The sequence below is a fragment of the Rhinichthys klamathensis genome, unplaced genomic scaffold (assembly GCF_029890125.1).
Source record: "Rhinichthys klamathensis goyatoka isolate OS25496 unplaced genomic scaffold, OSU_Roscu_1.1 h1tg000236l_1, whole genome shotgun sequence".
Lineage (NCBI taxonomy): Eukaryota > Metazoa > Chordata > Actinopteri > Cypriniformes > Leuciscidae > Rhinichthys > Rhinichthys klamathensis.
In genome coordinates, this window is record NW_026606759.1 from 2,058,710 (window position 1) to 2,202,888 (window position 144,179).

A 144,179-nucleotide genomic window follows, 5' to 3' on the forward strand; every position below is an offset into this window, starting at 1 on the left:
AGTTTCACGCTGTCAATACGAGACTCTCAACGAGTGTCTGAGAGGGGTTTGATAGTCAGACTGGTTTTGTGGTCTTTGAGTATGGACCAGCAAGATGTTGAAGAGCTAAAAATGACAAAAAAAACTTCTTCAGCACTCCAAGAAATGACACAGATTGCACAGAAGATTTCGCTGCATCTCAGACAACCAAGTTTAAGCTATGGCTACTACATGGCATGAAAAGTGCTTTTTTGTTCAAATCGAGTATTCATTTTTGAACTCCCTGTTTTTTTCCTTTCATATTACTCTCGTTGTCGTAGCTTTGCCCTCTACAATCATTAATATCTAAGCCCAACATCTCCAGATGGCGTAGGGAAGTGTTACACAGTGCTTCGCCTGTTGTGGGCTCGACTGGGAGAAATCCAGTTAAGTGTTCTGTTATTGAAACATCAGATGTCTCGCAAGCCTCACTATGCCGTATAACTGACATACGTGAGAAACATCAGGCGTACAGTCCACGATCACGGCAAAATATTTTGCATCATTAACTTTTTTTTTATGGCCTGAACAATCATCCATCCGATCTGTTCAATTTAGTTTGAATGTCCTTGCATTCAGTGGTGTCGTGTTATGTCATGTCTCTGAATTCTTCGCAAGTGCTCATTCATTACTGGTCATATAAGCAACTCCACTTGCGGGAACACAATGTCCATAATCTTCTCTGGCCCTCTTCTTACTAGCTCAGTTCTGACACAATCTGATATTCTCTGGGCCCATAATGCTGGGTCGTCTGATATCGTAATGAACTCGGTAGACCCAGCTCCACGCAGTGCCCCCTCGTTGTCAGTGGGTAGTGCAGACTCTTGCGGGGTTCTGTCTCCTCATTTATGCTGGCGAACACTACGGACTCGTTCACTGATTCTGTGCTATCTTCGGACTAATACCTTCCTCGTCGTCGACCTTCGTCTTTCCATCCCTCTGCTCTTTAGTCACTGCTGCACCTGCACTAGAACTAGCTAGACTAAGGTTAGCTTCTGGAGCATCGAAACCTTCCGGGAAAAAGTTTGTTAATTTTGGACAGCTTTCTAAGCTTTTCCATTTTGCCTTTGCACGCCTTCTATATTCAGCACCACTAGGCTTTGAACGTCTCATTGCGATCACCCGTTACCACCTGCTCAGAATATGAAAATCAAATTCACTGATTTTAGCAAAGCCATCCTTCAATTATTAAATGATCGCGCTCGTCATGGTGTCTGGCGCCCTGGCAATTGCCCAGTTTGCCCAGCGCTTCCGCCGGCCCTGCTGATCGGATTGGGGGCACAGAAAACTTTATCGTGACATCCCTATTTTAGACATGTTTGAATTTTTTTTTTTTTTTTGAAAGCACTATAGTTTGTACATCTTTTGACTAGACATGATATAATGTAAATGTAATCACCGGCGTAGGCCCTATAAAGAGTGGACTTAACACCGGTTTCCTCACAATTAAACATCAACTGGTTCAGTACTAAAAGCATGTTTATAAAATGCAAAACATAACTTTTGTAAAGTAATAAATGTTTACTGCCTGGGTCATGCAGGGAGCTTGTGCTGGATATAGATAGCTGGTACTGCTTTACGTTTCATCATGCTGTAGTGTGCACTTTTGCCGAGCAGGACTGAAGCGAGCGCCGCAGCAGACTTCTACCCGACAATCAAAGCGCCATTACGGCAAGAAAGTGCGGACTCGTAGGAAGACCGCAAGTGTTTAGTGTGCCATTTGGGACAGGATAGGATTACAATACAAATGTAGCATAAGCATGAACTGACTGCAACCGCAGTCTAACAAGCTTTTTTTAATTGTAAACTTTAAAAAAACTGCAACCGCAGTCTAACAAGCTACAACCTCAGCAACAATGCCCAGAAATACAGTATTTCTGTCTCCTTGAACTGGAGCTGGCTGCAATACATCCCGTCTAATGAGGTACCTGAACAGGGAACCTGCAGAGATTGTGGCCGTTAACACTGCGCCCTGACAATCACCTCACTATCTACCAGCCCAGGTACTACTGTACAAAATAGTATTATATCACATCGAAATAAAAAGGCAGCTTGACCTGTTGGTGTTTTTGTAAGGTTTATAAATTTTTCAACATTATGAATTTCATCACATGGTTTAGCGAGTTAGGTAGCCTGTTAGCCATCTCGAGTAGCGGTTAAACTAACATTAAATTTAAACTTACCTTTTTAGTAAGATGTGTATGTGCCAAGCAGGGTGGGGCTGAGAGCCGTGGGAACGGGCGAGAGAGGACCAGGCCCTCACCAGGCCTGGACTTGGACTTGTTTATGTTTGTGTGGCAGTCGTCTGTTTTGATGTTTGTTAATCTTATGATTAAAGTGTGTGAAATGCCTCTCTCCCTGAACATTTAACCGTGTTACAATGTAGTTTTCATAGAATAATTTATAACCCTTCTCAAGATTATCTTTGTTTGATGATTTTTGACAAGGGAGATTGCGAAGCGATGTAGTAAACCTTCGTTTGTCCATTGCTGCTGCAGAGCGGAAATTCCTTACGCTACTAATCCCATTAGGATGTGACGACATGTGGATAAATGTGATAAAGGCCTATTCCTGCATTATAATTGTCATGATTCCTATCTTGTGTTCTCCTTGTCTTCAAAACTTTAACTGATTTATTCCACTGTTTGTTTGCCCAAAATGATGATGAAAGTCTGTAAGTAATCGTGCTTAACACTAGGTTCATTTGCCTAGCTCGAGGTGTTTTGCTTCATCCAGGAAAAATCTCTAGTTTCTTTTTTTTTTTTGAATAAATAATTTATTTTAGAATAAATTTTTTTTTGTAGAAATAGTAGATAATTTACCAAAGTAATTAATTAATTGACTTCTAGCAAACAATTTTCGACCACTTACAAATGCTGCACAATTTTTCTTAGGAACTAAAGCTTTTCAATTTAGTGTGACGACTGAGGACACTTTGCAATACATGAGCAATTTCTATAAAAACTGCTATAGGCTATTTGTTTATCGATAATGTGAATTACTAATATTGGATATTGAGTAAAATCCATCTAATGCTGTCTATTGACTTGCATGTTATCCTCATTAACCAACTTTGTTAACAAACAAAACTCATTAACAACCCAACCCTCCCCCCCCCGGACGGGATGTGAGGGACAGAAAGCTCTCAGATTTCATCAAAAATATCTTCATATGAGTTCCGAAGATGAACGAAAGTCTTACACGTTTGGAACGACATGATTAATGACAGAATTACAATTTTTGGGTGAACTATCCCTTTAACACTAAGCTGTTTTAAACACTTTCCATGATCTGTTTGATATTGTTCTGTTTTAAGAATGATTTTTATTAACATAGTTCAGTTTAGGGCATAACTAAGCTTTTCTCAAGCACGTCTTGTAATTAGTTTATTATGGTTCTATTTTAAGAATATATTAATTGTTTTTATGTGGCTCATTTTAGGGCATAACCACTAAACTGTAATAAAGCATTAGCCATACGGTTTCTATAATAAATAGTTGTATTTCTTTTTTATAAATATATTAGTGGCACAGTTTGGGCATAAAGTGTTCAGTGCAGTACAAAATACTTTGTAAAAAGGCAGTTTGTATTGTTAATGGAATGGGTCTTTTAAAGTTTCAGTAAATTAAATTACATTAGAAACTTAGCAAATAATTTCTCAAAGGTACATTTTTGGAATGAGGAAAATACTGTCAGTGTATAAACTGGATGAATGTTAATAAATATTTCTAAAGCAATTTGAACTCCGTTTGAATCAGAACTCCTGCCATGAAAGCCTTTCTTTTTGCAGTTTTAATTTCTTGCAACTGCCCTTTCCTCTACGTTGTATCTTGAGTTAATCTTTTTAAAATCCAAAATGCCTTTCTCTAATTGCCACTGTACATTCTTCAGACCACCATGGTACATTTTTTTAATTCTTTTTCCATTGTCATTAAAGAAATCTATATTGCTGCAAAACAATAGTTCCTTGTACTATTTTATTATACACTATTAAACACTTCCTTCCAAATTTATATTGACTTTTTCTTCACACAACATAAAATCCCATTTTGCACACCAATTTTTCTTTCCATTTGACACGTTATGTTATATACCATAGACATAACAGTATTTATTAAGTCTATGCCATGCACTGTAAAAAAGAACCCGAAACAACAGGGCTTGCCGCCATCTTGGAAGTGACGTCATATGACCAAATGACGCGCCTCGCTGAGGTCGGGGTTGATCGATCTGTCCCGAGTTCACATGTTGGATGTCCGAATTCTAGAGGCGTTCCAGGCGTTATTCCCAAGTAGGATATGGGAAACATCCAAATTCCCAGTTGTCTGCAGCATTAGCTGCATCGCTCTACCTACGTCATCGTCACGTCTCGGGTGTTGCGTGGAGAAGTGGGCTAGCTTTAGCAGCGTTAGCTGTATAACGGTGATGGCGGAGAGTGAGGATTTCTAAAACGTCAACGGAGATCGACATTCATGAGAGGCGTTTATTAATAGTGAGGTGAGTGAATGTTTTCTTATGTACAATGAGTGCGTTGTGTTGATCGCTTATGGCGTGAATGATGAATGTGTGAATGCGATTGAGTGAAAGACAGATCAGCAGGGAGAGAGACCACGACCCTCTTAGTCCTGCTGTAATCTTCTATATGTTTATGTATATATATATATGTGTGTGTGTGTGTGTGTGTGTGTGTGTGTGTGTGTGTGTGTGTTCAGAGGCAGATGAATCAGGCTTTGATATTGTTATCATGCCTTTTGATCCATTAGCCTATATGTATGATCTTTAAAAGTACATTACATATATATATACTTTGTACTGCACTGTAACATATCACACTGACTGAAGTAACGTTATGATGATTTAAAATAAACATGTATTTAAAAAGTTCTTCTTTTGACAAAATTACCTTTCTTTAATAGCCAAAACAGATTCAGTATTTCAGTATTTCATTACATCACTGTTGGAAAACACTCTTGTCAGAATTTTTTTTTTTTACCTTTTATAAAGGGCATTTTTTCCCTAATGTTATTTAATATATCCTCCATCTTTCGTTTTAAATTCTCAACTTGGTCAATGCATTCAATTAGAATAATGAGACACTATAGGGCTGTTAACAATCAAATTAAATCATTTACATTGAAAAATTACAACTGTATTAAATGAGATTATGAGATCGTTTTAAATATTTTTTGATACAAATAAGGAATGTTGAAAGAATGATACTTTGACACTAATCCGCCAGTAGGTGGCGGCAGGCGCCCGTCTTAATGAGCGAGTCATTGAGTCATTCATTCAAACGGTTCGTTCAACCGGCTGGTTTATTCAGAATGAGGCAGTTTATGAATGGGTAATTGAATCTTTGACTCAACTGATTCGTTGAAAACGATAAATCATTCGTGTTACTAGTGTTCCTGTGAGATGAGTTATGGTTCTGCTGTGATCTTTGTTTGGAACTATTTTCGCTGCTGAAACAGAACAAAAACAGTCATGCGTCTAAAATATAAGTGACTTCATTTTAACTATTTGTTTATTGAACTGTTATGAAATTAGTGTATGTTTCAAATATTTTTATTAGAGCACATATTCATATCGTTATAATATCTACATCATACACAGGAGTATAATGTAACCACTTAGAAATGTGTGCAGTTAGGACATATACAGTCCTCTTTTGTTTTTAGAACATACAACAATGTCAAAAAATAAAATAAAAAAACAAAATAAAAACAGAATCAACAGATAAACATAAGCCCCTTTCACACAGAGATTCCGGAAAATAAACGGATAAACCGACCCGGGATTTGACCCGGGTTCGTTTGATTTTGCTTCATTCACACTGCCAGTGATTTGCCGGAATCAGAGAGCGCGTTCACACACAACCCGTGTATGTTCCGGAAAGACACGTGACATCGATCTGACATGTAATGTCTCAGCAACGTGTATAGTTTGCTTATGAGCTGCGATTTCTCTCTGGAGAAACCACGCTTGTGCATGGAAAGGCGCAGCAGTCACTAGAGCAGTGCCCAGGCTACAGATTCGAGGAGTGCACGTTCGCAACGGGGAAAGCTGGACAACAACAGTTCATATATCAATATCGTAACGAATAGAAATAAACTTAAATAATGTATAGTTATCTGCATCTTTCCGTCTCTTATGTATAGTTTTTAAACACGCAAACAGTTTGCCGCCCGTGGTAATGTGCAACCTGCTTGTTAAAGTGAATGTATAATCCTGTAGCCTATCTGAGGCAAAATTACTAAATATGCATCGCGAGTTATATATTTCTAACTCCAAACAATTGGCCACCGAACCAGCTGATAAAATCTTCCTTTGATTCGATACGTGATTACAACTTGACACTCAAATTTACCGATCGCATTTTACTAATGCAGAAGACGCGCACTGAGGGAGCGCGGTGTTCACCGGCTATGGTCAAATAATGACGCAGTACAAGGTGTGTATCATTTAAACTAGGCTAGTACTTTGTCAACACTAACAGTAGCTGCTATTTGGTTTTCAAACTGCTGCTCTCCTTAGTCCTTCTAGTCACTTCTGAACTTCTATTGATTAAAGCGCAGTGTGACGGGTTTGCTAGATATCACAAAAAGAGCAAAACAAGCCCCTTAAAAACGCAGTGTAGCCTAAGCAGACATGGCAAAAATGTACCGGGGAACACATTTAAACATAACTAGTATTACTATCCTACTAAATTAAAAGGAAATAACTAATTTATTATTAATAGAATAGTTCAATATAAAGTATTCAGATATTATAGACTGATTGATGAAGTAAAGCATAACATGAGATTGAAAAATTATTCAGAAACCCTTTATTAAAAGTTTAATTGCACCTATGAGTTGTATTTAACATTAATCAGTTGGGGGAAGTTCATCTAAAAGTTGATGAGTGTGTTTTGTTTATATTTAGCTATCTAAATAGTTTACCAAATAAGAGAAACAGAAAACAATGTGAAGTACTTTTCATTTCTAAAGTATTTGGGTTTATTTATTATACAAAGCCCTTTTTGTCGATTTTTCGAGAATAACTACATATATAAATAACTATATCGTGAAATATATCGTTACCGTGAAATAAAATTTTGGTCATACCGCCCACCCCTAGATCCCGGCATCAGTCCCGGGTCGTGTTTGCGTTCACACAGAAGGCACTCTGGCAATTTGCCGGGTTCAAAGCGCTGTGTGAAAAGGGGCTATAGAGTACAGAAAAAAAAAAGAAAAACCTAAATAATCCCTCTTTCATACCCAGCCTAATCCTTCCGTCTAAATATTACTTTATTATAGTTAGAGGGAAACATTAATTTCCACTGCCAGGAGAGAGATAGTGAATGAGAGGTGACCACACTTTTTCAAAGTGTGGGAGTTTATCCATAAGAATATATTTGATTCTCTCTAAGTAGAGAGTGTTAGTAAGATCACTGAGCCATAACTTTGTGGTGGGTGTTTCTTTATTTTTCCAATGCATGAGAAGTAGCTTCTTTGCGGTGATGAGACTATAGGACAGGAGGGATTGTTGATAGTTGTTTAACCTTTTAATATCCTCTGAAATTCCTAAAATAATGATGAGAGGATTAGGCTCCAATTGTATTTTAAGTATCTGAAGATTACTGAAGATATTAAACCAAAAGATCTTAACCTTGGGACACGGAACGAAGCTGTGAAGCAACGTGTCTTCTGCAACAAGGCATCTGTCGCATAGAGGGGATATCTCAGGGTATATTTTGTGTAATCTCTCTTTAGAAAAGTGAAGACGAAGTAGAATCTTAAAGTGAATTAGACAGTGCCTAGCATTATTGGAACATCGATGAGTATGTTCCAAACTCTTTTCCCATAGAGGGTCTGGGATCACAATACCCATTTCTTCCTCCCATTTTGTTTTTATTGAAGTGGAGATCACTGGGCTGATAGACTGCAAAGTGTCATAAATATAAGATATCGATTTTTCTAAGCATGACATGGGTCGGAGGCATCGATCAAGACAAGAGCCTGAGAAGATCTCAAAATTTTGCAAGTATCTAAAGAAACTACTACCCGGTATATTATATTTACTCTGTAATTGTGCAAAGGATGCAAAAATGCCAGTAATGTATAGCTCTCCTATCGTATGATTGCCTCTGTTCATCCAGAGATTAAAAGTATTATCAAGAATGGAAGGAGGAAACGTAGGGTTTCCAGTGATAGGTAATGCATAAAATATGGGTTTCAACTTAAAGTGTGATTTGATTTGTTTCCAAATACGCACTGTACTATGGATCATTACATTGCTATTGTACAAAGACTTCTCAATAGTGTAAGGTGCCAGAAGGATGGCTAGGCTGGCATGCCTCTTGCTCTAATTCGAGCCAGTTTGGTGAGGTAGCAGTGTTATCCAGCCAGTACGTCATAATCTTGATATGTGAGGCCCAGTAATATGATAAAAAATTCGGGAGTGCCAAGCCTCCCTCTATTTTAGATTTGCAGAGGTGTTTCTTGCCTATTCTGTGGGTTTTGTAGTCCCATAAGAAAGGGAGCACAATCGAGTCAATTTTTTTAAAGAAAGATTTGGGGAGAAACACTGGAATGTTCTGAAATAAATATAGTAATTGGGGCAAGAAAATCATTTTGATAGCATTCACTCTGCCAAGTAAAGATATTGGCAAAGTCTTCCAGAACTGTATATTTGATTGTAATTTAGACAGCAGTGGTGGGAAATTCTCCTTAAAGGGATAGTTCACTTTGAAATTAATTTTTGATATGTTTTAGCTTACCTCAAGGGCATCCAAGATGTAGGTGTCTTTGTTTCCGCAGTAGTTTCAATTTTGATATTTTTAGGTCAAACCGTTCTTGTCTGTCAGTCATATAATGCAGGTCTATGGTCACCACCTCAAAGAGCATACACAGAGAAGTCCAAACTAAACATGATTTAATGACTCGTAAATGTAAGTACACATTGATGGCCTAAGACACGAAACGAGCAGTTTGTGTGAGAAAACGAACAGTATTTATATAGTTTTTACCGCTTGTAAACACAGCCACGTCCAAGTGATCTGAGGGCGCGGGCGCTTCGGTCTTTTCCGGAAAGCACCGGAAGTGATCTCTCGCGCGTATACGTCACTCATTGTTTACACAGAACAGAGATTGTAGGTAAGACGGCTAATTAAAAGGGTACTAATTTGCGCTTATCCGGGATGTTTAAACCGTCGTAAAAGAAAACAATTAAAAAAAATTAAAAAATAAAACAATTGTATGAGTGACGTACACGCGCGAGAGATCACTTCCGCCGCTTTCCGGCGCTTTCTCCACCCTTAGAACACTTGGATGTGGCTGTGTTTACAAGAGGTAAAAACGATATAAAAACTGTCTTCGTCTTTTACATTTACGCCCTTGAGGTAAGCTAAAGCATATCAAAAATTTATTTCAAATTGAACTATCCCTTTAAATAGATTAGAGTGGCTTTTTGTAATCTGAATTCCTAAGTATGTGAATTTGTCTGAAGATACACTAAAAGGGAGGTTCTGTAACCAGGCAATATTCTGCACCTGTATCTCGCTTTTATTCCAATTTATCCTGTAACCAGAAAAGGTCCCAAATGAATTTATTTTATCGAGTAACTGTGAGATTGTGACTTGGGGTTGAGAGATAAATAATAAAACATCATCGGTGTATAATGAGATTTTATTTATAGATCTTTGTGTATTATAACCATAAATTAAAGGGTTTGGACGGATACTCTCGGCAAGGGGTTCGATTGCTAAAGCAAAAATTAGGGGTGAAAGAGGGCACCCTTGTCTCGTACCTTTATGTAGTCTGAAACGGGGGGACAGTATTTGATTAGTCAGTAGTCTGTGCACAGGGGTTGTTGTAAAGAAGCTTTACCATTGATATGAATTTTTCTCCAAAATTAAATCTCTTTTAAAATTTCGAATAGATACGGCCACTCGACTCGGTCGAATGCCTTCTCCGCATCGAGTGAAAGGATGGCTAGCTCTTCTTGTGGACTGTTAGTAGCATACATGATATTAAATAAACGTCTAAGATTGAAAAAAGAATTTCTACCTGGTATAAAACCAGTTTGGTCTGGATGTATTAATTTATCTAAAAAGGGGCTCAGTCTATTGGCCAAAATTTTAGAAAATAATTTCCCATCTTGGTTTAATAAAGAAATAGGTCGAAAAGAGCCGACCTCCTCTGGGTCCTTACCCTTTTTATGTATCACTGTAATAACCGCTTCTGTTAAGGTAGGAGGTAGGACACCATCCGTGTGGGCTTGAGTGAACACTCTATGTAAATATGGGCACAGGGTAACATTACATTTTCTATACAGCTCACCTGGGAGGCCATCCGGGCCTGGAGCTTTATTACTTTTGAGTGAAGTAATAGCCTTTTTAACTTCTTCAACAGAGATTTCAGAGTTCAGCTGAGCTGCCTCATTTTCATCTAGTTGAGGGAGATTGCACTTATTTAAAAAATCTTGCATAGCTGTATAGTCTGTATTACTTTTGGAAGTGTACAAATTTTTGTAGAATTGGAGAAATCGATCATTAATGTCTTTATCAGATTTGATTTTATCGTGCGATCATTTTCCTGTTTTCTGAGTTGCCGGGCTCATTAAACTCAAAATGCCTTACTAATCCTTGCCGAGAGTATCTTGTTATATTCATATTTGAAATTAGTGTATGGAAGTAATGTAATGCCAAATGTTTTTGAAACAAAAAAGCCTGTTGAATTGCACTACTTGAAAAAAATATGCATTGCATTAACCATGCTTGCATTTTGATGCATTGTGTTTTTAGGGCTTGCATTTTTATGGGCTGAAATTCAGCATGGTTGAATATTTAAGCTGTGAATATTTTAATTCAAAACATTTCAAACACATTTTCATTATTAAAAAAAAATCAATAATCCATATTCACCTTTCATATTTCACTTCCAAAATATTCAAACTGTTTAAAAATACAACCTATAGCTAATATTCAGCAGGCAATTTTTGGTCCATTTTATTTCGCTTTGCAAATTCGCTTCCACAAATTCAGTGGTTCAAATTCGACAGTAAATTCAACGTTGACATCCAGGAGCTGCAGGAAAAGCAGTAGATTACCGAGTATACTCTCCATCTGCTGTTAGTTGACCTCGCCAGCAGGGGCAGGGCTCCAGACTAACTTTTCCACTGGTTGCACTGGTGCTACCAACTTTCTCAGTTGGTCGCACCAGCATATGATTGGGTCGCACCTTTTTTTTTTTTTTTGCTACATGCCATGGGATTTATCAATGCATGCTGATGAATAGTGGTTTTAATGGACCAAGGCTAGCAAAGGCATTCTGGGTTGCAGCAGAAATACCTGTAATATATTAATTATTGCCAAATTTCAGGATTTTCATGGATTTTGGACAGTAATTTTAATCTGTAATTTTAAGCATTTTACATTTGAATTATATACAATCTATCTATTTACATTTGAATCATTATCTATCTATCTATCTATCTATCTATCTATCTATCTATCTATCTATCTATCTATCTATCTATCTATCTATCTATCTAGGGCTGCAACAACTAATCGATAAAATCGATAATAATCGATTATGAAAATCGTTGTCAACGAATGTCATTATCGATTAGTTGGTCTGCTTACGTCACGGGGAGCATTGATATTTTGATATTTGTAAAACTCAATGTGTGGCTTTTGCACTTTTTAAAGTACACTTTTACACATAAATATCCTAATTTAGGGTTTTAGGTAACACTTTATTTTACGGTGTCCTTGTTACATATGTTACATGTACTTACTCTAGTAATAACAGTAAATTATGCATAATTACATGCAACTAACCCTCATCCTAATCCTACCCTATTCCTATAGTAAGTACATGTAGTATTACTCTGTACTTAAATATATAATTACACTGTAACAAGGACACCTTAAAATAAAGTGTAACCGGGTTTTATTTAGTCATAATAAACAAAAAATCTAATTGAATTTTTTATCCGATTAATCGGAAAAAATAATCGTCCGATTAATCGATTATCAAAATAATCGTTAGTTGCAGCCCTATATCTATCTATCTATCTATCTATTATCTATCTATCTATCTATCTATCTATCTATCTATCTATCTATCTATCTATCTATCTATCTATCTATCTATCTATCTATCTATCTATCTATCATCATCTTTCTATCTTTTAAAAATCATTAAACATTCAAATGTATGCATTACATTTGAAAAGATTAGAGTATTATAATAAACTGATACAGAATTTTCGTTATCAAAGTTTATAGTTGTAACAAAAATCAGAAATCTCACACTCCTTACCTTCTGCATTTTATAATAATTTCCTTTTCCTCTGTCGAGTGATCATGAGAGTAATCGCTCGACAGAGGAAAATATAACCGCTGAAAAGACGTAGGAGGAAGGGGCTCTGTGTTTCGTGAGACCATTTTTATCATGTTTACATGCCTTAATTTGTGAATTCGTAATTGGCGCGTTTCACCATCAGTGTGCAATGCGCGTGACGTCTACGTTCGTCAATAAATAAACTGCACGTGTCTTGCGGAAGAACACTGTAGCCGGAGCTACTTCTCTCCGTTAATGTCTATGGCGAGTCACGCAGGCACTGGGCAACTCCGCAGCCGAGCCCAGGATAAAATAGTCCGAATATAAACACTTATTATAAGCGTACCGTAGTGATTCAGAATAAGTCAAAAACACGGTTTGGAAAATGGATTCATGATGTACTCGTTCATTTTGAACATAAGTTACGGACTGCAGCAGCTGATACAACGGCGTTCTGTTGCTCAAGCGTCCACTCGCACAAATGCGACCACATAACATTTTAACTCGCACATTCTCAAAAAATGGTCGCAGTCTGGAACCCTGAATTAAATGCATTCATGATGAAATTCATTGTCATGTCAATTTGTGCTCATTTTGACCACGAACTATGCGCTGTCACTTTAATTCAGCGCGTGCAGCGCAGCAGAGATAGACTCGATGTGTAAACGATCTCTGCACTGCTACACACCGCTCCTGGAAAGGATGCAGTGAAAATACCGTGTCAGGCTACACAAATATTGATCTTGACATTGTACACTGTACATTTAACTTACACTTATTATGACTTAATTCCTAATTGGCGCGTTTCACCATCAGTAATGCGCGTGACGTGTACGTTCGTTAATAAATAAACTGCAAGTGTCTTGCGGAAGAACATTGTAGCCGGAGCTACTTCTCTCCGTTAATGTCTATGGGAAGTCACGCAGGCACTGGGCAACTCCGCAGTCGAGCCGACCCCGGGAAAAAAAAGCCACTTATTATAGGTTTACCGTAGTGATTCAGGATAAGTGAAAAACACGGTTTGGAAAATGGATTCATGATGTACTCGTTCATTTTGAACATACGGACTGCAGCAGCTGATACAACGGCGTTCTGTTGCGCCTGCGTGAATTTAACTGAGTACATGACCATGCACTCGCACAAATGCGACCACATAAAATTTTAACTCGCACATTCGCAAAAAATGGTCGCAGTCTGGAACCCTGAGGGGGCGCAAGCGCGTGTGGTTGAAGACCAGAGCAAGCCGTTCATTCGTCTTGTTTCCACGTGCATGTGGTGAATATGGTTACGCATGGCTCTAGTGGACTCATGGCAGACAGAAAACACTTCTGAGGTTATTCCCTACCTCTTAAAGGCACAATATGTAAGTTTTTTTTCACCACAAGAGGGCGCAGTTTCCAACAATAACAAAGGCGTAGGTTGATGACGCAGTGATGAGCTGAATGATGGGACTTGCTGTCAAGCTGATGGATATAATAGTGTTTATGGATGAGTGCAAACATTCATGTTTTTTAACATTACAGTGGTATGAAGCAGGTCGCGATTGCTAAAGAGACAGATATCACACGCGAGTCCCGCGGATATAAAGGAATAAGGACGTTTAATTCTCCTGAACTACCCGCAAGTGCTGGATTACTCACACAGGCCTCAAAAACGCCACGCTGATATTGATCCTCGTTTTAGTTCTCCTTGTTTGCTTGGGATAGTTCTCCCAAAAATTTAAATTGTCATCATTTACTCTCTCAAGTTGTTTTAAACCCCAAATTTCTTTCTTCTGTTGAAAATAAGTTATTCGGAAGAATGTGGCTAACCAAACAATTGCTTTACTCCAGTGACTTTCATAGTATATTTAAGCACAAGAAAGAAATGAATACAGGTTTGGAACAACATTAGAGTGAGTAAATAATGACAGAATTTTTATTTCTGGGTGCAGTATCTCTTTAAGGACAAGAAGCGGCAGCATATTATAGATTCTGTCTCTTTAAGAGCTGCACGCGACGAGTCTAATATACACGCATTTGACAAGCAGATTTTCTCTGTTTGCTTTCACTTTAGACATAACCAACTTTGTTTATGTAAACCTTGTGTGTATTTGACAGTATTAGCGCAATAAGACTCGAAAGATAACTTAGTCCAGCATGCAGGCGCTGTGACAAGCTTTAGTTCCTGTGAGCGTCGGGTGTAACGCGCTCAGAAAAGCGGATGTTAGAACAGCGCATCAGCAGGTGAATGACATGTTTACCTAGCAAGACTTTGACGCACATGCAAATAATTAACTTTTGTGAATTGCAGTGTCCAGTGAGTGTAACTCTACCTCTGCGTTTACATGTGATGTGATGTGAATGTACGTCGCATTGTACAGTATGTTGTACAGGCGCCAGAATTGAAATGATAGAATGCATGATTCTATGATTTTTCTTCAAAAGCAGATCGTGGAGACATTTTAATCGTCCACGATCAAAAACCTTAAAAAGTTGAAGTTGCTGGCGCTCATGCTTTGTTCACCGTCGTCACGTGCACATAGGAAACACGCCACCCTATCGGCAAGGCTCATCGGCAGTAATATTCATATCTGCCGATGATGGTCATTTTAAGCTTTTATCGGCCGATACCGATGTTGTCCCGATATCATCGTGCATCCCTATTATAAACACATGATGATGAGCTTTTTTCCACTTTACTTTACTATACTCTCTCTTGCAGTACAATAGTGTGTAATCAACACCATAATTACATAGCCAAATAACACATAAAATCTTGATATTTAAAGGGTCATACTGACAAATTACTTACTAACGACTTGTTAGTACGACAGTAGCACTGTAATTAAAGTTATTTTTCTAGATAACAAAGCCACTAGGTAAGCTAATATAGCTAGCTAAACATTTATAAACAAAAAGTTTAGTTGCACTGTGTGGAAATGTATGATTGTGTTGCGTTCCTTTTTTAACTTTAATTTCAAATTAATTATTCTGCCAAACTTCCATTATTAATTACACAACTTACTTTAGCTGATTATTGTATTTTTGTTGTTAATACAAGACGCAAACTTTAGCGTAGCTAGTGGAGTTCAGGCTAACTCTTAAACTACGTGGAAGCAAGCTACATGCAGCAAATAGAAACAAGTTAACGTAATTTTGCCATCCTGTCTTTTCAAATAGTTGTTTTTATGTGGTATTCAACATGAGAAATAAAGTGTCTTACCTTAATCTCCCTGAATTGCACTGGATGGTTGTCGCGAAGATGAGCGAACATGTTAGACGTGTTCCCGTGTTTCGCAGCCACGTTCCGTCCACATGTCTTACACGGGGAAACCGTCTTCGATCAGCAATCCCTCTGCATTTTTTTGGAACCAAAATATTTCCAAACCTCTGACTTAACCCTTTTAGAAGGTGGATAAATCGTAGGCAGCGTTCCCCCTTCCGCCATGCTTCTTCTCCATTTGAGGATTGTTTACATTAGACCTCAGTGCGCACTGCGCGCATGCACACAGTGCTTCTACACGTGGGGATTGTTTACACCAGAGTGTGTTCGCTCACGTAAATATAAAACGCATGTGTAGACTGATATGTTTCTAATGTCTGGACTCCTTTAACCCTCTGGGGACGGCAAACGCGCCGGCGCGTTTTGCTGTTTTTTTTTCACATAGCAGCAACATAGACTTAAAATACTCCGTTATTTATCGTCATATAAATAAAATCAATACATGATTATAAACTATAGAGGGTCTTCTTTTTTTGTGTACACTCACATTAACATCAAAACCTTTTTTTTTTTTTTAAATAAATAAAATAAAATAAAGAGTGCTTTCAGCTCACTCTGTCTCCGCAAAAATCTTTCTAAAACATGTCTGGAAAATGAACTGAAACTCAGCTAATACTTATCACACAAACATGAAACATACGTCTAAAGAACGCTTTAAATTTCTACTTTTAAATAAAACATTTCACATTTAAAACAAATATTCTCCTGCAATGTAATCTGTATGAAACTAAAGAGAAGTACAGTTTCTCCTGTCTCAGCTTATTATCGTTAATTTGTTCATAAGATAATGTGTTGAGGCCATATGCAAAATAGATAAACGCCCCCAGGCAAATGCTGTAAACTCTGTAAACACACTATATTTTTAAGTCAGATTAAGATTCGTCTTGCGCGGCTTTGAGGAATAATCCTGGGACATTTACCACAGAAGTGCTGGTTTATTTTCACTTCGAGGAGGAGCAACAGATTCAGCTGAGAAGTGTAAGTGTTTTATGCTTGTGCTTTGTTCTAATCGCGATATAGAATAACATTAGTGTCTGTAAACGGAAAAATAGCATACTGTTTAAATGTGAATCATGTTTCTGTGTGTGTGTGTGTGTGTGTGTGTGTGTGTGTGTGTGTGTGTGTGTGTGTGTGTGAATGAATGAATGAACGCACAGATACGCACTGTTACAGACTAAATAAAAGAACATTTCGTTGACTGGTTTTGGATAAAGTTTTTCAAATCAAATAAGCATCAAATAAGCTTCAAATAAGCTTCAAAATAAATACATCAAATAAGCTTTTGTTAGGAGTTTCTGCTCATATGTTAAATATATAGTAAGTTTTGTCAATAAACTAATCAACTAAGATGTTTGTTCCAATGCAAGCTATATCAAAATAATGAATCCTCAACTTTGAAATATGTATGATCAAACTAAGACATTTATTGAAAAAGACAATTTTCTTTTCAAGATGTTTCCAACTCTAACTTTGAACTTTGAACTGAAATAAAACCATGTCTATATGGTGAAGGGTGTGTGATGGAAGTGTCCAGACGTATGCACCCTGTATTTTAAAGAAGAACATTTAATTATTTGCGATACATTATTCATTCACAAAGAATTCAGGGACATTAATCATGTCCCTAAAGGTTGGAGTTTTCCTCATTTTTTTAATTAAGGCATTAAGATTTTTTATTCCTCTTTTTAGTCAACTTTAGCATGGGTGTGTTCACTTATTCTAAGCAGTGTGTGTGTTGTAAATAAATCCAAACAATCTAAAAGGCATTCTTTTTTAAATCTCCTCATTCTTTGTGCAAGGCTCCTGATAATGATAGGGCCTGATAGCACCTAATAGGGCCATTATGGGAGGGTCTTTGTCTTTCTCAGGTGTGGAATGCCACACATATTAATGAGAGATCACGCCTCCTGCATAAAGCTTTCTCAAACAAAACACATCATACACATTCTAAAAGACTTTATTGACTTATCTGAATGAGTAGTCAGGATGATTCTCACATAGTTTTGGAGCAAATATTCTAGACTATGTGATACAATTTTCAAAAGTCTTGTGAAGAAAAAATCAATATGCGTTTTGTGGCCTTATTTCAGAAACTTTTATTTTTTAAGTTTTTCAATAACCATGCATAAATAATCTCTCAAAAATACAAACATGTACATACATGTTGCTCACAGATTATGGTAGCCCCGTTTGTGCTATATAGAGTGAATTTACACCTTTGCCATTAACATGTTTATAAATAACTGAAAAAAGCACAAATGTCAGTGCATGTCAAAACATCCCAAGGGCCCTAAAAACCCCTTGGTCCCCAGAGGGTTAAGGGGGTATGGATAAACAGACGTTTCAATATATCGGTAGCCAATTAAATGCATTTTCTGAGAATTTATAGGCCTATTTCAAGATTTGACTGCAAATGTCACGTCCATAACGCTGGAATTCCCCAATTTTAAATAATCTATCCTCAACTAGTTTTGTTGTGTTGGTCTACGTATTTTATAATGTTAACTTCAAAATTCAAATAATACTAATATAATTTAAAGATGTGGTAGCATTGGATCTGGACGGGAAGGATAACTCTTGGAGTTGGAAGGGGTGTGTCACGATTCTTTAGGTTCGTGGATCTGAGTGTCGTGATTTCGGTTTCATATCGCATATCGTTACAGCTACATATCTTTCCTCTCTCCGCCCAATAAAGTGTAGGCCTATGTATTTCATAGAAAATTGTGTCTAGTAGCTACTATATAAATTACAAAGGTTTAATTGACATCTTTATTTCAAACGACCCGACCGACCGCGACCCGAATATCATTAAAACTATTTTTGGATGACTCGTAACCGCGGGTGACTGCAGGCACCCGCTCCTTTTGGATCAACCCGCGCATCACTGATTCCATCTGATCGACACCCAATCCAGCAGAAAGGTTTTCTGTCAGTGTCGAGACAGATGGCGATAGGATCAGTCAGCTGTGAATAGTAATGTTGAAATGTAAAATGATTAACTCCAATTGTAGTGTCCAGGATTTAGCATGTTTTTCACAGTGTTTATGTGTGAAATGTTCATGTGTTGATAGCGTTACAGTGAGTGTTTGTGTGTGTTGTTCCAGCTCTGTGTCATGTCTGTGAAGAGCCCCTCAGACCTGCTCAATGAAAACACCTACATCCCACCTTCACTGACCCTTGACCTCTGCTTATCCTATGAAAGAAAGCTGGGCCTGAAAGATACTCCTGGTTCATCCTCTTTCTCTCCAAAGAGTCGACACAACTACGCCAGCACAACCTCCATCCAGCTCCTCAAAGGCATTATGGGAGGACTAGAGAACGATGATGCGTCCCTCCAGCACCAGGAAGATGAATGGAGCAGAAATCAGGAAAATGAACACAGTCTTCCAGTCTCTGAGAGCAACACCAAGTGGATGAAGGAAGATCAGAACCAAATATGCAAGTTAGCAGAGCAGCAGCAGCAAGACCAGAATCTCAACCTGGTGGAAAACAAGAACGAATCCACAGACAGAAACCCAAACCAGAACTCACAGCGGCGAAATGAAGAGAAGAACAAGACCCTGAAAGCGCTGTGCTCTGACCTGCAGGACTGGGCAACCGATGAACCTCTTCTCATCTACTCTTCTGCCGCCATGATGGAGAACAATCAGGAAAACCAGCAGAAGACAAGAGACAAGGAAGCGGAAAGAGAGGAAGAGGAGAGCTTGAATCCGTGTGTGTGCGCGAACACAGACGCTGAGGTGCAGAGGAGAGCTGGCGAGGGCGGCAGGAACGCTCTGCTGTCGGGCAGGACCGGCGTGACCAGTGACGAGGACTCCAGCTGCATGTCTCTGTCCCAGGGCAGCACTGCGAGCAGCACCCCCGACGGAGAGCCAGGTACAGCACACACTCCAGCAGGCGCTCACAGACACACACACTACACCAGGGCTGTTCAATTCTTTTGGAATTGGGGCCAGTTCATGAAACTGAGGCAAAATAAGGGGCCGGAGAATATGAGTAATTATGGTAACAAATAAAGAAATTACAACAACATACTGAAGGAATCAATATATTCTATTTTGTAAATGCAGAACAACATAGGCACAAGGCAATACAATGTTGAAAAATCAGAGACACAGACAATTAGAGAAATGCAATTGACCAACAGAAAACATCCACTTAATTGCACATAACTGTACAACACAACTTTACAGCTCGTTATCCTCAATTGACAATGAGGAGATACATTTCAGTGTTAAAAGTAAAGAAATAATACTCAGAAACATCAAACTGCCCCCCTTCTCCACGGGCTGAAAACAGAAATGCAGCTAAATGGTAACTGAATACAACTCACACTTTTTTCCTTCAAAAAAAAAAAAAAATAGACTGCCCCATAAATCCACACATGGGCTACTACTGTACTCACTTTTGTTTTAAATCAGATGTATGTACAATAACATTACGATGTCCAACAATCGATTTAAATAGTACATTGGGTTTATTTTGTCGTTTAATGAGGTCTAATATATGTTGTTAGTGCGAGAATAAATACATAGATCTGACTATTTTAAGCGTGTATTCTAATGGTCCAGTGGCAGAACTTTTGCCAAGCGTGTCAGAGGTTCTGGGCTCTAATCCGCACTCGAATAGGTTTTTTTTTTCCTCATCAAAACCGATAATGTTTATCAGTGGTTGAATATCAGGCAGGGACACGTTTGTGTGCATTTTGTTTTGTAATTTCACCGGAACGAATAGTGTCTCCACAGCGGGCATAAGACTGCGCGAGCCACAAGAGAACACAGTATCCGCGCCACTGATCGTAGCGGCAACGAGCACTTCATCACTTGATTTAAAAAAATCAAACACATTTAAGCGCCAGATCGCCTCTTATTTAACAAACGAACTAAATGAATGCTCTGCTAGTTACCTGGAGATGTTTTATTTATTTGTATTGGTACATTCGTGCCGCGAGATGCTTCAAAGTGATGGGGACAATATCGACCTTAGCAAAAAGTGGTGGGAACTAGGGCTGCAACTAACGATTATTTTAATAATCGATTTATCTGTCGATTATTTTTTCGATTAATCGATGAATCGGATTAAAAAAAATGAAAACAAAAAAGCATTAATTTCCAACACTTTATTCAAAAACAGAACTGACAGTGCAAATTCACAGTGCAAAAAATCTTAAAAAAAAAATCAGAAAGTGCACAAACGGGTTGCTCCTTGAACATCCCTGAGCTGTTAAAGTAATAATAAAAAAAAAAAAAATGGACTGCCACAAAAAACATACACATGTATGCTCTACATAGGCATTTTTAAAATGAAGTGCTCAAAAAGATGTATATTTTTGCTTAAAGTGACCTGAGCTGTCAGAACAATAAAAGAAAAATACAAATCAGAAACCTTAACAGGATTTGTTTGAGCGTCAGAACTTGTTCTCTACACTACACTCACAGATGCACATGCTCACAAACTCTCACGACTCACACTCACAGATGCAGACACTCACAAACTTGTGTTTTTTTTTGTTTTGGTCATATGTTATTATCTTTAACAAAAAATTTGATATTTGACAAGCACATGCACACAAAAGACAAGTTTCGTGCAGTCGGATAATAGGTAATAATAATAGCAATAATAATAATTATAACAGAAGATAATATCTGTAGTCTATCCTAATATTAATTATAAATACAATGTATATGAAATATAATTACAATATAAAATAATATAAAAAACAAATACAATGGATTGACCACCTCATATGGTGTGTAAGGTAGGCATAATTTTGAACCTCATCCTTTCCGAGGATATAGTGAAGTTTCTCTGAGTCATTTAGAGGTAAGAATGAAAAATACAGTGCTGCAAATTTTGGAAAAAATATTTCCCTTGTAGTGGTACTTGGGACAGACAAAAAAAGTGTTTTCATCTTCTGTCTATCTGATTTAAATAACAGTCAGCTAATTCAGTGGTAAGAATTTAATTGTTGTTTTTTTATATTGTTGTCCATTTATCGAACTACCATGCCTCTTATATAATAATTACCAATTTACTAATGCTCGGACACACTCGGTCTCTCTCGTGCACTGTCGCTCGCGCGCTGACACACTCGGTCTCTCTCGCGCGCAAACACACTCGGTCTCTTTTGTGCACTGTCGCTCACGCGCTGACCATAGGGCGCTGGCACACTCGGTCTCTCTCGCGCGCAAACACATTATCTTTCGTACACTGTCGCTCGCGCGCTGACACACCCGTTCTCTCTTGCACACTGTCGCTTGCGAGCTGACACATTGGGTCTCTCTCGCGCACAGTGTCCAGTCCGGCGCCTCATAGCTCTGCTCCGCGCTCAACTCAACTTTTTTTTTAATACAACATCTCCGCGACTTATTGATAGTCGCGCGATGCAACGAATCGATTATGAAATTCGTTGCCAACTTTTTTAATAATCGATTTTAATAGATTTAATCGATTCGTTGTTGCAGCCCTAGTGGGAACATGTCCCACCGTACCACCCGCAAATTACGCCTAAAGGGCCTCAGGGGCCGCCAATTGAATAGCCCGGCCCTACACCCTAGCTCAGCTGATCCACTCAGACCACACACACAGGTACTTCCAAAAATGTAGCATTTGTAGTGTGTACGCTTATCTGTCCTGGCATATCCCGATAACACTGGGTTTAAAATATTTGCCAGTAATGAGGGGCTTTAAAAGGACATATTTGGAAAGCTTCAAACTACTGTTTGCATTTGTGTATTCCGCACATTCAAATCGAGCCAACCGTTAATTCCTCTGGTTGTGCTAAAGGATGATGCAAAATATACATCAAATTTTGTGTTGTATTTTAAAGCTGCAGTCAGCAAGTCTGGCAGATTGAGGGGACTTAGCCAAAATTTTGACTGTTTACAACTCTCATGCTCCTCCCCCACTACCCACGAGCACCTCGCCAGTCGACGCGCCCGCCTCTTCAGCATCGCTCTCTCACCTGCATTTCTACAGGTGTTTCTTTTCCTTGGTTGTTTTGGACCTCCTAGCTCTGGTTGTTAACCGAGGAATTGGAAGCTTCGTACAATCCAACAAACCTGCGCACTTCAGGCGTGTGCTTGTGATGTGTAACGTGCGCGAGGGGGATCTGTGGTGTGCACGAACTGTGATTGACTGAGATCTCACACAGCCCTGCGCTGACTGGACCAGAAGAACAGGGAGCGGTGGATTTTTGCAAAACAAATAACCGGCTCCAGGTGGGAGGCAGAAGCGCAGGGTTTTTCTAAAACCGGCTGATTTATGTTGTTCTGTCGGAGCATAGTGTCGGTTTTAGTGAATATGATCAAAACAATCTTGCCGACTGCAGCTTTAACTAAAAGTAAAGAAAAAATAAAGTGTAGTCAGATTAAACTGTGCTGTTCACTAAACCTCAACAACACACCAAACAGATTTTTGGGAATCAAGCGTTTGGTCTGTCAGATAATAATCTTGGATTAGATCGATACCTTGATCCAGATTTGTTGTTGCTATGCTATGCTGCCCGTGACTTACCGTGATTTTAATGATGGCGATAAAGAATATCTAGCTCTCAACTGTTTGTTAGAGGAACTGTTGTTATCAATTAAGATTCATTCAATGTTTTCCTCTTTTACCTCTTTTAGTTAAGAGTAACCAATAATATCATGGCGAACAAATAAATAGTCAAGATTTCATCTTCTGTATGTCTGATGTCAGTGAGACGGATTATAGGTTAACAATGGACTAAAATAACATTCTGCTCAAAACATCATATCTCCTACAGCAGGCTCATGTTGTGTGACAGAGCTGTGCCTCTATATGGAAAACTACTTCTAATTAGCTGTTCAGTCCATAAGGGCCATACTGTTTTTGGCGAGTAAGCTATTGAGAACTATTGAAATCCATATTTGCGAGGCATATTACTGCCAGGTGTAAACAGCCTCACCTGACAACCTTTGATCGGATCACTCGAAATGTTAATACCAGGTGTAAACAGGCCCAAAGAAACGTTTCGTTGTTGTTGTAGAGTCCTATTGGGACGGCAGTGCGTTTGAGACGGACACGGACCTGCCCGCTGGCTGGATGCGAGTGCAGGACACCTCGGGCACCTACTACTGGCACATTCCCACAGGCACCACACAGTGGGAGCCGCCCGGGCCCCTGGAGGAGCGTCCCGCCAGCGCCTCGCCCGCGCTCTCGCCCGCTGACCAGCCACAGGTGCACACACTTACTACCATCACATCAGTATATAAGCACTGTTGTAGCCCATGTGAATGCTTATGTCTTTTAACATGAACACATTTGTAATTAGATTACATGGAGCGCTGTTTCACAACCAAACACGTTCAGTGTTGAAGAACTCTGGCAGGTAGGTTCATGATGGTGTCACAGACGTACAAACACCTTATTCTGTTTTTTTTTAAGTCCATATAATGCTGTTTTTATCGCTCAGAAGGAGGATATAGCTTCTGATGAAAGTCTGAAGGAGTTTGAGGGAGCGACTCTACGCTACGCCTCCATCAATCTCAGGTCAGATCCATCAAACATCACGCTGAGCATCACACAGTATCAGGCCACAATAACTTCTACATGGCAGTGCTTTTATGCATTTCTTAGCTTATCTAAAGCCACTCACATTAAGACTACTGAAGGGCTGCCCAGCTTCAGCCCTGTCAGCCCAAGTCCAGCTTCAGCCCTGATCAAACGCAGCTGAACCAGCAGATTAATGTCTTCAGGACCACTTGATAACACAGAGACGTTTGCAGAGCGGGGCTGGTCCTGGACTCAGCAGGATTGGGCTCTAGTGTTTGAGCTACTGGAGCATTGACCCGTCTCTGTGTGTCATCATCTTGTTGTGTGCAGTTTTTCTCAGTCTGAGGAAGAAGAGGAACTGTCTTATGTCAGCAGTGCCGAGGGGGCGAAGGTAAGCACACTGATGAGTGACCACATACACATCATCTAGCTGTTGGTGTTCTTCATGCTTGTGTGTGTGTGTTTGCAGTGTTTTGCGGTGCGATCTCTGGGCTGGGTGGAGATATCAGAGGAGGAAATGGCTCCTGGCAGGAGTAGTGTTGCCGTTAATAACTGCATCCGACAGCTGTCCTACCAGAAACACAATCTCGACGACACGGCTGGCATCTGGGGCGAGGTGGGTGCTTATGTCTGGAAATTGTTAGAATTTGAATGGATGAATGATTAAAACAGACATTGAATGAATGAGGCATTTTATATAGCGCTGTCATAAACTACTGTACACCCAAAGCGCTTTACAACCCTGTCGGGGCTCTCCTCAGACACCAGTCAGACATTGACTATGTTTGGTAGTAGTTAGACATGTGACTATCAAATTTTCATATCACAGTAATTACTGAAGCTTTTGTCACGTATATTATCAGTATTGAATTAAGTTACAAAACTTAAGTGTTGTCTTCCTACGTTTATTAGCGTTTTGTTCTTATTAAGCTGGGTTCACACGGTGCGATTTTGGCCGTCTGAGACAAATTTTGCTAAATGATTTGAAAGATTCCTCTGATCCTAGGCTAAAACCTGAAGTCTTAGATCGTTAGTTTGACATGTTCACCGACAGCCGATTAATGACCGTTGCGATAAAACCTCAGATGAAATTCTGGCAGTGTCAGAAGATTTGACTCTCAGTCCTGCAGTGTGACTTCTCCCACAACAACCATCAAATTGTCTTTGTTTTTCGAGAAAAGCCATGACCAAAATTAACGTTAGAGATTTCTTTGTAGCCACCATTTCAATCCCGCCGGTAATGCAGCTCAGAGTCACTGAATGTGTCATTGATTGATGATGTAAAACTCGGGACAAGTTTTCGTGCGTTTTTAGCGTGTCTTCTTGACTGCCGTACAGTGTGACATTAATGACAACTGAGATCTTACAGTGACCTTAATAACAACTGAGATCTTACAGTGTGACATTAATAACAACTGAGATCTTACAGCGTGACATTAATGACAACTGAGATCTTACAGTGACAATAATAACAACTGAGATCTTACAGTGTGACATTAATAACAACTGAGATCTTACAGCGTGACATTAATGACAACTGAGATCTTACAGTGACAATAATAACAACTGAGATCTTACAGTGACAATAATAACAACTGAGATCTTACAGTGACAATAATAACAACTGAGATCTTACAGTGTGACATTAATAACAACTGAGATCTTACAGTGACATTAATAACAACTGAGATCTTACAGTGACAATAATAACAACTGAGATCTTACAGTGTGACATTAATAACAACTGAGATCTTACAGTGACATTAATAACAACTGAGATCTTACAGTGTGACATTAATAACAACTGAGATCTTACAGCGTGACATTAATGACAACTGAGATCTTATAGTGACCTTAATAACAACTGAGATCTTACAGTGTGACATTAATAACAACTGAGATCTTACAGTGACATTAATAACAACTGAGATCTTACAGTGACCTTAATAACAACTGAGATCTTACAGTGTGACATTAATAACAACTGAGATCTTACAGTGACATTAATAACAACTGAGATCTTACAGTGTGACATTAATAACAACTGAGATCTTACAGCGTGACATTAATGACAACTGAGATCTTACAGTGACAATAATAACAACTGAGATCTTACAGTGTGACATTAATAACAACTGAGATCTTACAGTGTGACATTAATGACAACTGAGATCTTACAGTGACATTAATAACAACTGAGATCTTACAGTGTGACATTAATAACAACTGAGATCTTACAGCGTGACATTAATGACAACTGAGATCTTACAGTGACATTAATAACAACTGAGATCTTACAGTGACAATAATAACAACTGAGATCTTACAGCGTGACATTAATAACAACTGAGATCTTACAGTGACATTAATAACAACTGAGATCTTACAGTGACAATAATAACAACTGAGATCTTACAGTGTGACATTAATAACAACTGAGATCTTACAGCGTGACATTAATGACAACTGAGATCTTATAGTGACCTTAATAACAACTGAGATCTTACAGTGTGACATTAATAACAACTGAGATCTTACAGTGACATTAATAACAACTGAGATCTTACAGTGACCTTAATAACAACTGAGATCTTACAGTGTGACATTAATAACAACTGAGATCTTACAGTGACATTAATAACAACTGAGATCTTACAGTGACAATAATAACAACTGAGATCTTACAGTGTGACATTAATAACAACTGAGATCTTACAGTGTGACATTAATAACAACTGAGATCTTACAGCGTGACATTAATAACAACTGAGATCTTACAGTGACCTTAATAACAACTGAGATCTTACAGTGTGACATTAATAACAACTGAGATCTTACAGTGACATTAATAACAACTGAGATCTTACAGTGACAATAATAACAACTGAGATCTTACAGTGTGACATTAACAACAACTGAGATCTTACAGCGTGACATTAATGACAACTGAGATCTTACAGTGACCTTAATAACAACTGAGATCTTACAGTGTGACATTAATAACAACTGAGATCTTACAGTGACATTAATAACAACTGAGATCTTACTGTAAGATCTCAGTTGTTATTATTGTCACTGTAAGATCTCAGTTGTTATTAATGTCACTGTAAGATCTCAGTTGTTATTAATGTCACTGTAAGATCTCAGTTGTTATTAAGGTCACTGTAAGATCTCAGTTGTCATTAATGTCACGCTGTAAGATCTCAGTTGTTATTAATGTCACACTGTAAGATCTCAGTTGTTATTATTGTCACTGTGTGACATTAATAACAACTGAGATCTTACAGCGTGACATTAATGACAACTGAGATCTTACAGTGACCTTAATAACAACTGAGATCTTACAGTGTGACATTAATAACAACTGAGATCTTACAGTGACATTAATAACAACTGAGATCTTACAGTGACAATAATAACAACTGAGATCTTACAGTGTGACATTAATAACAACTGAGATCTTACAGCGTGACATTAATGACAACTGAGATCTTACAGCGTGACATTAGTGACAACTGAGATCTTACAGCGTGACATTAATAACAACTGAGATCTTACAGTGTGACATTAATGACAACTGAGATCTTACAGTGTGACATTAATGACAACTGAGATCTTACAGCGTGACATTAATGACAACTGAGATCTTACAGCGTGACATTAATGACAACTGAGATCTTACAGCGTGACATTAATAACAACTGAGATCTTACAGCGTGACATTAATGACAACTGAGATCTTACAGTGACCTTAATAACAACTGAGATCTTACAGTGTGACATTAATAACAACTGAGATCTTACAGTGACATTAATAACAACTGAGATCTTACAGTGACAATAATAACAACTGAGATCTTACAGTGTGACATTAATAACAACTGAGATCTTACAGCGTGACATTAATGACAACTGAGATCTTACAGCGTGACATTAGTGACAACTGAGATCTTACAGCGTGACATTAATGACAACTGAGATCTTACAGCGTGACATTAATGACAACTGAGATCTTACAGTGTGACATTAATAACAACTGAGATCTTACAGTGTGACATTAATGACAACTGAGATCTTACAGTGTGACATTAATGACAACTGAGATCTTACAGTGTGACATTAATGACAACTGAGATCTTACAGCGTGACATTAATGACAACTGAGATCTTACAGCGTGACATTAATGACAACTGAGATCTTACAGCGTGACATTAATGACAACTGAGATCTTACAGCGTGACATTAATAACAACTGAGATCTTACAGCGTGACATTAATAACAACTGAGATCTTACAGTGTGACATTAATAACAACTGAGATCTTACAGTGTGACATTAATAACAACTGAGATCTAACAGTGTGACATTAATGACAACTGAGATCTTACAGTGTGACATTAATGACAACTGAGATCTTACAGTGTGACATTAATGACAACTGAGATCTTACAGCGTGACATTAATAACAACAGATCTTACAGCGTGACATTAATGACAACTGAGATCTTACAGCGTGACATTAATGACAACTGAGATCTTACAGCGTGACATTAATAACAACTGAGATCTTACAGCGTGACATTAATGACAACTGAGATCTTACAGTGTGACATTAATGACAACTGAGATCTTACAGTGTGACATTAATAACAACTGAGATCTTACAGCGTGACATTAATGACAACTGAGATCTTACAGCGTGACATTAATAACAACTGAGATCTTACAGCGTGACATTAATGACAACTGAGATCTTACAGCGTGACATTAATGACAACTGAGATCTTACAGCGTGACATTAATAACAACTGAGATCTTACAGTGTGACATTAATGACAACTGAGATCTTACAGCGTGACATTAATGACAACTGAGATCTTACAGTGTGACATTAATGACAACTGAGATCTTACAGCGTGACATTAATGACAACTGAGATCTTACAGCGTGACATTAATGACAACTGAGATCTTACAGTGTGACATTAATAACAACTGAGATCTTACAGTGTGACATTAATGACAACTGAGATCTTACAGTGTGACATTAATGACAACTGAGATCTTACAGTGTGACATTAATAACAACTGAGATCTTACAGCGTGACATTAATAACAACTGAGATCTTACAGCGTGACATTAATGACAACTGAGATCTTACAGCGTGACATTAATGACAACTGAGATCTTACAGTGTGACATTAATGACAACTGAGATCTTACAGTGTGACATTAATGACAACTGAGATCTTACAGTGTGACATTAATGACAACTGAGATCTTACAGCGTGACATTAATGACAACTGAGATCTTACAGCGTGACATTAATGACAACTGAGATCTTACAGTGTGACATTAATGACAACTGAGATCTTACAGTGTGACATTAATGACAACTGAGATCTTACAGTGTGACATTAATGACAACTGAGATCTTACAGTGTGACATTAATGACAACTGAGATCTTACAGTGTGACATTAATGACAACTGAGATCTTACAGCGTGACATTAATAACAACTGAGATCTTACAGTGTGACATTAATGACAACTGAGATCTTACAGCGTGACATTAATGACAACTGAGATCTTACAGTGTGACATTAATGACAACTGAGATCTTACAGTGTGACATTAATGACAACTGAGATCTTACAGTGTGACATTAATGACAACTGAGATCTTACAGTGTGACATTAATGACAACTGAGATCTTACAGCGTGACATTAATGACAACTGAGATCTTACAGCGTGACATTAATGACAACTGAGATCTTACAGTGTGACATTAATGACAACTGAGATCTTACAGTGTGACATTAATGACAACTGAGATCTTACAGCGTGACATTAATGACAACTGAGATCTTACAGTGTGACATTAATGACAACTGAGATCTTACAGCGTGACATTAATGACAACTGAGATCTTACAGCGTGACATTAATGACAACTGAGATCTTACAGCGTGACATTAATGACAACTGAGATCTTACAGTGTGACATTAATGACAACTGAGATCTTACAGCGTGACATTAATAACAACTGAGATCTTACAGCGTGACATTAATAACAACTGAGATCTTACAGCGTGACATTAATGACAACTGAGATCTTACAGCGTGACATTAATGACAACTGAGATCTTACAGCGTGACATTAATAACAACTGAGATCTTACAGCGTGACATTAATAACAACTGAGATCTTACAGTGTGACATTAATGACAACTGAGATCTTACAGTGTGACATTAATAACAACTGAGATCTTACAGCGTGACATTAATAACAACTGAGATCTTACAGCGTGACATTAATAACAACTGAGATCTTACAGCGTGACATTAATAACAACTGAGATCTTACAGTGTGACATTAATGACAACTGAGGAGCATTGCGGACATTTCTTACCATTACTGACACCAGTGGCCGTTAGAGAAACTGCAGCCAGCACTCATGCTCGTTCTCGGTTCGCACGCTCGTTGGCCGCACTAGATAAGGCTTTTTAAAAAAAAAACTTACGAGGAGTTTCTGGATTGCTGGAGGCTGGTCGCTTCTTTCTGTCCGCAGAGTCCATTTGAAACACTACTGCTAGCGATTGCTGCTGCTTACTAATGGCTGCCGTACGGATGTAAGCCTAAGTAGACGAGAACGTGCATGACGACACATTTTGTGAATTTTCACGCCAATTCGGACCCGACTCCTCCACACACAATTGAGCCTACAGGCTGATAGAGGCAACCGTGGTGGACAGTCAAGGTGTCATTCTGTCTATTACATTATGGTTGGCTCATAAATGTACAAATGAAGACTCTATCTTAAAGATTTTTTTAAGGAAAAACCTACACATAGCCCCTTTAATGACAACTGAGATCTTACAGTGTGACATGGCTTATAGCGAGGCTCATGTTCGTACAGTCTGACAGGGAACAATCGTAAAGGACTATTATTAATCGGCTTTGCACCCATCGACAAGTGCTAACTTCCTTGTAGTCTAAAGTAAGTCTAAAACTATTGGACCTGCCATAACCAATCGCTAACGTTTGGACGACTCAAACTAGCGCACCTCAACGTCATCGTTCTCAGCCACTCCCTCTGTTCGCTGATTGGACCGGTAAAAAATTGACCGGAGAAAACCAGAGAATAGACCACAAACCCAGACGTAGTCCTGAAGGAAAATGAAAATTGAGCGGAAGTACGTAGGAGGGAGGAGCCAGGCTAGTGATGAACAGTCTTGGTCAAGTTACTTGGAAATAGTAATTAGTTACTGATTACTTCTCCAAGAAAGTAATCCAGTTACTTTACTGATTACTTATTTTAAAAAGTAATTAGTTACTTTTACTAGTTACTTTTCAAAAACATGATGCACGACCTGAATACGCTATAAAGCAATAGACCATTCAGCCTAATTCTATTCTTTCTGCATATTCCATCATCTAAAATTTAATCAAATGAAACACTCTCTTTTTTAAACTTGTTTTATTAGTTTCAATATTTAAACTTTATGCACATTCAGGGTTCCAGACTGCGACCAAATTGGTCGCATATGCGACCGTTTTTTGAGAATGTGCGAGTTAAAATGTTATGTGGTCGCATTTGTGCGAGTGGACGCTTGAGCAACAGAACGCCGTTGTATCAGCTGCTGCAGTCCGTAACTTATGTTCAAAATGAACGAGTACATCATGAATCCATTTTCCAAACCGTGTTTTTGATTTATCCTGAATCCCTACGGTACGCTTATAATAAGTGTTTATATTCGGACTATTTTATCCTGGGCTCGGCTGCGGAGTTGCCCAGTGCCTGCGTGACTCGCCATAGACATTAACGGAGAGAAGTAGCTCCGGCTACAGTGTTCTTCCGCAAGACACGTGCAGTTTATTTATTGACGAACGTAGACGTCACACGCATTGCACACTGATGGTGAAACGCGCCAATTACGAATTCAGGAATTAAGGCATATTAAAATGAAAAGGTCTCACGAAACACCGAGCCCCTTCCTCCTACGTCTTTTCAGCGGTTAGATGAGAGTAATCGCTCCACAGAGGAGAATTATTATAAAATGCAGAAGGTAAGGAGTGTGAGATTTCTGATTTTTGTTACAACTATAAACTTTGATATCGGAAAATCTGAATCAGCATATTATACTACTCTAATCTTTTAAAATGTAATGCATACATTTGAATGTTTAATGATTTTTAAAAGATAGAAAGATGATGCTGATAGATAGATAGATAGATAGATAGATAGATAGATAGATAGAATATAATTCAAATGTAAATAGATAGATGTATACACTCTAAACAATGCTGGGTTGTTTAAACTCAAATTTGGGTCAAATATGGACAAACCCAAATGTTGGGTTAAAAATGTAATTAAAAATTTCAACCCAACTTTAACTTTCACTTCCAACTGTAATTTTTTTTATTACATTGACATCCCAACATTTGGGTTTGTCCATATTAGACCCAAATTTGGGTTAAAACAACCCAGCATTTTTTAGAGTGTATAATTCAAATGTAAAATGCTTAAAATTACAGATTAAAATTACTGTCCAAAATCCACGAAAATCCTGAAATTTGGCAATGATAATTATCATATATTACATGTGTTTTTTTTAATATAATATATTACAGGTATTTATGCTGCAACCCAGAAAGCCTTTGCTAGCCTTGGTCCATTAAAACCACTATTCATCAGCATGCATTGATAAATCCCATGGCATGTAGCAAAAAAAAAAAGGTGCGACCAAATCATATGCTGGTGCGACCAACTGAGAAAGTTGGTAGCACCAGTGCAACCAGTGGAAAAGTTAGTCTGGAGCCCTGACATTGCATCAAGCAAAAATTGTATTAAATGCAACAGTCTCAGACTTTTGATGAACATTTAAACCTATTTTCTGCACATTCCACCATATTTTAATGAAATAAAGAAAGTCCTTCTTCTGTTAACTTATATTTCTGCGTATTCCAGCATATAAAATAAATATATTTTTTAGTGTTATCGCGTTAACGCATTTATTAATTAATGCCGACAATTTTTTTTATTATTATTTTGAAAGTCCGTTGCTCACTGGCTCTGAATACACATAGGCCTACAGTCAAACCATGATCACAGGAGGGGTGGGATGTTGGTCAGCCAGCAAATAACCCACCCAAACAAGCAGTGGAGAGGCTTTGGCAGGTTCTCTCAGGTGAACAGAAAGGGAGACAGCGCTCCGCGAGTGAATGACAGGCGCTCTATGGATAGTAACCATGGCACCGGCTTCTGTGCGCTACGCAGCTGTAGCCTTTTTAACTTAAATTAAAATTATACATAACTTTACCTGATAGGCCTGCGTTTAGTTTAGCGGGGATGCTCTGCCATGTGAATTCCCTCCTGTTGATATCCTGATAACTATTTAGATTCTGGAAACTCACAAACAGCGAGCCGAGGATCAGTCTCTCTTCCAATGATTTGTGCTGCGCGTCGTGTACAAAAAAGTTAGACAATTCAACTTCGGCAACGCGCGGGCGCGTGCGTGAGGCGAGCATGACCGCAACAGTTTCACAGGAACGCACCCGCTTGTCGCTGCACCTGTGCTCGACCACTTCACCTCACTCTAGGCTGATTTATACTTCTGCGTCGGACTTACGCCGGAGCCTCTACGCTATAGACAACGCGTTGGTTTTCATTTATATATCTGCGTCGTTGTCCGCGTTGACGCGCAATTACACATGAGGGAGAGTGTGAAACCCGGGGAGCGGTTCTAGCAATCACAGCGCTTGCGGTACGCGTAGAATTGACGTTACATTTTTGGAGAGATGCACGTCAGGGTACGCGCGCTACACAGCTATGGCGTGAGTTCGACGCAGAAGTATAAATTGGCTTTACCTCTGTTTAATGTAATCTTACGTGGGAAACCATGGCATGCCATGACCAAACCTAAGCTGCTATCAGAGAAGTAACGTTGGTCGACTTATATCTGTAGTAGTGATCATGACCCTTTGACTACATAGACTGTTTCTGCTGCTCCCTGATACAAGATACCTGTTCAGAAAAGAAAAAAACACAAGAAAACTGGACTCGTTTTAACAAGCTAGATAAAAGGTAATGCCCTGGCAGTGGCAAATAGCTTTGTTTAAATATTTGATTTGATTACGTTAATGTTTAAGTTGAGATTTACAAAAAATATTTTATTGATACTGTGTAAAGGGAATACTGCTGGTATAAAAGCACCTTATTTGTTTAAAGTTTTTGCAAACCACATGTTATTGCACTTTTGTAGCAGTACATTTAAATCAAAAGTGCGCAATCCACTACTTTAGAATTCATTATTCAATTTTGCGCGTAACAATGCGATTAATCGCGATAAAATGTTTTAATCGTTGCCCAGCACTAATATTTTTTTGTAAAGTCCTTCGTTCGAATAGATATAAATAAAATACAGCAATAAAATAATTAAAATGAAAGTCTCTCCTGACTGTATTCCAAATTATTAACACTTACGTCTTTTAACAGTAAAGTGCAGAGAGGAGTAAAAATTAGTTTACCAAAACAGCCATGTCATGTCAGTTGGGGGTTCAGGTTTTTTTCAGTAAGTTTCACATTCCTGTGCCGGCTTGCGGGTGCTTGCTCAGATTTGAGGTGGAATTTTGCCATTCTCCAACGGGGGGTCCTGTTTCTAGATCAGGATGCTCTCTGCACACGCAAGGTCTCTCGCTCGCTCTCCCTCTCTGCGGGTGCGCGCTACGCGGTCTCTGTCTCGCATGCACGCTCGCTCTAGATTCCGGAAGATTTTAACTAATTTTCGGTATAACTAGTCGATCACGAGTGGCTCAACAGGTAGATCTTTCAGGCATTTGACCGACCGGGTTGACACTTCAGCGTGAGAAATCGGGGGTGATTCGTGTGAGACTAATCAAATGCGTGTCTCTCTCCACGAGACACGCTCCACGTTGTCTCTTGTTCAACACTACACATTTCGGTGTTTACCACTGACGTCGCGGCGCTCATACGTCATTGTCACTCGCGCACGGCACGACTCATGGCACGAGACAGTCTCACGAAACAAAATTACTAACGCAGTAATGCAGCCTGCTTACGGGGAAGTAACCGTAATCTAATTACTGTTTTTGCAATTGTAATCCCTTACTTTACTCGTTACTTGAAAAAAGTAATTGGATTACAGTAACGCGTTACTTCTAACGCGTTACTGCCCATCAGTGGTGATAAACACCATAATGAGTACAAAAATCTTGTAAGGGAAAATAAGGTAAATTTAGCTTAAAGGTAATTATTAATTCATTTATATGGAATGACTTATTTTATGGCCGAACAATTGAATCGCTCAGCTCTCAATTGAACGGGCCATAACTATAATCTCTGGAGTGGATTTTAATGTCCACACTATAGTGAAAACACTATTTATTAGACCGGTAACAAGATCAGCAGTTTAAGACATTAAATTCATAAGCACATGACATAAGAACACTTATCTTTAAATACAAATGAGACTTTATTGATTATTTCTTTATTGATTAAGCAATATATGCACTTAATAAGACCTGACCTGAACAAACCATCAATCATTTATTCAACCCTTCTGTTGTGTCTTATGTGAAACATATGATTTTCCTTTGGAGACTCAAGATGTGCCATCTCCGAAACCAATCGGCCTTGTTAAACTTTTATCTTAAGTGTTTGTTCTCTAGTTGGGAGAATCACTTACAAGCGTGCATGGTCTTAATCCTGGTTAGCTAGACTGGCAGACGCCCAAAATGACAGGATCTTCAGTTTTATCTGTGGAATTCTGTTTCTCGGTCAGTTTGAACGAGTTCTCTGTCGGATTCGCTCCATTCCTACACTGGACAACAGGCTTGTAAAGTGATATAAGTGACCCGAAATAGCCAGACTCCAAACACAACAACCAAGTGCCTTTATTGCTATCACTAGCCCCGTTTCCACCGTTGGGCCCAAAGCGAGTGTGCTAGTGTGTTCCAGGGCCAGTCGCGTTTCCACTGTCACTTCTGGGGCTTGATCGGGCCTCGTGTCTCTCTCTCTCTCTCTCTCTCTCTCTCTCTCTCTCTCTCTCTCTCTCTCTCTCTCTCTCTCTCTCTCTCTCTCTCTCTCTCTCTCTCTCTCTCTCTCTCTCTCTCTCTCTCTCTCTCTCTCTCTCTCTCTCTCTCTCTCTCTCTCTCTCTAGTGCTTTCTTTCTGATTAGTTTTCTGATAAAACTTTCATTTGTTGGTGAAATGGTGGGTTTGTGTGATGTTGTTCCAGAGAGGTGTTACGGGCGGGTTTAGTGAAGCACTGAGGAGCTTCTGGCCCAACAGTGGCAACAGTGTGGTTTTGGACTCAGTGCTCCAGGTCCGCTCTTATCAGCCCCACCCGGCCCATTTAAAGCCCTGCCTCACACTGGCCCGACAGTGGAAGAGCGGCTAGTGTGTGTATGACGTCACACACTATCTCCGCGTTAGCTGTAGACAGAATATTAGTGGTGCACGATATATCGGCCGCCGATATAATATCGGCCGATATGGTCAATTTTTCACAGATCGGTATCGAGCCGATGTCAAAATAGGGCCGATGTGAACAGGCCGATAATCATTCCTGTGTATTTGACGTGTGTAGATGTGAGTGTGGGGGCGTGTAGATGTTTGTTTTTGCACGAGCGCATACATTACACGTCACATAATGTGCTGAAGCTCCCGACGAGCTGGATGGCGCCTTGTATGGCTGACACCGCCGTCGGTGTATGAATGTGTGTTTGAATGGGTGAATGAGAGGCAAAATGTAAAGCGCTTTGGTGGCCATTGGGTCTGTGAAAGCGCTGTATAAATGCAGTCCATTTACCATTTACCATAAATTCTGGTGGACCACGACGTGGTCACCCGGTAAGGTGGGCCACTGCCTACCGGTGTATGTGTATCTCCTGATGACATTGCTATATAGGGAGGGCTCGACATTAAGCCCTTTCATACGCTTAATTTGTCATTCACTTGTCCGAGTAAAAAAGTTTCTCGTCCGGATTTTTTATTTTTTTTGTGTGTTAATTTATTCTGTAACAATATTCTCATCAGTGTTCAATCAGCTTTGATATTTAAATCGGCATATTGTAATATCTGCACCTTTAAAGGGCATCCCCTCCCCCAATCTTATTAAATGTATGCTTCATCTTTCATTTTAAATTCCTAAATTTGATCAATAAATTCAATTATTTCGAATAAAAAGACACTATAGGGCTGATCAAATTAAATAATTTACACTGAAAAATTACAATTGCATAAAATAATGTTATGAAATTGATTTAAATTTACAAATAAGAAACGTTAGAAAGAATGATCTACTTTTAAACATAACACAAACCGCCAGTAGGTGGCGGCAGGCGACCGTCTTAATGAGTGAGTCATTGATTCATTCATTCAAACGATTCGTTCAAAATGCTGAATCATTCAGTAATGAAAACAGGTTGAGTGTTCCTGTGAGATGCGCCGTGGTTCTGCTGTGATTTTTGTTTGGAACTATTTTCGCTGCTGAAACAACAAAAACAGCCAATATTGCATCTAAAATGTAAGTGACTTAATTTTAACTGTTTATTGAACTGTTGTAGGAAATCAATGTCACATTTTCAATCGTGATGGTGTTCAGGAAAAATGATTGAGGTTGCTTAACATATGTTAAAAATATAAAAACTCCACATTTAGATTTTTTATAGGCAGTATGTTGTTAACTGAGTGTGTGTGTGCGCTCATTTGTGTAGATTTCTCTTCGAGAGGCTGCGCGAGCGTCAACAGCGCAACCTCACCGTCCGTAAAAGTCAACAACACTGACAGTAATGCAGCGCAATATGAAAGAGTTCGTCTTAGGTTTAACAACCTATGAAACTAATAATTAACAATATGAAACTAAAACGACATAAGCTTAATTTATAGCTATTTAGAGGTGGATAAACGCACTTTGGAGGTGGATAAACGCACTTTGGAGGTGGGTAAACGCTATTTCCGAATATTGGGAGGTGCGTAACGGCGTTTACGTGCGTTTAGCCTCCACTACATCCCTGCCGCCAAAGCCTTATTTGACCAGTGAGTGATGTAGATGAGTGATGTAGATGACTGACTGCTGCGCTTGTTTAACTGAGAGAACGAGCAGAGAGAGTGAAAGCCCCGGTCACGCGCGCACTCTCACCGTCTTCAAACTGTCTTGCTCTCTCTCTCTCCCTCGCACATATTAATGAATTGAGTTGACTGAATATCTTTGAGAATACACGATGGTAAAAGGTCGGAAGACCGAAGTTTTTTTTTCTGAACTACCATTGGTTGTGAATTGTGCTAAAATAACGTTGCCTTATCTTCTCTGAAAAGCTTTCCACACATTCAGATGACATAAACCACACTTTCAATAAACAAACAAAAAATCTATCTAGTGATGAAATGTTTTCTGTGTTGAGACAAATCTTGTGCGATGTCCTAAACTGCCTGGATAATTACACATCGTGTCCCGTAGTCCGTTAATGACACGTCCGATTCGCGAACTAATGACTCCTTTGAACCATTCACTTTAATGAATGGTTAAAACAACTCATCTGTCCAACACTGACCTCAAGAGACATAAATCAGAAACACTTTACAATAAGGTTCCATTTATTAAAGTCTAGTTAACTAAATTAGTTAACATTCTATTAATATTAGTTTCTATGTGGATTTACTCCATGACAAAACCCAGTCATTCTAGAATGATTCATTCTTACCAAATAAAGCTAATCAAGTCATCTGGTGAAATTGTTTTTATATAGCAGCAATATATATCGCAGAAAAATAAAATATCGCAATGTCATTTTTTACCAATATCGTGCAGCCCTAATCCTCGCTATGTGTTTTCTATACAGAGATATCGGCATCGGTAAATATCGGTATCGGCCATAACAGCAATATTAATATTGGTTATCGGTATCGGCCACAATTTTCACATCGGTGCATCACTACGGAATATACACAGCAACAAAGATGATGGGGGGCCATCTGGAACTGACTGGATCATAGAAGGTGTGTTGCACAAAACATAGAGGCAGATCTGCATGTTGTGGAGAGACCGGCTTCCGCTGGGGCAGGGATTGAAACTCATCTGGACAACCTTATTACCCTCGAGCCAGAACACACATTATAAAGGAGAGTTGCAAGGGGATTGATGGGCAAGTTAATGTTTTTCAATGCAACAGATCAACATAACATCAAGATTAAACGATTACGGTTTCACGATAAAATGTCCTAACGGTTAGTATTATCGTTTAGAAATGTAATTATCATTAAAACCATGTTTGATTACCATGATTTTGAAAACTTGCGGTAAATCCTGTCCGGTCAGCATCAGTCTGACGCAGGCGCATGTTCAAGATGTGGCAGATTACAGTGACAGCGCTCGGGAGATTTCCAGCCTTCTAAGAGGAACAAATCTGAGGTGTGCTCATATTTTACCTTTTACAAACGTCTGAGGGAAACTTATTTGAGGATGGTCACCCTGTCAGCGGAACATGCTAAAAGAAAGCAAAAGGGGAACACTTTAAATCATCTTCAAACGTAAGGTAAATTAACTTTTACCTCGAACCAAAAATAAGCTGGGGAAATAATTGTATACAAAATATAGTAGAAATATTTCACTTGTAAATAACGCGAAGCTTCAGCAAAAAAACATAAACATGTTCAAATAAGATTATTAAGAGTGACATTTAAAGGATAATAAATATTCATTGTACACTTACACACAGATTTTTGCTTACCACAGAAATAATTACGGGGGCATGAAATATTGAACCAATGTTTTAAAATCTATTTATAAATCCATTTTGCAGTGTACAAAACAATCGTCCAGACAAGATGATCAATACAACAATATTATAGTAGTATTAATACTAAAGTCCTCTGATTTAATTATTAATACAATCAAATCAAAAACTGAGACGCAAGACTCGTCTGAATGACGGGTCACGCAGGTTCTGGGCTACTCCACAGCGGGTGACCCGAACCAGTGTAAAATAGTCCCAATATAAACACTTATTATAGGTGTACTCTAGTGATTCAGGATAAGACAAAAACACGGTTTGGAAAATGGATTCATGATGCAATCGTTCAATATATACATTGTGTAGATATTAAACACAAAAGAGTTACATACTGTTGCTTTAATGTTTTTTATGCTTAAAAGAAGTGCATATAGCTGCTAATTTTATGTTTGTTTGTTGATTTGTTTGAAATGTTTTCAGTGTGTGTATCAGTTCTTTTTAACATTTTCGTCTCATTTTAACAAAACCGTGATAAAATTTCCATACCGTTTCATCTCTAATCAAGACAATAACCGATAATGAATGCAAACTGAGGAAGGTTTAATAGACAGGGTAATAATGAATTACATAAGACACAAGTGAAGAACCTAGTCAGTAACCATAGCGACTAACCCAAACACAGGAAACCCTAGGATGGTGAAGGCAGAAACAGAAGAGCAGTTTCCAAATAAGAGTCTCAAATAATGTCATGACAGCAACATTCGATTACAAAATTGTCAGTTGTTGATTTTGATTTCATGGTGACTTTGAAAATTTCAAATGTGCATAGCCAGTATTAGCACATTATTAAAGGGAGGGATAGTTCACCCAAATATGAAAAATAGCCCATGGTTTAGCTAATTAAATATCACATATCACGTTTTTGCCTGTGCAAATTTGTTATTTCAAATGTAGGTGAAATAGTAAGCGCTTATAATAGAAGCGACGCGCTCGTTTTTCTAGGCGCCTATGCTACACCGAGATGAAAACATCTCAACTTTTCAGAATGCCGCAAGAGCACCGCAGGTCATGTGACAAAAACCAACCGACCTTTCCGTAACAACACCGAAAGCTTGGCCGAACAGCTGATCATAGCTGTACAGAGCTGGTTTTTATTTCTCATCTCCATAAATATGTCCAGTAGTAAAGCTAATGCAAGGGCTAGAAATCAATCAACCCTTTGCTGAAACGTCCTCGTCATCATGTCATGGAGAGCGCAGTTCATGGTTGCATAGCAACGACAGACGCCACAAGCGCTTGTGGAAAAAGGAGAAATCACGCGTTTTTAGACGCGATATGTGAACGGCGCCTTACTCACCCTCAAGTCATCCTAGGTGTATATGACATTCTGTTTTCAGACTGGTACAATCGGAGTTATATTAAAAAATATCCTGGCTCTTCCAAGCTTTGTAATGGCAGTTTCTGTTTTTAAGTCCATAAAAGTGCATCTGTCCATCATGAAAGTGCATCTATCCATCATAAAAGTGCATCTATCCATCATAAAAGTGCATCTATCCATCATAAAAGTGCATCTATCCATCATAAAAGTGCATCTATCCATCATAAAAGTGCATCTATCCATCATAAAAGTGCATCTAGCCATCATAAAAGTGCATCTGTCCATCATAAAAGTGCATCTATCCATCATAAAAGTGCATCTATCCATCATAAAAGTGCATCTGTCCATCATGAAAGTGCATCTATCCATCATAAAAGTGCATCTATCCATCATAAAAGTGCATCTATCCATCATAAAAGTGCATCTATGAATCATAAAACTGCATCTAGCCATCATAAAAGTGCATCTGTCCATCATAAAAGTGCTTCTATCCATCATAAAAGTGCATCTATTCATCATGAAAGTGCATCTATCCATCATAAAAGTGCATCTAGCCATCATAAAAGTGCATCTATCCATCATAAGTGCATCTATCCATCATAAAAGTGCATCTATCCATCATAAAAGTGCATCTGTCCATCATAAAAGTGCTTCTATCCATCATAAAAGTGCATCTGTCCATCATAAAAGTGCATCTGTCCATCATAAAAGTGCATCTGTCCATCATAAAAGTGCATCTATCCATCATAAAAGTGCATCTATCCATCATAAAAGTTCATCTGTCCATCATAAAAGTGCTTCTATCCATCATAAAAGTGCATCTATCCATCATAAAAGTGCATCTATCCATCATAAAAGTGCATCTATCCGTCATAAAAGTGCATCTATCCGTCATAAAAGTCAAGTCACCTTTATTTATAAAGCTCTTTTTACAATACAGATTGTATCAAAGCAGCTTCACAGTGATATGAAAATAATACAAGTTTGTTTCTAGAAGAAAATTGCGTCATCGTCCACCTTAAGTAAGGCAGATCAATAATATTGTTGAATATTAAATGTCCCCAACTAAGCAAGCCAAAAGCCAAGGCAACAGTGGCAAGGAACCAAATCTCCATCAGTGACAGAATGGAGAAATAAACCTTGGGAGAACCCAGACTCAGTCGCTCAGTTCTCCTCTGGCCAACGAACGAACAGTGTGTGATTATGATTCAGGCAACATTACAGGTCAGAGGTCAGATTGGATCAGAACATCAGAATATTATCCAGTTGCCTCTGGTTGGAGGTCGGAGTCACGCCGGTATGGAGACGAGTTTGTAGAGGTGTCCATGAGGCCTTCACAGGGCTGATGAGGCTGGCACTGCAGTGATGCGTTGTGGTCGTGTCCAGGCACAGGTTCACCATCTGATCTGGATACGGCCCGGATCCGGCTGACTTTAGGAAACCTCGGAATATATGGAAAAACTGACATTAGCGTAGATGCCATTCTTCTTATGTGTAGCGAGTACATCGGGTGTTTTGGGAAGTGTCCCCGGTTCCGGCTGACCTAATCTATGCAGCCTAACATTGAATTATAGAAGTCTATAATGTATTATGTGTATGCTAGGTCAAAGAGATGTGTTTTTAGTCTAGCTTTGAACTGACAGAGTGTGTCTGCTTCCCGGACAATGGTAGGAAGACTGTTCCAAAGTTTTGGTGCTAAATAGGAAAAGGATCTACCGCCTGCAGTCGATTTAGATATTCTAGGTATTATCAACTGGCGGGAGTTTTGAGATCGCAATAGACATGAAGGACTATAATGCGTAAAGAGCTCGCTCAAGTACTTGGAGCTAAACCATTTAGTGCTTTGTAGGTAATCAACATTATTTTAAAATTTATACGATGTTTAATAGGCAGCCAATGCAGTGTTGACAGAACCGGGCTAATATGGTCATATTTCCTGGTTCTGGTAAGAACTCGAGCTGCTGCGTTTTGAACTAGCTGTAGTTTGTTTATTAAGCGTACAGGGCAACCACCCAGTAGAGCATTACAATAATCTAGCCTTGATGTCATGAACGCATGAACTAACTGTCCGCATTTGTCATTGAGAGCGTAATTTAGATATATTTTTAAGATGGAAAAATGTGGTTTTACAGATACTAGACACGTGACTTCCAAATGAAAGATTGGTATCAAAGAGCACACCCAGGTTCCTAACCGACGACGAAGACTTGACAGAGCAGCCATCAAGTGTTAGACAGTATTCTAGGTCTAATTTTATTTTCTTCCAGTAGCGCTCCATTTTTCTGGCTGCAATGGCATCAACATTGATTGCAGGTGATAATATTAGATCTAGAGTATGATTACGACAATGAGTAGGTCCTGACACGTGTTGTTTAACTCCAATAGAGTTAAGAATATCTTTAAATGCCAATCCCAATGCATCTTTCTCGTTATCTACTGTTAAAATCACTAACAATTAGGACTTTATCTGGTGCACTTTTATGATGGACAGGTGCACTTTTATGGACTTCAAAACAGAAACAGCCATTCACTGTCATTATAAAGCTTGGAAGCGTCAGGGTGTTTATTTAAGGGGTTGTTCAGAATTTTGGACATCGGGCCTCCTTTCCAAGTTAGCCTGGGTGTTATTTTTCAGTGGAGACAGTTTTCAAAAGTTTTCATCCAGTCGTTCCAGTTGCATAGTTCTCCGGTGCTAGGCTAGCGCGAGTCAACGGTAACTGCTAGCCTGCCATTAAAAACAGTTTTACCCACTCCACAGTACACCAAAGGCAGATAAATTATAACGCCAGATTATCGATGTAAATGTCTGTTGAGAGAATAATATTAGAAATCAAAGTACTCTTGAATCGCATTGCAATAGTTATACTTTGTTCCCTGTATTTATTAGCACAGTCTACAGCAGCGGCGGAGTGATATGTAGTTACCTAGGCAACCGAGAGAGGTAGATAGAGAGAGAGAGAGAGGTAGAGAGAGAGAGGTAGAGAGAGAGAGGTAGAGAGAGAGGTAGAGAGAGAGGTAGAGAGAGAGAGGTAGAGAGAGAGAGGTAGAGAGAGAGGTAGAGAGAGAGGTAGAGAGAGAGGTAGAGAGAGAGGTAGAGAGAGAGGTAGAGAGAGAGGTAGAGAGAGAGGTAGAGAGAGGTAGAGAGAGAGGTAGAGAGAGAGGTAGAGAGAGAGGTAGAGAGAGAGGTAGAGAGAGAGGTAGAGAGAGAGGTAGAGAGAGAGAGGGGTAGTGAGAGAGAGAGAGAGAGAGAGAGAGAGAGAGAGAGAGGTAGTGAGGTAGTGAGAGAGGTAGAGAGGTAGTGAGAGAGAGAGAGAGAGAGAGAGGGGTAGTGAGAGAGAGAGAGGTAGAGAGGTAGTGAGAGAGGTAGTGAGAGAGAGAGAGAGAGGTAGAGAGAGAGGTAGAGAGAGAGAGAGGTAGAGAGAGAGAGAGGTAGAGAGAGAGAGAGGTAGAGAGAGAGAGAGGTAGAGAGAGAGAGAGGTAGAGAGAGAGAGGTAGAGAGAGAGAGAGGTAGAGAGAGAGAGAGGTAGAGAGAGAGGTAGAGAGAGAGGTAGTGAGAGAGAGGTAGTGAGGTAGAGAGAGAGAGAGAGAGAGAGGTAGAGAGAGAGAGAGAGAGAGAGGTAGTGAGAGAGGTAGAGAGAGAGAGGTAGAGAGAGAGAGGTAGAGAGAGAGAGGTAGAGAGAGAGAGGTAGAGAGAGAGAGAGAGAGATGTAGAGAGAGAGAGAGAGAGAGAGGTTTACAAAACTTTATTTAAAACAACACTTAATATTCAACAATTAACATTATTTGTATATATGGAGAAAAATAAAATAAAAATAATAAAAATAATAAAAAAACACATTAAAAGTTCAAAACCAGATTTCCATCGGAAACAACACACAAAGCATCATTAACACACCACAGATCACTGAAACCCTTCTCATTATTTACAATACTATAGTATGCAAATTCTATTTTTAGTCTACCAGCCACTAATTTCATAAACATCACTTCAACATTAATACTATTAAGCTGCAATCCTTGATTTTTCCTAGTTTTCCATATTGCCAATTTCGCAGTTCCTGTTAAATAATTTAACAGACACATCTTCCTTCTTTTTGAAAAATTATATTTCACACCCCCTATAAAAACTTCCTCTGAGAAATCTTCACCAAAAACTTGAAACAATCTATTAAGAACTTCAAAAAGACCTTCCAGTCTTTTACATTTTAAAAACAAATGTTCTAAATTTTCTTCTTCTCCACAAAACCTGCATCCCACCCCTACTGCTGGGTTCAGGTGTGCCACATGTTTGTCTGTGGCTATTGCACCATGAATTATTCTCCATTGAAGATCGGCTGTTCTTTTCTCTACTGGAGGTTTATACAGAGTTCTCCACCGGTCTCTTACGAGAAATTCTGGCTTCAACAAAACCGGCCACTTCGATATCTTTTGTCCTCTGAGTGAAGCTTGATTTAAAACTTTAACTGCAGTGTTATATATTGCTTTCTTTGATGTTGTTTCAAACAAGTCCAGCTGTGGAGTTTTAAAAGACAAAATTGACCCCGTGGATTCGTCCTCATCCATCTGTCTTTGACCAACAACAGCAGCCACTCTAATTTTAGGAAAATCCAGCTCATTACTCATGTCTGATGTAAAATCTTGTCCCATATTTCTCCTATAGCCGCTTGGTAAGACATTAACAATTTCTTCCACGAGCTTTCCAGTCAGGCGCAAGGACTTTAATCCTGTTACTTCTTTCAAAGTTTCCACAGATTCCCATTCGCCATCCTTCAGAAGTTGCCCCAGCTTCACAATGCCATGTCTTTGTAAACATGCCCGTACGCTTACAGATGACAAAAGTCTTGTCTGAATCATTGGGTTGAAAAACAAAACTTCCTCTCGTATCCAACTCCCAGATTCATCAACATTTCTTTCCACCTTAAAAACACTTCTCCAAGAGTACAACATTGACCGGTAAAAAAGTGTAACCTCAGACAGGTTCACCTTATCCAGTTCCATTAGAAACAGATGTTTGTCTAATTTAAGACCACCTGCCTTCTGCAGAATCATCTTTGCAGTCTCAGTCCATGTTAAATCCTTGTTATACAGGAATCTCTGTGCCGCTTGTAATCTGAAAGCACAGATCCTACTCCGCACATCCACCAGTCCTTGACCTCCCTCGTAACAGGGAAGGTAGAGTGCCGCTGCTCGAATCCAATGCTCTCCACTCCAAAAAAAATCCACAAATATTCTCTGTATTCTGCAAATCAAATCTTCAGGTGGTTCCATTACAATGAGTCTATGCCATAAGGTTGAGGCAGCCAGATTATTCACAACCAGAACTCTTCCTCTGTATGACATCAGTGGTAATAGCGATTTCCATTTAAACAATCGGGCAGACACCTTTTCCAGCAGTCCCTCCCAATTTTTATTCTGAAATTGTTTATTCCCCAAAAAAACCCCTAGCATTTTCAGCCCGTCTCTTTCCCACAACAATCCACCAGGTAATTTTGGAGTTCCTTGCTCACTTTTCCACTGACCAATAATGAGTCCCTCGCTTTTTCCCCAATTAACTCTTGCTGATGATGCCTTTTCATACTTTTCCATTGTTTCAGTTAAAAAATTAACATCATTTTGATTTGAAATAAAAACAGTAACATCGTCAGCATAAGCTGATATCGAAATTCCATGCATGACATTGATTCCACTGAGACCCCTTCTTAGCCTGCACAACAACGGCTCAATAACAAGGCTATATAATTGTCCAGACAGTGGACAGCCTTGCCTGATCCCTTTTAACACAGGCACTGGTGCACTCAATCCTCCACCAGCTTTCACAATCACAAAAACTTCAGAATATAACAGTTGAATATATGAGATAAAATTCTTCCCAAACCCAAAACTTTTCAAAACCTCAAAAAGATATGTATGGTTGACTCTATCGAAGGCTTTCTCTTGATCTAATGAAAGCACACCCAGGTCAACATTACTGAACTGATTAAAATCAATGACATCTCTTAACAAAAAAAGATTATCCATAATAGACCTGTTAGGGATACAATATGTTTGATCTCTGTGAACTAATAATTCTAAAACATGTTTCAACCTATTTGCTAAGCATTTTGAAATTATTTTATAGTCCAAGCAAAGTAAAGAGACAGGTCTCCAGTTCTTTAAAAGGCACAAATCCCCCTTTTTAGGGAGCAAAGAAAGGACTGCTCTTCGACAACTTAAAGGAAGCAGCTTATTTCTTATACTTTCCAGTAAAACTTCATACAAGTCATTTCCTAGTACATTCCAGAATGCCTGATAAAACTCTGCTGGCAAACCATCGATTCCTGGAGAACGACCATTGGATAACTGTCTCATTGCCTCAGTTATCTCTTGAAAAGTAATTTGTCCATCCAAGGCTTTTTTCTGATCATTTGTCAGCTTTGGTAAGTCACTCAGCAAATCAGAAACACATTCAGGATCACAAGTCTCAGCGTCATACAAATCCGTATAAAAATTGACTGCCAGTTTCCTTATCTCCACTGGGTCAGAGGTTATGACCCCATCAGGCCGCCGAAGATGATACATTTGCTTTTGCTGAACGCTTTTCTTTTCAAGGTTAAAAAAATATGAGGAATGAGCATCCATGTCTTTAATGGAACAAATTCTTGCTCGTATTAATGCTCCTTTCACTTGTTCATGCAGTAATGAGCAAAGTTCTTTCTTTTTATTCAAATATTCATTTTTTATATTTCCATCATCATTATTTATCACAAGAATACTCTCCAAAACTTGAATATCCCTTTGAAGTTTTTGCATTGCTGCTTTCACCATAGAAGTTGAATGTGAACTATAATTCTGACAAAAAATTCTTATGTTTGCTTTACCAACCTCCCACCACATAAACACATTTTCAAAAGAAAGCTTTTTTAACTTCCAATTGTTCCAAAAAAAAAAAAAATTCTCGCAAAATAAAGCATCTTGCAACATCTTAGTATTAAAATGCCAAAAATAATTTGGTCTTAAATTCCTTTTTATATTCAAAGCAAATAGTATCAACTGGTGATCTGAAAACACAACAGGTAGAATAGAAACATCCGTAATTTTACTATTCCATATTTTACCAATATAAAATCTATCTAATCGAGCTCCACTAACTCTGTTGTTAGATACTTTGAGCCAGGTATACTGTTTAATTCTAGGGTTTCTTCTTCTCCAAATATCCATTAATTCAAACTCCTTAAAGATTTTTGACAATACAACACTTGATTCATGATGGGGTTCTTCTCCATTTCTATCAATAATAAAATCAATAGTACAGTTCCAGTCACCTCCAATAATAGTACAAACATTATCGTCAATTTTCTGAATAGCACTCCTTAACTTTAAAAAAGACCTCACACGCTCAGGTCCATTATTGGGTGCATATATATTTATCAATGCAAAAACAGATCCTTCATATTCCATTTTTACCAACAACAGTCTTCCCTTTACAATTTCTTCAACAGCCAGAATATTGACATTCATATCTTTAGAAAATAAAATTGCTATACCAGCACTATTATTTGTCCCATGACTTAAAACACTTGTTCCTTCCCACCATCTTCTCCATTCAGATTCATTATCTAAATTAGTGTGTGTTTCTTGTAAGAAAACTATATTTATTTTCTTTATACTAAATAACTCTGATACCATTGCTAGTTTATTACCATCTCTACCCCATTCATATTTAAAGAGCCCACCCTCAACAGCTCCATAGGAAAAAAAAAATATGAAAGGGATAGAAAAAGAACAAAAAGACACAGAGAAAAAATCACCCCATGTGAATTAACCATTTGATTTGTTTTATAACGTGCTTGCTTTGTCTTTTCTTAGCTTTGTTAACATTTTCTTCAATCTGAACCTTTTTTGTTTACTTAACACATCATAACTAACATTTCTCTGCAACAATTTCACTGTATAAATACATTTGTTTTCATCAGGAAAAAAATCTTTAACTTCAATGGTTTTACCAAAGGTCGCATCCAGAAAGTTGTTTATAGCTTGCACTGTATACACATCGTCCACACTCCCACACTGCGATCCAATGTCAGATACATCCGAGAAATCATCATCATCTCTCACCTCCAAATCAGCATCAGTACACATTTCCACAGAATTAGACATTTCAGACTTCTCATTAGAAACCCTTTCAACACTAACCGTAGCAGCATCATCCTTCGTTGCACTATTTTCATCTAGTTCAGAAACAACATGATTTCTACCTGTTTCAACCATTTCATGAACGTTCTCAGTCTGACTTTCAGTCACTCCATCACTCTCGATGTTCCTCTGTGATTCAGCTTGAGGCTGCACGTCCTCAGAAACTGCCCTAACACTCTCACCAGCAGCAGAAGTACTGGGCCTCGCTTCGACTTCTGTAACTTGGGCCTTATGTGGGCATGTGTGCCTTTTATGCCCGATGTCCCCGCACTCAAAACATTTCATACTACCAGTGCTTGCGTAAATAACATATGCTTTTCCTTCATGCATAACTCTAAACGAAATATCCAACTCTGGTTCATTTAAGAACATAAACACCTGCCGCCTGAAGGACATAACGTGTTTTAGAGCAGCATTTTTACACCCCAGCGGGATCATCTTAATCATACTAGCCAACTTTCCATATCGCGTCAAAGCTTTCTCAATTTCTTCATTTCGAATAAATGGCGGCAAATTAGAAATCGTAACTTTAGTTGTCGGAGTAACAAGCGGTGAGATAATAAGGAAATCGCCACTTACCACAATTCCTTCGCTTATCAACTGATTTACTATATCTTCTTTCTCGACAAACACAACCACTGCTTTATTCATCCTGGATGCTGTAGTAATGTTTTCATATCCAACTTTTTCCCCGATTGCCAGCAACACATCCTCGACAGTGACGCCCTGAGCCGGCACACACCTAATTCCATGGCGGAGCGACACCTGTGACGCTGTCCCAGTAGGGATAGACGCCATCACGATGCCGCCGCAAAAACTCACAAACACTCACAAAACAAATCAAAATTAAATTTTTAAAGAAGAAAAAGAAAAAAAGAAAGGGAAAAAAAACATTCATAAACAAAAAGAGGAAAAAACCCCGAAACAATCGTCCTCCCCTCGTAAACACCCTCACGCGCACCCCGACACTCCCAGCATGCAGAGAGAGAGAGAGGTAGAGAGAGGTAGAGAGAGAGAGAGAGAGAGAGAGAGAGAGGTAGTACAGGTAGTCCCAACTGTAGTGCGCTTCGGTTCTGTGTTTACTTTTCGGCGCAGGACTACTAACCCGGAGCAAAGTAAAATCCCGCCGCTGCTGAGAAACTAGTTCCTGTAAATGTAATGTGATCATTGAGACATTTACATCGATAGTCTGGTGTTGTAATTTATTTGCTTTTGGTGAACTGTGGAGTGGGTAAAACTGTTTTTAATGGCAGGCTAGCAGTTACCGTTGACTCGCGCTAGCCTAGCACCGGCGAACTATGCAACTGGAACGACTGGATGAAAACCTTTGAAAACTGTCTCCACTGATCAATAACACCCAGGCTAACTTGGAAATGAGGCCTGATGTCCAAAATTCTGAACCACCCCTTTAATATAACTCCGATTGTATTCGTCTGGAAGAAGAAAGTCATATAACCTAGGACGACTTGAGGGTGAGCATTTTTGGTTGAACTAACCCTTTAAGTGCCACATCCCTGACAATTATTTACAATGCAATCAAAGACAAGAAATGAAAGAGAAATGGGAAGTCAAGTTGAGTACACTGCACTGTGTGTTATAGTGTATCACGCCGTGTGCTCTGCTGGTGTTCTGCATCCAGGATTTGAGTGTATTGTATATTTTGTGTGCTGTGTGCAGGGGAAGGAAATGCTGCTGGTGCTGGAGAACGAGACACTGAATCTGGTTGAGCCTCATGGACGAACACTGCTCCATTCTCAGCCCATCGTCAGCATCCGTGTGTGGGGAGTGGGACGCGATGATGGCCGGTGAGTCTGGAACAGCAATGCTCTTACTGATGCTTATCTTTATAATTAAGATGATGCTTAATTACTTTGTAATTGTGTTTTCATTTTGTCTGTCCTGCTGCATCCCGGATCCCAGGGAGAGGTAGTGTGTTGCTGTGTATTATATTGTATTGTATTGTTTGCTTTGTGTGCTAGCTATTACAGTATCAAGCATAATGTGTCCAAAAAGGAAATTTCTGTTATTTTTCTCACCCAGATATCGATTCAACATTCATCTGTGTAACACAAAAGGACAATTCTAGAACAATTTTTATGCCGCTCTTTTACAGTTAACTACTGTTCATACATGCCACAGCTGTTAAGCTTATGAAAAACAACGTAAAAGTGTTATCCCCTGTCAGGGGTTTTAAAAGTGTGGGTCGTGCTAAGTCACTTGGCTGCAGCTAAATGTTTCAGTGAAACACACACACACACACACCACATATCTCTCTGAACACCAGAGGGCGTCTCTCACACACACACACACACACACACACACACACACACACACACACACACACACACACACACACACACCACATACACTCACCGGCCACTTTATTAGGTACACCTGTCCAACTGCTCGTTAACACTTAATTTCTAAGCAGCCAATCACATGGCGGCAACTCAGTGCATTTAGGCATGTAGACATGGTCAAGACAATCTCCTGCAGTTCAAACCGAGCATCAGTATGGGGAAGAAAGTTGATTTGAGTGACTTTGAACGTGGCATGATTGTTGGTGCCAGAAGGGCTGGTCTGAGTATTTCAGAAACTGCTAATCTACTGGGATTTTCACGCACAACCATCTCTAGGGTTTACAGAGAATGGTCCGAAAAAGAAAAAAACATCCAGTGAGCGGCAGTTCTGTGGGCGGAAATGCCTTGTTGATGCCAGAGGTCAGAGGAGAATGGCCAGACTGGTTCGAGCTGATAGAAGGGCAACAGTGACTGAAATAACCACTCGTTACAACCGAGGTATGCAGCAAAGCATTTGTGAAGCCACAACACGCACAACCTTGAGGCGGATGGGCTACAACAGCAGAAGACTCCACCGGGTACCACTCATCTCCACTACAAATAGGAAAAAGAGGCTACAATTTGCAAGAGCTCACCAAAATTGAACAGTTGAAGACTGGAAAAATGTTGCCTGGTCTGATGAGTCTCGATTTCTGTTGAGACATTCAGATGTTAGAGTCAGAATTTGGCGTAAACAGAATGAGAACATGGAACCATCATGCCTTGTTACCACTGTGCAGGCTGGTGGTGGTGGTGTAATGGTGTGGGGGATGTTTTCCTGGCACACTTTAGGCCCCTTAGTGCCAATTGGGCATCGTTTAAATGCCACGGCCTACCTGAGCATTGTTTCTGACCATGTCCATCCCTTTATGGCCACCATGTACCCATCCTCTGATGGCTACTTCCACCATGTCACAAAGCTCTAATCATTTCAAATTGGTTTCTTGAACATGACAATGAGTTCACTGTACTAAAATGGCCTCCACAGTCACCAGATCTCAACCCAATAGAGCATCTTTGGGATGTGGTGGAACGGGAGATTCGCATCATGGATGTGCAGCCGACAAATCTGCGGCAACTGTGTGATGCCATCATGTCAATATGGACCAAACTCCCTGAGGAATGCTTCCAGCACCTTGTTGAATCTATGCCACGAAGAATTGAGGCAGTTCTGAAGGCAAAAGGGGGTCCAACCCGTTACTAGCATGGGGTACCTAATAAAGTGGCCGGTGAGTGTATATATCTCTGAACACCAGAGGGCATCACACACACACACACACACACCACATATATATCTCTGAACACCAGAGGGCGTCACACACAAACACACACACACACACACACACACACACACCACATATATCTCTGAACATCAGAGGGCGTCACACTCAAACACACACACACCGCATATATCTCTGAACACCAGAGGGCGTCACACACATACACACACACACCACATATCCCTCTAAGCACCAGAGGGCGTCACACTCACACTCACACACACACACACACACACCACATATTCCTCTAAACACCAGAGGTCGTCACACACACACACACACACACACTCACTCGCTCACTCTCACACACCACTTATCCCTCTAAACACCAGAGGGCGTCTCACACACACACACATTCTACCACAATCCTGTTCTCATTATAATGCTGAATATGGCATATATATTGGCTGTAAAGTGATTACAGTCATCCCTGTGCGTTTTCGAAGCCATAACTAGAAACAACTTTAATTAAAACAGGTTTAATGTTAATTTTTTTTTAACAAAATAACTGCTGCATTATTAATATCATCAATGATTTGTGCCCATAAAGCCTATCTAAAAGGAATATGACCGTCTCAAATAAGAAATAACCTGATCATAGTCAATGTCGGACAGTCCATTTGAGCTGAAACTGATGAGCGAGTGAACGGTCAGTAAACTGCCGCGTTTCTCCAGCTGGTTATTCAGAGATTACTTTTATGTTCAGTGGTGGAGGAAGTACTGAATCTCAGTACTTAAGTAAAAGTACATATAACCAGAGACATATTTACTTTAGTGAAAGTAGAAGTATCACAATGACAACCCTACTTAAAGTCCCACTCCGATCATATTTTGAGCTATTTTTAAACATTCCCAGTGGTCTTTAAATTATGATTATGCCATTTTTAGCCAAAATCACAAAACCTGTGCCGTTTTCTGGGACTTCGCTTCAGCAGAGCGGCAGTAGCTCATTAGCAATTCGCCTCTGCGTTGTGGGCGGAGCCGTTGGCACGGAGACGACCCTCCCCCTGCCCGTTGCTGAGAGCTCTGTCTCTCCCGTTAGCTTACACCCCCAATACCGGTGGCGCAACAGTATTATATACACGTTAATTATTATTATCCGAAGTTAATCAAAGTTATCACCGATCACCGATCATTATTTCACTCCAAGACGTTGCGTGTGGAGACGCCCAGTGGAGTTACTACGTCACAACTCCAGTCTATTTTAGCCGGCATTTTAGCGTCTGCTACTGATTCACAGCCATTTGAATGTAGAAATACTCTGAAATACAACTTTGAGCTTATTTTTCTCAAGATATGTCCTCTAACATCAGAAAAATGCCACAAGAACATGTTAACACCTAGAAAAACATTATTTTCATCGGAGTGGGTCTTTAAGTAAAATGTAAAAAGTACCTGATTTTAAATGTACTTTAAGTATTAAAAGTAAAAGTACTTGCATAACAATTTATTGTCTTAATGTCTATATTCTAATGATTAATAAAACAGTTAATCCTAACTCATTCAACCTAATACTCCTATTATGATGTTCAATAATGGTGGAAAAGCCGTTATTTTTTAAGTTTCTGTCACCATTTCTGAACAAGCTTGCAATTAGGCAATATACATCACATCAAGCTTAATGTGACGGGGTTTGGCTGTAAACGCGATTCATTTATGGCGTAATTCTGAACCTCTTGGCTTGCCATACTAATCCTAACCAAACGTATAATACACACGCACCCCACATCACTACTAAATCTACCCATGCGTATCCTATGCACATAAAAACAAATTTCCGCGTATAAATTGCACGATAAACACACTGCGTGCTATAGAGACGCATATAGTGTGACCGGGTTGATATGGCAACCAAACTTCACTGGTGAGACAAACGTGCGACGAACGGCAGGGGAAAAACTGATCAGAAAATGTAACGAAAATGTAACAGAACATTGTAGAAATGTAGTGGAGTAGAAAGTATAATAATTGCTGCAAAATGTAACGAAGTAAAAGTAATAACGAAGTAAAAGTAATAAGTATGCACTATTGATTCTACTTAAGTAAAGTAAAGATACGTGAAAAATGTACTTAAGTAAAGTAATGAAGTATTTGTACTTCATTACATTCCACTACTGTTTATGTTGTCTATATCTGAATAATCTTACAACTAGGGATGCACCGAATCCAGGATTCGGTTTCGGATTCGGCCGGATATTGGGCTTTTTAACGGGGTTCGGTTTCTGCCGAACCTTAGAATTTTTTTCCACCGAACCCTAGGCTTGCACTACGCGCGCTACGTCGATGTCACGCTGGCTTGTTCAACTTGAACCGGCGCTGCACAGACCGATTGGTGAATGACATCAGAATATATCATCAGTATGACATCAGAGCGAATAGAGAGCAGACGGCTCCTTATGCTTTTGAAATGCTCTCGCTGTACTTTAATGTCATAAACCGATCGGTCTGTGCAGCGCCGGTTCAAGTCAAATAAGCCTGTAGTATTACGCGTTGTGTCAGGAAGAAAACAGACTCACGGAGGCGACTGGCATCTCACAACTCGCACTTTATTCCTCAATCGAACTCGTGTAACTGTCTGTCACATGTTCTACCGTCCACAGCGTTACTTAACAAAATAAGATAAAAATGAGCATCAAACAGAAATAACTCGCATACTTGGGGTGTTCGAGGCGCACGGCACATACAATACAGACTGCAGACAGTTCAATAGGGAGCGCGCAGCTCTTAAAGGGGACACATCTTATTTCCACTCGTTGCAGTAGGTGGACCGTTCGAATGCAGTAGGCTGTGAGAAAGTGAAAATGGAACTTTCGAGCAGAAAAAGTGTTGTTTAGCAGTACTTTCAGTCAAAAGAAGGCAATTAAAGACAAGTCGAGCTACATGTTCAATTTGCAATGCCAATTTGTCTCATGGTGGCAAGGACTCTAATCAATACACATCATCGCCGCTGTTAAAATGCATAATGTTGCTTATTCTTTTTTTTCTTTCTTTTTTTACAGTTAAAATAAAATTAAATGAAAAATCCACGTTGTTTACTTCATTAATGTGTTTACTTTGTTAATGGACTGAGGATGAGAGTAGGATTCGGTATTCGGTTTCGGATTCGGCAGAATCTTAACCAGTGGATTCGGTATTCGGGCGAACCCCACAAATCTGGATTCGGTGCATCCCTACTTACAACTTACATCTGCACCAAAGATGGGAATGTGCACATGAACTTGACCGTGCTAGTCTGACGTTGAGGACAGCGCGTTGAAAAACGAAAGCACAGAGAATTTACAACATTCTATTACAATCGTGTTCTCATTATTATGTTAGGCTATGACAGATGCGCTGCACATCTTGCACTTATAACTGTATTTCATGATCAAAGTGACTCCAGGCATCACTGCAGTGTGCGTTTTCAAATCCAGAGTCACTTTATTTCGCCGGTCTGGAAGATCTGCTCTAACGCAAACCAATCAGACCTCAGGAACCGCCCCACATGCCGCAAGAACCAATGAGACCTCAGGAACCGCCCCACATGCCGCAAGAACCAATGAGACCTCAGGAACCGCCCCACATGCCGCAATAACCAATCAGACCTCAGGAACCGCCCCACATGCCGCAATAATCAATCAGACCTCAGGAACCGCCCCACATGCCGCAAGAACCAATCAGACCTCAGGAACCGCCCCACATGCCGCAAGAACCATTCAGACCTCAGGAACCGTCCCACATGCCGCAATAACCAATCAGACCTCAGGAACCGCCCCACATGCCGCAAGAACCAATCAGACCTCAGGAACCGCCCCACATGCCGCAATAACCAATCAGACCTCAGGAACCGCCCCACATGCCGCAAGAACCAATCAGACCTCAGGAACCGACCCACATGCCGCAATAACCAATCAGACCTCAGGAACCGCCCCACATGCCGCAAGAACCAATCAGACCTCAGGAACCGCCCCACATGCCGCAAGAACCAATCAGACCTTAGGAACCGACCCACATGCCGCAATAACCAATCTGACCTCAGGAACCGCCCCACATGCCGCAATAACCAATCAGACCTCAGGAACCGCCCCACATGCCGCAATAACCATTTAGACCTCAGGAACCGCCCCACATGCCGCAATAACCAATCAGACCTCAGGAACCGCCCCACATGCCGCAAGAACCAATCAGACCTCAGGAACCGCCCCACATGCCGCAAGAACCAATCAGACCTCAGGAACCGCCCCACATGCCGCAAGAACCAATCAGACCTTAGGAACCGACCCACATGCCGCAATAACCAATCTGACCTCAGGAACCGCCCCACATGCCGCAATAACCAATCAGACCTCAGGAACCGCCCCACATGCCGCAATAACCATTTAGACCTCAGGAACCGCCCCACATGCCGCAATAACCATTTAGACCTCAGGAACCGCCCCACATGCCGCAAGAACCAATCAGACCTCAGGAACCGACCCACATGCCGCAATAACCAATCAGACCTCAGGAACCGCCCCACATGCCGCAATAACCATTTAGACCTCAGGAACCGCCCCACATGCCGCAAGAACCAATCAGACCTCAGGAACCGACCCACATGCCGCAATAACCAATCAGACCTCAGGAACCGCCCCACATGCCGCAATAACCATTTAGACCTCAGGAACCGCCCCACATGCCGCAAGAACCAATCCTACCTCAGGGACCGCCCCACATGCCGCAATAACCAATCAGACCTCAGGAACCGCCCCACATGCCGTAATAACCAATCAGACCTCAGGAACCGCTCCACATGCCGCAATAACCAGTCAGAAAAAGAGAGAATATATATATTTTATTTTTTTTGGGGGGGGGCGATCGTCGTTTTCATGATCGATCGTCGCTGTCACCTATGAGTACTCGAGTGCCCGTGCCCATCCCTACACATGTCGAATTCTCTTAGATTGCCAACAGAGAGGAGAAAACTTCCCTCCTTCTCCCATGAGACCAATCAATGCTCCCCTTGTTTGCCCCATCAGGGAGATTTCCAAGGGAAGCATCACTGAAAACGATAAAGTTCAGGGCATCATTGTTTCTTAAATGCTGAAACTTGAGTCACCTTTTCAGATTTAATCTTTCTAATGACTTTGTCTCGTGAATAGCAGCAGAATGACTTCTGCTATCTCTAAATTATTCAACCCCTTCATGGCAAGCATCTTTAGTACTTATGGCGCTTTTCCATTACCAGTACCAGCTCGACTCGACTCGCCTTGGCTCGCCTTGACTCGGCTCGCTTTTCGCTCCGTTTTCCATTGCATAAAGTACCACCAAAAATAGTACCCGGTCGTCATAGCAACACCTTTCGTTCCTCGTTGCCCCATCAAGCTCTCGCTGGTTCCTCTCTTCGGCAACCAAACAAAGGAATGTCTGCACCTCCTCGTTTGACCACGGCGTATTCTTTCGAGTTGCCATAATAATAGTAGTAAGTTTAGTAACTATCTCTGGCCAAACTATTTAAAAATGGCGGGGTTATTCTGGATACTCCATCTGGCGCGTGCAATGATGACGCAGATACTCTGTGACCAATCAGCAGTCGGCATTGTTTTCACGTCACATTTTAGTATCGCCTTAGCTCGCCTCAGCTCGCTTAGAACCTCGCCGGAGGTGGTACGAAAAAGTGTACCCGAAAGCAGGTACAGGTACAACTTTTACACAGTGGAAAACCAAACAAAGGCAAGTCGAGCCGAGCCGAGGCGAGCTGGTACTGTGTAGTGGAAAAGCGCCATTAGTAGAACAGCCTTTTGCTGTTATGAGCTGCTGCAAATGCGATGTATGACCTGACAGCAGCTTCTGGCAGCGCTTCTGAAGAATCTGAGCCCGTTCCTCACGACCAATGGCCTCCAGTAATATTCTTGGGTTTGTGTGCTGCAACTGCCTTCTTTAAATCCCACCAGAGATTGTCTACGGGGGTTCAATGATGGCCACAGTAGAATCTTCCAGGACGACTTCTGCAACCAAGCCTTGGTGGAATTTGACGTGTGCTTGGGATCATTGTCCTGTTGGAAGGTCAGGTGCAATGGCACACAAACTTTAGCTTCCTCACTGATGGCATGACGTTTTCTCCTAGGATTTTCTGATACTTCAATAAATCCATCTTGCCTTCCAACTCACTGCAGGTTTCCAGTGCCAGAGGATATAAAGCAGCCGTAGAGCATAACGAGCTGAACTGTTAACAGTCTTTTCAGCTTATGCTTCATTCTTCTTCCTCCAGACATACCGCTGATCCAGAGGGCCGAAAATATCCCATTTTGTTTTATCGCTCCACAGAACAGAATCCCAAAAGTTCTGTGACTTATTTAAACGATTTTGAACAAATTGGAGCCGACTTTTCTTGTGCTTTTGGGTCAGTAGTGGTGTAGTCTTGGAGGTCTGGCATGGAAACGTATCGGTTACCTAACGTAACCTCGGTTCTCTCTAGAAGAGGGAATGAGTATTGCGTAAGTTAGCTTACGCTACGGGAGATTGAAGCCAAAAATTATCCTTAATTTTGTATTTATTGTCAACGCAGGGCAGCAGCTAGCAGACCTAGAGCAGGCTGTCTAGCGTGCTCATAGGCTGCCCTGCGGGAACTGCAGCAGCCTACCACTGAGCCCGACGTGACGTCACGTCCAATGAAGGGCGCTCGCGCCTTTACAGCGTCACAGCCCGCCAGAATGGGCGTGGCTTAGCGTATACAAGCAGGGCTCGGAGGCTGTTTCTCTGGTTTTCATCGATCCATAATCCACAATCCATCTGGACAGGCTTTGTTTCGAGGCGGCGAGACCCTTGGTGCACCCACCAAGCGAAACGAAAAGCTGCTCCGAGCGCCTGAAAGGGGCGGAGCGCGCAGTGTAAACTCTCAGTGCCCTGACTGGGCATAGGAGATTTAACATTGCTTTCGCTATCGGATGATGGCAGAGCCGATAGAGAAATGACCTGCGCTTTGAATGGAGTGCACATCACCTTTGGAACATAGCCATGTCTAGGTTTGAGGATGACTTTGGAGTCATTTGGCCCAAACTCAAGACACGCAGCGCTGACGGACAGCGCGTGTAAGTCCTCCACACGTTTGACTGATGACAGTGCAATCAGAAAAACGGTTTTGAGTGATCGGTATTTCAGTTCCACGGACTCTAGTGGCTCAAAGGGGAAAGCTTTCAGGGCCTCGAGGACCAAGGAAAGATCCCACATAGGAACCGACGGGGGGCGCGGAGGATTCATCCTCCTGGCTCCTCTAAGGAAGCGGATGATGAGCTCGTTTTTCCCTAGTGACCGGCCGCGCGTCGATTCCTCGAGCGCTACAACGGCCACCACATAGACTTTAAGCGTGGATGGGGACCTCCCCTTATCCAACAGCTCTTGTAGGAAACTGAGCAGCCGCGAGACTCCGCATGTAGGGATGGGAATCGAGAACCGGTTCTTCTTCAGAACCGGTTCCCAGTGAACCAATTCCTTGGAACCGTTAGTATGCCTGCTTAACGATTCCCCTTATCGGTTCCGCTCGTTGCAAATGTGTCATGACGTCACACACACGCTGTGTTATTTTGATTCAGAACGCAGCAAACATGGCATCGAGGCAGAAGCGCTCGTTTGGTTATATTTCACGCGAAAAGACGACAATATATGAGGTGCCGTCTAGGGCTTAAATCAAACTTCATTCACGCACACATATTTAAAACACTTGTATACACATACTAAGTAGTCAAACATACATGTATACTGCTGAATGCTCAAACAAATACATATGAAATACACAACGACACACCTAAAGTCGCTCACGCATACACGCAAACTCTACACACACGAGATGCGCGAAACTCTCCAGGCACATACTCATATGAGACGCGAGCACACACACTCAAACTCGCGCACATACTCAATGAGAGTATGACGGCGCCTCATAACAATATGGTCACTTGCAACACCTGTAAAATTTCCATTTCGTCAAAGGCGGGGACCTCCAATATGCAGAAACATTTGGCCACACAGCATGAACAGACTTAGTCCCATGAAACTTAAACTGGAATGTCACTGTTTCTGTCACTGCGACTTCACCAACAGGTGAACATCCGCACGCACGCACACATCACTTTTGAAGTAAAATTGAGGATGCAGTGCATGTAATGCATCGAGATATCGAATTGAACTGAATCGATGACATGATAATTGTAATGAACCAAACCGTGAGACCAGTGTAGATTCACACCCCTAATACTCTGTGCTGTGTCAGCGAGTTAATAATAATTAACAAACAAAATAAGTTATAAGTTCAATAAGTTAATACAAACAAACAAATCTGTACTTATTCCCTCACCCAATGAGAATCGATAAGAGAATCGATAAGGAATCGAATCGATAAGCAATATCGATAATGGAATCGGAATCGTTAAATTCTTATCAATTCCCATCCCTACCCGCTTGTCCGCGGGTCCAGATTTTTGTCGGTGCACCATTTCGAGAACACAGACCATTTAGACGCATAAAGCTTTCTGGTAGAGGGAGCTCTAGACTGCGTAATCGTGTTCATCACTCCTTCTGGCAGGGTAACGGGTACCCGTTGATCAACCATGCATGCAGCGACCAGCGCTCTGGATGGGGATGCCAGATTGAGCCGCGAGCTTGAGAGAGAGGAGATCTGTTCTCGGCCACGGGGCTGTGTTTTTGTGACCGCCGCGACAGCTTCCGGGAACCAAGTCTGATTCTCCCAACGCGGGGCTATGAGCACCAAGTGGCGTGTTTCCCTGATCCTCTTCATTACCTGTGGTAACAGAGAAATCGGAGGGAAGGCATACAGCGGGCGGCTGGGCCAGATTTGGCCGTCATGGCCACAGAGTCCAGTTCTATTCCTAGAAAGGCAATTGACTGACTGGGCTGTAATGAGCTCTTGGTCCAGTTGACCGTGAGACCCAATCTCTCCAGATGACTGAGGAGCACTGTTCTCTGAGATATCAGTTCTATCTCTGACTGTGCCAAAATCAGCCAATCGTTCAGATAGTTCATGGTTCGCAAACCCTGATTTCTCAAGGGGGCAAGCGCTGTGTCCATGCACTTCGTAAATGTACGGGGTGCTAGAGACAGGCCGAACGGCAGGACGGTGTATTGATAAACCTGACCGTCGAAGGCGAATCTCAAGAATGGCCTGTGACGGGGTATTATCTGAATCTGAAAATAGGCATCTTTCAGATCGAGAGAGATAAACCAGTCCCTCGGGCGAACGTGCGAGAGGATTTTCCTGGTCGTAAGCATTTTGAACGGCCTTTTTTATAAGCACTTTGTTCAAATGTCTCAGGTCTAAGATGGGCCTGAGGGCTTCGTCCTTCTTGGGCACGAGAAAAATATCGGCTGTAAAAGCCTGACTCGCTCAGAGAAGGCGGTACCAGCTCTATAGCACCTTTGCACAGTAGCTTCGCTATTTCTGCGCGGAGTAGATGTGCTACTTCCGCATTCACTGTCGTCGCGGTCCGCGCTCGAAAGCGTGGGAGACGCCAAACGAACTGACACGAATAGCCCTGCTTTATTGTGGTTAGCACCCATTCTGAAAACCCCTGGGATAGCTTCCCATGCTTTTATATGTACAGCTAGGGGGCGAATGGCCTCCGCGTTCTTATCGCTGCACTTTGGTGGATCAAGAGACCACTCCCTCGGTGCTTAAAGGTGGCAGCTCGCTGACAACCATGACAGGCTGAATTGTGTGTGACGTCCCGATTGCTATGAATGGGTAGCGTCTTTTACCACTTTGTGATACGTGAGCAGCGCCCTGGGCGAATTGTCTATTAGTAAGCGTGAGCACTTGTGCGCGGGCACGAGACTTACATATGAATGTGTAAGTCTCATTTTCTACACCCGATCGCTTTGGATAGGGAGCGTTTTATGATCGCCTTGAGACGCGAGCGCGGCACTATGGGCAGAGTGTTTATTAGTAAGCGTGAGCGCTTCTGAGCGGGCACAGGACTTACAGTTATAAGTGACGCCCCGATCGCTTGGGATGGGCGGCGTTTTATAGTCACTCTTAGATGCGCGGGCGGCGCTCGGGGAGAGGTATGTGTTAGTAAGCGTGAACGCTCATGGGCGGGCACGTAACTTACATTCATAACCTGACTGATATGAGTCTTTAATGGCCGTGTGAGCGTTGCCAGTAAAGCCCCGTTCACACCGCCAGCGATTTTGTCGCTACATGTCGCTTGTCTCTGTACTGTGAAGTCGCTTGTGGGCGTCCGTAGTGCTGACGCTCTAATGTTATTGGTTGACTGCACGTCTGGCCATATATCTACACAAAATACCATCATAAGTAACATATACAACTATATCATTTTAATTTGATTAGGAATTAGGCTCAAAAGAAACAGTATGCTGTTGGGAGAGTGTTTTTATATTACCACAGCAGTGTTCAGTAGATTAAATCATTTACTAGATTAACGATCGATCAATCAACAAATTAAACTCACTCATTCTGTCATAAATTACTAAAACATCATTCGAATTTGACAAATAATCAATTTTCTTGTCCCTAATAGTCAACATAATGCAAGGGAAGCTGTAAAATGATCTGCAGCAGTGCTAAACTTGCATCATAAAATTACAACACTCGAACTATAAATGTATATGAATTAAACTCACTGAGACTGTCGACAGTTTCTTTTCCATTCGTCATTTTATTATATCCATGTATGTGGTTACAGTCAAATCATATAAAACAGTGAAATCTCCCTCGAACTCTTCTGTCTTGCCTGCACTCGAGACGGTGACGTGAGCTCCACTGAAAGTCTTCTTTCCTATTGGTTGTCGCTCGCGAAAATCGCTTCTCATTTGCATAAAGTTGAAAATTCTCAACTTTTGTCGCTTGTCGCTTGTCTCTTGTCGCTTGACACGCCAACGGTCACTGTCGCTCGTGTCGCCGGATGTCGCCAGCGCTCCGTTAAAATGAATGGGATCGAGTTGCTTTGTCGCTGTGTGTCGCTGGCGGTGTGAACGGGGCTTAAGCGTGTGCGCTCGTGAGTGGACACGTGACTTACATTCACAGCCCGACCAGTTATGAGCACTTGAGTACGGAGGCTCGCTGACAGCGACAGCTGGCTGTTTTACATGTGATGTCCCGGTTGCTTTGAACGGGGAACGTTTTGTGAAAACATTGTAATGTGCGAACAGCGCCGGAGGCGGTGTGTCTGCTTAGTAAGCGTGAGCGCTCGTGAGCGGGCACGTGACTTGTATTCTAAACCTGATATGTATGAGGCTGTTCTGGCCGTGTGACAGAGCGGGCAGAAAATAGGCGTGAGCACAGAGTTGTGGGCACGTTTCCTACATCTAGCACTCGAGCGGCATTTGCCAGCTTTATGAGAGTGGGCTCTACGAGAGACACGGGGGGTATCGTGCTTGTGTGTAGGGGTGAACACAGAGATGTGGGCACATTTTCTACACTCAAGACACCAACGGCGTGAGCCAGATAACCAGACATTATACTCACTTTAAGATTTCTCTGGGTCGCCGCGAAAACGGCGGATACGTGCAGCCGAGCGGGTTGCATTACCGGCTCGTTGGTTGCCAAATACACCGCTGCAGTAGCCTTTTCTAAGGGGACTGACAGGGCGAGACATTTCGACGGCGGCGCGCAAGCCTGTCCGGGTCATGCAGAGAGCTCGAGAGGGCTCTGCATGACGTGCGAAACGGGGGCGCGAGGGCGGGGTAGCTCTCTTGTAACGTAAAGAGAGCTAGCCGCGTGGCGCTGTGGTTAAAGACTTCGATTCGAGCCAGCAGGGTCGACATCGGAAGTTCCTCGCGGTGCTCGCATCCTCCACGAGAGGGCGAGGGCTGCGTGTTCCTGGCCCAGGCAGAGAGCGCAGATGAGATGGCGGTCTCCAACGCTGAGCAGCTCTGCACGAGCCACAGGAAGTGCGAGACATTTTGAAAAAGACGTCTCGCTGCTCTTTTAGGAAGTGTAGAACACATAATACAGAGCTTAAAAGGATATGTCGCCGGATAGCGTAGCTCGCACGGATGGCTGAAGGTGGCGAAGACGGCCGGCTTCTTCAAGCGCCTGTCATAAGCTGGCTTGTCGCTTTTCTCAACGGCAGGGGCGGCTTCTCTAGATCCAGCGATACGGACAGCTTCGCTGAAGAGATGAAAATCAGAGAAACAGCCTCCGAGCCCTGCTTGTATACGCTAAGCCACGCCCATTCTGGCGGGCTGTGATGCTGTGAAGGCGCGAGCGCCCTTCATTGGACGTGACGTCACGTCGGGGTTCAGTGGTAGGCTGCTCCAGTTCCCACAGGGCAGCCTATGAGCACGCTAGACAGCCTGCTCTAGGTCTGCTAGCTGCTGCACTGCGTTGACAATAAATACAAAATTAAGGATAATTTTTGGCTTCAATATCTCGAAAAGATGAATCTTTCCCGTAGCGTAAGCTAACTTACGCAATACGAGAGAACCTCTCGTAAGAGAACCATCTGTGTTTAGTACGGGCCTAACTGTGCTGCTGACACCTCAGTGCCTGTTGCCACCAAGTCTTGCTGCTGGTCTTTTGCAGTCACTCAAGGGTTTTTCTGAACTGCCTTCTCAGAAATCTGGTTGCATCTTCCCTTTTCTGCCCCATCCAGGTAAAGTTACCACTGTTCCTTTACTTTGAACTGGCAAACTTTGCTATCCTTTTTCCTGTTCCTTCTTTGTGAAGGGCGATGAAATCTTCTATTAACTTTTTGGAACATTCTTTTGACTTTTTTATTACCATTCTTTTGCATGTATTTCAAACATGCAGTCAAACGTGACACTCAACAAACCTTTCTTTCTTTCTTTCTTTCTTTCTTTCTTTCTTTCTTTCTTTCTTTCTTTCTTTCTTTCTTTCTTTCTTTCTTTCTTTCTTTCTTTCTTTCTTTCTTTAAACAGGAAAAGATTAAGAGCAATCGGGCCTGACTCAGTATAAAACTGATTTTCAGCAGGTTCCTGTTCTGCAGAACATGAATACCTCAAACACAACAGAACTCCAAGACCATACAATAACAAACACACAACAAGCACAGAAACCACGATAGTAAACAAGCAGCAGCAGGAGGCCATAAAGCCATCTCAGTGGTCACAGATATACCTGTCCATCAGATGGCGAGCAAAAAAAAACTGGCTGAACCTAGCCAGTTCAGATATTTCATGTGTTCTAGCTCAAGCACACCTGGTGCAACTAATGAAGCCCTTGATTAGTTGCATCAGGTGTGCTTGAGAAAACACATTTTTTGCAGATTCAGGGGGTTGAATAATTGTGAAACTGCAGAAGTCATTAAGTTGCATTTTCAGTTAAATTTGGGGAAACGACTTGAAACATTTGTTGTGTTGAGCTATTTCAATTACTTTTGTTTGATTTGTTCATTGCAAACAGCTGAAAGTCTGTCAATTTTGCCAATAAACCTGATTTGCAATGGGGGTTGAATAATTTCGATTGCAACTTTAAAAAGCCTCGACATCCATCTAAAAATCTCTATGAACAGAAGCATATTAAAACGTGGATAAATCAACTCAACTTACAGTGTGTCCTCGTCTCCCATCGTCAATAGCGCTCGCTCCTGTTGTGTCCTCAATCCGGTAACCCGCGTGAGCGTCGAGTCTGAGCAGCAGAGGGTGGGAGAAACTACGATCTCCAATATCCTGAATTTGGACTGCAGTTCCCATTTCAACTACCAGCTGTCAATATTGCATACTTCTCCTTTCATTAAGTAATGAAATTAATAACATAAACATGCGTTTAGTTGACTATTGGCTTAAGTGAACAACTTCTAATCGAATAGAAAAATTCTTCAGTCACGGGCAGCCCTAGTCACTGTGTTCGTTAGTCTCTGCAACTTTGATCTCACGTGCTGATGAATGAGTGGCTAGCTCGTAGTAGGCATGTTGGTACAGCGTTTCCCTTGTGTCAGCCACTGACGCAGCTTTGAAGGAAACCTATGAAAGGGAACTCTTTGGTTAGTAATCTTGGTTTCCTGTGTAGGGAATAAGAGGCTGCGTAGCCAGCCATGCTCAGTCTCTGATTGATTTCCTTACTAGTAAATCTATCTATGATAGAATCACCACATTCTTAAAAGGCATCATTAAAGCAACACCTTAGTTAAAGAAGGCTGGTACTGTTGGCGTGATTCAGCCGCCAAACCAGAGCGTGTTCCCATAGTGTCAGCTACTGATGCAGCGTCTCATTCCTACATTTATTACTGTGCACACAAGCTTATGGGTGCGTGGATGAATTGAAATGATTATGAATACATGCAGCTGTTTAGTTTTGTTTCTTGTCTCTTATTGCAGGGACTTTGCGTATGTGGCTCGAGACAAGTTGACTCATGTGCTAAAGTGTCATGTATTTCGGTGTGACACCCCTGCAAAAAACATCGCCACAAGCATGCATGACATCTGCTCTAAGGTAAGGACATCTGAGCTGCTGGCTGAAAATATTCATACTCTTGTTCTTGTTTAAACATTGAAGACGTTGTGCGCTGCAGTGTGCAAAATATCCTAGATTTATTGAAACAACAGCGGTTCAGGTATTTATGAGCAGGGAATAATAATTGGAGTGGTTACTCATGCGATGTAGATGAGAACCTAACTTGTGTTGGGTACGAGGATAAACGTTATAAAAGTTAATAAAAGATGTGAATTAGGGGTGGGGGAAAAAATCGATTCTTAGATGCATCGCGATGCGGACGTGGACGATTCTGAATCGATTCACAATTGTCAAAAATCGATTTTCAAAAAAAAATACAATTTTTTTAGATATATATTTATAATAACGTAATACTGACGGAACGCGAAAGACGGAACTCTGAAGCGCGGAAGTGCAGTGGCCGGACCGTCTGTGTTGTGCACATAACAGACGCGGACGCGATGGCTGAGCGCCAAATCCAAACACCCTCCTCGTTAAAAGCTGACGTGTGGAAATATTTTGGCTTCTGAAGTTGAAGGGGGAAAGGAGCTGGACAAGAGCCACACTAGTTGTAAGCTTTGTAGAGTAAAACTAAAATATTTCGGAAACAAGACACATATGAGAAGCCAAATGACACGTTTCCAGCCAGAGGAGGAAAAACACTCGGCTGTAACGTTACCGGTCGTTGTTATATTATTAATTTACTACAAATATGCTGCTGCTAGTTCAGACACACATGTATTTTCCTGTTGGTTCTTTGCAATGTTAATAAAATATATTGTATGTTAATTCTTTATGGGTCATTACTTTGTACTTTTAAAGCAAAGTATTTATAGTCACACACACACACAAAAAAAAGATTCTGATAATCGATTTAGCATCGAATCGCAGCCCTCTGAATCGTAATCGAATCGAATCGTGAGGTGCCTAGAGATTCCCACCCCTAATGTGAATACACAACCATTGCATCTATTGAGAGTCTTGAGTAAATGGATCCAGTAAGTGCCACTCAAGCATCATAAACACGTTTTGCTCAAACCTCCACTGAATCTGAGGGTACTTTTTTAAGATTGGTATTTTTTGTACATAAAATTTCTATCACTATTTGAGTATATCCTTGTACAGCAGGTAGTGGTTTTTTTTTCTGTGCTGTAGAACATTTTGAACTCTTTAAAAATTGATTATGCTTATGTTGTAGTTACAAAAAAGTTATGAAGGACCTAAACTTGGTCATTGCTTAGTGAGGGATTGACAATTAGCTTACATGAGGATGTCAGAAAAACGTAGTTAAATACCCAATACCCATGTGAAATAAAAATAACTCTTTATAGAAAACAGGTGATCACCTTAAAGGGATACTCCACTTTTTTTGGAAATAGGCTCATTTTACTACTCCCCCAGAGTTAAACTGTTGAGTTTTACCGTTTTTGAATCCATTCAGCCGATCTCCGGTTCTGGCGGTACCACTTTTAGCATAGCTTAGTCATACATCATTGAAGTGGACAAGACCATTAGCATTTCTAAAAAAAAATTACCAAAGAGTTTCGATATTATCCTATTTAAAACTAGACTTGACTGTAGTTACATCGTGCACTAAGACCGACGGAAAATGTAAAGTTGTGATTTTCTAGGCTGATATGGCTAGGAACTATACTCTCATTCCTGCGTAGTAATCAAGAAACTTTACTGCCGTACCATGAGTGCAGCAGGCGTAATGATATGACGCAGCGCCTGAAAATAGTTCCGTTGTGTTGACGGAAGGTGGCCTATTTTCAGGCGCTGCTACACTTAGTGCACGATGTAACTACAGAAGAGTCAAGTTTTAAATAGGAAAAATATCAAAACTCTTTGGTCATTTTTTTTAGAAATGCTAATGGTCTTGTCCACTTCAATGATGTATGCTAAAAGTGGTACCCCCAGAACCGGAGATCAGCTGAATGGATTCAAAAACGGTAAAACTTAACAGTTTAACTCTGGGGGTGTTGTAAAATGAGCCTATTTCCAAAAAAAGTGGAGTATCCCTTTAATTAGACACATTACATTAGGTTTTCAAAATAATCTTCGCGACTTTGAATTTCCTTTCCGTGTAAAACAAGGCGTTCCAACTCTTCCCCTAGGTAATTATAGGGTTGGCTATTGCGCCCAGTTTGCCTTTACACACAAATGCAATTATTTTAGCCATCCGCACACTGGTCGCAATATTCTGATACGCAGTACTGTTACCTGTTCTTCTACTCATGTGATCTTATTCGGTGCCCTTGTGGTCTTGCACATGTTGGTAAAACTTCGAGACCATTGCATACTTGGATTAGTCCCTGTAAAAATTCTAATAACAATATAAATGTTAGAAATGTATTGCTAAAACATATTACAAAGACTGTGAACTGTGAAGTACTGAATTGTGGAGTTAGACCGTTAAACAGTTTTTCACCATTGCTATTTTCCGGATTTTTTGGGCGGGGCTAAAACGGGGCTCGATGACGCACTGGAGCCCCTGAGCTCCTGGACATGCCCCTACTTGATGACGCACTGAGGCCACTGAGGCTGGCCCCTCACCCCGCACTAAGATTAGTCAAAGAAACATGGAGAAAGCAGATCAAGAGGATCCACAAAGGAATTACGTTTTCTAAAGGGTTGTTGTTATTAACATGATAATTTCGGGGGGAAATGAGCAGCAGTCAACTAGCAGTGCAGCACCCGTAGCTACAGTTTAGAGTAGGAATGTCCCGATCCAATCACGCGATCGGAAATCTGGCCCGATCACGTGGTTTCAGACTCGATCGGAATCGGACGTTACCTCCCGATCAGGACTCGGATATATGTAAATTAGGGGTGTGCAACGGTACATGTATTCGTAATTATTGAACCGTTTCGGGACGAGTCTTCCGGTTCGGTACGCATACAAACCGAATTAATCCTAGGACCATTTTTCCTGCAGACAAAATCCGCGCTGGCGCGATCACCACAACGTTGCGCAACATCAAATGGCAAACGTAATGAAAGCGGAACGAAACTGCGCTACTCATTATATTGTGCTTAACGGACCATTTATCAGTTCGGACCAGCAACATCTGTGCAGCGCGAGATCAAGCGACACTGTGCTAAGAGATCCAGTGAAGAAAACATTTGAGTTCGCCACTGAAGTAATAATATCGCTGCGAGATCTAGAGAAGCGTTCACATTTCTCCGTTATTAACCGTAGATCTCTATTAGATCAAACAGCGCTGACGTGGGAACAGGAGAAACATTGTGAACATGGATTTAATGTTGCACTTCAAAACTCAAATATTATATAAATATATATTTAAATGTTATTTTTAATGTGATTACCAAAACATTATTTGTTCATCCTTCAAAGATTACATTTATAAAGCTGAAAGTTTCAAGATGTAGGAAAACTCAAACTTATTTAAAGGTTTTTCCTTTAATAAATAGGAAATTTCTCTGGCATTTCTTGAACCGAACCGCAAATTTTGTGAACTGTTACACCCCTAATGTGTGTGTATATATATATATTAGGGGTGTAACGGTTCACAAAATTCACGGTTCGGTTCGATACGATACACTTGTGTCACGGTTCGGTTCGGTACGATTCGGTACGTTTCCGATACAGCAAAAAGAAAGAAATGCCAGAGAAATTTCCTTGATTTAATCTTTTTAATTATATTTTTATTAAAACTAACATCATAAAGTATGATATTTTTTAACTTTGAGCAATGATGGAGCTATACTTGACTTTTCTTAGGAGCTTATAAAACAAAACAGCTCCTTGGACAAAATTAAATGTAATATTGTAGTAGTTATAAACAAAGGTTTATTTTAGTTCAGATTAACATTTGAGGGCAGCAATTGTATTCATAATGTCAAAATAAAACCGACGTGATGTTACTTGAAAGCATTATAGCCTACTATTCCTGCCAAACTTCCATGGTTACAGTTAGTAGTGTTACTACAGTAAACCCATGGTGAATGTTGCTGATCTGTGGACACTGGATAGTTCATTCATGGCACAATGTTTCTTCCTGGTTTCCACGTCAGCGCTGTTTGATCCGTTAATAACGGAGAAATGCGAATGTTTCTCACTAGATCTTGCAGCGATGTTATTACTTCAGTGGCGAATTCAAATGCTTTCTTTACTGGATTTGGCTGTGTAGTAACAGTGCTGATGATTAAGATCGGCTCGCGCTGTATTTGTCCAAACTGATAAACGGTCCTTCAACCACACAATAACGAGTGGTTTCGTTCCGCTTACATTACATTTGCCATTTGATGTTGGGCAATGTTGTGGTCACGCACATTATGAGCGCGCTTGCCACGCGTGACGCGCCTTCATTTGAAATAACGAAATTTTGGTCGGCAGGAAAAATGGTCCAACGAACCGTTCGGTTCAAAAATGCGTACCGAAAACCGAACCGAAAGCCTCGTACCGAACGGTTCAATACGAATACGTGTATCGTTACACCCCTAATATATATATATATATATATATATATATATATATATATATATATATATATATGCTCATTATTTTTTTATACACTTTTAAAACATTTTTATTTTTTGTTTACATGCCTGCCGGGTATTTTAAGTTGAGGTGCTATTTGTTTTTATTTTAGACTTTTTCTATATTTACTGTTGCACTAAAGTCTAAAAGTGAAGATTTTATGTTATTTATTACTTGATTGTTCAAGCTACCTCACAGAAGTGCTCTGTTTGTTAACAGAGTTGTTGAATGTTAAAATAAGGTGAATTAAATAAAAAATAAGGAACATCCTGGATCTGTTTTTTCTCTCTTCTTTATTCTTTTTTTATGTATTATAAGTATCGGATCGGGACTCGGTATCGGATCGGGACATCCCTAGTTTAGAGGAGTGCATGCTCGCAACGGGGAAAGCATGAAGCTTACTTGACAACATCAGTTCATATATCAATATCGTAACGATTAGAAATAACCTTAAATAATGTATGATTATCTGCATCTTTCCGTCTCTTATGTATAGTTACTTTTTAAACACGAAAATTGCATTCAGCATGACATACAAGCTGTTGCCGTGGTAATGAACAACCTGCTTGTTAAAGTGAATGTATAATCCTGTATCTGAGGCAAAATTACTAAATATGCAGTGCGAGTTATATATTTCTAACTCCAAACAATTAGCTACTGAACCAGCTTATAAAATCTTCTTCAAGGCTGTGCTGGTACATTTGAGGTAAAGGTCATGGGGTTTCTCAGATTTCGCTTGAGACCGGTATAAGCATTCGCCTCGATAGTATTCGTGTGTCTCCTTCATTGCGTATCTTTATATTTTGAATATATCCCTCCACTGCATACTGTAACCCCTTTTGCCTCAACCTGGAGGATATCGCTGAGGTATTGCTCCAAAAAAGGTCAGTGACACGCACGGGTATACCTCTTCCCGTCATGGCAATCTGTCGCGCTGGTCGTGTTTGACCATTTGTTTGACGGGCGTAGTAACAATAACTAGGGGGCGTGGCTTTTGCGAACAGTCAATTGCGTAATCTGCCGCCGCGCTGCGGCTCATTCAGAGCGATTGAAAGCTGGTAGCAGATGAATTCAAGTGAAACATAGTTAAAATAATTCATAATCACAATACTGAAATTAGGCTACTGAAATGAAATTGAATAAATAATGAAAACTTATAACATTGCAATAGAAACATGTTAGGCTACATCAATGAGGCTTTGCAAGAGACTTTAACGTATCAGCGTTCAGACGGTAGCTCTGTGGTTAATGCAACGACATAAGCCTCACGGAGCTTCTAGCGACCCGAGATCGAATCTCATTGTAATCTCATGCTGTTAATTAGTTAGCGAGTTTATTAACTGTTTATTTGTTTAAAGTCAAGCGTTTTGTTGAATTATCAATGGCACAATACAACATACATTTCCTACATTCCTGTAGAGCCGCTGCACATGACAAAACTGATGTGTAATGTAAAAAGACACTAAAATTACTTGAGTTTGAATCCCCATCGAACAATTTAAGGTTTAAATAGTGTAGGGACAGGTTTTTTATTTATTTATTTTAAACAGGGTTGCATCGAGTTTAGAGTTTATTTCCTTTGCGATGCAAAATAAAAAACACAGAATCTTATTATTGCGACATTTTAAATGTTTATTGCTAAAGAAATTGCAGCTAAATTAAACGATTAAAACAGTACAAAACGAAAATAGTCCAAAGCAACAAATTAAAAACATGCGTTTCTCTTTGCCTCTCTCGCGCTGGATCTCTTTTTAGCAAGTTTATTTAGTCTCCCTCGCTGCGCGCACCAGGTCTCTCTCGAAATTAAACATTTCAGGGTAAAAACACATCATACTACTGATAATACGTGTCATCCATACACATGAAAAAAACAACAAAAAACAAATGATACAGCCTTTGTTGCTTCAAAGACACAGCATGCCTTGTTGAATTCACCTTACAATAAAACGAGGTTAATCGGGAATTAAAGAGCTTTGTGCTGCTCACTCGTTTCTTGGCATGAACAGTTCACGTTTAGATAATGCCAGATTGTTGACAATCATACACACTGCTCAAACATAAAAAAAAAAAAACAGTTGAAACAACTGGATTGAACACTTAAATTTAAAGTGTGTGTGAAATAGCTTTAAAAAAGGCTACTATGAATAAACTACAATATTTGTAATTTAATAAGATATGTCCTACATTTGGACACATCGAGAGAATTTAGCCTTTGCCTGCTCATCAGGCTGGCTATCCGGCATCTCCATATGAAAGAGGAACATTAACACCTATTGTTCAGCACGCACGATACAGCACTGAACTGTCCCTCCAAACCCCCCACAGGCTCTCTGAGTCTGAGACTGACTTACAACAAAGAGAAGTCGCAACTCACACTTAAATCGCTATTCTAGACATTAGCATTAGGCTATTAAAGTGTTGATAATAAAGGAATTAAATTATTTAAGCTACATGTAGTGATATTTCTGTCATAAAAGTTTATTGCTAAATATTTAATTATTTCAATAATTTAAGAAATAAAACTGGTTTGGGACAGCTTTTTCCAAGCAAAACTAAACGCTCATTTGTTGTCATGAACAAAATGTTCAACTCAATATTAAATTCCACAGGGATCTTTGGATCCTTACAACCAGGTTGCATGCAATTTGTGAATTAAGTTTTTTTTTTTTTTTTTTATTCAAATAAATTTCGAACCACGGTGCTTCGTAGTACTGCTGCTAAACTAAACATTTATAAAATAATTATGAACTTGTCAGAAATAAAACAATATCGCAACATTTCGACAAATAAATTATTTGATCTGTTTTTACATTTTAATTCAGGGCGATTTATTTAATTAGAGCGAGATTTTCACCCTTGCCATGTCATTTTCTCATTGGGAAGCGCTTGCATATCTAAGCATGTTTGAGTAGATCCTCTGTACTTCTCGTTTTCATATGGATTACGTAATCAGATAACATTTATTAGCCTAAATATTTAGACATTTAAAGGCTTTAGACATAGCCGATTTCTTATCGTGACTGAGCTGAGGCAAGTGGCTTTCGGTTCATTTGACGCGCAGTTCCCGGAGACCGAGACGACAGATAAACTTTTGTCGTTAGCCTAATATGAATAAAAGTTTACAGTTTTGAACAATGTAGGCTACTCTACTCTTATCTGTATGACCAAAAAATCACGGTGTAGGCTATTAAGTTATTTTAGCTGTTATGAGAAAAATAATTTTTACAGAACTGCTTTTGAAATTACAATTGGTATTATTATACAGATGTAAAGGCGTTCTGTTGGATACTATCTGTTCCTTGTAAAATGGAAATGCATGGTAATTTTATTTTAAAAATATAAGCTAACAACTATATGGTGTAACCGAGTTTTAGAACTAGACATATCTCTCTGCATTTATAAATATAACATTTACAATAGTCCATGTTTGTTCGGGATTTGAACCCGTGTCATCTGAATGATCGAACCTTAACTGTGCGTTCACACCGAGCTCCGGCGAGGGCGGCGCGTCTTGGACAGTGAGAGCGGCGAGGAGAGTTGAAGTCAGGTCAACTTTATGGTAATGAGCTATGACGCGGTTCGGCGGCAACCAATCGGAATGTAGAAGTGCTCCGTTTGAGAGAATTCCAGAGAGCGCAGTCCTGTAAACTTTGGTTCCGACCACATTAGTTCCCAAGCAAAATCGAGAAGGTTGATCATTTGAATTTGATAAGAAGGCGCGCAACACTATTTATAGGCAAGATTTTCGTGCTAGAACACTTTTTCAGCGGGAATGCAAATTATAATAACACTTAACCATGAACACAAAAGCCACACCACACAAATGGCTTTTAATTTGTTTATTTCATTAGCAAACATGTCACTATAATTGTTAGGTTCTTTCCATCGATCAATTTTCTGCAAAAATAACGATCGTCATGCTTGTTTGCTTTGCGGCCCCTTTAAAGGTGAACTAAGTAACTTTTTTACCTTAACCGAACAGCTTTGGAGTCATTGTAATGTTTATATTACTGATTTCGTGTTGAATGGTGGTCGTCTCGCACCCCCCTGGTGCCTGTGAGCCGCAAAACCACCCTTGCAACTTTGGGCCGGCGAGCCGCCGGCTGTGTGTTAGGAAGTATCGTGTGATATGAGGTCTCGCTAGGTAACGAATTTCTTTACGGCAAAAAACAGATCTGATAAAATTCTGATAAAATGAGCATCAAACAGAAATAACCCGGTGCCGTATACATGTGGTGTTGGGCGCGCGCAGCTCTTAAAGGGCCCATACCTTATTTCCACTCGTTACAGCGTCCATCCTACTGAACAGGTACCGGTGTACAGGGGGAGGGGATCCGGCCGTGAGTGCGGGCCATCTCTGCGTGAGTGCTATTCACGACAGTACAAGTGCTCCACAGCGACTCTAGGGGTCGCTGTTTGACAAAAACGAAATTCCTACTTAGTGCTGCTTTAAATACAGTTTTAAAAAAGACCACGCATTCGATCTACGTCAGAGCATCAGAGCGTCCACATATTAATATATTATATATATTTTTTCCCTTGTCACATGACTTGAATTATTTGGCACCTGCTTTTGAGTGTGTCTAATTAACCCTCTGGGGACCAAGAACGCACCCGTGCGTTTTGGCAGAATTTTTTCACATAGCAGAAAAATACACTTAAACTACTCCATAATTTCTGGTCATACAGAGTTATGAAACATATTTTAAAATACTGTTAAATGTCTACTTTTTTATGTGCCCACCTACAATCGAAATAAAATATTGTGCTTTTGTAAAATAAAGAAAATAAACAGGGTGTGCGTTCTGCCTCTCCGTGTCCGTGAACTTTTTTTCTGGAGCACGCCTCTAAACTTAAAAAAAAAAAACTCAGCTAATACTATTCACCCAGACATGAGCAATATATGTTTATGATCATTTAAGTTTGTACTTTTAAATTATCTAATTTAAAACTAAAATAAATATTCCCTGTTTATGTAATCTATATAAAAAGAGAGATGTGTCAGCCGTTCTCATTATCGTTCTCGCATCTCATTATTCCGCTTATGTGACACGCCCACGGAGAGCGCGCGCTATTCAAACGCTAATGATCTGAAGCAACACATTGAGACGTGTAAACGCCCATATAAACTCTGTAAACACTATGTTTAGTCAGATTAATGTACTGTCGTCTTGCGCGGCTGTGAGGAATAATCCTGGGACATTTACCTACCTCAGAACAAGTGCTGGTTTATTTTCACTTCGAGGAGCGAGCTGAGCTGTAAGTGTTTTATTCTTGTGCTTTGTTCTAATCGCGATATAGAATAACGTTTAGTGTCTGTAAACGCAAAAATAGCCTACTGTTTAAATTTGAATCATGTTTCTGTGTGTGTGTGTGTGTGTGTGTGTGTGTGTTTGACTAGTTTAGGATCTATTATAAAGTTTTAACTCTAAAATAGACATCAAATAAGCTTTTGTTAGCAGTTTCTGCTCATATGTTAAATATATAGTATGTTTTGTCAAAAATAAACTTATCAACTGTTATAGTGTTTGTTCCAGCTAGGCTATATCAAAATAATGAATCCTTAACTTTGAAATCTGTATAATAAAAAATGTATTGGCATACTTTAAAAAATAATACTTTATGAGATTTATGGATCTTATAAGATCTTTCCAACTCTAACTTTGAACCAATTCTATTGAATGGCCCATATAACCTATTTGAACAGGATTTGTTTCCAGGTATGACTAAAAATGTGCTTTTGACTTTCATTTATATTTTGATTTGATATATATATATATGTCTGTGTGTGTGTGTATATATGTAGCCTATATATATTTTCCTTGCATTCTTTCTTGTGACACACCTGAATGAAATGAATGCATCCTTGTCTTCTCAGGTGGGAATCACCTAATTATACATGAGGGGGTTGGACCGTTCACGCCCATTCGCATATTGCCTTTCAAACAAAAACAATGTTTTTCACAATTTAAAGCACTCTATGGTGTTATGTGAATGATTAGAAAGGATGATTTTCAGATCATTTTGAAGCAAATACTCTAGGCCACAACTTCCATTAGTCAAAAGTCTTGTGGACACATATTTAGTATGTGTTTTGTGGCCTTATTTCAGAAACTTTCATTTTTAGTTTTATCAATAAACATGCATAAACAATATTTTCTCAAAAATACAAACATGTACATACATGTTGCTTACATATTATGGTAGCCCTGTTTGTGCTAAATAGCGTGTAATTTCACCTGTGCCATTAATATGTTTATAAGCAACTGAAAAAAGCACAAATGTCAGGGCATGTCAAAACATCTCAAGGACCCCAAAAACACCTTGGTCCCCAGAGGGTTAATGCTGGGGCCACACTAAAAGATATTTAAAATCTTATAATATTTTCAAAATGTGAGAGACCACAAACATGAGGACAAAAAATCCTAGATTTGACAGTTTTGCTTCTATAGTGTGTGGCTTGCCGCAATGTAGCAGACACACACCACAGAAGAAGACAACACACGTGTGGACAACACACAAACAGATTTTCAACCAATGCCCCAACTGTGAACACAGGATCTCGCAAAATCTCTCGTGACTTCAGAGTAAACATGGTGGACGAAGAAATTGCTATGATAGTATTTGGAATGCTTTTGACAGAACATTCACGGAAAAAGAAAAGGGTTTGCGTGAAGTCGTGGAGATGGCGGGAGCATGGACTGTAAATGTGCCATGACTACGGTTGTTACGCTTCCGTCTTCTGTCAGCCCGCTTTCTGATTGGGTATCTTTTCGTTCCACCTGACAATCAACAGAGTAGTTCGCGTTTATCCTCTGGTTCCCCCCACACATCAGGTTTTCTGATCGTAAATATTCGCGATCGGGGCGGCTCCGACGTTCTTCCGAGCAGGTTCATTCACTCTTAACACACCTCACACCACAGGAAAATCTGATAAGATAATCTGTTGAACCATCAAGATGATGGGGACTTCACTTATGCCTGGCTAACACTACAGGAGTGTTAAAATCCTAACCGATGGTGAGATCTGGTTGCAGCACACACTTAAAGCTGCAGTAGGGAGTTTTGAGAAAACGTTGACCTGAAAATTTGAACAAGCACAAGCACAGGTCCCACCCCCTTACTCTCTGCTGCGCTACAGCCCTCCCTCCACAGCTCGTCCTCCACAGCGTAGCCTGTCGTGAACGCGCAGGCTAGTAAACAGGGCCACCGATAACAGCGGATAAAAAGTTATATGGCACATTCACTAATAGGGACTAAACGTCAACAATAGCCGCGTTTCCACCGCAATTACCAGGAACTATTTGTCCCAGGAACTTTTTTCATAGGAACTTTTTTTGCCCCAGAACGGTTGCTCACTGCGTTTACACCGTGGACTAAAGTACCGGGAAGATTAGTCTGGTGACGTTGAACTGCGTGCGACTGCTCCTCCCAGTCTGCGCGTACTTGTTTTGAGTTTTAAGTATTGAGGAGATTCAAGCTGTGCTGTTTTTGTGTGCGATCTATTGGTTTACTAACGAGGCCATTAACAAAACGGCAGAAAAGAGACGAACACTAATACCAAAGCATATTCATTTCAGAAAGCTCGTAATGCTAGATAGACAACGTTTGTTATCAGCTATAGCGGACATGACCGTGAGATGGATGGGACGAACGCGCGCCTGCCCATACTTTGACTACAAACTTGGTCCTCAAATCATTATGGTAAATGGACTGCATTTATACAGCGCTTTCACAGACCCAATGGCCACCAAAGCGCTTTACAATTTGCCTCACATTCACCCATTCATACACTCACTCATACACCGATGTCAGCCATACAAGGCGCCATCCAGCTCGTCGGGGTTAGGTGTCTTGCTCATGGACACTTCGACACTTGGTCAGGTGGAACCGGGGATTGAACCACCAACCTTCCGGTTTGTAGACAACCTACATGAACCACTGAGCCACTGCCGCCCACAAATTATGTATTTTGCAATAGCCTACATGTAACTTTATAACGTTGCACTCTTTCTATAAGTTATAAATAGCTAGTAAGATAACGTTAATATAACGGTAACTAACGTTACAGTATGTAAGTAATTATTCTAGCGATATATAATGCTAGATAAGGTGTGCTAGTACATTATTTCAGCAACATGACAAGCCAGTGAATTAGCAGGTTTCAATTGTTGCTTAGCAGAGTGCGTGACATTTTACATCTACATGTTATGCGGCTAGAGTTTTGACACCGAGTCAATGGGCTCTGTGTAATTCTTTCTTTTTCGCTTGTTTATCGTCATCGGTCTTTTTCCTTTTACCTCTTTGTTTTATGAGCAGGTGTCACTCGAGAATTGGCAGTTTAGGTTGTTTCTCCGTCATAAGCACAGCTGCAGCTCGCCGGCAATCTTGAGTTTGAACGACGGCTCGCGCTGTGCAAGAGAGGGGTGTGATCAGCGCCTACACAAGCGTGATTGACACTGCTAAGACATTCCTCCTGGCTCTGATTGGTTGTTTCTGACCGGGAGCGTGTATTTCTGCAAATGGCAATAGGACCACTGGGAGGAGCCAGAGGAGCTTGATTTTTACACATATTATCTGTCTTATATTCTACTGTCAGGACATAATGACAGTTTTAACAAATATGTAAAAATATTTTTTTACAAAAGTTACCTACAGCAGCTTTAACCCTCTGGGGACCAAGGGTTTTTTGAGGCCCTTGGGATGTTTTGACATGCACTGACATTTGTGCTTTTTTCAGTTATTTATAAACATGTTAATGGCAACGGTGTAAATTCACTCTATATAGCACAAACGGGGCTACCATAATATTTGAGCAACATGTATGTACATGTTTGTATTTTTGAGAGAATATTATTTATGCATGGTTATTGAAAAACTTACAAATAAAAGTTTCTGAAATAAGGCCACAAAACACATATTGATTATTTATTCACAAGACTTTTGAAAATTGTATCACATAGCCTAGAATATTTGCTCCAAAACTATGTGAGAATCATCCTGACTACTCATTCAGATAAGTCAATAAAGTCTTTTATAATGTGTATGACGTGTTTAGTGTGAGAAAGCTTTATGCGAGGAGGTGTGATCTCTCATTAATATGTATGGCATTTCACACCTGAGAAAGACAAAGACCCTCCCAGTTTAGGATCTATTATAAAGTTTTAACTCTAAAATAGACATCAAATAAGCTTTTGTTAGCAGTTTCTGCTCATATGTTAAATATATAGTATGTTTTGTCAAAAATAAACTTATCAACTGTTATAGTGTTTGTTCCAGCTAGGCTATATCAAAATAATGAATCCTTAACTTTGAAATCTGTATAATAAAAAATGTATTGGCATACTTTAAAAAATAATACTTTATGAGATTTATGGATCTTATAAGATCTTTCCAACTCTAACTTTGAACCAATTCTATTGAATGGCCCATATAACCTATTTGAACAGGATTTGTTTCCAGGTATGACTAAAAATGTGCTTTTGACTTTCATTTATATTTTGATTTGATATATATATATATGTCTGTGTGTGTGTGTATATATGTAGCCTATATATATTTTCCTTGCATTCTTTCTTGTGACACACCTGAATGAAATGAATGCATCCTTGTCTTCTCAGGTGGGAATCACCTAATTATACATGAGGGGGTTGGACCGTTCACGCCCATTCGCATATTGCCTTTCAAACAAAAACAATGTTTTTCACAATTTAAAGCACTCTATGGTGTTATGTGAATGATTAGAAAGGATGATTTTCAGATCATTTTGAAGCAAATACTCTAGGCCACAACTTCCATTAGTCAAAAGTCTTGTGGACACATATTTAGTATGTGTTTTGTGGCCTTATTTCAGAAACTTTCATTTTTAGTTTTATCAATAAACATGCATAAACAATATTTTCTCAAAAATACAAACATGTACATACATGTTGCTTACATATTATGGTAGCCCTGTTTGTGCTAAATAGCGTGTAATTTCACCTGTGCCATTAATATGTTTATAAGCAACTGAAAAAAGCACAAATGTCAGGGCATGTCAAAACATCTCAAGGACCCCAAAAACACCTTGGTCCCCAGAGGGTTAATGCTGGGGCCACACTAAAAGATATTTAAAATCTTATAATATTTTCAAAATGTGAGAGACCACAAACATGAGGACAAAAAATCCTAGATTTGACAGTTTTGCTTCTATAGTGTGTGGCTTGCCGCAATGTAGCAGACACACACCACAGAAGAAGACAACACACGTGTGGACAACACACAAACAGATTTTCAACCAATGCCCCAACTGTGAACACAGGATCTCGCAAAATCTCTCGTGACTTCAGAGTAAACATGGTGGACGAAGAAATTGCTATGATAGTATTTGGAATGCTTTTGACAGAACATTCACGGAAAAAGAAAAGGGTTTGCGTGAAGTCGTGGAGATGGCGGGAGCATGGACTGTAAATGTGCCATGACTACGGTTGTTACGCTTCCGTCTTCTGTCAGCCCGCTTTCTGATTGGGTATCTTTTCGTTCCACCTGACAATCAACAGAGTAGTTCGCGTTTATCCTCTGGTTCCCCCCACACATCAGGTTTTCTGATCGTAAATATTCGCGATCGGGGCGGCTCCGACGTTCTTCCGAGCAGGTTCATTCACTCTTAACACACCTCACACCACAGGAAAATCTGATAAGATAATCTGTTGAACCATCAAGATGATGGGGACTTCACTTATGCCTGGCTAACACTACAGGAGTGTTAAAATCCTAACCGATGGTGAGATCTGGTTGCAGCACACACTTAAAGCTGCAGTAGGGAGTTTTGAGAAAACGTTGACCTGAAAATTTGAACAAGCACAAGCACAGGTCCCACCCCCTTACTCTCTGCTGCGCTACAGCCCTCCCTCCACAGCTCGTCCTCCACAGCGTAGCCTGTCGTGAACGCGCAGGCTAGTAAACAGGGCCACCGATAACAGCGGATAAAAAGTTATATGGCACATTCACTAATAGGGACTAAACGTCAACAATAGCCGCGTTTCCACCGCAATTAGCGGACATGACCGTGAGATGGATGGGACGAACGCGCGCCTGCCCATACTTTGACTACAAACTTGGTCCTCAAATCATTATGGTAAATGGACTGCATTTATACAGCGCTTTCACAGACCCAATGGCCACCAAAGCGCTTTACAATTTGCCTCACATTCACCCATTCATACACTCACTCATACACCGATGTCAGCCATACAAGGCGCCATCCAGCTCGTCGGGGTTAGGTGTCTTGCTCATGGACACTTCGACACTTGGTCAGGTGGAACCGGGGATTGAACCACCAACCTTCCGGTTTGTAGACAACCTACATGAACCACTGAGCCACTGCCGCCCACAAATTATGTATTTTGCAATAGCCTACATGTAACTTTATAACGTTGCACTCTTTCTATAAGTTATAAATAGCTAGTAAGATAACGTTAATATAACGGTAACTAACGTTACAGTATGTAAGTAATTATTCTAGCGATATATAATGCTAGATAAGGTGTGCTAGTACATTATTTCAGCAACATGACAAGCCAGTGAATTAGCAGGTTTCAATTGTTGCTTAGCAGAGTGCGTGACATTTTACATCTACATGTTATGCGGCTAGAGTTTTGACACCGAGTCAATGGGCTCTGTGTAATTCTTTCTTTTTCGCTTGTTTATCGTCATCGGTCTTTTTCCTTTTACCTCTTTGTTTTATGAGCAGGTGTCACTCGAGAATTGGCAGTTTAGGTTGTTTCTCCGTCATAAGCACAGCTGCAGCTCGCCGGCAATCTTGAGTTTGAACGACGGCTCGCGCTGTGCAAGAGAGGGGTGTGATCAGCGCCTACACAAGCGTGATTGACACTGCTAAGACATTCCTCCTGGCTCTGATTGGTTGTTTCTGACCGGGAGCGTGTATTTCTGCAAATGGCAATAGGACCACTGGGAGGAGCCAGAGGAGCTTGATTTTTACACATATTATCTGTCTTATATTCTACTGTCAGGACATAATGACAGTTTTAACAAATATGTAAAAATATTTTTTTACAAAAGTTACCTACAGCAGCTTTAACCCTCTGGGGACCAAGGGTTTTTTGAGGCCCTTGGGATGTTTTGACATGCACTGACATTTGTGCTTTTTTCAGTTATTTATAAACATGTTAATGGCAACGGTGTAAATTCACTCTATATAGCACAAACGGGGCTACCATAATATTTGAGCAACATGTATGTACATGTTTGTATTTTTGAGAGAATATTATTTATGCATGGTTATTGAAAAACTTACAAATAAAAGTTTCTGAAATAAGGCCACAAAACACATATTGATTATTTATTCACAAGACTTTTGAAAATTGTATCACATAGCCTAGAATATTTGCTCCAAAACTATGTGAGAATCATCCTGACTACTCATTCAGATAAGTCAATAAAGTCTTTTATAATGTGTATGACGTGTTTAGTGTGAGAAAGCTTTATGCGAGGAGGCGTGATCTCTCATTAATATGTATGGCATTTCACACCTGAGAAAGACAAAGACCCTCCCATAATGGCCCTATTAGGTGCTATCAGGCCCTTATGAGGAGCCTTGCACAAAGAATGAGGAGATTTAAAAAAGAATGGCTTTTAGATTGTTTGGATTTATTTACAACACAACATAATCCAAAGATACACAACAAAGGACTGGTTTCTGGTTAAAATTGCTTTGGTTTCTGGTTAAAATTGCTTTTTAATTATATATACACTACCGTTTAAAAGTTTGGGGTCGGTACGATTTTAAATACTTTTAAAAGAATTCTCTTCTGCTAACCATGGCTGCGCTTATTTGATAAAAAATACAACAAAAATCGGTTATAGTATTAAATATTATTCCAGTGTAAATCAGCTGTTTTCTGTGTGAATATATAGTAAAGTGTAATTTATTCCTGTGATCAAAGCTGAATTTTCAGCATCACCAGTGTCAGTGACTTCAGTGTCAAATGATCCATCACAAATCAGTATAATATGAGGATTTGATGCTCAAGAAACATTTATTATTATTATCAATGTTGAAACAGTTGTTGGTCTGTCAGTTTTTTTTAGGATTCTTTGATGAATAGGAAGTTCAAAAGACTTTTGTAACATTATAAATGTCTTTACTGTCACTTTCGATCAAATTAATTATTCCTTGATAAATAAAAGTATTGATTTCTTTCCTCCTAAAAATAAAATTCTCACTGACCCCAAACTTTTGAACGGTAGTGTATATACACACACACACACACTGCTTAGAATAAGTGAAAACACCCATGCTAAAGTTGACTAAGAAGAGGAATAAAAAATCTTAATGCCTTAATTTAAAAAATGAGGAAAACTCTAACCTTTAGGGAAATGAATAATGTCCCTGAATTCTTTGTGAATGAATAATTTATCGCAAATAATTAAATGTTCTTCTTTAAAATACAGGGTGCATACTCTGGACACTTCTATCACACCCCCTTCACCATATAGACATGGTTTTATTTCAGTTCAAAGTTAGAGTTGGAAACATCTTGAAAAGAAAATAGTCTTTTTCCATAAATGTCTTAGTTTGATCATACATATTTCAAAGTTGAGGATTCATTATTTTGATATAGCTTGCATTGGAACAAACATCTTAGTTGATTAGTTTATTGACAAAACATAAGCTTATTTGATGTCTTTATTTTGAAGCTTATTTGATGCTTATTTGATTTGAAAAACTTTATCCAAAACTAGTCAAAGAAATGTTCTTTTATTTCGTCTGTAACAGTGCGTATCTGTGCGTTCATTCATTCATTCATTCACACACACACACACACACACACACACACACACACACACACACACACACACACACACACAGAGAGAGAAACATAATTCACATTTAAACAGTAGGATATGCTATTTGTCCGTTTACAGACACTAACGTTATTCTATATCGCGATTAGAACAAAGCACAAAACACTTACACTTCTCAGCTGAATCTGTTGCTCCTCCTCGAAGTGAAAATAAACCAGCCCTTCTGTGGTAAATGTCCCAGGATTATTCCTCATAGCCGCGCAAGACGAATCTTAATCTGACTAAAAAATATTGTGTGTTTACAGCATTTGCCTGGGGGCGTTTATCTATTTAGCAAATGGCCTCAACACATTATCTTATGAATAGCGCGCTCTGCGAGTGGATGTGAACAAATTAACGATAATGAGCTGAGACAGGAGAAACTGTACTTCTCTTTAGTTTTTGACAGATTACATTGCAGGAGAATTTTTGTTTTAAATGTGAATTGTTTTATTTAAAAGTAGAAATATAAAGCGTTCTTTAGACGTATGTTTCATGTTTGTGTGATAAGTATTAGCGGAGTTTCCGTTCATTTTCCAGACATGTTTCAGAAAGATTTTTGCGGAGACAGAGTGAGCTGAAAGCACTCCCTGTTTATTTTATTTATTTTTAAAAAAACACAAGGTTTTGATGTTAATGTGAGTGTACACACAAAAAGAAGACCCTCTATAGTTTATAATCATGTATTGATTTTATTTATATGACCATAAATGACGGAGTATTTTAAGTCTATGTTGCTGCTATGTGAAAAAAAAAACAGCAAAACGCGCGGGCGCGTTCTTGGTCCCCAGAGGGTTAAGGAGAATCGTGCAGATGTTCTTCCCTCAAATCCTAAACATGCTCACACTACAAGATTTGAAAATCGCGGCGCATCACACACTACACAATGTTATTAAGATTACCGTGCCAGAGGAAGCGCCTCACGTGATCTCACGCAGCAGATCTGAAGCGGAAAAGCAGATGTAAACACAATATCTGTCCTTCATATCAAGTCATATTCGTGAAAAGGTAGCCGTGACCAAGGAAAGCGAAATCTTTCTAAAATCATCCTTTTAACATTTTAAGGATATTTCTAATGAATGGCGTCAGCGCTGGTCAATACCGTATAGTGGAGCTCAGTTTACTCCACTTCGTTTTAACACGCTTTTTAGTTTCGGTTTCATTACTGAACATGTACTTGTCTTCGTGCCTGCTGACCACAGATTAACACTTATTTATTTAGCAATTAAGAAATGGAGATAATAACACACAGCGCGCTGTTGAGTCACTCAAAATTACCTCAAGGGAAATCCTTCACCACGACCTTTACAACATTCTTATTGGCTATTTTATAAGAATATACGTTTTGACAGTGTTGGGAAAGTTCACTTTCTACATGAACTAGTTCAAAGTTCAGTTCACAAATTTGAAAATGAATTAGTTCAGTTCATAGTTCATACTTAGAAATTTTGAACTAAGTTCACAGTTCCAAAAATGAACTAGTTCATAGGTCTTTTTTTTCCATATGTTGCTGCGAGCTATTTTTATTATTTTTGTATTATTGCCACAGCACATATAGACCCACAGACAGCAATTATTTTATCGACGGGCAAAGTTTGCACAGAAAAAAAACGATTTTTCCCATCCTCACCGACCTTGTCATAAAACATTTAAAAGATCATACGACGCCTCCTCGCTGCTTTGTCGGCTACATGCTGCTTTTAGTTTTGATGATGCATGTGGCGGTGCGACCATAGACTGTAAAAAAATATGGACGTAGTATCCGTGACGTCACCCGTAGGTTTCTGAAGAGCGTTTTTGAAGCCTAAAGTGGGCGTCGCCGACCGTCGCCATCTTGGCAGCGCGTCACCTCTCGTCACTCCTGGATAAAATAAAATGGACAAAGAGGCGAGACGTGGTTGGAGCTGAGGTGCTAATGCTATATGCTACTGGCCTCGCGCTAAAGTGACAGCTGATTGAAGAGGTAAAGCCAATAGTTAAAGTTCATGTTTTTGCCCTTCGAAATACTACAATAGTTAAAAGACGTAACTAAAAGTGAGACTATTTACTTTACTTTTTTATCAACTTTATTAATCCCACAAGGGGCAATTAGTTAAGAGCAGAATGTATACACATATATGTACATAACACAGATCACACACATTTCTCACAACATACAAGCAGTCAACTATGTGTTTCGCTGTCGTGATGCATTATTATTCTGCTAGTTAAAAATGTATTATCATGCAGACAGTAACTTACAATATTGCTCTGAGCTTGTGCGTGTGACAGTGATTCATGCGCATACATGTCAGTCAAGTTCATAAAGAGCTTTATTCAGTCCATTTTAAAATCTGATTTTGGCAGCCTCTCAATTTCTCAAATGGGTTAAAGCCAAAGATATTACTTCAGAAGTTCAAGTAAATGCACTAGAAATCCGCGCTCATTTAAGTGTGTGCATCTATTGCATGGACGGAGAGAAAGCACTGACACCTGCAGGATTTCATCTGACGGTACTTTTATTTTACACTAAAAAGTTAAATAAGCATATCTGTTCCGTGAGAGCAACAGCACCGCATAACGAGTGTGGTCTCTATGTCTACAGACGTTTTTAAATCTAAACTCCAAAAAGCAATGAAATTGTCAGACATCCATTAGTGCATGCGAGGGAAACAACTGGAAATACAGCGCTGGTTGTTCTCTCCATACTCGACAACGACGGAATCCAACGGCGTGCATGGGCGAAGGTATAATACGTGTATTAAATTGTATGAAATAATCCCGAAAAAAGCACAAACACAGCTGAGGGTGACGCTAACAGACAGCAGACAAACGACTAGCAGTGAAAGCAGCAGCAATCCACCTGTCACTCAAGTGGCCACGCCCTTAATTATGCAGAACTTTAAGGCTTAATATAATTTAAACGGATGAGTTGTAAAAAAATTCACCCCCCTCACAGTCGTCATGAAGGGCAAAATTAGCTATATAGACCAAAACAACTATTTGCCACCAGGCTGTAAACGTGAAGCTGTGTGCTGCTGTGAAGTTGGGCATTTTAACATGGGAGAGATGCAGATTTGACTCACTTTTGCAGTCAGCCTCAAGCGGCCAGTCGATGAATTGCAGTTTAATTCACTTCCGTGTTGGTTTCAAGAGAGAGACGGGGAGGTTGCCGCTTGGATGCGACACTGGTGGCTTGTGTTGCCAGATTGGGTGTTTTTTTCGATACATATTAAGGCCTGTTTACGGTGTGTTTTAGCCGGGTTTTTGCCTGGAAGGCTCTATAGAAATCTGGCACCCTATTGAACGAAGTTAAACTGAGAGAGCGTGCGTTCACAGACACCAGAATGAACGAGTTCACAGTAACATTCATCAGGCAGTAATACAGTACGTTCAATTCACGTTCGCCCAAAAATATGAACATGTTCATGAACTATCGTTCAATGAACGCGTTCAGGCACAACACTGCGTTTTGAGATCAATTTGGAGATCGAGACCACAACGCGCAAGCATCACACTTGAGACTGGTAATGCAGTAATATCCATGTGCTTTTTGTTAATAGTTTGCTTTATTTGTTTATTTGTTCTTTCTCCAGATCATGGCCCAGAGGAAGTCTTCCGGCAGACTAAACACTGATCCCTCCAGACTTAGGGACATCCCTTTCCAGGGTAACACAATGACAGATATGCTGAATTTAGCTTTTGTTTTGTGGATGATCTCCTGTGCGGATCTAAATGTTACACAGTATGTAACGCTGTTGAAAGTGGTTTTTTTTATTTTTTATGTTTACATCACCTCTAAACGAGTATTGTAATGGATAATGGAATTATACTGTTATGACTGATTCTGATCTTTTCTCCTCCAGAGTTCCCAGCTCCCAAGAATGAGCTGGCCCAGCACTTCCAGGTTTGGTATTTGGGTCGTGTGCCGGTGACAAAGCCAGTTGGTAGGATGCCGTCTGTTTATTAACACTTTACTCTCATGCTATTATATACAAAATGCACGCTTTACCTGTTTTTTTTCTGCACCACAACAAATTTCTGCCGCATGTTTTTATGTGGCTATCTCATTAGAGCTGTCGCAATGAAGGAAAATTCCCTTGAGTGGTTTTATCGCCAATTATTCATTGGTTTATTTATATTTATTTTTTGCTTTATAAATAAGTGTTATGTTGTGGTCAGCAGGCACAAAAACGAGGACATATTCAAGTCAAGTCATCTTCATTGATATAGCGCTTTTAACAATGAATTGTTTCAAAGCAGCTTTACAGAGATAAACATATAATTTAAGGTAACAGATTGTTTTGGCGTTATAGCGGTTCTTGAATAATGTTACTTCCAGCTAAAGTTAACTTTGATTGATTCACCTCCGTCGAAATGATCAGACTTTAAACGCGAACCTGTGATTAACGCTGACGGCGTTCACATGCTCATTCAGAATTCTATAGTTATGTGCTTTTTAAAATATGTGCGCAGGTTTGTAATTCATACAACCCAGCCTAAACAAACTACTTTTCTTGCCTATAAATTTTGATACAGAATTTTGTTTTATTTTATCACTTCGGGGTAAAACCATTCAATAACATTCAATAAACCATTCATTTGAAAAAATTCAATAACCCTTGTGAACGAAACTAAACAGTGTTGAAACAGGAAGTGAAGTTAACAGAAGAGAATGTCAAAATAAGGGTACACATAACAGAACATAAACCTGACAATAAGCTTGTTAGACTATTGTTATATGTATAACAGTTAGATCGAATCTCACTTGAGGAGAGGCTTTCAGCTGATATTTCTCCAGCACTGCTCGTCTCTCCGGATAGACAGGCTGTCACTCAGCACAGTTTCATTGTTGCACCACTAGGTGGCTGCAAGGGACTGTCTTTGAGTAAGTCACTAAACCGTTCATTTAACGAACACGTTCAAAAACGCTGATACATACAAAGATAGATGTAATAAGTGTTGATTATTTTAGGTGTTAATTATTTTAACTTTGAGCTCCACTTTTCAAGGCTCAGCTGACGAGCAATGTGTCACATGGGTAACGCTGCTTATTTAAAGGAGAACTCCGGCGCAAAATGAACCTTTGGTCTAATAAAACATTGGCTGAGATTTGTTTTCATGATAATCGAATGTAAAGAGTTTTATCTCTAAAAACTGTTTAGCGTATAACGCTAGTAATGGGGGCATCTATTAAGTAAAAAGAAATCGCTAGTTTATACCACTAACAAAACTCAAAATAGCCCCACACTAACACAGTAACATAATGAGGGTCCCTACATGCAAAACGAAGCATTGAGAACTTTGTAAGTGTACAGACCGTTTTACTTAATAGATGCCCCCATTACTAGCGTTAAACGCTAAACAGTTTTTAGAGATAAAAATCTTTACATTCGATTATCATGAAAAGAAATCTCAGAGAACGGTTGACTAGGTACCAATGTTTTATTAGACCAAAGGTTCATTTTGCTGTGTGGAGGAATGGAGGAGTTCTCCTTTAACATTCAATACACATGCACGAAGTGCAAAACAAGAAGGGCATAGGACACCCTGATGAAGGCTCGTTGGCCACAACTCCTCGGTGTGCGGTTATCTGTAAACTGTTTTTAATTTAAGTCATGATTAAATAAAAGCTTTTTAATATATATTTACTTAAAAACGTATCAAGCCAAGGCACTTGAGAATTTAAGAAGGGCATAGTCTTGTGAAAAAAGAACGCGAATATCGCAGTTGCTCGCATTCTTGTGCGGTTGGCTTGTCAGTATCGCGGTATTTCAATATTGCGGTTATCGCGACAGCCCTATGTGTCATCACCTCTGAGCACTCAAAATAACATCTATTTATTGTCATGTTCAAATCAAATGTAGCTGCCTGAAATCAAAGTGGAGTTGTGTTGGTATGTGTCTCCTGAAGGCATGGAGGTTATTAATGTAGCGCTGGAGACGGCCCTCAACAACAAAGACAAGGAGGATTGGACAGCGGTGAACGTGAACGTGGCGTCTGCTACACTCACCATTATAACTTCTGAGGTAGTGTGTCTGTTAACAATCTTGCAATACGTCAGTGTCATACAGATTGGGTCAGAATTATTGGCACCTCTGGTAAATATTATCAAAGATGATTGTAAAAGTAAATCTGCATTGTTTATCCTTTTAATTTTTCACTCAAAGAAATCGCAAAAATCAAACCTTTCATTGAAGTAAAAGAATTGAAACTGGGGTGTTAATCACATTATGAAATACATGCTTTATGAAATTAATTATTTTCTCAAACACATTGGCCATAATTATTGCCACCCTTTTATTAAATAATTTTTGCAACCTCCTTTTGCACACGAAAGGAATCAGAGACCATTCCTCCACACAGAATCTCTCCAGATCCTCCATTCCTCCACACAGAATCTCTCCAGATCCTCCATTCCTCCACACAGAATCTCTCCAGATCCTTCATTCCTCCACACAGAATCTCTCCAGATCCTCCATTCCTCCACACAGAATCTCTCCAGATCCTTCATTCCTCCACACAGAATCTCTCCAGATCCTCCATTCCTCCACACAGAATCTCTCCAGATCCTCCATTCGTCCACACAGAATCTCTCCAGATCCTCCATTCTTCCACACAGAATCTCTCCAGATCCTCCATTCCTCCACACAGAATCTCTCCAGATCCTCCATTCCTCCACACAGAATCTCTCCAGATCCTCCATTCCTCCACACAGAATCTCTCCAGATCCTCCATTCTTCCACACAGAATCTCTCCAGATCCTCCATTCTTCCACACAGAATCTCTCCAGATCCTCCATTCCTCCATACAGAATCTCTCCAGATCCTCCATTCCTCCACACAGAATCTCTCCAGATCCTCCATTCCTCCACACAGAATCTCTCCAGATCCTCCATTCTTCCACACAGAATCTCTCCAGATCCTCCATTCCTCCATACAGAATCTCTCCAGATCCTCCATTCCTCCACACAGAATCTCTCCAGATCCTCCATTCCTCCACACAGAATCCAGATCCTCCATTCCTCCACACAGAATCTCTCCAGATCCTCCATTCCTCATTAGATCCTCCATTCCTCCACACAGAATCTCTCCAGATCCTCCATTCCTCCACACAGAATCTCTCCAGATCCTCCATTCCTCCACACAGAATCTCTCCAGATCCTCCATTCCTCCACACAGAATCTCTCCAGATCCTCCATTCCTCCACACAGAATCTCTCCAGATCCTCCATTCTTCCACACAGAATCTCTCCAGATCCTCCATTCCTCCACACAGAATCTCTCCAGATCCTCCATTCTTCCACACAGAATCTCTCCAGATCCTCCATTCCTCCATACAGAATCTCTCCAGATCCTCCATTCCTCCACACAGAATCTCTCCAGATCCTCCATTCCTCATTGGTGGTGAGGAATGGGTGGTGAGGAATGGGTGGTGAGGAATGGGTGGTGATGGCGCAGTGGATAAGACACATGCCTTTGGTGTGAGAGACCCGGGTTCGAATCCACTGTGAGACACCAATGTGTCCCTGAGCAAGACACTTAACCCCTAGTTGCTCCAGAGGCGTGCGACCTCTGACATATATAGCAATTGTAAGTCTCTCCAGATCCTCCATTCCTCCATTCCAAATCTCTCCAGATCCTCCATTTTTCCACACAGAATCTCTCCAGATCCTCCATTCCTCCACACAGAATCTCTCCAGATCCTCCATTCCTCCATACAGAATCTCTCCAGATCCTCCATTCCTCCACACAGAATCTCTCCAGATCCTCCATTCCTCCACACAGAATCCAGATCCTCCATTCCTCCACACAGAATCCAGATCCTCCATTCCTCCACACAGAATCTCTCCAGATCCTCCATTCTTCCACACAGAATCTCTCCAGATCCTCCATTCCTCCACACAGAATCTCCCCAGCCCAGATCCTCCATTCCTCCACACAGAATCTCTCCAGATCCTCCATTCCTCATTACAGAATCTCTCCAGATCCTCCATTCCTCATTACAGAATCTCTCCAGATCCTCCATTCCTCCACACAGAATCTCTCCAGATCCTCCATTCCTCCACACAGAATCTCTCCAGATCCTCCATTCCTCCACACAGAATCTCTCCAGATCCTCCATTCCTCCACACAGAATCTCTCCAGATCCTTCATTCCTCCACACAGAATCTCTCCAGATCCTTCATTCCTCCACACAGAATCTCTCCAGATCCTTCATTCCTCCACACAGAATCTCTCCAGATCCTTCACTCCTCCACACAGAATCTCTCCAGATCCTTCATTCCTCGTTACAGAATCTCTCCAGATCCTCCATTCCTCCACACAGAATCTCTCCAGATCCTTCATTCCTCCACACAGAATCTCTCCAGATCCTCCATTCCTCCACACAGAATCTCTCCAGATCCTTCATTCCTCCACACAGAATCTCTCCAGATCCTCCATTCCTCATTACAGAATCTCTCCAGATCCTCCATTCCTCCACACAGAATCTCTCCAGATCCTCCATTCCTCATTACAGAATCTCTCCAGATCCTCCATTCCTCCACACAGAATCTCTCCAGATCCTCCATTCCTCCACACAGAATCTCTCCAGATCCTCCATTCCTCCACACAGAATCTCTCCAGATCCTCCATTCTTCCACACAGAATCTCTCCAGATCCTCCATTCCTCCACACAGAATCTCTCCAGATCCTCCATTCCTCCACACAGAATCTCTCCAGATCCTCCATTCCTCCACACAGAATCTCTCCAGATCCTTCATTCCTCCACACAGAATCTCTCCAGATCCTTCATTCCTCCACACAGAATCTCTCCAGATCCTTCATTCCTCATTACAGAATCTCTCCAGATCCTCCATTCCTCCACACAGAATCTCTCCAGATCCTTCATTCCTCCACACAGAATCTCTCCAGATCCTCCATTCCTCCACACAGAATCTCTCCAGATCCTCCATTCCTCCACACAGAATCTCCCCAGCCCAGATCCTCCATTCCTCCACACAGAATCTCTCCAGATCCTTCATTCCTCCACACAGAATCTCTCCAGATCCTTCATTCCTCCACACAGAATCTCTCCAGATCCTTCACTCCTCCACACAGAATCTCTCCAGATCCTTCATTCCTCGTTACAGAATCTCTCCAGATCCTCCATTCCTCCACACAGAATCTCTCCAGATCCTTCATTCCTCCACACAGAATCTCTCCAGATCCTCCATTCCTCCACACAGAATCTCTCCAGATCCTTCATTCCTCCACACAGAATCTCTCCAGATCCTCCATTCCTCATTACAGAATCTCTCCAGATCCTCCATTCCTCCACACAGAATCTCTCCAGATCCTCCATTCCTCATTACAGAATCTCTCCAGATCTTCCATTCCTCCACACAGAATCTCTCCAGATCCTCCATTCCTCCACACAGAATCTCTCCAGATCCTCCATTCCTCCACACAGAATCTCTCCAGATCCTCCATTCTTCCACACAGAATCTCTCCAGATCCTCCATTCCTCCACACAGAATCTCTCCAGATCCTCCATTCCTCCACACAGAATCTCTCCAGATCCTCCATTCCTCCACACAGAATCTCTCCAGATCCTTCATTCCTCCACACAGAATCTCTCCAGATCCTTCATTCCTCCACACAGAATCTCTCCAGATCCTTCATTCCTCATTACAGAATCTCTCCAGATCCTCCATTCCTCCACACAGAATCTCTCCAGATCCTTCATTCCTCCACACAGAATCTCTCCAGATCCTCCATTCCTCCACACAGAATCTCTCCAGATCCTCCATTCCTCCACACAGAATCTCTCCAGATCCTTCATTCCTCCACACAGAATCTCTCCAGATCCTTCATTCCTCATTACAGAATCTCTCCAGATCCTCCATTCCTCCACACAGAATCTCTCCAGATCCTTAATTCCTCCACACAGAATCTCTCCAGATCCTCCATTCCTCATTACAGAATCTCTCCAGATCCTCCATTCCTCCACACAGAATCTCTCCAGATCCTCCATTCCTCATTACAGAATCTCTCCAGATCCTCCATTCCTCCACACAGAATCTCTCCAGATCCTCCATTCCTCCACACAGAATCTCTCCAGATCCTCCATTCCTCCACACAGAATCTCTCCAGATCCTCCATTCCTCCACACAGAATCTCTCCAGATCCTCCATTCCTCCACACAGAATCTCTCCAGATCCTCCATTCCTCCACACAGAATCTCTCCAGATCCTCCATTCTTCCACACAGAATCTCCCCAGCCCAGATCCTCCATTCCTCCACACAGAATCTCTCCAGATCCTCCATTCCTCATTACAGAATCTCTCCAGATCCTCCATTCCTCCACACAGAATCTCTCCAGATCCTCCATTCCTCCACACAGAATCTCTCCAGATCCTCCATTCTTCCACACAGAATCTCCCCAGCCCAGATCCTCCATTCCTCCACACAGAATCTCTCCAGATCCTCCATTCCTCCACACAGAATCTCTCCAGATCCTCCATTCCTCCACACAGAATCTCTCCAGATCCTCCATTCCTCCACACAGAATCTCTCCAGATCCTCCATTCCTCATTACAGAATCTCTCCAGATCCTCCATTCCTCCACACAGAATCTCTCCAGATCCTCCATTCCTCCACACAGAATCTCTCCAGATCCTCCATTCCTCATTAGATCCTCCATTCCTCCACACAGAATCTCTCCAGATCCTCCATTCCTCCATACAGAATCTCTCCAGATCCTCCATTCCTCCACACAGAATCTCTCCAGATCCTCCATTCCTCCACACAGAATCTCTCCAGATCCTCCATTCCTCATTACAGAATCTCTCCAGATCCTCCATTCCTCCACACAGAATCTCTCCATTCCTCCACACAGAATCTCTCCAGATCCTCCATTCCTCCACACAGAATCTCTCCAGATCCTCCATTCCTCATTAGATCCTCCATTCCTCCACACACAATCGCTCCAGATCCTCCATTCTTCCACACAGAATCTCTCCAGATCCTCCATTGCTCCATACAGAATCTCTCCATTCCTCCACACAGAATCTCTCCAGATCCTCCATTCCTCATTACAGAATCTCTCCAGATCCTCCATTCCTCCACACAGAATCTCTCCAGATCCTCCATTCCTCCACACATAATCTCTCCATTCCTCCACACAGAATCTCTCCAGATCCTCCATTCCTCCACACAGAATCTCTCCAGATCCTCCATTCCTCATTAGATCCTCCATTCCTCCACACAGAATCTCTCCAGATCCTCCATTCCTCCACACAGAATCTCTCCAGATCCTCCATTCCTCCACACAGAATCTCTCCAGATCCTCCATTCCTCCACACAGAATCTCTCCAGATCCTCCATTCCTCATTACAGAATCTCTCCAGATCCTCCATTCCTCCACACAGAATCTCTCCATTCCTCCACACAGAATCTCTCCAGATCCTCCATTCCTCCACACAGAATCTCTCCAGATCCTCCATTCCTCATTAGATCCTCCATTCCTCCACACACAATCGCTCCAGATCCTCCATTCTTCCACACAGAATCTCTCCAGATCCTCCATTCCTCCATACAGAATCTCTCCATTCCTCCACACAGAATCTCTCCAGATCCTCCATTCCTCATTACAGAATCTCTCCAGATCCTCCATTCCTCCACACAGAATATCTCCAGATCCTCCATTCCTCCACACATAATCTCTCCATTCCTCCACACAGAATCTCTCCAGATCCTCCATTCCTCCACACAGAATCTCTCCAGATCCTCCATTCCTCATTAGATCCTCCATTCCTCCACACAGAATCTCTCCAGATCCTCCATTCCTCCACACAGAATCTCTCCAGATCCTCCATTCCTCCACACAGAATCTCTCCAGATCCTCCATTCCTCCACACAGAATCTCTCCAGATCCTCCATTCCTCCATACAGAATCTCTCCAGATCCATCATTCCTCCACACAGAATCTCTCCAGATCCATCATTCCTCCACACAGAATCTCTCCAGATCCTTCATTCCTCCACACAGAATCTCTCCAGATCCTCCATTCCTCCACACAGAATCTCTCCAGATCCTCCATTCCTCCACACAGAATCTCTCCAGATCCTCCATTCCTCCACACAGAATCTCTCCAGATCCTCCATTCCTCATTAGATCCTCCATTCCTCCACACAGAATCTCTCCAGATCCTCCATTCCTCATTAGATCCTCCATTCCTCCACACAGAATCTCTCCAGATCCTCCATTCCTCATTAGATCCTCCATTCCTCCACACAGAATCTCTCCAGATCCTCCATTCCTCCACACAGAATCTCTCCAGATCCTCCATTCCTCCACACAGAATCTCTCCAGATCCTCCATTCCTCCACACAGAATCTCTCCAGATCCTCCATTTTTCCACACAGAATCTCTCCAGATCCTCCATTCCTCCATACAGAATCTCTCCAGATCCTCCATTCCTCCACACAGAATCTCTCCAGATCCTCCATTCCTCCATACAGAATCTCTCCAGATCCTCCATTCCTCCACACAGAATCTCTCCAGATCCTCCATTCCTCCACACAGAATCCAGATCCTCCATTCCTCCACACAGAATCCAGATCCTCCATTCCTCCACACAGAATCTCTCCAGATCCTCCATTCTTCCACACAGAATCTCTCCAGATCCTCCATTCCTCCACACAGAATCTCCCCAGCCCAGATCCTCCATTCCTCCACACAGAATCTCTCCAGATCCTCCATTCCTCATTACAGAATCTCTCCAGATCCTCCATTCCTCATTACAGAATCTCTCCAGATCCTCCATTCCTCCACACAGAATCTCTCCAGATCCTCCATTCCTCCACACAGAATCTCTCCAGATCCTCCATTCCTCCACACAGAATCTCTCCAGATCCTCCATTCCTCCACACAGAATCTCTCCAGATCCTTCATTCCTCCACACAGAATCTCTCCAGATCCTTCATTCCTCCACACAGAATCTCTCCAGATCCTTCATTCCTCCACACAGAATCTCTCCAGATCCTTCATTCCTCCACACAGAATCTCTCCAGATCCTTCATTCCTCGTTACAGAATCTCTCCAGATCCTCCATTCCTCCACACAGAATCTCTCCAGATCCTTCATTCCTCCACACAGAATCTCTCCAGATCCTCCATTCCTCCACACAGAATCTCTCCAGATCCTTCATTCCTCCACACAGAATCTCTCCAGATCCTCCATTCCTCATTACAGAATCTCTCCAGATCCTCCATTCCTCCACACAGAATCTCTCCAGATCCTCCATTCCTCATTACAGAATCTCTCCAGATCCTCCATTCCTCCACACAGAATCTCTCCAGATCCTCCATTCCTCCACACAGAATCTCTCCAGATCCTCCATTCCTCCACACAGAATCTCTCCAGATCCTCCATTCCTCCACACAGAATCTCTCCAGATCCTCCATTCCTCCACACAGAATCTCTCCAGATCCTTCATTCCTCCACACAGAATCTCTCCAGATCCTTCATTCCTCCACACAGAATCTCTCCAGATCCTTCATTCCTCATTACAGAATCTCTCCAGATCCTCCATTCCTCCACACAGAATCTCTCCAGATCCTTCATTCCTCCACACAGAATCTCTCCAGATCCTCCATTCCTCCACACAGAATCTCTCCAGATCCTCCATTCCTCCACACAGAATCTCTCCAGATCCTTCATTCCTCCACACAGAATCTCTCCAGATCCTTCATTCCTCATTACAGAATCTCTCCAGATCCTCCATTCCTCCACACAGAATCTCTCCAGATCCTTAATTCCTCCACACAGAATCTCTCCAGATCCTCCATTCCTCATTACAGAATCTCTCCAGATCCTCCATTCCTCCACACAGAATCTCTCCAGATCCTCCATTCCTCATTACAGAATCTCTCCAGATCCTCCATTCCTCCACACAGAATCTCTCCAGATCCTCCATTCCTCCACACAGAATCTCTCCAGATCCTCCATTCCTCCACACAGAATCTCTCCAGATCCTCCATTCCTCCACACAGAATCTCTCCAGATCCTCCATTCCTCCACACAGAATCTCTCCAGATCCTCCATTCTTCCACACAGAATCTCCCCAGCCCAGATCCTCCATTCCTCCACACAGAATCTCTCCAGATCCTCCATTCCTCATTACAGAATCTCTCCAGATCCTCCATTCCTCCACACAGAATCTCTCCAGATCCTCCATTCCTCCACACAGAATCTCTCCAGATCCTCCATTCTTCCACACAGAATCTCCCCAGCCCAGATCCTCCATTCCTCCACACAGAATCTCTCCAGATCCTCCATTCCTCCACACAGAATCTCTCCAGATCCTCCATTCCTCCACACAGAATCTCTCCAGATCCTCCATTCCTCCACACAGAATCTCTCCAGATCCTCCATTCCTCATTACAGAATCTCTCCAGATCATCCATTCCTCCACACAGAATCTCTCCAGATCCTCCATTCCTCCACACAGAATCTCTCCAGATCCTCCATTCCTCCACACAGAATCTCTCCAGATCCTCCATTCCTCCACACAGAATCTCTCCAGATCCTCCATTCCTCATTAGATCCTCCATTCCTCCACACAGAATCTCTCCAGATCCTCCATTCCTCCATACAGAATCTCTCCAGATCCTCCATTCCTCCACACAGAATCTCTCCAGATCCTCCATTCCTCCACACAGAATCTCTCCAGATCCTCCATTCCTCATTACAGAATCTCTCCAGATCCTCCATTCCTCCACACAGAATATCTCCATTCCTCCACACAGAATCTCTCCAGATCCTCCATTCCTCCACACAGAATCTCTCCAGATCCTCCATTCCTCATTAGATCCTCCATTCCTCCACACACAATCTCTCCAGATCCTCCATTCCTCCACACAGAATCTCTCCAGATCCTCCATTCCTCCACACAGAATCTCTCCAGATCCTCCATTCCTCCACACAGAATCTCTCCAGATCCTCCATTCCTCCACACAGAATCTCTCCAGATCCTCCATTCCTCCATACAGAATCTCTCCAGATCCATCATTCCTCCACACAGAATCTCTCCAGATCCATCATTCCTCCACACAGAATCTCTCCAGATCCTTCATTCCTCCACACAGAATCTCTCCAGATCCTCCATTCCTCCACACAGAATCTCTCCAGATCCTCCATTCCTCATTAGATCCTCCATTCCTCCACACAGAATCTCTCCAGATCCTCCATTCCTCATTAGATCCTCCATTCCTCCACACAGAATCTCTCCAGATCCTCCATTCCTCCACACAGAATCTCTCCAGATCCTTCATTCCTCCACACAGAATCTCTCCAGATCCTCCATTCCTCCACACAGAATCTCTCCAGATCCTCCATTCTTCCACACAGAATCTCTCCAGATCCTCCATTCCTCCACACAGAATCTCTCCAGATCCTCCATTCCTCCACACAGAATCTCTCCAGATCCTCCATTCTTCCACACAGAATCTCTCCAGATCCTCCATTCCTCCATACAGAATCTCTCCAGATCCTCCATTCCTCCACACAGAATCTCTCCAGATCCTCCATTCCTCCATACAGAATCTCTCCAGATCCTCCATTCCTCCACACAGAATCTCTCCAGATCCTCCATTCCTCCACACAGAATCCAGATCCTCCATTCCTCCACACAGAATCCAGATCCTCCATTCCTCCACACAGAATCTCTCCAGATCCTCCATTCTTCCACACAGAATCTCTCCAGATCCTCCATTCCTCCACACAGAATCTCCCCAGCCCAGATCCTCCATTCATCCACACAGAATCTCTCCAGATCCTCCATTCCTCATTACAGAATCTCTCCAGATCCTCCATTCCTCATTACAGAATCTCTCCAGATCCTCCATTCCTCCACACAGAATCTCTCCAGATCCTCCATTCCTCCACACAGAATCTCTCCAGATCCTCCATTCCTCCACACAGAATCTCTCCAGATCCTCCATTCCTCCACACAGAATCTCTCCAGATCCTTCATTCCTCCACACAGAATCTCTCCAGATCCTTCATTCCTCCACACAGAATCTCTCCAGATCCTTCATTCCTCCACACAGAATCTCTCCAGATCCTTCATTCCTCCACACAGAATCTCTCCAGATCCTTCATTCCTCGTTACAGAATCTCTCCAGATCCTCCATTCCTCCACACAGAATCTCTCCAGATCCTTCATTCCTCCACACAGAATCTCTCCAGATCCTCCATTCCTCCACACAGAATCTCTCCAGATCCTTCATTCCTCCACACAGAATCTCTCCAGATCCTCCATTCCTCATTACAGAATCTCTCCAGATCCTCCATTCCTCCACACAGAATCTCTCCAGATCCTCCATTCCTCATTACAGAATCTCTCCAGATCCTCCATTCCTCCACACAGAATCTCTCCAGATCCTCCATTCCTCATTACAGAATCTCTCCAGATCCTCCATTCCTCCACACAGAATCTCTCCAGATCCTCCATTCCTCCACACAGAATCTCTCCAGATCCTCCATTCCTCCACACAGAATCTCTCCAGATCCTCCATTCCTCCACACAGAATCTCTCCAGATCCTCCATTCCTCCACACAGAATCTCTCCAGATCCTCCATTCTTCCACACAGAATCTCTCCAGATCCTCCATTCCTCCACACAGAATCTCTCCAGATCCTCCATTCCTCCACACAGAATCTCTCCAGATCCTCCATTCCTCCACACAGAATCTCTCCAGATCCTTCATTCCTCCACACAGAATCTCTCCAGATCCTTCATTCCTCCACACAGAATCTCTCCAGATCCTTCATTCCTCATTACAGAATCTCTCCAGATCCTCCATTCCTCCACACAGAATCTCTCCAGATCCTTCATTCCTCCACACAGAATCTCTCCAGATCCTCCATTCCTCCACACAGAATCTCTCCAGATCCTCCATTCCTCCACACAGAATCTCTCCAGATCCTTCATTCCTCCACACAGAATCTCTCCAGATCCTTCATTCATCATTACAGAATCTCTCCAGATCCTCCATTCCTCCACACAGAATCTCTCCAGATCCTTAATTCCTCCACACAGAATCTCTCCAGATCCTCCATTCCTCATTACAGAATCTCTCCAGATCCTCCATTCCTCCACACAGAATCTCTCCAGATCCTCCATTCCTCATTACAGAATCTCTCCAGATCCTCCATTCCTCCACACAGAATCTCTCCAGATCCTCCATTCCTCCACACAGAATCTCTCCAGATCCTCCATTCCTCCACACAGAATCTCTCCAGATCCTCCATTCCTCCACACAGAATCTCTCCAGATCCTCCATTCTTCCACACAGAATCTCCCCAGCCCAGATCCTCCATTCCTCCACACAGAATCTCTCCAGATCCTCCATTCCTCATTACAGAATCTCTCCAGATCCTCCATTCCTCCACACAGAATCTCTCCAGATCCTCCATTCCTCCACACAGAATCTCTCCAGATCCTCCATTCTTCCACACAGAATCTCCCCAGATCCTCCATTCCTCCACACAGAATCTCTCCAGATCCTCCATTCCTCCACACAGAATCTCTCCAGATCCTCCATTCTTCCACACAGAATCTCCCCAGCCCAGATCCTCCATTCCTCCACACAGAATCTCTCCAGATCCTCCATTCCTCCACACAGAATCTCTCCAGATCCTCCATTCCTCCACACAGAATCTCTCCAGATCCTCCATTCCTCCACACAGAATCTCTCCAGATCCTCCATTCCTCCACACAGAATCTCTCCAGATCCTCCATTCCTCATTACAGAATCTCTCCAGATCCTCCATTCCTCCACACAGAATCTCTCCAGATCCTCCATTCCTCCACACAGAATCTCTCCAGATCCTCCATTCCTCATTAGATCCTCCATTCCTCCACACAGAATCTCTCCAGATCCTCCATTCCTCCATACAGAATCTCTCCAGATCCTCCATTCCTCCACACAGAATCTCTCCAGATCCTCCATTCCTCCACACAGAATCTCTCCAGATCCTCCATTCCTCATTACAGAATCTCTCCAGATCCTCCATTCCTCCACACAGAATCTCTCCATTCCTCCACACAGAATCTCTCCAGATCCTCCATTCCTCCACACAGAATCTCTCCAGATCCTCCATTCCTCATTAGATCCTCCATTCCTCCACACACAATCTCTCCAGATCCTCCATTCCTCCACACAGAATCTCTCCAGATCCTCCATTCTTCCACACAGAATCTCTCCAGATCCTCCATTCCTCCATACAGAATCTCTCCATTCCTCCACACAGAATCTCTCCAGATCCTCCATTCCTCATTACAGAATCTCTCCAGATCCTCCATTCCTCCACACAGAATCTCTCCAGATCCTCCTTTCCTCCACACATAATCTCTCCATTCCTCCACACAGAATCTCTCCAGATCCTCCATTCCTCCACACAGAATCTCTCCAGATCCTCCATTCCTCATTAGATCCTCCATTCCTCCACACAGAATCTCTCCAGATCCTCCATTCCTCCACACAGAATCTCTCCAGATCCTCCATTCCTCCACACAGAATCTCTCCAGATCCTCCATTCCTCCACACAGAATCTCTCCAGATCCTCCATTCCTCCATACAGAATCTCTCCAGATCCTCCATTCCTCCACACAGAATCTCTCCAGATCCATCATTCCTCCACACAGAATCTCTCCAGATCCTTCATTCCTCCACACAGAATCTCTCCAGATCCTCCATTCCTCCACACAGAATCTCTCCAGATCCTCCATTCTTCCACACAGAATATCTCCAGATCCTCCATTCCTCCACACAGAATCTCTCCAGATCCTCCATTCTTCCACACAGAATATCTCCAGATCCTCCATTCCTCCACACAGAATCTCTCCAGATCCATCATTCCTCCACACAGAATCTCTCCAGATCCTTTAGATTCCCAGCTCCATGCTGGTGCTACTTCTCTTCAGTTCAGCCCACTCTTTTTTTATTGAGTTCAGGTCAGGAACTGGGACGGTCACACATTTTTACGTTGATTTTGATGTTTGTTTTGGATCGTTGTCCTGATGTATCGTTCAGGATTGTTGGATCGTTCCCCATTATAGCAGAGGCTGTCAGGTATTATTTTTTTTTTATCTGTTGGTATTTGCTAGAATCCATGATACCATGTATCTGAACAAGATGTCCAGGACCTCCAGCTAAAAAAAAATAGGCCCACATCATTAAAGATCCAGCTGTATATTTAACCATGGGCATTGGGTTCTTTTTATCCCCGTCTTCACCAAACCCATCTGGTGGATTTTCCGCCAAAAAGGTTTTTTTTTTTTTTTTTTTTTTTTTTTTTTTTTTATCTGACCACAGAATCCAGTCCATTTTGAAGTTCCAGTTGTGTCTGACAACTGAATATGCTGGAGTTTGTTTTTGGGTGAGCGAGGAGGATTTTTATTAAAACCCTCCCAAACAACATGTGGTGATGTAGGGGTTGTTTGAATTTAAAAATGTTTTTTAAGGTTTTCTGACCCCAAGTCTCTACTAATTATCCATCTGTGATCCTTGGATCCTCAAACTCTTGCATTAGGACGAAATTAACACACGTCCTCAGAAACGGGCAATGGGCTCAGATTGGTTAGTTGTAATTGGCTAAACTGCGTAGTGCACGTTGTCCGGAAACTTCACGCCCATTACCTTTACGGGCGAAAGTTGCATGTGCTCCGGTCAAATGTAAATAATGGTGTCAATACTGCCGTATCAGTTTGAGCCAGAATCAGACCCAGAAAGCGGTGATGAAGAGAGTCAAGCATGATTGAGATTGATTGATGTAAATTTACGGGTTAGTTGTGTATAAAACCCAGGAAGTATCTCGTTGTAGTCCCATTCGAGTCGTTTTTGTAGGCATTAAACTTCCTGATTTTTTAAAAAGTCGATATCTCTGCTTACATTGAACTTTCAGCGCAGCAACTTTGCAGACACTGTTCATGCACCAACAGCAGCATTACACACTGTTTAAAAAAAAGTGATATCGCAATCAACCACCCCTTTAATTTTGTGCTCTTTTTCTTTGTTTCCTCATGCAACAAGAAGTCATAGCTAGAGAATTTCATGTTCCTAGTCACCCTGGTGTGCTAAATAATGTAAATATTAATGGGAATATACTTCAGGGATTTTTTTACTATTTTTTTTTACTATTTTACAATTCTAGGGGTGCCAATAATTGTGGCCAACGTGTTTTGGAGAAAAAACATTTCATAGTGTGATTTTTTTTTTTTTTTACTTCTAATTATTTTACTTCAATGAAAGACTAGATTTTTGTGATTTATTTATTTATTTATTTTTATTGAAAGATCCAAAGGATAAACAATGTAGAATTATTTTTTAAAGCCATCTTTAATCATATTTACCAGGGGTGCCAATAATTCTGACCACAACTGTATGTAATACTGTGACGGTCACAAATACGTAATGCTGTATTGTAACAATCTGCTTAGATTAATCACTACTCTGATATTACACCTCTCAATGTCACCAACACAGTCCGAGGAAGTTCTTTCCGAGTGTCGTGTGCGTTTCCTGTCGTTCATGGGAGTCGGGAAGGATGTGCACACGTTTGCATTCATCATGGCAGAGGGACCTGGAGACTTCATCTGTCACATGTTCTGGTGTGATCCTAACGCAGCCAGTCTAAGTGAGGCCGTACAGGCTGCCTGCATGGTAAGCTTATGTCTAGTTAATCATCTACAGCACAAATTCAAGTGAAATTAATTCTTCACTGCACATGTAAAAAAGATACAGATAGTTCATGGTGTTGCACACAGTGCAGGGCTTCAGACTGCGACTAAAACGGTCCAAAAATATTTATTTATATTAATAAATATTTATTGCTATTCATTTGTGAGTGATATTTTTTCTAAGATCGCCACAATATAAATTTACATGTTATGATTAAAAATTGTGTGCCTTTTTACCTGTATGTTCTGTGATGCTCCATAAATTATTTCATAAATTAAATTTTTTCATAAATTAGTCCATATGATTTTTGCTGCATATTCCAAGTCTTCTGATGTCATGTTCTTGGTTTGGGTAATGAACCCAAAATTTAAGTTGTTAATTAGGGATGCACGATGATATCGGGACAACATCGGTATCGGCCGATAAAAGCTTAAAATGACCATCATCAGCAGATATGAATATTTCTGCCGATGAGCCTTGCCGATAGGGTGGCGTGTTTCCTATGCGCATGTGACGACCAAAAATCATAGAATCATGCATTCTATCAGTTCAATTCTGCCGCCTTCATCTCAACATACTTTACAACGTGACGTACATTCACATCACATGTAAACGCAGAGATAGTTACACTCACGGGACACTGCAATTCACAAAAGTTCATTATTTGCATGTGTTCAGATCCAGTCTACCTTTGGCATGTCTACCAAAGTCTTGCTAGTTAAACATGTCATTCACGTGCTGATGTGCTGTTCTAACATGCACTTTTCTGAGCGCGTTACACCCGACGCTCACAGGAACTAAAAGCCTGTCACAGCGCCTGCATACTGGACTAAGTTATCTTTCGAGTCTTATTGCGCTAATACTGTCAAATACACACAAGGTTTAAATAAACAAAGTTGGTTATGTCTAAAGTGAAAGCAAACAGAGAAAATCTGCTTGTCAAATGTGTGTATATTAGACTCGTCGCGTGCAGCTCTTAAAGAGACAGAACCTATAATATGCTGCCGCTTGTCCTTAAAGAGATACTGCACCCAGAAATAAAAATTCTGTCATTATTTACTCCCTCTAATGTTGTTCCAAACCTGTATTCATTTCTTTCTTGTGCTTAAATACACTATGGAAGTCACTGGAGTACAGCAACTGTTTGGTTAGCCACATTCTTCCAGATAACTTTTATTTTCAACAGAAGAAAGAAACTTGAGAGAGTAAATGATGACAATTAAAATGTTTTAAAACTATCCCTTTAATGTTAATAAAACAACAAAACACAGAGGAAATCACTCACTGCTCTTGACTGAGAACTTTAATAGAAGTTTTAATAAGATTTTTTGCACTTAAAAAATACAAATATATCGGTATCGGGCAAAATTAGTTTGAAAATATCGGCATATCGAATATCGGCCAAAATCCAAAATCGTGCATCCCTATTGTTAATCCCTCCATTGCAGCTCTCGTACTTGAATTCATATGTGATTATTTAATGAACCTGTGGTGTTTAGAATCACTGGAATTACACACTTCAGTTTTTACAGTATAAAATAGATCATTTTGATGAATTAGATCATTCGGGACCAAAAAGTATTGGCATCATTTTTTGACACTTTTTTTTTTGTGCAAAGTTTGCTGCTTCAGTATAAGTTTTAAAGGATTTTATTTGCAAAAACGTTCAGTGTATGCAAAGAGTCCATGTTTAAAGTGTTGACCCTTCTTCATAACCTCTGCAGTTCGCTTTAGCATGCTGAATATCAGCTTCTGGGCCAATCCTGATCCATGGTGATCCATTCTTGCATTATTAGTGCTATTAGTTGTTCTGATCACAGGTTCTCTGTTTAAATGTAATGATATCTGAGCCACTTCATTATCACTCTTGCCTTGTGTGACGTGTCCCATCGTGGTGGAAAATGCACGGATCATCACCAACTTGCTTCAGGGTCGTTGGAGCAGTTGCTCTTGGAGCTTTTGATACCATTCTTTATTTCTTGCGTAGTTTTGGGACAGAATTGTGCGAGAGCCACTTCCTTGGAGGAAAAGCCACCCCACACATGGATGGTCTCTGGATGCTCCACTGTTGGCAAGACACATCGTTCCCCTTTTCTTCCCTGGACAATCAATCCTTGTACTTCCTGCAGAATTTCAGTCTGGAGCCGATCTGCACTGGAGACACGGTTCTGCAGCGGCTCCTCATGAGGAGACCGTCCTGGTGTTTGCTGGGCACTCTGGGACATCACTTCAGTTAATCTGGTTAATGATTCTTTCAGGTGCAATTTCCTTGCATGAGGCCATTTAAAGGAACACTCCGACTTTTTGGGACCCCCAGAGTTAGATAAGTCCATACATACCTTTTTCATCTCCGTGCGTGCTATAAGTCTGTTTGACGCACCCACCGCTAGCCTAGCTTAGCACAAAGACTGGATGTAAATGGTTGCAGCAAGCATACTAATCCAAATAAGTGACAAAATAGCGCAAACATTTTCCTATTTACATGTTGTGATTTGTATAGTCACAAAGTGTGCAAAAAACAAAGTCACATGAGACGCATATTTTAACCGTATAAATACTGGGAATTATATTCTCTGAAGGCGAAGCACTGCTACTTGGGCGGAGTGATAACCGCAGCACCTGAGACGTACCGTACCCAAACTCTGAACGAACTCTCTTCTCCTCACCACGGCCCACCAGTCTTTGTGCTAAGCTAGGCTAGCGGTGGGTGCGTCAAACAGACTTATAGCACGCACGGAAATGAAAAAGGTATGTATGGACTTATCTAACTCTGGGGGATAAGGTGAATAGGCTAAAGTCCCAAAAAGTCGGAGTGTTCCTTTAATGCATAGTGATGATGACTGCAGACCTTTCTGAGGAGGGAACACTGTGAAGACAATGATTGAAAGTACTTCTTCCCTCCTTTTATATCAATCAGTTTGCTCTTCTAATCCAATCAGAATGATCGAGTGATTTCTGAATGATAGTACTCATGTGCTGGTAATATGATTTGTGAAATGATGTTAGATGGTAGCGTGTGCCCGAAGCGAATACCTTATTCTGAACGGCATGGAGAATGAATAACGCAGTCTAGGAGCCCTAGCATAGTTAGGCTTACTGCGGTCGTCAACCGACCACACAAACGCATTACATCGCTTGCCCCCACTGTCGGTGTGCTTTTTTAAATAGAAATAAAAACCTTTTAGTTCAGTTGGACAACAGACGCTTCAATTATAAACTGAAAGCATCTGCTCTGCTCCATGCATCATCGACAAATATCTTATCCTGTAAAAAATCATAAAAATCATACATGCGTGATCGTGAATTCGAACATGAAAGTGAAAAGTGAGCACACATTCAAAAGCTATGTCAATACCCCGCATGTTTATAACGGCTCCCTGATGCCCGCAGATTATATACAATATAAATAGTGAATACCCAACTATATAATTGCAAGAGAACACACAAGCATTGAAATATATTTTTTCCTCCCATCTCGTGTTTTTCCCATCACCATGTCCTTTAAGGCTCTCCGTAGAATGTGCTGGGTATTGGTGTTCACCTTCAGCCACATCTAGCTGGTCTTTTATGCCAGGGCCAAAACATGGTGAAATTAGCATTTTTGTGATAAAGTTCTTTCTTTGCCAATGAAGCGTTTTGAAATTATTTCAAATGCATCTGATCACTCTGCACAATAATCTACAAATAATGTGAATCAACACCACAAATACTGAAGCGGCAGACACAGAATAAGCAGGAAACACAACATTTGTCACTGCCAATACTCTTGGCCAGAGTGTGTCATCTAATAACTAGTTGTTGCTGTTCTTCTAAAATGTTTTAAACGATATCTTGCATGATTTACAGCTGAGGTATCAGAAGTGTTTGGACGCTCGGCCCCCCAGCACTGGCTCCTGTCTGCCCGGTCCTCCCGCCGACTCCGTGGCCCGCCGGGTCGGCTCCAGCGTGAAGAAGGGTGTGCAGAGTCTGCTGGGTAGCTTCAAGAGATCTGGGTCTCAGACGCCCTGAGAACAGCAGCGCTCACTGCACATTCCTCCTGTGTGTTTGTTCATGTCACTTCATGTGCTCCTAATGTTATATGAGCGAGAGGCACACAAGTTACATTCATAGATATTACATTATCACACACTACAATTTCATTTGCTTTTTCCACGTTTGTTCACGTTAGCGGATGTACTGTAAAAGTGATTTAGCAGCACGGGGTATGAATGCGACTTACCAAGATTGGATTTTCAATGTAGTGGCTGTTATGTGGACTACTCGACCTAAAGACACTAAACATTACGCATGCTATCACAAAACACTAAAATGAGCTTATACACTATGCAATGTGCTTATTTATTATTTGTTGTTCTTCCTGTGGCTCTGTTGTGACACATATTGTGCTAGCTTTGACTGCTTTTCTTTTTCTCCTAAAGAATTGATTCTTTCCCAACCTCAACACAGGGACAGAACCACGACTGAATCGATAGCAAACCCAGACCTCGTCGGTCACCCTAAAAATGCCGCTCCAAACCTGTATGCCTTTCTTTCTTCTGTGGAAAACAAGATATTTTTTTAAACATGTCAGTGTTGAAACAACATTTGACGTCAGTGACTTTCACTTTATGGAAACAAAAGTGCAGTTTCACATTTTATTTGACTTGCCTCGCTTTCAAGTCACAAAGCCTTTTAATTTCCATCATTTCTTTGCTGATATAGATTTTTGTAACAAATTAACTCAATTAGATTATATTACACATTACTTTACATTTACCCACTCTGTCGGTTTGTGAATTTGACTACTATATTATGTGTAATGAAATAGCATTAACATATCCTAGTCTTCCAAAGTGGATTTGCTCATTAGAAAGACTGCTTTTTTTTTTATCTTGTAATTTTATGTAATGTTTCCCCCCCTTATCTGTTTGTTGTGTTGGATGGCTTCATCTGGGTCAAATGATCAAACCTGCTCAGTCCAAACATCAGCGTAGTGTGTTTGACGGAGTGTGTGACGTACTTCTCTAGAGGTGCTCTCTGCATTTGTCCCGGTCCAGTTTCTACCGTCACTGAAATCGTTCCTTCTCACAATTTCAAAAAAAAATTATATTGGAAGTCTGATTATCTGATCAATTTACATGTTGTGTATTGGAAACAATCTTTGGATATATATCTTAAATGCTTTGCAACCATAGTGGTCCTGCTGTATATAAACATTATTTCTTTCAAATACACATTGTAACATATTGCAATGTCTTAAACTTTTAAGAACGTGTAAGAGAATTCATTAATATCATGTTGTGTTAATTGTAGTTCATGTACATACTGACTTTAATACACTAATAGTGGCAGACAGCTCTGTTTTTCATCCGTTTTCAGGCTCATTTTCATGTCCAGTTACACCTGTTGTTGAAGATAAATGTTTGAATGCTCTTCAACGAATGAATGTGTGTTCAATCGGATTTGTGTATCTGAATGCTCCATCTTGGCCCTTTTCACTCTAACATTTTGTGTGCAAGTCTAGATGATGTAATCGTGATGCTTAAAATGCACTGCTTTTGTTAACGCTCTTGAAAAGACTTTATTGTAGAATAAGCGTACATTCTCAGCATATATTCTGCATTACATTGAGAACTGGTAACAAAGAAAACGTCATTCTCTCCACTTAAATATCATGAAGGTACTTTGTGTGCCAAAGCACAGCTATAAAATCACAAGCTGTTTCTTATAAAACAAGGAAATGTTACTTTATGCATAAATATTCACTGATTGGTAACATGGTAGAAATGCCTCAAGTACATTTGCTTTTCAAAACAAGGCACGTTTTAGCTATGATACTTGAAATTGAAGGACAGTCCTGTAAACGCTTGCGTAGACACTTGTACACATCCTGTAAACGCTAATGTAGAATGTTTTAACCATAACATTTTTAGGGAGAGTTGACAACTGATTTCTTAAAATGTAAATTTAATGTTATATAGATGCATATGTGTCTGGATGAAATAAAAAACTGAAAATACATTTAACGCTTATCTGCACAGTTTAATTAAAATACTAAGACAGTTGTTAAAGCCAGGGGTGGGGTGGGGTGGGGCGGATGATTGTTTCATGTGGAAAAAAACTAACCCCAAATAAAATAACTAATGTTATTTATAATAAAACTTTGCAGTATTTATTACAGTGAAAGCAAAAGTAATGTCATCGTGTCAGATTATACTTTTGAATTATCGAAGCGATAGATTATCGAAACATACTTGCATACATCATTAGGAAGCATGGCATTAGTTTTCACTGTTATGCTGACGTTACTCAGCTCTATACTCAGTGGAACAGTCTTTGACCCCATAGACAATATCTTTTCCCTTTAAGGTTGAGTTACAGAACAGAACAATACATCCACACTGTGCAAACTTGAACTAATATAAACCTATATTTAGGATTAATGTTCACTCTGCCAAGTGGGCATACGTGTACGTGGCTATACAGTGGGTATAGAAAAGAATCACCCCCCTTTAAAATAATCACATTTTGTTGCTTTGCAGCCTAAAATTAAGACAGACACAGTTTTTGTTTCATTCAGCTGTATTTACATCCAAGTGAAAGATATAACACCCACATATCAGAAACAATAAAAAAAAAAAATAAAAAAAAATCACTGAGTTGGAAAAAGGATCACCCCCTTGTTTCAGTATTTTGTTGAACCACCTTTTGCTTTAATTACAGCCTTTAGTCTGTTGGGATATGTCTCTACTAACTTTGCACATCTAGACATTGCAATATTTGACCACTCTTCTTTGCAGAACTGCTCAAGTTCAGTTAAATTTGATGGTGACCGTTTGTGGACTGCTGTCTTCAAGTCATTCCACAGATTTTCAATGCGGTTTAAGTCTGGGCTCTGACTAGGCCATGCAAGGACATTCACCTTTTTCTCCTTCAACCACTGTGTGGTCAGTTTTGCTGTGTGTTTTGTGTCATTGTCATGTTGGAAGGTAAATCTTCTTCCCATTGACAACTTTCTGGCAGAGAGCAGCAGATTTTCCTCAAGAATTTGACGGTATTTTGCCCCATCCATTTTTCCTTCTATCCTGACTAGTGCTCCAGTCCCTGCTGCAGAGAAACAACCCCATAACATGATATTACCACCTCCAAGCTTTACTGTAGGAATGGTGTTATTTGGATGGTGAGCTGTATTGGATTTTCGCCAGACATATCGTTTGGCGTTGAGGCCAAATAATTCAATTTTAGTCTCATCTGACCATAACACCTTTTTTTTCCACGTGGCCTTAGTATCTTCAAGGTGTGTTTTGGCAAAGCTCGGTCGTGACTGGATGTGGCCTTTCTTGAGGAGCAACCCTCCCATACCCTCCCATACAAGCCACATTTGTGGAGAATTTGTGATATTGTTGTCACATGCACACAATGACCACTCTTCATGAATGTCATGAATTCCTGCAACTGCTTCAGAGTTGCTGTAGGCCTCTTGGTAGCCTCTCTGACCAGTTTCCTCCTGGCTCTTTCATCCAGTTTGGAGCGACGTCCTGACCCAGGGAGGGTCTGTGTTGTACCAAATACCTTCCACTTCTTAATAATACACTTCACTGTGCTTCTAGGCACTGATAAAGCCTTTGAATTTTTTTTGTATCCATCTCCTGACTTGTGCCTGTCCACAACTTTATCCCGAAGATCTTTTGACAATGCCTTGCCACCCATAGTTGATTGTTTTCTTCAGTTGCACTACCAAGGACTGAAATGCTTCAGGAAAAGCTTGTTTCATGCTGAGCTAATCAAAATGACCACAGCTGATCACATTTGAAAGTCAATTGGCTTTGTGTGCTATTGAGAAGGTGATTAACTACACCTGGTTGGGTTTACAAGTCATTTTAAGGAGGGGGGTGATTCTATTTCCAACTCAGTGATTCTGTTTTTTAATTTGTAAAAAAACATTCTGACAAGTTGGTATTATATCTTTCACTTGGATGTTATAAGTTGTAAATACAGCTGAATAAAACAAAAATTATTTTTGTCCGTTTTCATTTCAGGCTGTAAAGCAACAAAATGTGATTATTTTAAAGGGGGGTGATTCTTTTCTATACCCACTGTATGTGGTGTGATTAGGGTTGCCAACTTCAGAAAAGAAAAATGCGGGACAATCGTGGTTCTTTACAGGAAAATAAGGGACACTCAAAATATTTGTAGGCTACTGTAGCCTATCACAAGATATGTCATTTCAGCTTCTTATGTGTTTAAAAGGTTCTCAGACATAAACAGACGTACATATTTGTTTTGCTTAAACTATTTATGTACAATTTAATTCTAAAACTAATTTTAAGGTCACACAAAAAAGTCCCATTACACACAAACCATAGTTCAAAATAATAGCATTTATCTGAAATAGAAAGCTTTTGTAACATTATTCATGCACTACATTTTAAAGAAAGTAATAGACTACTTTTATTCAGCAAGGACGCATTAAAGTAGCCTAATCAAAAGTGACAGTAAAGACATAATGTTACAAAAGCTTTTTTTTATTTCGGATAAATCAATTTGAACCTTCTATTCATTAAAGAATCCTGACTTCTTTTTTAAAACATTAATAATAATCAGAAATGTTTATTGGGCAGCAAATCACATCAGCATATTATTCCCTCAGGAAGAGTTTCTTGCATCGATGGATGTCGGACTCATGAACAATAATCACGTTGTTTGAATTCGCCAAAACTGATTTGCCGAAAATCAAAATCCGGCCGGACAGTGGAAGGGATTTGACGTTAGCGCGAGTCCGGATCGAACCGGGAGCGGCGACAGCAGAGGATTCTGTTCGCAAATCAATGATTTGTCCCAAAAGAATAATTAATTCTCAATTTAGAGTTTGTTATTCGTCTGGTCTGATGTGCGTGAGGGTGGGCTCTGATTGGATGATGACCGGTGTCGTGATCATTCTCAAGTGTCGTGTTGCTGCTGTATCAGTCAGTGGTTAGATCAGCATAGCAGTCTATTTAACCGGGACGAGGGAGCCCCGTACGGGACAAATAAATTAGGCCCAAAATACGGGACGTCCCGGCTAATTCGGCGCAGTTGGCAACCCTAGGTGTGAAAGAACTTCAAGACCCTAGGCATAGTTGTCTATAAAAATCTCATACAGCAATCATGAGAACAGCAAAATGAAAATAAACAAAAACAACCCATTAATGTCTTGAACTCTTGATTAGTTTGATTCCTTGATAACCCAATGGTTGAATTCCAAAGCGTGTGCATATTTATTGTCTAAAAGGCAGGCTACACGAATAAACAAGGTATGCTGAGTGGCGAAAGGGCTCGCTGGGCCCTTACCACCTTGGAGAGAACTTGCTGCGACCCGAGTGGTACTTGAGCGGGTCAGGCAACACGGTCTCACCCCATTTCGTCACATACTGCCGTTTGGTCATTTCCCCCTCACGTCCATATGCCGACGTTGAGGGTACCCCCTATTCGTCGCTTGATAACATAGAGGGTCGTCCGATAGATTTGAGTGCAAATCCCTCATCTTTGGATTTTGACGAAATGGGGTTATCCATCCAGCGGTTTGCCTGCGCTGGAAATTATGGTTTCAGGCGATTAATTTTATGCTGCAAATGTGTATTTTGCAGTAGCGTGCGGCGCATATTTTTATAATTATTCATTGGTGCTGTGACCTTACATTTTCGTGGGGCAGAAACCACGGTCTAAATCGGTATGACAACTTTTTTCTCTTTTTTTATATAATTTTGGGCTACATTAAAACGACCAACATGACATCATGACTTTGCGTAAACATACACGCCACTTTCAATTCAAGTGGCGTATATCTATACGCATTTTGAGCTATCCGCGTGTATGTCCACGCCGAAATCTTTTGCGTGTATGTCTACGCCATTACATGTCCGAGTGATTCCGCGTGTATGTGTACGCCGTTAAATGTCCGAGCGAAACGAAGCAAAATCTATATCTACATCTGTGGAGCGATATTTCTTTTCCTAGGATGGTAGGAGAAGACTCATAAATGGTATTAACCCCAGTGACGGGTAGGTTTAGGGACGGGGTTGGGGTAGGTCATATATTTATACAGTAATATAACGTTAAGTCAAAGGCGTTGATAAACACGCTGAAAAGCGATTATGCGTGTTGATAGCACGGCAAAAATGGAAATACGAATTGGCGTGTCATACATACGCCATTTCATGAGATCAGCCTGAAACGACATAATTGCAGGACTGCATAGGCCTTTTTGCTGTAGGCTTAAAACATGCCTTAATTTAGGTGGGGTATTTTATAATTGTCGATGGTATTTCAATTTGCAATGGCTTTACTGAGCCTACAACAGTATAGCCTACAACTTTGCTTTTTTTGCAAAAAAAAAAAAGCCTACTTTTATAGAACTTTCATCTCAATACTGATTATGAGGTTGTGATAGTCTATTGCAGAAATGTTTATATTGCTTAATATGGACATATCCTTTGGCAAAGAGATGGATGCATTCTGGGAAGTGATGTGTTTAAATGTATGGCTACATACACCCGTGTTTCCTTCACTTAGGCATTTATGCTGACCTCTTTAAAATTTTGAGCAAGGATATAAAATATTAAGACTGTACTTTTTCATTATGATTGATTTTTTGGCGCAATTTTGTGCACACGTCACTGTGTGCGACCATCCCAGAAACCATTGCCCAGAAACCATTCCACCACGGTAAGTCGCTTACAACAGTCTAAATAGCAATATAAATGAATAAGCATTTACACGTCCAAAATAAAAAAAAATTACAAGTTTATAAAAAAAACATGTTGTAGGCATATATATATATATATATATATATATATATATATATAATGCTATACACAACATGTTTATTTTATTTTATATATTTTTTAAATAAACTCATAATTTTATTTTGGACGTGTAAATGCTTATTGAGGGATTACTGGGGGAATGGTTAGTGGGGGATATATATATATATATATAATATATAAAACAGCTTAAGTCTGGCAAGGCAAAGTTTATACAAGTACCCTGATCATGTTATTCCTGTTTGTTTATCCATTTGAATTAAGGCAGAACAAGGATGTGTTCAAAATATCATGATAGAACCCTTGCTCACACTATTACTTATTTTTAATGTCATTCATTTTTTTTATGATATTGTGATTGCACGAATGAACAAGAGCAGCATTTACTTAACTTCTTAGCCTAGTAGTTATTCATATTGTAATATGTAGTTTGGTGAGCTATTCTTTTTTGATTTGTTCTTCTCTTTCTCTGCAGGTTCCTTAATCCCTGTCCTTTTAAAAAAACAGCACCTCATTACATCAACAAAAAAAAGGCACTTTTAAGAGCCACATTTGTCTTGTTTATTGTCTTATTTGTATTGTTTATTGTCTTGTTATTGTTCTCTCTCTCTCTCTCTCTCTCTCTCTCTCTCTCTCTCTCTCTCTCTCTCTCTCTCTCTCTCTCTCTCTCTCTCTCTCTCTCTCTCTCTCTCTCTCTCTCCCCCTACCATCTGAGTGGTGGTTGCTTTTTACAGGGACGGAGGACCTGGGTTGCTGCCTCTTCTCCACTCACTGTAATCAACTGAAAGTGGAAAGGTCGCGATCAGAGAATATAGATTCTTTTTTTTTTTTAAGCGCACAATATACCAATTTAATGGATAGAGACTGGCATATAATACCTGGTTATTGCACCAAATTAAATTTGGGTAGCACTTAGTATGTACATGGGGAACAGGACTGTAAAATTATGTACTTATTATTGTAATTACAATAACTGGGTAATAACTATGTACTAACCTTGAACCTACCCCTAAACCTAACCTTAGCCCATGTACTTACCTTATATTAGCCAGTACTTTCTTAGGTAAGTACACTGTAAGTACATGTACTGTAAAATGAAGTGCTACCGAAATTTGCAGTAGTCTGCACAATATAGGCCAACCTAAAATATAAGTGTGTTTATTTCCCTGGTTAAATAAAGGTTTAATAAAAAAATAAATAAAAAAAAAATAAGATTGCTGTTGGCATGAAGTCTAAGTAAATCAAACTTAAGTTTTGTGAGGAATGCCAGTATTCAAAGATGGTTTATGACTACAGGAAAGCAAACAGCTCGCTTGGCGACTTTGTTTCACACTTTTTCTGCACTTAAATAATTTGCCAGCTTGCAAACATCCAGATCTAGTATTACCTTTAATAATGTTAGAAAAGTGATACGTTAAGCAAAGCCTACTGCTGTATGACACATGCTAATAGATTGACTAGCTCTGTCTTTCTTGTACTTATGTGTGTTCGGATCCCTGTATGATATTTAATATTTATATTTTTTGTGTGTACATTTCAGAATGACAAAGCCAAAATTCAGGCCTTGCCCCAAGCTGCCAGGTCCGTCAGCAGGCCAACCGCAAAACCTGCAGTGCTTGTTTTGTCTTACTGCCAAGCAAGCGGTTATTAAAAACTGCAAAAATTAATGATGACTGGGGCCAGAGGGTCATCAAAAACAAAAATGCATCTCGGGTGGTGGCCTCTGCCCAAATAGCTGTAAGTAAAAATGCTCATGCTTCATTAATTGAGTGGTTATCAATATTGAGCCCAAAGTACATACAGTATTTGGTACCATGTTTGTTGATGGACAGAAGACATAGCAGCCATGCTGTGTGCTGTGTACCAGGCTTCACATGCGTGCCTGCATGTTGGAAGTTGGCACATCTTGTCAGTATGAAATTTTAGACAGACAATCGCTTTAAAAATCACACCATACATCCCTATTGCTTTTGCAGCACACATGACGCTCAAGTGATAAATGTACATCACATGCAAGTTGCTCTGATAAACAGTGTGCCAAAAAACTCCCCATACACAATATGTAAAGATACTTTCATTTTATGCAGGTGTACTTCTGTTGTGAATATTTTTTTTGAAAATGCATTGATGTATGTACATAAGTAGGCAATATTCTAGAATACACTTATTTTAAAATACTTGTGTAACTGATGGCAGGGACTAGGGATAGGGATGAACTATGAATCAAGTAGTACCTAGTTTATACACCAAGTAAACTGCCCTCTGTTTCTGATTCAAAGTCAGTATGGAGTAGACGCCATCTTCATTTCTTTTCACAACATCTGATTAATTATTTTCAAACAAAATCGAGCACTGACAGTGGCAATTTAAGAAATACTCATGAATGAATATTTCTGTGTATTAATTTTACAATATGTCTTTAATCATCACATACTTAACACTTGTTAAAAGCGTTAACAAATATTTTTTGCCAGATTAGGTCTTTAAATAGTAGATAGACTGCCATATATGTAGTAATGTAGCAACATAATATATTGGAAATGTGTTAATTACTTTGTTTCATTTCAGGTCCAAAAACTTTCTGCCTTGGGCTATATGCCCATATTATTTATCAGCCAGAGGCACAAGGGCACAGGCAAGTTAATGGCAGATGTAGTCACGCATCTGCCACCGACGCAAAACAACACGCGTTTCTTAACCAGCATGAAGAGGGCATATGACTTCTTAATCAAACTGGATGGTAAGATAAGTTTTATGTATAGTTCATTAGTGTTTGTCATTGATTTCTTTGACAACGTGTACTGAATTTATATTTTTGCTAACTTCACAACAGATGTGTCCCAGCCCCAGCAAGACCAGCCCCTAGACCAGCCTCAGCAAGACCAGCCTCAGCAAGACCAGCCCCTACTCTTAGACCAGCCTCAGCTAGACCAGCCCCTAGAGCAGCCCCTACTCCTAGACCAGCCCCTAGAGCAGCCCCTACTCCTAGAGCAGCCTCAGCAAGACCAGCCCCTAGAGCAGCCCCTACTCCTAGACCAGCCCCTAGAGCAGCCCCTACTCCTAGACCAGCCTCAGCTAGACCAGCCCCTAGAGCAGCCCCTACTCCTAGACCAGCCCCTAGAGCAGCCCCTACTCCTAGAGCAGCCTCAGCAAGACCAGCCCCTAGAGCAGCCCCTACTCCTAGAGCAGCCTCAGCAAGACCAGCCCCTAGAGCAGCCCCTACTCCTAGAGCAGCCTCAGCAAGACCAGCCCCTAGAGCAGCCCCTACTCCTAGACCAGCCCCTAGAGCAGCCCCTACTCCTAGAGCAGCCTCAGCAAGACCAGCCCCTAGAGCAGCCCCTACTCCTAGACCAGCCCCTAGAGCAGCCCCTACTCCTAGAGCAGCCTCAGCAAGACCAGCCCCTAGAGCAGCCCCTACTCCTAGACCAGCCCCTAGAGCAGCCCCTACTCCTAGACCAGCCCCTAGAGCAGCCCCTACTCCTAGACCAGCCCCTAGAGCAGCCCCTACTCCTAGAGCAGCCTCAGCAAGACCAGCCCCTAGAGCAGCCCCTACTCTTAGACCAGCCTCAGCAAGACCAGCCCCTACTCCTAGACCAGCCTCAGCAAGACCAGCCCCTACTCCTAGACCAGCCTCAGCAAGACCAGCCCCTACTCTTAGACCAGCCTCAGCAAGACCAGCCCCTACTCCTAGACCAGCCTCAGCAATACCAGCCCCTACTCCTAGACCAGCCTCAGCAAGACCAGCCCCTACTCCTAGACCAGCCTCAGCAAGACCAGCCCCTACTCCTAGACCAGCCTCAGCAAGACCAGCCCCTACTCCTAGACCAGCCTCAGCAATACCAGCCCCTACTCCTAGACCAGCCTCAGCAAATTATAACACTTGAATTATTTACAATCGACTCTCAGGCTCAGCAGCATGTGGAGCCTCTACCACCCAGAAAAAGACAAAGTAAGTAATCTTGCATTGCACCACATCTGTAAATTTGTCCTATGTTTTTTTGCAATCAGTGCACAATATAAAACAAGTTACACATGGTGAATTTCACCTCTTTTAATTAATTAAGCCACTCCTCCAAGATACTGAATATACAACTCTTAACCTTTTTCCCTTGCACCTTAAGCCCCACTATCCCTGGGCCCACCATCCACCCCAGGCCAAGGCAGACGAGCCCCACCATCCATCCAACCTCAACTAAAGAAAAGACAAAGTAAGTAATCTTGCCTAGCACCCCATCTGTAAATTGGTCCCATGGTTTTGTAATCATTGTATTAATATAAAATAAGTTAACCAATGTGAATTTCCCCCCCTTTTTAACTAAGCAACTTCCCCAAGATACTGAATATATAATTCTTAATCTTTTCCCCTTGCACCCTAAGCCACAGGTACAGGAGCCACACAAGCCCCACACTCTACCCTGGCCAAAAAGAAGAAAACGAAAAGCAAGTAGACATTCTTTGCACCCAATGTGTATATTTGTTTCTATTCTTTGCACCCCATGTGTATATCAGCAGCCATATGTTGGGTGTAAAGGTGTTTTTGCATGTAGCCCCCTTTAATTGGACCAAACTCAGGGTGTATTCACACTTGGTCTCTTTCAGTCCTCAAAGTGAACTAAGAACAGTGACTATAGTGATATATTAACACCTCAACCAAACTCAGACCCATTTGAAGTGAACCAAACTTTTTTTTTGCCTTTGTCATTTAAGGTTGCAAATGCAGTCGACAGACAGTTTTTCAATACGATCAAATATTGGAAAGACGGATGAATGGGGTAAGATGTAGAACCATATTTTTCATTAGGCTGTCTGATTATCTCTTGTCTTGACTCATGTCTGTCTCATCTTTCAATCCACATGTGACAAAACATGTGGTGGATGGTGATGGCGCAGTGGATAAGACACATGCCTTTGGTGTGAGAGACCTGGGTTCGAATCCACTGTGAGACACCAGTGTGTCCCTGAGCAAGACACTTTACCCCTAGTTGCTCCAGAGGCGTGCGACCTCTGACATATAGCAATTGTAAGTTGCTTTGGATAAAAGCGTCAGCTAAATGACTAAATGTAAATGTAAAACAGTAACACTGAGCAGTAGTTATCAACCTTTTTCAACTATCAACTCTCTCACAAGTGCTACCCTTACGAAAAAGAAGTATACGTCAAGGTCATTTTATGAAGTATACTTAAGTAATGTTCAAGTATATTTTTAAGTATACTTTATGTAGTAAGTATACTAATATCGATGTGTACTTGTAGTAGACTATTTCAATACTGCTTGGGACTAAATTGGCCCACTTTTAGTATATAAAAGTATACATTTAAGTGTACTACAAGTGTAAACTTTAAGTACACAACTAGGTTTCTCATTCTTAATGCATCTTTACTACAAGTGAACTTATAAGTATACTAGTAGTTTACTATTTTAATACAAGTAATACATTTTTTTGTTTATGAAAGTACACACTGAAGTGTACTCTCAGTAAACTACTAGTTTAGAAGTTTATACTGCAAGTATACTTGTACGTTTTCTTTAAGTGAACATAACATTATACTATTTATATATTATTTTGCACTTGCAGTATACTACTATGTTCAAATGTAGATATTATTTTTTTATACTTAAAATACATTTAACTACTTTAATTTTTAAAACATTTTATTAGCTTCATGTTTTCTTTTTTATCAACACTTGAATGTCGGTAAGTTACATAAAGGCAACGTTTTAAACAAAGAAGTTGAGAAGATCACATTTTTGTCAAAGACTGCGCCTTTATCAGATTCAGAATGATGATCAAAACACAGATGGAGTAGGTCGAGCCCAACAACCCCAAAGCTTCACAGTCATTTTCTCTTCATGTGTGACGCTTCATTTGGTTCATTTGGTAATATTAAGCAGTTTTGATTTACAAGCTGTTTAATGTTTGATGATCATGTTATTTTACATTTGCGTGAGTAATCTACTATCACTTGGTTCAGCCTCTTCTTCTCCTGTGTTTTGATCCGGAGAATCTGTACTAGAAGATGTGTCATAACGTCCCCTACCATATATAACAGTGAAAACATGGATAGCTGGAAAATTCAGTCAATGATGGGGAAAGAGTAAAGTAGAATTAAAGTAAATTCCGATGTACCGATGCCAGTGGACTAGCCTACACAAAATTTCAGATATGCAGAATTAGAAACATATCTGTTTTATATCAATATTCTAAACAATAATTTCACAAGTTTCATAAGACTGTATAAGAAACTATGTAAAAAAAAAAAAAAGTTTATTTAATAGGCTACTCGATCAAAACAGTTAACAAAACTACAAGCCAAGTATACTTTGAATACTTAATTATACTTTTAAGTATATCTCGATCAAAAGATAGAGTACAAGTACAGGCCAAATATAATTGTAATTTTCTCTCAGTATAAGTCAAGTACACTTAAGTGTAATTAATTGTATTTCTAAGAAGTACATAAAGTATATTTTTGAGAATTATATAAAATTTAGACTAAAAGTATACTTTCTTATTGTTTGTTTAAAATAAGTTTACTAATAGAACACTTTAATAAACTTATTTTTCGTAAGGGACATACTGTAAATCCTAAACAAAAACAACAATGCCAATGGAATGTGACAACAGATTCTAATTTTTTTATTGAGCTTACAAAAAATACATACCGTAAGTACTCTTGTTAACTAAATGATGTTCCAAGTAAGAACGCCAGTATAGAGAGCTAAGTAAAAACATCATTATTTGAATGTTAAAATCATTACAGTAACTTTACTAAACTGATTAAGTGTGTGTGTGTCTGTGTGTCTCTGTATGTGTGTGTGTGCGTGTTTCTGCAGGGGAAGGCAGCAGAGGTCAAAGTGCGCTGGCTACCTTGCTCTTCGTGGTAAGTGATGGCTGATGTAATTTAATCCATACTTACACACAGTCTTAGTGTTTTAAAACCTGGTCCCTTTCAGCCTTCAAAGTGAACTTTGAAGTGAAAGTGAAAGTGGGACTTATAATTGTTTTGGGCACAAGGAACTATCTAAGCAAACTCGGATCCCTTTTAAAGTGAACTGAACTGAGACCACATGAGAACATGTGCACACTAGCCTTAAAGTAGTCATCTGGCTCAAGTTTGGTCATATGACATCTGAAGCAAATACATTCTAACCTGTTTGCCCTATACATTTGCTAATTCTATTTTGTTTATTTGGGTAATTTTATGGTGTTTGCCAAACAGCAGTTATTTTTACAAAGTGAAACCTCCCATTATGAACCAAATGTAGTCCAATTAAAATGGCAGGGTTCCCGCGGAGTCTTAAAAAGTCTAAAAAAGACTTAAATTCAGAAAGTGAAATTTAAGGCCTCAAAAAGTCTAAAAAACACAAGTTTAGGTCTTAAATTTAATTTACCCAAGTCTTAAAATTCTTACCTTCGTTAATTTTGTTAATTGTGGTCAAGCGTTGTCCGCCGAAAATAAAATGTTGGTTGTTTTGTTTTCTAGTAGGCTACGTGATGATGATAATCCCATGTGATAATCCCATTGCGTGATCACTACAGGTATAACTCCTGTAAAGTAGGTGGCGGTATGTAACCCGCGCCGCCAATAAAGTGAAGGAAGTTGGTTCACTAGCTACCTGCCCGCCGAATTCGTGCAAGTTGCAACGTTAAGTCGGGGCTGTCGTCGAGCGCGTAGTTTTCAAATATCATGGGGACAGGGGAAGTGTGTGTTTAACATGACTTGGCTCGATAAGGGTGAGTTTTGCAGCTGGTTACAAGCTGTCCCTAGCAATAGATATGAAGCTCGCTGCAAAATATGCAAGAAGATAATACAGCTAGGGACATTGGGTGTGAAGGCGCTCGAGCATTGCGAAAACGTTTACGTGCGGACCGAACAAGATCGCTTATATAGCAAGATTTGGTATAGCGGACTTCATCAAGAGAGATCTAATTAACACCATTAGCGGACCGTATGTCTTGATGTTCGTTGTTTACTCATTAAACTGCAAGAAAGAGATGATAATTTGGTGGATGATTTAAAAATATTCGTTAATCATCTGTAAATTGTGTAGTCATTTGAATGTAATCATAACGGTCGCCTGAGGGCGCTCAACGACCACGTCATCCGTAAGCGTGAGTTTCTAACAAAAAACAACAGTTTACTAAAAAGAATAAATACATTAAATAATTTACCATTGTTAATTTGTGTTTATTTTTGTTTGTTGTTTTTGTATTTAACCCTTTCACTCGTAAATTTAAAATATTCGAACTGATCCCCCAGCGTGAGTTTTTCTAGGCGACCGTTATTTAGAACCTGTCACTTTAATGTTTCCATGGTGACGCGTCATTGCTTGTCACGTGACAGCGCAACCACAACAGTGCTGAATGAATGATGATCTGCTTTGATGTCATTTTCCCTTTTCTATTCAAAATATTCACAAATGTATTAGCTATAACATGAAACACTGATATTCCGATTGTCAAATATGTGCAAGTGGATGTGTTTTGTTGTTTAAACACCTTCATAACGATCGCGTTAGTTGATCGTTATGAAGGTGTCAGCACAAATCAGCTGTTTGTGCGATGGGCAGCGCCATGTTAGTTTACAACACGTCAATTCCTCAACTTCTCATGAAATACATGAAAGTGGCCGGAGAACTGGGAGAAGAATAGTTTAAAATGTAAAGCTACTTACACAATGTGTATCTGATATGAATAAAACGTGTCGTCTTATTAGAATGGAAAGGATTATTATTGCCGCTTCCATAGACATCAGTCAGTGTGTGTATTTTACAAACTTAAAATATGTTTAAGAATTTCTGGGATCATTCTAATGTTTCTATTTATGTGTCGTGTTGGTCTTAAACTTCACACATAATGGTCTTAAAAGGTCTTAAAAAGGTCTTAAATGTAACAAACTGAAACCTGCAAGAACCCTGAATGGCCTGTGAGGTGGACTGAACCAAAAACAACTCTTGTCTCTTTGTGTTCACATTATGAGTTCACTTAAAGATGATGAAGATCACTTTCTAGTCCACTTCAGCTCTGATGGGGTCTTAAGCCCAATTCACAGTTACATGCAGATGCGACGCAGATGCCTTTGTGGTGCCATTGCGTCTTTGCTGACCCCCTCTGCGCCCGACATAGAGGCCTTTAACCACATCATTTCTGTGCTCATCCCGTTGTGGTGAGTATTTGCATAGCGACACGGTTAACCTGATGCAGAACTTCAAAGAGTTGACTGTAGGGATGACGAAGGTGTCTCAGTGTCCAAGTGACTGAGTCCAGTAGTTTTCACTTGGAACAAAATGACTGATGTTTGACAAACGCCATATAAAATAAACCAAAATAAATGATCCAACTGAAAAAGGGGGTAAACCCTTATTTTTCAGCTTCAGATGACATATCTTCCAAATTGAGCCAGAAGACTAGTTGTGAGCTGTAGGCTGTACGTGTAAGATGACTTGTGGACTATTTACAGTGGCAGAGTCTGGGAGGACACCTGGGAGCCGGCCAGCAAATTCGCCTGATGACCAATACTGTTGCACTATTTGTTTTGTATATATTTGTCAATAATTAAATTCACTATTGTTACATTTTATGATTTGTCTGTCAATCATTGACTGCACTGAATAATTAATGTGTCATGACTTTGTGCTGTATTTGATGGGAAAAGTCAGATAGTGGAAAGTTGCATGTAGTGAGAGTCAAGTCAAGTCACCTTTATTTATATAGCACTTTTTACAATACAGATTGTATCAAAGCAGCTTCACAGTGATAACATGAAAATAATACAACAAAGTTTCTTTCTAGAAGAAAATTACATCCTCAAGGCAGATTAGCAAGCCAAACTAAGCAAGCCAAAAGCCAAGGCAACCAGAAAAAGTACCAAATTGACATTATACTAACTGATCATGAAAATATTAGTCAGTATTGATGGTAATTTTGGAGCAAAGTAAATGGGCTCCTATCCCTGCATCCTTTTTTTACCTCTGATCGCTAGCACACAACACTGTTTGTTTTTGTTATCATGGTTGTCTGTTCAGAACAATTATGAGAGTTCTTAAGACATTTCAAACATTCCCAATGAAGAGAAGAGGTACATTTATCATTTTTCATCAATGGAACATGGGTCAGCAATGATTTTTCAGGTCAGGAAAGAACTATAACAAAAAATATGAAAGTGAATTGAAATCACACAGCGTCTGAAGCGCCACTGAAGCCATTTTTTCATATCCTTTGCGTCATACAAAGACAGATTGGTATCAAATTTCACAAATAATTTCCTCATCCTCTGTGTCAACAATCAACATACAGTATGTGCATGACATAAGGTGATCAGACTTCAGATATCAGAAAGACCGGAGACATGAGCCTGATAAATCGTTTAAGCCAGGGACATTTCCAGCTTGGCCATCAATATCATTTAAAAGTCTAATGTTTTCTTGTCATAAAACCAGGGAGAGAGGTAGGTTTCCTATGTTTCCCTGACAATAGGGAATGTGCCAGGACACTGAGGACATCAATCTGGTCACCCTGTCCCTGGAATGACTTGACTGTGGGCGGTTTACTAAGGCCTATGACAGTGGTAGGAAATATAAGGCCTGGCTGTGCAAGGTGGGCCACATGTGGCCTGATGTGCTGTTTAATCTGGCCAATGTCTTCATGATCAAAGGCCTCTGGTCTTAATTGTCAGGAAAATGTTGCATTATTCATGAAATACACTCAGTCCCCACTTCTTCTAACCCTAACTATATCTATATTCTCCATGTCAAGTATGAGCTCTTATCCCAATGTATATACACTCACTGGCCACTTTATTAGGTACCCCATGCTAGTAACGGGTTGGACCCCCTTTTGCCTTCAGAACTGCCTCAATTCTTCGTGGCATAGATTCAACAAGGTGCTGGAAGCATTCCTCAGGGAGTTTGGTCCATATTGACATGATGGCATCACACAGTTGCCGCAGATTTGTCGGCTGCACATCCATGATGCGAATCTTCCGTTCCACCACATCCCAAAGATGCTCTATTGGGTTGAGATCTGGTGACTGTGGAGGCCATTTTAGTACAGTGAACTCATTGTCATGTTCAAGAAACCAATTTGAAATGATTAGAGCTTTGTGACATGGTGGAAGTAGCCATCAGAGGATGGGTACATGGTGGCCATAAAGGGATGGACATGGTCAGAAACAATGCTCAGGTAGGCCGTGGCATTTAAACGATGCCCAATTGGCACTAAGGGGCCTAAAGTGTGCCAGGAAAACATCCCCCACACCATTACACCACCACCACCAGCCTGCACAGTGGTAACAAGGCATGATGGTTCCATGTTCTCATTCTGTTTACGCCAAATTCTGACTCTAACATCTGAATGTCTCAACAGAAATCGAGACTCATCAGACCAGGCAACATTTTTCCAGTCTTCAACTGTTCAATTTTGGTGAGCTCTTGCAAATTGTAGCCTCTTTTTCCTATTTGTAGTGGAGATGAGTGGTACCCGGTGGAGTCTTCTGCTGTTGTAGCCCATCCGCCTCAAGGTTGTTCGTGTTGTGGCTTCACAAATGCTTTGCTGCATACCTCGGTTGTAACGAGTGGTTATTTCAGTCACTGTTGCCCTTCTATCAGCTCGAACCAGTCTGGCCATTCTCCTCTGACCTCTGGCATCAACAAGGCATTTCCGCCCACAGAACTGCCGCTCACTGGATGTTTTTTCTTTTTCGGACCATTCTCTGTAAACCCTAGAGATGGTTGTGCGTGAAAATCCCAGTAGATTAGCAGTTTCTGAAATACTCAGACCAGCCCTTCTGGCACCAACAATCATGCCACGTTCAAAGTCACTCAAATCAACTTTCTTCCCCATACTGATGCTCGGTTTGAACTGCAGGAGATTGTCTTGACCATGTCTACATGCCTAAATGCACTGAGTTGCCGCCATGTGATTGGCTGCTTAGAAATTAAGTGTTAACGAGCAGTTGGACAGGTGTACCTAATAAAGTGGCCGGTGAGTGTAGATATAGGGGACCCCAATGTAAACTAAATATTTCTAAACTATAGGCCTGATTTAAACCTACCTCAATTAAAAATGTAAATAATGATGCTTGAGGCTGCAGCGGTTGTGCAATAGCTTCATGATATAATGCATATAGGGTTGTGTGTAGGTTGAAAGATGAGCAATAGACTGTGGCTTTGATGTGCTTCAGTCTGGCTACATATCACTTTGTTTATGTTGTTTAAAGTATATGCCGGATGTATGATAAAATAATATGTTAAGTGTTATGTGTAAAGCATTTGAACTCAAGGCAAATATTCCTCTGGGGACAATAAAGGAGGCTATCACCTGCAAAGTGGTCTTCATGATATGTAACAATTAAAACGTTGTCGTGGGACTATAGCAAGCACATCATTGGAAAGGTCTCAACCTCGACAGTAACATTATGTCAGTCTGAAGAGGATACATTACTCCTGATTTGAATTATTGACCTCTGCTCTGAACCTTGAACCCAGTACATGTTTGAAGGCTTGTCATTTAGCAACAGAACGTGCAACACACACAGGACCAGCTGTTATAGAAAGCTCTGGACCTTAGCTGTCATGTAGATATGGTCTCCAATGTTTAACTACTGTAAGCACTGTCAAATATGTTTTGACCTATTTAACAATTAAAATGTTAAAATCTGATGACACCAGTGTGTTCCCCATCCCCCAAAAAACAGGGTATATGCAAAATTCTACACTGCCAACTTCTACTTATGATAAATATTCCAATATATTTTAAAACTACAACTTCCACTAGAGACACACCACAAAACAGTTACAAAGCTAGTGTTACTTGTAGTTCTTCCGGGCTGGGTGGGTGGACTCGTTCGGCTCCTCTGTTTTTCTGCTGTGAATGGGCTTCAACTACACTCAAAAAGTTCAAAACTGAGCAGTGTTGCTGCTTGTGACAAAACCACTGACTAACTATGTACATTGAAGCTATACTGGCGTTAAAGACCCCCTGACCTGCATTGCGGTATATGGGATTCGCATGTGACCCCCTCGGCCCACATTGTAGTGTTCTGTCTTACAGCATACTGTAATGTTTCACCAATAATCAGACTGAAAGGATATTATTAAAATAATGTAATGAATACCATGATAACATCTAAATAAATGCATTATAAATAAAAGCATTATAGTTTTAAAAATATCAATTAACAAAGCAATCCAGCTTCCCTGGCAATAAGACAGGAATATTAACATTAAAAGAAATACATATAAACCATATGATCTCGTGAATAAATGTTATCTGTGTATCCATGTAAGATGTATCTAGGAGATGGAGGAAACTGTCATGATGAAATGTCTTCTTCCCCCTAGTAAAGACACTACTTAAGACGACACACCACATTTTAGGCATTTATTAGCTTATACAAACACAAAAACAACACACATAGCTCAGACACATAACAAAAATCACAAATGTAAAAAGTGAAGAGCATGTCAAGTGATTACAAAGGCCTGGTAGGGACTGACCCTGTGATACATGATGGGCAGCTATGGAGTGATGTGCAGTGGTGGTAGTGCAAAAGTAAACAGTTCAGGGATTTAATCAGTGCAAAGCTTTGCATGTTAAATATGACTATGGAAAAAAGAGTGAGAGCATAATAGTATTGCGTAACAAAAACAATACAAAGAAGATAAAATAAATAGAACAACAGAAACTTAAATATATATATATATAAAAAAGAAAAAAAGATTATACAAGCCAACAGGGGTAAATGTTGGGACCACAGTCCAGAATGTGTAGAGGGGCTAATGTAGCCTGTAAGACAGTCCAATAAACAAAGTGATGTGATGGTTGGTGCAGGGTGAGACTCATGCTGAAAAGTCCATTTCTCCCCTAACCTTTTCTGTGACATTGAGTTGCTGGTTTGCCCTGGGGACAAAGGACCTCCTCAATGTTGAGCATGACAGAAGACTGCTACTGCAAATTATCCTCAGTTTGTTAAATGATCAAATCCAGCTCCATGCAAACAGAGCCAGCTTTCCTTACCAACCTGTCCCAGCGGCACTCTTCTTAATGCTGCCTCCCCAGCAGACAACAGCATAAAAAAGGACTCTGGCCATGTTTAATCTTGGTCAGAGTCACTACTGGTATGGTATTCCTCAGAATTACTATCAAAGTTAATTTCTGTTTCAGTCAGAACTTGAACATAACATTTCTTTGCATGTTTTGCCAGGCTGTTGCTTGCTTCCTTGTTCTTCATCGTCAAGCTCTGTAGACCTCGGATACCATCTTAAAGCAGGCCCCACGTCTCACCTTACATGTTAAAACACATTGAGCCTTTATTAATTAGAAACATTCAGAAATACTGTAATGTATGCCAAGTATAACAAATACATACCTGATGTGACATTAGAAAGCTGGGATGACATCTGCTTCAGGGTGTCTGCACGGGTGCAAAGAGACTTCCAATGCTTGTTCATCTCTGCAATAAGAATCCTCTTCTCCTCAAGTCTCCTTACTGCCATCACAATGTCGAACGCCTTCCTCTTTGTCCTTAGATCTACAGAGTCATAAATGAAACATAAGTTGGTTGTATTTAAGATTAGTATTTAAAGAATTTCTGGGGTTACAATCGAGGCATGACAGATTTTGTGCCACTATGTGACTATTTCACATAGTCAACGGAATTGTGTACATACCACTGTGTGTAAGCTGCCATGGCCAAACAATCTCGTCAGATAAAATGGTGTCCAATGTCAGTTTTTCTGCATTAGGAACCAAGGTGTTGTACTTTTCCACTACAGAATTTAAGATTTTTTTTCCCTCCCTGATCTTTTGGCGGATTCGGGCACGTCCTTTGCATCCGTCACTATCCTTATAAAGACGCTGGGACCTCCTCTTAACACTTGCCACCAGCTCCCCAATTCGGCTGGCAACAGCGGCAACATCAGCATCATTTGGGGATGTTGTTGCTGAGAGGAAGAAATGGAGAGATCAGAAATATGCTTCTTGATTCCATGAAAAAATATTATTTCTGGTGTATGAGCAAAATAAAGCCTCAACAATCTTTTCATATTTCTCTGTAACTGAGAGGTTACACTTGTAGCTAAGGTTGAGTATAGTTAGGTTAGTTAGGTTCTTTATTGTCTCCATGGGGATAATCTTGTCCACACGTCATCAGCAATCAGAGTATGTGCTCTTTGATTACAATGAGCCTCTTTGGAATTGCAGTCAAGATGATAAGTCAGTGATACATCAAGCACCATAGGTAAAGGTATAAAACAGTATAAAACAGTATATACTACCTTCTGCCCACTCATTGATATCAATGATCCAGCTCTCCAGTTGATTGTCTGAGATGTCCATTTCCGTTTTCATGGCCTCCAGGTTATGCAACTGGCATTGCAGGGCTATTGTGGCCTTCAAACATAAATGACAATGAGGGAAACGCCTACCACTTTGACTATTGTTGATAATACATACAACACTAATTAAATTACAATACATACAACACTAATTAAATATACAGTATATTCGTATATACGTATTCGTATATATCAATATATGTGGTATGAACATTCAATATTTTATATCAAGGCACTAAAAAATACAATTGACACTACACATGCAACCATCCGTATATTTAATATATATTGAAGAATGTCTGGGCAAGTCTTCTCTATATTTTTGTGATATATGCCACTTTATTTTACAATATCGCTATGCATTTTGTATAAGGGAAAACTGGTGTCTTTACCTTCCGATATCGGCGGGCAAGGGTAGAAGCCAAGTTGTCAAATTTTTGTTGGTTCCAGCGCATGGCCATGATCGTCAGCATGTCTATGCGTCCTGCAAAAATAAAAAAATATGAGATTATCACCCTTCTTTCCAATAGCAGTAGGAGAAGAAACTGTGCAGACTTGAATTGCAAACTTTTCAGAGATAATAACTTACAGTACAGTACTATGGTACTAATCTGCTGTCTTGTGCCATTTGATTACTGTCCCATGAAAGGGTTAGGTAAATAGCACAGGATAGTGAAGAAATAGCATGAAACAGTGGCGCAGGACAGTAGTCGAATGGCATAGAGCACTATGGCAGGACAGTAGGTGAATGGCATAGAGCACTATGGCAGGACAGTAGGTGAATGGTACTCTGATGTGTAATTTTTATATCGCACTGCCTTTCCTTATTATCCTCACGTCAAATAAAATAGGATGATGGTATTGTAATCGATCCATCCATTTGTGTTGAATATTCTGAGCTTTATATTTTCAGAGTCAGCATATATGCATGAGCTCAAAGTGGCTCACCCATGTCATCAGGATCAAAAATTACTGGTTACCTTACCTGCTTTTGACATGTGCTTTGTCGTAACAGCAATCCTTTAGAGGAAGGCGTTGCACTGCTCCACCTCTTCCCCAAGAGTCGAACCAGCCCCCTCCTGATAAGCTCCACTCCATTTTACCTTTAAAAAAAAAAAGAAAAGAAAAAAAACCCAAGTGGCAACAATCTTATGCAGGATTTCATGGAAAGAAAATGTCATGGACAATCATTTTCTCTTACCTCACATTTGAAATCATGAGCTTTGGCATGAAAAACAGAAAGAAATGGCCTCATGGTGAGGAGATCCTGAAGCTCAGGGCATTTCTCTGTCACTCTCCGGAGGTAAGGCCAGTACTTGCATGCCACATCCATTGCAAAAAATGTAACTGTCTTACAGGCCATTTGCTTTTGGAGGTACAGGGGGTAGGCAAAAATCTCCCCCCTGAACATATTGAGGGCACGAAGGAGAACCCCATGACGACATACAGCGAGTTCCAGGCCCTCCTCGTCTGTTTTTCCTGAGGACTTCTGAGACGTTTCACGCGCCGCTGACCATTGCCCTCCACAGACACCTCTTCCAGAGACCTAAAACATGGAAGATGGTTAACAGTCCAAACTTGTTCAAACAAAGTCCTCTGTAGGACGTGGTGTTTTATAGGTAAATATAGTGAAGTTGTGCAAGTTTACATAACTGGTTGAGGTATGGACATAGTCCACGAATCTTGCGACGTCATCATCATTCGCAATGAACACGCCATCAAAGATGGCTATTTCCTCCGATCTGAATAAAAGAGATACATATTAACTTTAGATATTCATATGATTTTCAATTCACAGCAGTTAATTTCAAAGTAATGGACTGTCAATGCACACACAGTACCTTGCTGCACTCTTGAATCTGTAGTGCTTACGGTTTCCATCAACGGATACTGCAAGCATGTCTGGGCTGCACGCTGGGCAGTCAAAGTGGTCCTCCTGGCATAATTTGTCCACTTCGAATCGGACCGCTTCCCACTCCAAGAAGCTTTTCCGGAAGCTGTCTGCTGTGAAGTTTCCGCTCTGTTTCAAAGAAGAATTCAGTTAAAGAGAACAAAAGAGAACTGTAAAACAGATCAAATTAAACAATATATTACACTGAAGTAAAATGTTCTAAATGGATACATTTTAGGATGTTTGTACTAACTTCGTAAACACTCCTTAAAATACATATCAAAGGAAATAAACAATGTGTAGACTTCACTCATACACTATACACTGGTGTATTTGGGGGACCTGGTCATTAAAAATACAGGATATTGTTTGACATTCAGTCTAAATCTATATGCAAAGAGGGCTACAACAGCTTCCATATTGTTTAGAAGTAAGCCTGTGCAATGTTTGGCCCATTAATCCAAGGGATCACTTCTGAGATCAGGAAATGATATTGGGGAGAAGATGTCAAAGTCTGTAGCCAATGGAGTTGAAGTTGAGATCTTCAGAATGACCTGTTTTTTTTTTTAGAAATGTCTCAGTGCAAACTGCTGATGAGAGACCATGAGTTTATGGTTGTTTATAAAGGGTCTAAATTTAACAACTTTTTTTCCTAAACAGTGCAAATGTTCATGTGTACTATCATCATCATCATCATGCCCTCATAGTATTATTTATGGAGTTACACAATTATTACCACAAATACTTACACGGCCAAAGCGAACAGTGCGTTGATCCAGCATTCTAAGAAATGCTTGGCTAGACATCCCTGGTGCTGCCATCTTCAGCTCTTCAAAAGAAAAAAGGACATCTGTTGCGTACACAGTTGAATAGTGAGAAGTGGCAGGCCAGTAGTCATTGCGGATCAGGTCATCCACTCCAGGACTCCAAGTGGCTTCACATGCTTTGCATCTAATCTGAGGCAATCTGAGATCATATCGCCCTGGAAATAGAAGGAAATATATACACAAAATTCTGACAGACCAAACTGTGTCATTCTGACAACTGAAATGGGAACCTTTGACTAAGGATGGATCAGGAGGACACTTCTACAAACATTTTGTAAGGCACTCTATTGGAAGTCACACTTTTGTCAGGCAAATTAACTGTGTTCAAACAAAGGTTAATTGTTTTCCTCCACATAGGTGGGCCCAGCCAATCTAATCAACACACAACCTATTGACACCTCTGGATTTCCAGCCATGATAAAGAAAATGTATTGCACAATGTAAAATGTATGAATGTAACATATTCATGATTCGTATATGTGCATAATTGTGACGAAAAGTGAGAGGGAGTAAATACGAGGTGTGATCAGCAAATAGCTGTGGGTGAAATTCTGCAGCCACTTCTACAGAAGTGACCCCCACCCAAACCCATAAAGTTCTTCTTACCATTCATTGTAACCACAACTATGGACTGTCCTGCGATGACACTGGACGATACTCGTAGACAACCGCATATTGTCTCTGGCATCTCCAAAGGTACAAGACGCTCTTAAAAAAAAAAAAAAACACACATGGATGAAAATGAAAGAATAACATTTATTTACTGGCAACTATTTTAAACAAGATGTACTTGACGGCTTCATCGACCTATCAGAACACAGTATTTCGTTTTTCAGTCAAGTCTAAGAATGTGACTTTTAAAAACTTACCACACTGGGTTAGAACTCTCTCCACAACACAAGTTGTGGGAGGCAATGGATGAAAAAATGCATGTGTCATCGAATCCCTGTTGTGGAACACTTGACCTCGATGGACCCTGACATCACACTGGCCACAGAGGAATGGGTGTGGTCGGCAGTCAGAACAACGGATAACGGCTGGACCATTTCCACAATGTTGGCAGATCCGAGTTGCCGCATGTTGTCGAGCCACCAAGGTGTTGACCAGTCGGGGTCTCTCTTTCTCCCACCACCCTGATATGAGGCTCTTTCGGGTCGACCAGTCTGTTGAGGCTTGAAGTGCCGTTTCATCCTCATGTATGTCCTCACCCAGTGAGCTTTTAAGCTCTTGAAGGAAGGACTCTGTTAAAACAATGCAAAATATTTAAAAACAGTAGTTTATGTTAACAAAAGAGAATAGCATTGAACAATGGCCATTTTATAATAAATGAACATACAGTTTTGAACCAGTGAAGTCAAAATAAATAACACACCTGCAGTAACGGAAAGAAAGTCACTGGTCATTTCCGCACTGGTTTCTGGAGCCCTGACATGAGAGACACCAGTCTTTCGACTCTGGCTGTGACTGGGACCTGCTGTAGCAAAAAAGCTGTTGCTTTTTACACTCAATGACACAAACTTTACCTGATGCCAGGCACAGGTACGTAATAATAACCTCAGATATGTTCTAATTCAGACCCATGACTTGAGATCATATTGTATACCATTCCAAGATGCAAAACTAGATCTGGAGTCTACATTTTAATTAACATGAATGTAAAAAAAAAAAACATACCTGCTTGTTTCCGGGATGATCTGGGCCTGCCGTAAATAATGTTTCCATCACTGTCCCTCTTAATCCACCTAACATCTTGCTTGCTGTTTGATGACCGACTGGTGGATGGATTACTGGTGGATGGTTCTGCTTCCTGGTGCATGCTAATGAGCTGTTTGAGGTGAGCTTGATGTTCAGCCTGATCGACAAGGTCACTCATCTCATTCAGGAGACGGTCCATCTCAGGATCAGACATGGCACAAAATATAAACACACTATAAACACACAGGGACAAAAAAAGACAAAACAAACAAACAAACAAACAAACAAAAACCTCACTCAGAGGGGAGGGAGGAAGAGGGGGGAGGGAGAGACAGTAAGACAGCAAGAGAGGGGGGGGGGGGGAGAGACAGTAAGACAGCAAGAGAGAGAGAGAGAACACAATACAACAGTAGAGAGAGTAAAGATACAAGACAAATGTGGCTCTTAAAAGTGCCTTTTTTTTCGATGTAATGAGGTGCTGTTTTTTTTTTAAAGGACAGGGATTAAGGTACCTGCAGAGAAAGAGAAGGACCAATTAAAAAAAGAATAGATCACCAAACTACATATTACAATATGAATTACTAGGCTAAGAATAACTACTAGGCTAAGAAGTTAAGTAAATGCTGCTCTTGTTCATTCATGAAATCACAATTATAAAAAAGGTCATTGTGTGAGCAAGGGTTCTATCATGATATTTTGAACACATCCTTGTTCTGCCTTAATTCAAATGGATAAACAAACAGGAATAACATGATCAGGGTACTTGTATAAACTTTGCCTTGCCAGACTTAAACTTTTATATATATACTTTTATATATTTATACATATATATATATATCCCCCAATAATCATATAATATTATTTATGAGTATTTCACACAAAAACATGGTGTGTATATATGTATAGCCATATAGGTCTACATCATTTTTATTTTATTTTATTAAACTCGTAATTTTATTAATTTTGGACGTGTAAATGCTTATTCATTTATATTGCTTTTTAGACTGTTGTAAGCGACTTACCGTGGTGGAATCGCGCTGGGCAATGGTTTCTGGGATGGTCGCACACAGTGACGTGTGCACAAAATTGCGCCAAAATATCAATCATAATGAAAAAGTACAGTCTTAATATTTTATATACTTGCTCAAAATTTTAAAGGGGTCAGCATAAATGCCTAAGTGAAGGAAACACGGGTGTATGTAGCCATACATTTAAACACATCACTTCCCAGAATGCATCCATCTCTTTGCCAAAGGATATGTCCATATTAAGCAATATAAACATTTCTGCAATAGACTATCACAACCTCATAATCAGTATTGAGATGAAAGTTCTATAAAAGTAGGCTAATATTATTATTATTTTTTTTTGCAAAAAAAGCAAAGTTGTAGGCTATACTGTTGTAGGCTCAGTAAAGCCATTGCAAATTGAAATACTATCGACAATTATAAAATACCCCACCTAAATTAAGGCATGTTTTAAGCCTACAGCAAAAAGGCCTATGCAGTCCTGCAATTATGTCGTTTTAATGTAGCCCAAAATTATATTAAAAAAAAGAGAAAAAAGTTGTGATACCGATTTAATGGTTTCTGCCCCACGAAAATGTACCGCACCAATGAATGATTATAACAGTAGACCTATACGCTACTGCAAAATACACATTTGCAGCATAAAATTAATCGCCTGAAACCATAATTTCCAGCGCAGGCAAACCGCTGGATGGATAACCCCATTTCGTCGAAATTTAAAGATAAGGGATTTGCATTCAAATATCGGACGACCCCTCTACGTTATCAAGCGACGAATAGGGGGTACCCTCAACGTCGGCTTATGGACGTGAGGGGGAAATGACCAAACAGCAGTAGGCTATGTGATCTAAAATTATAAAATATCCCACCGAAATTAAGGCATGTTTTAAGCATACATCAAATATACAGTCCTGTAAATATGTCATTTTAATGTAGCCCAAAATATATTAAAAAAAGAGAGAAAAATGTCGTGATACCGATTTAGACAATGGTTTCTGCCCCACGAAAATGTATGGTCACCGCACCAATGAATGATTATAACAGTAGGCCTATACGCTAACTGTTACTACAAAATACACATTTGCAGCATAAAATTAATCGCTTGAAACCATAATTTCCAGCGCAGGCAAACCGCTGGATGGATAACCCCATTTCGTCAAAATCCAAAGATGAGGGATTTGCACTCAAATCTATCGGACGACCCCTCTACGTTATCAAGCGACGAATAGAGGGTACCCTCAACGTCGGTTTATGGACGTGAGGGGGAAATGACCAAACGGCGACAGTATGTTATCGAAAATTATTAAATATCCCACCTAAATTAAGGCATGTTTTAAGCATACAGCAAATATACAGTCCTGTAATTATGCCATTTTAATGTAGGCCAAAATTATATAAAAAAGAGAGAAAAAAAAGTCGTGATACCGATTTAGACAAGGGTTTCTGCCCCACGAAAATGGTCACCGCACCAATGATTGTAACAGTAGCCTATATGCGCCGCGCGCTACTGCAAAATACACATTTGCAGCATAAAATTAATCGCCTAAAACCATCCTTTCCAGCACAGGCAAACCGCTGGACGGATATAACCCATTTCGTCAAAATTCAAAGATGAGGGATTTGCACTCAAATCTATCGGACGACCGATTGACGTTATCAAGCGACGAATAGGGGGTACCCTCAACGTCGGCATATGGACGTGAGGGGGAAATGACCAAACGGCAGTATGTGACGAAAAGGGGTGAGACCGTGTTGGGTCAGGAGGCTTTTGCTTGCTAAGGCTTCAGCAGATGCCATTGGGGAACAGGCTTTGACCCCAATAGGCGATATCTTTTCCCTTCAAGCTTGAGTCACAGAACATCACTGGAACAGAACAATTCATCCACACGTCCTTCAGACGTTAAACCGAGGTCCTGACTCTCTGTGGTCATTAAAAATCCCAGGATGTTCTTCGAAAAAGAGTAGGGGTGTAACCCCGGCATCCTGGCCAAATTTGCCCCTTGGCCTCTGTCCATCATGGCCTCCTAATCATCCCCATATACTGATTGGCTTCATCACTCTGTCTGCGTTCGAAACCGCATACTTCCCTACTATATAGTATGGGAAAAAGAGTAGGCGAGCGAAATGTACGAATCATAAAAGAGTAGGTGAAAATCACCTGGGTGACTAATTCTCGCGAGTTTCGGACGTACGTATACTAATAGTGTACAAGTAATACAAAAATTAGAACAAACACCAGAGAAGAGACGAAAAGAAAGAAAGGAAAAAAAACTGAATTAGCAATAATAATAATACAAGAGAGGATAATCAAATACATAAAGGAGATACAAACAGTTAGAGCATGTTAAGACAATAAATTAAACTTTAAAGGGGGATTTTGAAGAGAGCACAACAAGACAATGTTTTCCTTGCTTTGGTCTTCTCTGAAATAGATAGCGTTTGAAGGTATTGGTGAAATTCGTTGAGAAAGACTGAATAATGGCTTATGATTGGAAAATTTACACTTATGATTATGAAATTTTGCTAGGAGAAGTAATAGATTTATAAAGTAAGATTCTTTCTCAAAGTTTTTTCTCCGTATTAATAAAACCAAATAAAACATATTTCTAGAATAAAGAAAAATTAGGGTATACAAAATCAGTAATATACCTGCAAAAGCTCTTCCAAAACAATTTGGTATAGTTACAGTCCCAAAACAAGTATACAGTAGTTTCATCTTGTTCATTACAAAAATCACATTTTATGTCAATGTCAGCTTTACATTTTTTTAGGTAACTTTTCACTGGATAGAATCTATAAATTAATTTAAATGAAACTTCTCTGACTTTTTTTACAATAAGGTTTATTTACAATAAGTGGCAGTAACCAAACTTTTCTCCAGTCCACAATATTCACCAAATTGGGTAACACTTTATTTTACGGTGTCCCTGATACAGAGTAATTACTTAATTAACATGTGTAACAGGCAAAGTCGGTTACATACGTGTTACCGACTTGGTACAATGTAATTATATAAGAAAGTACTTTGTACTACTCAATGTAACAAGTAGGGGTAACACTTTATTTTACGGTGCCTGTGATACAGTGTAATTACTTAATTAATTACTTAGTAGTTGACATTGTAATAACATGTAACAAAATGTAATTAACATGTAACTAAGTTATGGAACAGCCTGTACTTACAGATTGTAATTACACATGTATCAGGCAGCTACTGTTACACATGTAACAGGCCGAGTCGGTTACATACATGTTACCGACTTGGTACACAATGTAACAAGTACTTAAATATGTTACTAAGGTAAAAAGCCTGCAGTTACACATGGTCATTTTGTACCTTCTAAAATAAATTATCAAGGCTTCGTGTGTATCTACATACCTTACCCATCTGAATTAACCCTCTAGTCTACAGCTTAAATACATGCAGTAGCTTCTTAATTACATTGCAATTACATAATATTACACAGGTATAAGCTACGTAAAATAAAGTGAATCAAGATTGTACTTAAGTGTAATTCATGTGTATCTACAAACCTTATCCATATGTTCTTTAGTTTGAATTAGGCCTAACTCCCTCGTTCACAGCATAAATGCATGTGGTAGCTTCCTAATTACATTGCAATTACATAATATTACACAGGGATAAGCTGCGCAAAATAAAGTGTATCAAGATTGTACTTAAGTGTACTTCATGTGTATCTACATACCTTATACACATGAAGTACACTTAAGTACAATCTTGATACACTATTTTAGAAGGTACAACATGACCATGTGGAACTGCAGGCTTTTTTCATAGTAACATATTTAAGTAGGCCTACTTGTTACATTGTGTAGTACAAAGTACTTTCTTATATAATTACATTGTACCAAGTCGGTAACACGTATGTAACTGACTCGGCCTGTTACACATGTGTAACAGTAGCTGCCTCTTACATGAGTGTAATTACAATCTGTAAGTACAGGTTGTTCCATAAATTAGTTACATGTTATTACAATGTCTACTACTAAGTTATTAATTAAGTAATTACTCTGTATCACGGACACCGTAAAATAAAGTGTTACCCAATTGGGTCTACTTAAATGTTACTATGAAAAAAGCCTGCAGTTCCACATGGTCATGTTGTACCTTCTAAAATAGTGTATCAAGATTGTACTTAAGTGTACTTCATGTGTATAAGGTATGTAGATACACATGAAGTACACTTAAGTACAATCTTGATACACTTTATTTTACGTAGCTTATACCTGTGTAATATGTAATGTTTTGCTTCCTGGATAGTTCCATAATAATTCCATAGAAGGAACCTCGTTCCATCCTCAATATCCGTGCCCGGGTAGTGTCTTCTTTTAATCTTTGAAATGGGATTAACTCCCCATCCCTCCAATTTTTCAATTATTTCTCTATCCTCCAGGTAGACGGGCAGGTGCATGAAGGAAACAACATAGTCTCTATTTTGCAGCTTTTTAATGTCACAATTCACTCCTTTTATGTTCATTCCGTCCATCAAATCCTCACATGTTTCTTCATTTTCCATTGTTAGTTAATATTCTTTTCCTTGTCTTGGCCTTAACGCCAGAATTTTCCCATGTCCACATTTTTCCACCACCGCCTTTATAATATCCACCGCTCTCACCTCATTGACATTTTCCACATTCAAAATCATTGTCGCCTCCTTTAGGTATTTCCGTCCTGCACTCTTGTCTCTCACATCATGTCCAGCTCGTTGTCGATAATCCATTCCAGTGTCGACTGCCAAGCGTTTCTCTCCAGCCAGTCCAGTGTCGTTTGCCATACGTTTCTCTCCAGCCAGTTCCGAGTCGTTACCATTTAATCCGTCCATTTGGAGACAAAAAAAGATCAACCACCCTCCAGACAGCGATATGCTGCTGTTAGGTGGTTTAACAAACATGGTTGTTATGTAATTGCAATGTAATTAGGAAGCTACCACATGCATTTATGCTGTGAACGAGGGAGTTAGGCCTAATTCAAACTAAAGAACATATGGATAAGGTTTGTAGATACACATGAATTACACTTAAGTACAATCTTGATTCACTTTATTTTACGTAGCTTATACCTGTGTAATATTATGTAATTGCAATGTAATTAAGAAGCTACTGCATGTATTTAAGCTGTAAACTAGAGGGTTAATTCAGATGGGTAAGGTATGTAGATACACACGAAGCCTTGATACACTTTATTTTAGAAGGTACAAAATGACCAAGTGTAACTGCAGGCTTTTACCGTATGTAGCAGTTGTTAGTAATTGCCGTTGGCATAACGACGGGGCGGGTCTATTTCGCATGATTTAGTGGACTATAAAAGCAGCGCGGTAGTGCCTTTGGGATGTGCGTCCCATCGTCACGAGTAACGTGATCCATTTCCGGCGTGTCACGGAATTGTCTGTCTGGTAAGGAGCTGCAGTTGTGGCTGTACTTCTACGTGCTGATCTTGAGTAAAGATTGTATTTACTTATCTGGCTCCTTTCCCTATAGTGTGGACTGAGGACTCCGGTGATACATTATAGCGACGTGCGTTGCAATAGGATGTTTTAGTGCCACAAGTTCAAACCGGTAGGTTGTTTTATTATTAGTCGTGTTGTTGTGGGGTGGGTTACTTAATCTTTTCCTTATCTTTCCGTGATATGACAGAGTGCGGGACGTTGCAGTGGGCTTTCTGTTGGCTGCTCTCTTTTGCCAGCGTGTTTTCTTTGTTGCTATTCGTATGGTTAAATCCTCACGACGACTCTTGAAGTTTGCTGAATCTCCCTCAGCGGGGTGCTGCAGTATAGACCGGCAGATCGATTGCACCTTGCCAGCGATCAGTGCTCACGTGCTGTTGCTGGGCGTTTTGCCGATATTCTGTGTGAGTTCCGAAGCTGGACACTTTAACGTCTGCTGGAGTGGCCGCCTGGTGTGTCGCAGATTCGGCAACGTAACTCGCCTTCTCTTCCTCCACAACCCCTCGAAACGGTTTGACCATCCACTAGCCATTCACTAGCCAATGTCGAGATGGAAAGCGCTTTTGTGTTTTAATGTTTCTCTTTAGTTGGTTTATTTCTTTATTTTGTTCTTTATGATGGTTGTGAATAAGATCTGGTATAATTTAAATGATTGGT

General features: G+C 40.5%; 3 protein-coding genes across 3 annotated transcripts; 1 reads left to right on the top strand and 2 right to left on the bottom strand.

Moving 5' to 3' along the window:
• Positions 1 to 4,195: 4,195 nt before the first annotated feature.
• On the top strand, positions 4,196 to 110,517 carry apbb1 (amyloid beta (A4) precursor protein-binding, family B, member 1 (Fe65)). Its single transcript, XM_056265609.1, has 14 exons — positions 4,196 to 4,515; positions 18,716 to 19,487; positions 23,620 to 23,810; positions 23,905 to 23,961; positions 24,046 to 24,122; positions 24,456 to 24,516; positions 24,595 to 24,741; positions 51,113 to 51,240; positions 67,326 to 67,440; positions 89,365 to 89,437; positions 89,635 to 89,715; positions 91,682 to 91,797; positions 106,304 to 106,480; positions 110,345 to 110,517. Exons 2-14 carry the CDS (start codon positions 18,725 to 18,727, stop codon positions 110,504 to 110,506), a joined length of 2,148 nt encoding a protein of 715 aa, XP_056121584.1. The 5' UTR covers positions 4,196 to 4,515; positions 18,716 to 18,724; the 3' UTR covers positions 110,507 to 110,517.
• A 20,856-nt stretch (positions 110,518 to 131,373) lies between these two features.
• Positions 131,374 to 133,110, bottom strand: LOC130099785 (uncharacterized). Its single transcript, XM_056265591.1, has 5 exons — positions 133,009 to 133,110; positions 132,557 to 132,671; positions 131,951 to 132,223; positions 131,650 to 131,811; positions 131,374 to 131,540 (listed from the first exon to the last, which is right to left on the bottom strand). Exons 1-5 carry the CDS (start codon positions 133,087 to 133,089, stop codon positions 131,374 to 131,376), a joined length of 798 nt encoding a protein of 265 aa, XP_056121566.1. The 5' UTR covers positions 133,090 to 133,110.
• A 1,088-nt stretch (positions 133,111 to 134,198) lies between these two features.
• Positions 134,199 to 137,243, bottom strand: LOC130099786 (uncharacterized). The gene is made up of 6 exons (XM_056265592.1): positions 137,009 to 137,243; positions 136,204 to 136,575; positions 135,941 to 136,042; positions 135,257 to 135,489; positions 134,458 to 134,636; positions 134,199 to 134,358 (listed from the first exon to the last, which is right to left on the bottom strand). The coding sequence occupies exons 1-6, from the start codon at positions 137,241 to 137,243 to the stop codon at positions 134,199 to 134,201; spliced, it is 1,281 nt and encodes a 426-aa protein (XP_056121567.1).
• Between the last annotated feature and the right edge of the window lie 6,936 nt (positions 137,244 to 144,179).

What these genes read in the sequence shown, in the direction of transcription:
- apbb1 (XM_056265609.1), top strand. Translation starts at nt 18,725, where the DNA reads ATGTCTGTGAAGAGCCCCTCAGACCTGCTCAATGAAAACACCTACATC. An exon ending in TACGCCTCCATCAATCTCAG is followed by an intron (nt 24,123 to 24,455) that starts GTCAGATCCATC and finishes TGTTGTGTGCAG; the next exon opens with TTTTTCTCAGTCTGAGGAAG. An exon ending in TGCATGACATCTGCTCTAAG is followed by an intron (nt 67,441 to 89,364) that starts GTAAGGACATCT and finishes TTCTTTCTCCAG; the next exon opens with ATCATGGCCCAGAGGAAGTC.
- LOC130099785 (XM_056265591.1), bottom strand. Translation starts at nt 133,089, where the DNA reads ATGCTGACGATCATGGCCATGCGCTGGAACCAACAAAAATTTGACAAC. An exon ending in TTGCCCGCCGATATCGGAAG is followed by an intron (nt 132,672 to 133,008) that starts GTAAAGACACCA and finishes TTATGTTTGAAG; the next exon opens with GCCACAATAGCCCTGCAATG. An exon ending in GCTTTCTAATGTCACATCAG is followed by an intron (nt 131,541 to 131,649) that starts GTATGTATTTGT and finishes GCCTGCTTTAAG; the next exon opens with ATGGTATCCGAGGTCTACAG.
- LOC130099786 (XM_056265592.1), bottom strand. Translation starts at nt 137,243, where the DNA reads ATGTCTGATCCTGAGATGGACCGTCTCCTGAATGAGATGAGTGACCTT. An exon ending in AGTTGTGGTTACAATGAATG is followed by an intron (nt 135,490 to 135,940) that starts GTAAGAAGAACT and finishes TTCTATTTCCAG; the next exon opens with GGCGATATGATCTCAGATTG. An exon ending in GCACTGTTCGCTTTGGCCGT is followed by an intron (nt 134,637 to 135,256) that starts GTAAGTATTTGT and finishes TCTTTGAAACAG; the next exon opens with AGCGGAAACTTCACAGCAGA.